The sequence below is a fragment of the Oncorhynchus masou genome, chromosome 11 (genome assembly GCF_036934945.1).
Source record: "Oncorhynchus masou masou isolate Uvic2021 chromosome 11, UVic_Omas_1.1, whole genome shotgun sequence".
In the NCBI taxonomy this organism is placed as follows: Eukaryota; Metazoa; Chordata; class Actinopteri; order Salmoniformes; family Salmonidae; genus Oncorhynchus; species Oncorhynchus masou.
The window spans coordinates 16,749,890-16,894,068 of NC_088222.1; the positions used below are offsets into that span (position 1 = coordinate 16,749,890).

At 42.2% G+C, this 144,179-nt stretch overlaps 4 protein-coding genes and 1 pseudogene across 6 annotated transcripts in view; 1 reads left to right on the top strand and 4 right to left on the bottom strand.

Annotated features, from left to right (window-relative positions):
- Window positions 1–6,256: 6,256 nt before the first annotated feature.
- Window positions 6,257–12,729, bottom strand: LOC135547806 (WD repeat-containing protein 36-like; annotated as a pseudogene).
- An 11,623-nt stretch (window positions 12,730–24,352) lies between these two features.
- On the bottom strand, window positions 24,353–35,296 carry LOC135548193 (mitochondrial outer membrane protein SLC25A46-like). The gene is made up of 8 exons (XM_064977536.1): window positions 34,810–35,296; window positions 31,737–31,779; window positions 29,672–29,729; window positions 29,103–29,180; window positions 28,850–28,950; window positions 28,222–28,278; window positions 27,915–27,972; window positions 24,353–27,525 (listed from the first exon to the last, which is right to left on the bottom strand). The coding sequence occupies exons 1-8, from the start codon at window positions 35,057–35,059 to the stop codon at window positions 26,950–26,952; spliced, it is 1,221 nt and encodes a 406-aa protein (XP_064833608.1). The 5' UTR covers window positions 35,060–35,296; the 3' UTR covers window positions 24,353–26,949.
- An 11,292-nt stretch (window positions 35,297–46,588) lies between these two features.
- LOC135548195 (alpha-mannosidase 2-like) lies at window positions 46,589–107,606 on the bottom strand. The gene is made up of 22 exons (XM_064977537.1): window positions 106,940–107,606; window positions 105,735–105,992; window positions 103,720–103,864; window positions 95,254–95,425; window positions 91,062–91,189; window positions 90,020–90,193; window positions 87,855–88,041; window positions 86,810–86,987; window positions 86,341–86,540; window positions 70,043–70,228; window positions 69,681–69,795; window positions 69,056–69,123; window positions 68,675–68,840; window positions 61,663–61,893; window positions 57,450–57,572; window positions 57,077–57,191; window positions 55,140–55,273; window positions 53,577–53,718; window positions 52,928–53,061; window positions 51,626–51,817; window positions 50,344–50,457; window positions 46,589–48,857 (listed from the first exon to the last, which is right to left on the bottom strand). The coding sequence occupies exons 1-22, from the start codon at window positions 107,081–107,083 to the stop codon at window positions 48,705–48,707; spliced, it is 3,459 nt and encodes a 1,152-aa protein (XP_064833609.1). The 5' UTR covers window positions 107,084–107,606; the 3' UTR covers window positions 46,589–48,704.
- A 6,944-nt stretch (window positions 107,607–114,550) lies between these two features.
- Window positions 114,551–127,475, top strand: LOC135548197 (E3 ubiquitin-protein ligase Praja-2-like). The gene is made up of 9 exons (XM_064977542.1): window positions 114,551–114,607; window positions 119,278–119,472; window positions 119,907–120,942; window positions 121,403–121,564; window positions 122,321–122,506; window positions 122,723–122,834; window positions 125,434–125,548; window positions 126,561–126,676; window positions 126,925–127,475. The coding sequence occupies exons 2-9, from the start codon at window positions 119,280–119,282 to the stop codon at window positions 127,048–127,050; spliced, it is 2,046 nt and encodes a 681-aa protein (XP_064833614.1). The 5' UTR covers window positions 114,551–114,607; window positions 119,278–119,279; the 3' UTR covers window positions 127,051–127,475.
- A 205-nt stretch (window positions 127,476–127,680) lies between these two features.
- LOC135548196 (tyrosine-protein kinase Fer-like) overlaps window positions 127,681–144,179 on the bottom strand; it is a 44,176-nt gene continuing 27,677 nt past the window's right edge. For all 3 annotated transcript variants that reach the window (XM_064977541.1, XM_064977538.1, XM_064977539.1), the window contains exons 12-19: window positions 143,580–143,702; window positions 142,047–142,103; window positions 141,785–141,900; window positions 140,985–141,079; window positions 140,747–140,870; window positions 133,356–133,510; window positions 132,999–133,121; window positions 127,681–132,170 (exon numbers count right to left, since the gene is read on the bottom strand). In XM_064977541.1, coding sequence (XP_064833613.1) covers window positions 132,034–132,170; window positions 132,999–133,121; window positions 133,356–133,510; window positions 140,747–140,870; window positions 140,985–141,079; window positions 141,785–141,900; window positions 142,047–142,103; window positions 143,580–143,702 — 930 coding nt within the window. In that variant the 3' untranslated portion in view covers window positions 127,681–132,033. The remainder of the gene's footprint in view (window positions 132,171–132,998; window positions 133,122–133,355; window positions 133,511–140,746; window positions 140,871–140,984; window positions 141,080–141,784; window positions 141,901–142,046; window positions 142,104–143,579; window positions 143,703–144,179) is intronic.

The following is a 144,179-nucleotide window of genomic DNA, read 5'->3' on the forward strand; positions in this document are numbered from 1 at the left end:
AATTGACCTGGCCCGGGTATCCTGGAAGGATATTGACCTCATCCCGTCAGCAGAGGATGCCTGGTTATTTTTTTAAATGCCTTCCTCACCTTCTTAAATAAGCATGCCCCATTCAAGAAATTTAGAACCAGGAACAGATATAGCCCTTGGTTTTCTCCAGACCTGACAGCCCTTAACCAACACAAAAACATCCAATGGCCTTCTGCATTAGCATCGAACAGCCCCCGTGATATGCAACTTTTCAGGGAAGCTAGAAACCAATATACACAGGCAGTTAGAAAAGCCACGGCTAGCCTTTTCAAGCAGAAATTTGCTTCCTGCTACACAAACTCAAAAAAGTTCTGGGACACTGTAAAGTCAATGGAGATTAAGAACACCTCCTACCAGCTGCTCACTGCACTGAGGATAGGAAAGACTGTCACCACCGATAAAACCACTATAATTGAGAATTTCAATAAGCATTTTTCTACGGCTGCCCATGCTTTCCACCTGGCTACCCCTACCCCGGTCAACAGCAATGCACCCCCCACAGCAACTCGCCCAAGCCTTCCCCATTTCTCCTTCTCCCAAATTCAGTCAGCTGATGTTCTGAAAGATCTGCAAAATCTGGACCCCGACAAATCAGCCGGGCTAGACAATCTGGACCGTTTCTTTCTAAAGTTATCTGCCGAAATTATTGCAACCCCTATTACTTGCCTGTTCAACCTCTCTTTCGTGTCGTCTGAGATTCCCAAAGATTGGAAAGCATCTGCGGTCTTCCCCCTATTCAAAGGACACTCTTGACCCAAACTGCTACAGACCTATGTCTATCCTACCCTGCCTTTCCAAGGTCTTCGAAAGCCAAGTTAACAAACATATTACCGACCATTTTGAATCCCACCATACCTTCTACGCTATGCAATCTGGTTTCAGAGCTGGTCATGGGTGCACCTCAGCCACGCTCAAGGTCCTAAACGATATCTTAACCGCCATCAATAAGAAACAATACGGTGCAGCCATATTCATTGACCTGGCCAAGGCTTTCGACTCTGTCAATCACCACATCCTCATCGGCAGAGTCGATAGCCTTGGTTTCTCAAATGATTGCCTCGCCTGGTTCACCAACTACTTCTCTGATAGAGTTCAGTGTGTCAAATCAGAGGGTCTGTTGTCCGGGCTTCTGGCAGTGTCTATGGGGGTGCCACAGGGTTCAATTCATGGACCTACCAGGTACCACTTCTCTGTATACATCAATGATGTTGCTCTTGCTGCTGGTGAGTCTCTGATCCACCTCTACGCAGACGACACCATTCTGTATACTTCTGGCCCTTCTTTGGACACTGTGTTAACAACCCTCCAGACGAGCTTCAATGCCATACAACTCTCCTTTTGTGGCCTCCAATTGCTCTTAAATACAAGTCAAACTAAATGTATGCTCTTCAACCGATCGCTGCCTGCACATGCCCGTCCGTCCACCATCACTACTCTGGACGGTTCTGACTTATGTGGACATGTGGACAACTACAAATACCTCTAGGTGTCTGGTTAGACTGTAAACTCTCCTTCCAGAGTCACATCAAACATCTCCAATCCAAAGTTAAATCTAGAATTGGCTTCCTATTTCGCAACAAAGCATCCTTCACTCATGCTGCCAAACATTCCCTCGTAAAACTGACCATCCTACCGATCCTCGACTTCGGCGATGTCATTTACAAAATAGCCTCCAATAGATTACTCAATAAATTGGATGCAGTCTATCACAGTGCCATCCGTTTTGTCACCAAAGCCCCATATACTACCCACCACTGCAACCTGTACGCTCTTGTTGGCTGGCCCTCGCTTCATACTCGTCGCCAAACCCACTGGCTCCAGGTAATCTACAAGTACAGGTCATCTACAAGTTCCCCCTTATCTCAGCTCGCTGGTCAACATAGCAGCACCCACCTGTAGCACGCAGGTATATCTCTCTGGTCACCCCCAAATTCTTCCTTTGGCCGCCTCTCCTTTCAGTTCTCTGCTGCCAATGACTGGAACGAACTACAAAAATCTCTGAAACTGGAAACACTTATCTCCCTCACTAGCTTTAAGCACTGAGTGTGGGTGGGTGTACGTGTGTATCCCACAACTGTTGCAAAGGAGTAAAAGATGTTAGGGACAATAGAGGATAATCCACAGCTATATATAATACAAATCGAGGTGAGGGCGATGGAAATGCATTTGGCAGTTAATCTACTTCAATTCGGTAAATGGCACTGTGTGCTCTTTTCAAAGGATGGATCCCAGTCGGTTACAGGTTATGGGATACAGGGGGTCGAGGGTGGTCTGCCGGGCATTGGGATGACAACCCAACTCGGGATGAGGAGGGCTTTTAGCGGGTGGAATAGTAGGGACCAATTAGAGGTTTACTTAGTAGAAATGCAAAGATCATGGTACAGCTATATAGACACTCAATCATCATGTTACTTTTTAATGGTACATTTAGAAACATATATTTTGATAAAAAATAATTGAAAGTTGTGTCTCATTATGATAGGTGGTGAAATAAGTATAGCCAGTTACAATTGTAATGGCCTAGCAGATAATAAGAAAAGACCATCAGTATTTACCTGGCTAAAAGAGAAGGAATATATTATCTATTGTTTACAGGAAACCCATTTAACAGTTTTAGATGAAGTTTTATGGAAAAAGAACTGGGGGGGGGGGAAATATACTTCTCCCATGGGGGCAAAGACATTCAAAAGGGGTGATGGTTTTAATTAACAATAATTTTGATCCAAATGTGCAAATTGTCCAAAACAGATCCTCAAGGTAAATGGATTCTTTTAAATATGTTATTAGACAATAAACATATATGGCTTATTAACCTATACGGTCCGAATAATGATGATCCAAGCTTCTTTAAAAATATATAAGAATCTATCAACTCAACAAGCAACACTAGACCCTATTTTTATGGTGGGAGATTATATTACTGTCTTAAATACCTCTATGGACCGGAAAGGAAATCACACTACAAACTCTCACCCTCAGGCACTTAAGGAAATCATGAATGTCATGGATATATTGGAATTAGTGGATATATGGAGGCTTAAATACCCTGGCCTAGTGAGAGATACATGGCGGAGGCTTAAGCAAGCTAGTCGCCTTGACTACTTTCTTATACCATTCTCTCTGGCACCAAAAGTTTAAAAAGTGTTGATAGGGGACAGAATGCGGTTGGATCATCACATATTTGGCATATATATTACTCTTACAGAATTTCCACGTGGGCGAGGATATTGGAAATTTAATCAAAGCCTACTAGATGATAAATTGTTTAGAACTAGGACAGAAGAATTTATAACTGACTTTTTCAGACATAACATACAGTGGGGCAAAAAAGTATTTAGTCAGCCACCAATTGTGCAAGTTCTCCCACTTAAAAAGATGAGAGAGGCCTGTAATTTTCATCTTAGGTACACTTCAACTATGACAGACAAAATGAGGAAAAAAATCCAGAAAATCACATTGTAGGATTTTTAATGAATTTATTTGCAAATTATGGTGCCATGAGAATAGGAAGGTTCAATTGTTTTGTGAAGCATCACAGCACAGTTGAAAAATATATGGCAAATAGAAATCTGAAATGGATGATGTTGAGAGACAGATGGGAGAGGTTGAATGGATCTGAAGGGTGGGACTAACAACAAAGATGAACAATGTAAAGCATACGGGATCTGTAAAATGTATATAGGTTCGGAACTTTTGTGAAATAGCATAGTTACAAACAGAAATCAAACTGGATGGACATCAGAAATAGAGGAAGGACTAAGAACAAACAAGAGAGAACTATTATAAAGTACACTGTGTTTGTAAAATGTGTATAAGATGTATAAATTGAAGGTAAAAGCAGAAGTGTTTATTAGTTTACTCCAGGGCAGGGTAGCCTAGTGGTTAGAGTGTTGGACTAATACCTGAAAGGTTGCAAGTTCAAATCCCCAAGCTGACAAGGTACAAATCTGTCGTTCTGCCCCTGAACAGGCAGTTAACCCACTGTTCCTAGGCCGTCATTGAAAATAAGAAATTGTTCTTAACTGACTTACCTAGTTAAATAAAGATAAAATAAAAATTGGCTGATCGGCGGTAGGGTTTGCCGGGAATAATAATACAGGTATATTCTTAAAAAAAAAATGCATGTCTATATAGGTATGTGTATATGTATGCATGCGTGTATGGATATATATATTTACCAAAAACATATGGGGGATTGGAAATGATGCAGACAATTACATTGGAAGCAACATTCTTTCCGGAATATTAAGCTGATCCACCCCTTAAAAAATAAACAGTACCCTAGAAATAGTACTGTTAGGAGATCTGGAGAGATTGGATCAGTCAATTACTAATTCTCTTAGTAAAAGTATATATCTTCAACTCGCAATCTGTGGATTCTATTCCATTAGATAGATTGAAATTGTACGTTAAACATCACAGCATAGTTGAAAGATATGTGTGGTGTAGAAACCCAGTGGGTGGCCAGCAGAGATAGATGGGATGGGCTGAGGGAAGCTGAGGGTTGTTATGTGGAATTAGAGACAAGTGGGTGTGGAGTTGCTGTGTGAGAGATAGAATGATGGTCAAAGATAAAAAATAACAATTTTTAAGTCAAAATAAAGCATAATAAAAAGTACATTTGAATGACACTTAAGTGGCAGTGTTTTTACAACTAATGCCGGTTTGCCAGAGGCTGATGCCGTGCAGGTGTTTGTGCACTCATAAACACACACTCTCATTCAAATAAACACATACAAGAACACACACATACATGTAATAGTGCCAGACATGGACACAGACATACACAGACATACAGTTGGCATTGCTCTTAGGATTTTAGTTGTCCTTGATGTCCTTTGTTATAAATGTATTATTACTTTTCAAAAAAAATAATTCTGTTTTCTTCTGTCTTTTCCTTTGATCTCTTTAGCTCATTATCTCGGGATTTGAACTTGCAACCTTCTTGTTCACGTTTTTTTGGCCTGGTGGTAGATCGGTCAACCTGCCCTTGAGCAGGGCATTGACCCTGGATGCTTCTGTGTGTCGCTCTGAATGGGAATCTGTTGGATGATTGGTATGATGTAGTTATTGAGCGGCTTCACCGCAAGTATATTGTATATTTTGAATATTCAATTTAAAAAAATTCAACATACAGTAATATGAAGAGCAAACAATCTTTATTAAATTATACAGTGTTATATTATTTTATTTCCATACACAGTATTGTGATTTTTAGGGTCTTCTCATATATTATGAAGAGATGACAACGGCATTACAGAACAATTGCTACACGTGTTCTCTGTCATTGTGCATGTGTAAGGAGACGATGCCTTGGATTTAGCTCAGAAAGCTAAGACAGCCGTGAGTCGCACAGACAAACAGGGCTTAATACCCTGTCGGTGACACGTTTTTCTCCACAGACAACCACCAGTGTCAGAGGAGCAAGACAGTTATATTTTGTGGACCACCAGGTTTTGAAACCCAGTCAGTCACATGTTTTTCTCCACAGACAACCACCGTTGATGATGTCGAGGTGGAGCAGGTTCTTCCAGCGAGAGTCGGGCACACTGATTATGGCACAGTATTGTTTCCTCCATACATTTTGTGGTGGAACATTCTATTCAAGTGAGAGAGACTTGGTCATTTCTTCAAACTTTATTCAATATCGATTCAACTGTCTTGACTGTTGGGCCGAGAGCCTATCCTTTTACAGACCATGCTGTTCCTTATATACCTGATACCAAGATTGCTCAGTCATATCTGGTTCAACCCCCGCCCCATATAGATTGGTGGCGCCATAAGCCACTTTAGGTTCATCCTCTGGTCATCTGCCTCTGCTGTTGTCTCCCACATGACAGGATAATTAGGAATACTGAGGCCTTTGTTCTGTTCCTCCATGCTATCTCTATCTCGGTGACACCCACCACATCTGATCTATGAATGCCAGCTGTAGGTTTTTTTTATCACCAAGCCATCGCTTAATCAGTTGCCAGCCCAAGCTCCATAAAGACCCCTCTCAGTTAACTCAGAAAGAAGAGAGAGAGTCCTAAGAACCTTACTCTATTAAATAAAACAACAATTTGGTGCATAAATATAACATCTTGCAATACTGCTACCACAATATCTAGTCAAAAGGACTGTTACAAGTACCTATAAAATCAAGGACACACTTCCTCCATATTGAATATCTTCCATTATCAATGCTTGAATAATTGGCTGATACCACTGTTACATGTGCCAGTCCAGATGGTGTGGGGGCTTTCTGGCCCCTGTGCTGGGTACAGAGTAAGTGCTGCATGGGCTCACAGTGGCTGTTCAGTAGCTACCTTGGTTGGGACAGGTTCCTGGCAGCATGATCACAGTGGGCTCGTAGTCTGAAGGCAGAGGGCACAGTGATACCATACTGCACAGCGTGTTGTTGGACCTGGAAACACACAACATGGAATAGTCACTCATCATGGAATAATCAAGAATACTAGTAAATATTACTAACCTACTTGATTTTAATAACACTGAATTGTACTACTGAATACTACCAATAACTTCTCATACTGCTACAGCATGTACTCCAACACATATCTTTTGAGATATCAAATTGACAATATTAACACTATTTTGAGTCACATTTGTTCAAAATACTTACCTAATCAAGATGTTTCCTTTATCAGCTAATTCTTGTTTGCAACTAAAATAAGTTTAGATCTGATTAGATGAGTGTCTATACGAGTGTGAACATTAAATCTGCCGGTTCCCTAATAATGACATAACCCGATAAAGATTTTGACTCCCACACCCCATCTTTCCTTGATGTGGTGGTGACTTACCATAAGTATATCCCCAAGCTGTCGACATGGGAGGAGGCCAGAAAGTCCCCAGTTGGTGACATGGTGAGACTGACTGCAGCAGAATCTACCAAGAAGCAGTCCACCAGGCTAAGAAAAAAAAGAAGGGAAATCAAGTCAATGACTGAAGGCTGAGAGGGAGTTTCCACTGGAAAACACTTGAAAGCGATTACATTAATTGATACACTCAATTTATGATAAAGTGAAACAAAGATGGCCTGAGAAATCTTTGGACAAAGGTCATCTCATCGATCTCAGTTTGTGGGGAGAGGAAATGAGAAGGCAGGGCTGGTGACATCACTTTACATCAGTAAAGTGTAAGGGCCCGGGCCAGAAACAAACCCTAACCCTCTACCCTCTACCCTCTACCCTCTATCTTCAACCATCTATCCTCTATCCTCAACCCTCTACTCTCTACCCTCTACCCTCTACTCTCTACCCTCTACCCTCTACCCTCTATCCTCAACCCTCTACCCTCTACCCTCTACCCTCAACTCTCTACCCTCTACCCTCTACTCTCTACCCTCTACCCTCAACTCTCTACCCTCTACCCTCTACTCTCTACCCTCTACTCTCTACCCTCTACCCTCTACCCTCTACCCTCTATCCTCTACCCTCTATCCTCTACCCTCTACCCTCTATCCTCAACCCTCTACCTTCTACCCTCTACCCTCTATCCTCTACCCTCTATCCTCTACCCTCTACCCTCTACCCTCTACCCTCAACCCTCTATCCTCTACCCTCTACCCTCTATCCTCAACCCTCTACCCTCTACCCTCTACCCTCTACCCTCTACCCTCTATCCTCAAACCTCTACCCTCTACCCTCAACCCTCTATCCTCAACCCTCTACCCTCTACCCTCTACCCTCAACCCTCTATCCTCTACCCTCTACCCTCAACTCTCTACCTTCAACCCTCTACCCTCTACCTTCAAACCTCAATCCTCTACCCTCTACCCTCTACCCTCAACCCTCTACCCTCTACCCTCTACCCTCAACCCTCTACCCTCTACCCTCTACCCTCTACCCTCTACCCTCTATCCTCAACCCTCTATCCTCAACCCTCTATCCTCAACCCTCTACCCTCTACCCTCTACCCTCAACTCTCTACCCTCTACCCTCTACTCTCTACCCTCTACCCTCAACTCTCTACCCTCTACCCTCTACTCTCTACCCTCTACTCTCTACCCTCTACCCTCTACCCTCTACCCTCTATCCTCAACCCTCTATCCTCAACCCTCTACCCTCTACCCTCAACCCTCTACCCTCTACCCTCTGCCCTCAACCCTCAACCCTCTATCCTCAACCCTCTATCCTCAACCCTCTATCCTCAACCCTCTATCCTCTACCCTCTACCCTCTACCCTCTATCCTCAACCCTCTACCCTCTACCCTCTACCCTCTACCCTCTACCCTCTACCCTCTACCCTCTACCCTCTATCCTCAAACCTCTACCCTCTACCCTCAACCCTCTATCCTCAACCCTCTACCCTCTACCCTCTACCCTCAACCCTCTATCCTCTACCCTCTACCCTCAACTCTCTACCTTCAACCCTCTACCCTCTACCTTCAAACCTCAATCCTCTACCCTCTACCCTCTACCCTCAACCCTCTACCCTCTACCCTCTACCCTCTACCCTCTACCCTCTACCCTCTACCCTCTATCCTCAACCCTCTATCCTCAACCCTCTATCCTCAACCCTCTACCCTCAACCCTCTATCCTCAACCCTCTATCCTCAACCCTCTACCCTCTACCCTCAACCCTCTACCCTCTACCCTCTGCCCTCAACCCTCAACCCTCTATCCTCAACCCTCTATCCTCAACCCTCTATCCTCAACCCTCTATCCTCAACTCTCTATCCTCAACCCTCTACCCTCAACCCTCTATCCTCAACCCTCTACCCTCTACCCTCAAACCTCAAACCTCAAACCTCTATCCTCAACCCTCTATCCTCAACCCTCTATCCTCAACCCTCTATCCTCAACCCTCTATCCTCAACCCCCTACCCCCAGTTAGGGACAGGCTAAACTACTTCAGAAGTGTCAGGAATGGTCTTACCAGCCGGAAGGGAGGTCCCATGTCCTGATGGTACAGTCCATGGCTGCCGCTATCAACCAGCGCCCATCTGGGCTGAAAGCCTGAGGAGTATCATCAGACAAGAAGAACAAATATTTGAGGGAAAGAGTGAGATCAAATTAAGAGAGATGTGCTAAACAGAGAAAGGGAGAGGGAAAGAGATCGAGATAAGGACTCACCATGTCATTGACCTGTCCTCGATGGCCAGGGAACTTGCGAACAAGCCTCTTGGTCTCCATGTCCAGAACAGTCAGCGTAAAGTCATCCAGAGCGATGACCTGCAAACCACTATACCAGAACAAGAAAAGACTGCAATCAGACACTAGTCTACTGCTTTGTAATTACCAAGTGAAACAAATCAGTGTATAAAGTTAAAGGAATAGTGCTGTCAATTAAGCCCTTTATCTCCTTCCCCAGCAACAGATGAATATCATTTTTCTGTCTCTGAGTCCATTATGAAGGAAGTTCGATGTAGTTTTGTGAGCCAAAGCTAACCAGAAGTCATTGCTCTAACACTAGTAAGGAAAGGCTTGCAAAACTACTGCTAACTTCCTTCATACTTGACACACAGACATAAGTCAAATAAAATGTTATTTGTCACATCTGACATGCCAAATCTTTTCAGTCTCTTGAGGGGGAAAAGGTTTTGGTCGTGCCCTCTTCACAACTGTTTTGGTATGTTTGGACCATGAGAGTTTGTTGGTGACGTGGACACCAAGGAACTTGAAATTCTCAACCAGCTCGACTACAGCCCCGTCTATGTTAATGCGGGCCTGTTCAGCCCACCTTTTCCTGTAGTCCACGATCAGCTCCTTAGTCTTGCTCACATTGAGGGAGAGGTTGTTGTTCTGGCACCACACTGACAGTTCTCTGATCTCCTTCCTGTAGGCCGACTCATCGTTGTCAGTGATCAGGCCTACCACTGTTGTGTTGTCAGCAAACTTAATGATTGTGTTGGAGTCGTGTTTGGCCACTCAGTCGTGGGTGAACAGGGAATACAGGAGGGGACTAAGTACACGCCCAAGGGGCCGAGTGTTAAGGATCAGCGTGGCAGACGTGTTGTTGCCTAACCTTACCACCTGGGGGCAGCCCATCAGAAGGTCCAGGATCCAGTTGCAGAGGGAGGTGTTTAGTCCCAGAGTCCTTAGCTTAGTGATGAGCTTCGTGGACACTATGGTGTTGAACGCTGAGCTGTATTCTCACAAAGGTGTTCCTTTTGTCCAGGTGAGAAAGGGCAGTGTGGAGTGCGATTGAGATGGCGTCATCTGTGGATCTGTTGGGGCGGTATGCGAATTGGAGTGGGTCTAAGGTTTCCGGGATGATGCTGTTGATGTGAGCCATGACCAGCCTTTCGAAGCACTTCATGGCTACCGACGTGAGTGCCACGGGGCGGTAATCATTTAGGTAGGTTACCAGGTTAAAGACGGTCTCCATGGGTTCATCTGACTCTGGGAAATTAGAAAATGGGCTTGACTGCCAAATCCTACACTTTTCTTTGAAGTTGGAAGCAGTGCAGTCATATAAGTGCTATTTTTCTCCTGTGGTGTTATCTGACCATTACCTGTTCCGGTGCATGTGTGTGGAGGCGGGTGAGGTGCCAAGGTCAATGGAGTGGACCAGCTTCCTAGATTTGAACTTCCAGATCTTGACCAGTTTGTCATCTCTGGCACTGATGATCAGCTGATTAAGTCCATCCACGGAAACGCCGCGCACCGGCCTCTTGTGAGCTACAGAGTCAGAGATAGGACAGATTAAGCTGAATCTATATCAGAAATCATGAGCTAAATATACACAAGCAATTGTCTTTACGGGGGAACTTACCCTTGTCCATATTGACCTCTATGCATGCCGGACTGCATGTTGTAAACGTCAATGTGTCCAGATTAGAGTCCTACCACTACAAAGTTACCACATGTGATACCTACTGCCTGAGGGGAGAAAACACAGATTTTAACAACATAACTAGCATGTATATTATGTTTGTTTCTGTGTAAGAAACTATTAAAAAGGTAGACGTCTTATTGATCGATCTTTATCAAATGATTTGGGTTCATTTTACACAAAAAAAACTGTACATGACCAGCAATGTACTTTGCTACCGTAGCGTGGATGTTGAGAGCACGGTTCTTATTGAAGCATTGGGGTTCCAGCCTGTGTGCGCCCATGCTGCCCTTCTGATAGTTCCAGGTGGTCATCATGAGGTACCCTCTGTGACATGCTACTATACTGTCCCAATCACTCTGACGGGCACTCTCTACATCACACATAGAATCAGAGAAAATGTCAACGTTTTCAAAGAATTAACCACATTCAATGATAAAAGGTTCCACATAAATACAGACCAGTTGAGTATTTTTATCTCATGAAGGTAATAGCAGTTTTGAAATATTCAAGTTGCTAAACTTTTTTGTTGTTGTTGCTAAACATACCTGAGGCGAAAATGGTGATGGCGGGAAGCTTCAGTTCGTCATACCTCAAGCTTTTCTTTTTGGATTTCTTCTTGTTGATGGAACCTAGTTACCAATTGGTTTATTTTCATGAAGAATACAGGAAACAAGGATTTATGCATGTATACAAACAGTATTGAAATTAACATCTCGTTGTCCATAACAGCCATTTTTCCGCGAAAGAGAAAACAAATCGTACCATGTCCTAAACTCCTGTTGAATCTCTCATGAACAGTGGAGAACGACTGCAGAGTACCATCTTGAACTTAGAGAAAGAAAGAGTACAGCGGATTAGGGAGAAATCTAATAATTTGACTAGAAACTCATAGATGCCTTATACAACTGCCTGATACATTTACATTTGAGTCATTTTGCAGATGCTCTTACCCAGAGCGACATACAGTAAGTAGTGAGTGCACACATTTAGCAGATGCTCTTACCTAGAGCGACTTACAGTAAGTAGTGAGTGCACACATTTAGCAGATGCTCTTATCCAGAGCGACATACAGTAAGTAGTGAGTGCACACATTTAGCAGATGCTCTTACCTAGAACGACATACAGTAAGTAGTGAGTGCACATATTTAGCAGATGCTCTTACCCAGAGCGACATACAGTAAGTAGTGAGTGCACACATTTAGCAGATGCTCTTACCTAGTGCGAATTCCAGTAAGTAGTGAGTGCACACATTTAGCAGATGCTCTTACCCAGAGCGACTTCCAGTAAGTAGTGAGTGCACACATTTAGCAGATGCTCTTACCTAGTGCGACCTCCATTAAGTAGTGAGTGCACACATTTAGCAGATGCTCTTACCCAGAGCGACTTCCAGTAAGTAGTGAGTGCACACATTTTGCAGATGCTCTTACCCAGAGCGACTTCCAGTAAGTAGTGAGTGCACACATTTAGCAGATGCTCTTACCTAGTGCGACTTCCAGTAAGTAGTGAGTGCACACATTTAGCAGATGCTCTTACCTAGTGCGACTTCCAGTAAGTAGTGAGTGCACACATTTAGCAGATGCTCTTACCCAGAGCGACTTCCAGTAAGTAGTGAGTGCACACATTTAGCAGATGCTCTTACCCAGAGCGACATACAGTAAGTAGTGAGTGCACACATTTAGCAGATGCTCTTACCTAGAGCGACTTCCAGTAAGTAGTGAGTGCTTTAAGCTCTGTAGGTAAAAACTGGGTATTGAGACATGACTGAAAAAAGGACAATTGTTTACAGCAATTTAACACTGGTGCCCTCTAAGTACCACTGACTCGAATGCCGTTATCAGCCCCATTGGTGATGAGGAAAGGCTCGCCATGGAGGAATGTTAGTCCAGCGATAGCTGTGTTGTGGACATCTCTCATCTGACACAAGCTTTTTCTCCTCTAGATCCCACAGTCCAATATGTCCGACAGGACTACCAGCCACCATTGCCGGATGGCCATCTAGAAAATAATCAGTGTGGCAAGGTAAGTAAACATTTTTTTAAAGCATATCAAGACCGATTTCTTAAAATAATTGACGCAAAGTAGTGACATCACTTACACAAAATAAGGCCACACAATCTAGTTATCACATCATTATAACCATAATAAATACACCACTACGTTCAACTGGTAATGTCACCTGTTCAGAATGACAAAGGTCTTGCTGGAACTTCATCAGTGACTCATCAAACTTGATGTTGTGGATGATGATCAGACCCGATGATAGGCCAACGCCCACAACGTCCACAGCTGGGGTCTGACGAGAAATTTTGAGGAAGAGTGGGTTTCCACTAGTTACCACAGCCACAAAGTAGAAATTGGCTAGATCATTAAAAAAACGCATTAAAAAACTACATTTGCTTTTTGGTCTTAATTTATGGTTATAGTTAGGCATAAGGTTAGCTGTGTGGTTAGGGTTAAAATCAGATTTTAAGAAGAGAATTGAGAAATATTCGGGGTATATGACTTGGTGTCTGTGGTAACTAGTTGCGACTGCTAAAGAGAGATGAGCTGGGCATTTCTGATTAAACAGAAATATTACAATGTGTACAAAACATTATGAACACCTTCCTAATATTGGAGTTGCAGGAATTGTCCATAGAGCTCGCAGACAAGATTGTGTTGAGGCACAGATCTGCTGAAGGGTACCAAAAACTTTCTGCAGCATTGAAGGTCCCCAAGAACACAGTGGCCTCAATCTTTCTTCAATAGAAGAAGTTTGGAACCACCAAGACTCCCTAGAGCTGAGCAATTGGACCTTGGTCAGGGAGGTGACCAAGAACCTGATGGTCATTGACTGAGATCCAGAGTTCCTCTGTGGAGATGGGCGAAGCCATCTCTGCAGCACCACCAATGAGGCCTTTATGGTAGAGTGGCCAGACGGAAGCCACTCCTCAGCAAAATGCCCATGACAGCCCGCTTGGTCCTTGTCAAAAGGCACCTAAAGGACTCAAAGACCATGAGAAACAAGATTCTCTGGAAGGATGAAAGAAAGATCAAACTCTTTGGCTTGAATGCAACAAGTCAGGTCTGGAAGAAACCAGGCACCGCTCATCACCTGGCCAATACCATCCCTACAGCGAAGCATGGTGGTGTCAGCATCATGCTGTGGGGATGTTTTTCAGCGGCAGGGACTGGGACACTCGCCAGGATCAAGGGAAAGATGAAGGGAGCAAAATACAGAGAGATCCTTGATGAAAACCTCAGGACCTCAGGCTGGAGCGAAGGTTCACCTTCCAACAGGACAACAACCCTAAGCACAAAGCCAAGACAATGCAGGAGTGGCTTCGAGACAAGTCTCTGAATGTCCTTGATTGGCCCAGCCAGAGCCCGGACTTGAACCTGATCAAACATTTCTCAAACGTCAAACACCCTACCCCTTTCGTAGGGTTCTTTGATCAGAACCCCCAGGGGTTCTTCTTCACTGAATCAAAACTGGTTCCATATAGGACCTCAAGGGTTGTCATATATGAAGCAACACAGTACCTTAACCATTCTATACAGTACGTGAAAGGAGTTGAACATATGTATGGCTGCTTGAGAATAAATATACTTCAACCAACCTGCTGAAGCACTGACTCCTACTGCCCATCCTGGGAAGGTGTAAAGGAGTTTGCTAAAATAAAAGGAATTAACTTAATGAGTAGAGTGTCAAGTTGTCCTAATTTTAAGACCAAACTTTGATAAAGCACTCTATAACAAAGTCAGGTACATTACAGATCTTTGGTTGTGCTGTCCTTCCATCAGTTTACGTATTTCATAACTAAATTATAATTCTACAAGAAAGTAGAAATATAAATAATGGGGTGCAAAGGAGCAAAATAAATAAATATTGTAGGGGAAGAGGTAGTTGTTTGGGCTAAATTATAGATGGGCTATGTACAGGTGCAGTAATCTGTGAGCTGCTCTGACAGCTGGTGCTTAAGCTAGTGAGGGAGATAAGTGTTTCCAGTTTCAGAGATTTTTGTAGTTCGTTCCAGTCATTGGCAGCAGAGAACTGGAAGGAGAGGCGGCCAAAGGGAGAATTGGTTTTGGGGGTGACCAGAGAGATATACCTGCTGGAGTGAGTGCTAATTTCTGCTTGAAAAAGCTAGCCTTGGCTTTTCGAACTGCCTGTGTATATTGGTTTCTAACTTCACTGAAAAGTTGCATATCACGGGGGCTGTTTGATGCTAATGCAGAATGCCATAGGATGTTTTTGTGTTGGTTAAGGGCAGTCAGGTCTGGAGAGAACCAAGGGCTATATCTTTCCTGGTTCTAATTTTCTTGAAAATAACCAGGCATCCTCTACTGACGGGATGAGGTCAATATCCTTCCAGGATACATGGACCAGGTTAATTTGAAAGGCCTGCTCACTGAAGTGTTTCAGGGAGTCTTTGACAGTGATGAGTGGAGGTTGTCTGACCGCTGACCCATAACGGATGCAGGCAATGAGGCAGTGATCGCTGAGATCTTGGTTGAAAACAGCAGAGGTGTATTTAGAGGGCAAGTTGGTTAGGATGATATATATGAGGGTGCCCGTGTTTACGGATTTGGGGTGGTACCTGGTAGATTCATTGATAATTTGCGTGAGATTGATTGGGGTGAGGATGGCTGGGGTGTGAGCATGTTCCAGTTTAGGTCGCCAAGCAGCACGAGCTCTGAAGATAGATGGGGGGCAATCAGTTCACATATGGTGTCCAGAGCACAGCTGGGGGCAGAGGGTGGTCTATAGCAGGCGGAAACGGTGAGAGACTTGTTTTTAGAGAGGTGGATTTTCAAATTGTTTGGGTACAGACCTGGATAGTAGGACAGAACTCTGCAGGCTATCTTTACAGTAGATTTCAACACCGCCTCCTTTGGCCGTTCTATCTTGTCTGAAAATGTTGTAGTTAGGGATGGAGATTCCAGAATCTTTGGTGGTCTTCCTAAGCCAGGATTCAGACACGGCTAGAACATCTGGGTTGGCAGAGTGTGCTAAAGCAGTGAATAAACATACTTAGGGAGGAGGCTTCTAATGTTAACATGCAAGAAACCAAGGCTATTACGGTTACAGAAGTCATCAAAAGAGAGCGCCTGGGGAATAGGAGTGGAGCTAGGCACTGCAGGGCCTGGATTCACCTCTACATCACCAGAGGAACAGAGGAGGAGTAGGATAAGGGCACGGCTAAAAGCTATGAGGATTGGTCGTCTAGAACGTCTGGAACAGAGAGTAAAATTAGGTTTCTGGGGGCGATAAAATAGCTTCAAGGTATAATGTACAGATTGGCAAATTCACCACTGGCGCCCACTGCCGCCCCAGATGAGATCCTCAGACCTCTTGTGAGACCATATGCTGGTGCGGTTGGCCCTGGGTTCCTCCTAATGCAAGACAATGCTAGACCTCATGTGGCTGGAGTGTCAGCAGTTCCTGCAAGAGGAAGGCATTGATGCTATGGACTGGCCCGCCCGTTCCCCAGACCTGAATCCAATTGAGCACATCTGGGACATCATGTCTCACTCCCTCCAACAACGTCACGTTGCACCACAGACTGTCCAGGAGTTGGCGGATGCTTTAGTCCAGGTCTGGGAGGAGTTCCCTCAGGAGACCATCCGCCACCTCATCAGGAGCATGCCCAGGCGTTGTAGGGAGGTCATACATGCACGTGGAGGGCACACACACTACTGAGCCTCATTTTGACTTATTTTAAGGACATTACATCAAAGTTGGATCAGCCTGTAGTGTGGTTTTCCACTTTAATTTTGAGTGTGACTCCAAATCCAGACCTCCATGGGTTGATACATTTGATTTCTATTGATAATTTTCATGTGATTTTGTTGTCAGCACATTCAAATATGTAAAAAAAAAGTTTTTAATAAGAATATTTCATTCATTCAGATCTAGGATGTGTTATTTTAGTGTTCCCTTTATTTTTTTGAGCAGTGTATATACAGTGGTGCAAAAAAATTATTTAGTCAGCCACCAATTGTGCAATTCTCCCACTTAAAAAGATCAGAGAGGCCTGTAATTTTCATCATAGGTACACATCAACTATGACAGACAAAATGAGAAAAAAAAATCCAGAAAATCACATTGTAGGATTTTTTATGAATTTATTTGCAAATTGTGGTGGACAATTGGTGGCTGACTAAATACTTTTTTGCCCCACTGTATATACACGGAACACGACAAGACGAGGACAAAGGACGTCTGACTGCTATGCCATCTCGGGGGCATGATAGAAAAGAAGCCTGGAATAGGAAGAGTGAAAGAGACTGGGGTGTGTGTCAGAAGTTAATGGTTCTCTGTGGGAAGACAGATATATTTGGAATGTGTTGGGTAGAAGGGAGTAGAGCAACGGTTGAGATAGGGGAGACAGATGGACATCTGTGGACTAGGGGAAGGAGGGGAAGGAGGGGTTGAGGTCAGGAGGTGAGGTCAGATCCCCTTAAGGGAGTAAACAGGGTTTAGTATCTGGTTACCTTATTTCTGTTGAACCATAAGATGTAAGGATCGGAGAGAGAAGGAGGAGTGTCCTAAAGTGGGATGTATATAACTGTGATGGTGAGAAATGTTTTGCTGTCTGAATACAGCTGTACAGAACCTTTGGGAATAATTAAACTTTGTTAAAGCTTCTCTAGTGTCCGTGAGTTATTTACTCTGAAAAATAAGAACCTAACAGTAGAATCAATGTAATTCACTATCATCAAGACCAGATCTAGGATAAAGCCAGTGTGTGAGCTCAGCAAGCACTATATCTACTATATTGATTTTATATACAGTACCAGTCAAAGGTATGGACGCACCTTCTCATACAAGGGTTTTTCTTTATTTTTTACTATGTTCTACAATGTAGAATAATAGTGAAGACATCAAAACTGTGAAATAACACATGGAATCATGTAGTAACCAAAAAAAGTGTTAAACAAATCAAAATATGTTATATTATAGATCCTTCAAAGTGGCCCCCCTTTGCCTTGATGACAGCTTTGCACACTTGGCATTCTCTCAACCAGCTTCACCTGGAATGCTTTTCCAACAGCCTTGGAGTTCCCACATATGCTGAGCACATGTCGGCTGCTTTTTCTTCACTCTGCGGTCCAATTCATCCCAAACCATCTCAATTGGGTTGAGGTCGGGTGATTGTGGAGGCCAGGTCATCTGATGCAGCACTCCATCATTCTCATTATTGGTCAAATAGCCTTTACACAGCCTGAAGGTGTGTTGCGTCATTATCCTGTTGAAAAACAATTGATAGTTCCACTAAGTGCAAACCAGATGGGATGAAATATCGCTGCAGAATGCTGTGGTAGCAATGCTGGTTAAGTGTGCCTTGAATTCTAATGAAATCACAGACAGTGTCACCAGCAAAGCACCCCCACACCATCACACTTCCTCCTTCATGCTTCACGGTGGGAACCAAGCATGCAGGGATCATCCGTTTACCTACTCTGCGTCTCACAAAGACATGGCGGTTGGAACCAAAAATCTCAAATTTGGACTCATCAGACCAAAGGACAGATTTCCACCGGTCTAATGTCCATTGCTCGTGTTCCTTGGCCCAAGCAAGTCTCTTCTTATTAGTGGGTGTCCTTTAGTAGTGGTTTCTTTGCAGCAATTCGACCATGAAGGCCTGGTTTACGCAGTCTCCTCTGAACAGTTGATGTTGATATGTGTCTGTTACTTGAACTCTGAAGCATTTATTTGGGCTGCAATTTCTGAGGCTGGTAACTTTAATGAACTTATCTTCTGCAGCAGAGGTAACTTCCTTTCCTGTGACGGTCCTCATGAGAGCCAGTTTCATCATAGCGCTTCATGGTTTTTGCGACTTACTACATGATTCCATGTGTTATTTCATGGTTTTGATGTGTTCACTATTATTCTACAATGTTGAAAATAGAAAAAAGAACGAAAAACCCTGGAATGAGTAGGTATGTGCAAACTTTTGACTGGTACTGTATATTTCAGACAGAGAAGGTCATGACAAGGATACAATTTTCAGTAAAATAAAGTATTCAATATAATACTCTATTTATACACACAAAGGTATGTGGACACCCCCTCAAATTAGAGGATTTGGCTATTTCAAATGTAGAACTAAGAACAGATATAGCCCTTGGTTCTCTCCAGACTTGACTGCCCTTGACCAGCGCAAAAACACCCTGTGGCATACTGCACTAGCATCGAATAGTCCCCACGATATGCAACTTTTCAGGGAAGTCAGGAACCAATACACACGGTCAGTTAGGAAAGCAAAGGCTAGCTTTTTCAAACAGAAATTTGCATCCTGCCGCACTAATTCCAAAATGGTTTGGGACACTTCAAAGGGGAAGTATGGTGGAAAATTGCAAGATTGTGTTATAATACCAGTATTGCATCAAATGGTTGTTTTATTCTACAGAATATAGTATTCTGTTAACTATTGTGTGGGTTTTCTACTGAGGATGGGCCTCTGGGAGATAACACTGACAGAAGATTTACGATGTCTTTTGGGTGATAAAACCTAAAGAGCATTCCAGAGCATGAGTTAATGTTTCTGTTCTATACGGGGACAGACACTGGTCTCTTCAAAATGGAAACGGTTGACACAGCAGATGCTGTGTGCTATGTACTATAGGTATCTTTCATACAAATCTTAACCTTGTGACCCATTCTATATATCTGTTGTTCATCATGTAGGTTGAAAGGGGTGTATATTGGCTATAAAAGACCTTTGTACTTTTGTCTCGGGGCTCTCAACGAATCATCTGAGCGTGAATCGTTGACCAGCCATCATTATCGTAGAGCACTCAATCGATGTGTGTGTTGTATTGATCTGCTCCCTTATTAATAAGTGATGAAAGATTTAGTTGAAGTATAACTTTGACTTCTGTGATAAATTTGTCTCTCCTCATTTGATAGTAAAGAAATTAACCACTACAGGAGACACTCTAGACTCAAGCTGTTACAGACCTATATCAATCCTGCCCTGCCCTTCTAAAGTCTTCGAAAGCCAAGAGAACAAACAGATCACCAAACATTTAGAATCCCACCGTTCTGAGCTGGTCACGGGTGCACCTCAGCCATGCTCAAGATCATAAACGATATCATAACTGCCATTGATAAAAGACAGTACTGTGCAGCTGTTTTCATCGACCTGGCCAAGGCTTTCGACTCTGTCAATCACCGTATTCTTATCGGCAGACTCAACTGCTTTGGTTTTTCTAATGCCTGCCTCGCCTGGTTCACTAACTACCTCTCAGATAGAGTTCAGTGTGTCAAATCGGAGGGCCTGATGTCCGGACCCCTGGAATTCTCTATGGGTGTGCCACAGGGTTCAATTCTTGGTCCAACTCTCTTCTCTGTATACATCAATGCTGTCGCTCTTGCTGCGGGTGATTCTTTGATCCACCTCTACGCATTCTGTTTACAACTGGCCTTTCTTTGGGCACTGTTAAAAAACCTCCAAATCGAGCTTCAACGCAACTCCTTCCGTGGCCTCCAACTGCTCTTAAACGCTAGTAAAACTAAATGCATGCTCTTCAACCGATTGCTGCCTGCACCCGCCCGCCCAACTAGCATCACTACTATGGACGGTTCTGACTTAGAATATGTGGACGACTATAAATACCTAGGTGTCTGGCTCGACTGTAAACTCTCCTTCCAGACTGAAATTAAGCATCTCCAATCCAAAATTAAATCTAGAATCGGCTTCCTATTTCGCAACAAAGCCTCCTTCACTCATGCTGCCAAACATACCCTTGTAAAACTGACTATCCTACCGATCCTTGACTTCGGTGATGTCATTTACCAAATAGCCTCCAACACTCTACTCAGAAAATTGGATGCAGTCTATCACAGTGCCATCCGTTTTGTCACCAAAGCCCCATATACTACCCACCACTGCGACCTGTATGCTCTCGTTGGCTGGTCCTCGCTACATATTCGTCGTCAAACCCACTGGCTCCAGGTCATCTTTAAGTCTTTGCTAACGAAAGCTCTGGCTTATCACAGCTCACTGGTCACCATAGCAACACCCACTCAAAGCACACGCTCCAGCAGGTATATTTCACTGGTCATTCCCTAAAGCCAAAACCCCCTTTGGCCACCTTTCATTCCAGTTCTCTGCTGCCAATGACTGGAACGAATTGCGAAAATCACTGAAGTAGGAGACTTATTGTCACATGGAATGACGCTGGAGAGACGAAGCAGGTACGGGAGTAAAACATTTTAATAAATGACGAACATGGAATGAGACAGGAACAGCGTCAGCAAACAGGTAACACAAACAAAAGGTAATCAATGCAGAAACAGGGAACAGAGCTGGGGAACTGACAAAAATAGGGGAGGTAATAACTGGTGATGAGTGAGTCCACTATCGCTGATGCGCGTGACGAGGGAAGGCAGGTGTGCGTAATGGATGATAGGAGTGCGTGATGCAGGGGGGGGGGGCAGACTTGACACTTATATCTCCCTCACTAACTTTAAGCGTCAGCTGTCAGAGAGGTGACAGAGCTCCAGAGTTCCTCCGTGGAGATGGGAAAACCTTCCAGAAGGACAACCATCCCTGCAGCACTCCACCAATCAGGCCATTATGGTAGAGGCCAGACAGAAGCCACTCCTCAGTAAAAGGCACATGACAGTCCACTTGGGAGTTTGCCAAAAGGCCCCTGAAGGACTCTCAGACCATGAGAAACAAGACTCTCTGGTCTAATGAAACGAAGACTAAACTCTTTGGCCTGAGTGCTAAGTGTCACGTCTGGAGGAAACCAGGCACTGCCCATCACCTGGCCAATACCATCCCTATGGCAAAGCATGGCAGCAACATGCTGTGGTGATGTTTTTCAGCGGCAGGGACTGGGAGACTATTCAGGATTGAGGGAAAGATGACCGGAGCAAAGTACAGAGAGATCCTCGATGAAAACCTGCTCCAGAGTGCTCAGGACCCCAGACTGGGGCAAAGGTTCACCTTCCAACTGGACAATGACCCTAAGCATACAGCCAAGACAACGCAGGAGTGGCTTCAGGACAAGTCTCTGAATGTCCTTGAGTGGCCCAATCAGAGCCCAGACTTGAACCCAATCGAACATCTCTGGAGAGACCTGAAAATAGCTATGAAGTGACGGTCCCCATCCAACCTGACAGAGATTGAGAGGATTTGCAGAGAAGAATGCATGAAACTCCCCAAATACAGGTGTGCCAAGCTTGTAGCGTCATACCCAAGAAAACTCGAGGCTGTAATCGCTGCCAAAGTACTGAGTACTTATATTTCAGATCATTATGTTTTATACATTTGCAAACATTTAAAAAAAATCTGTTTGTGTGTAGATTGATTTGTATTTATGTATTGTTAATTTAACATTTATTTAACTAGGCAAGTCAAAGAGAGATTGATGAGGGAAATAAACATTTTAATAAATTTTAGAATAAGGCTGTAACATAACAAAATGTGGAAAAAGTGAAGGGGTCTCAATACTTTCCGAATGCACTGTATGGCTCTGAGGTACAGTGCATTCAAAAATTATTCAAACCTTTTCTTTTTCCACATTTTGTTGTGTTCCAGCCTGAATTTAAAATGGATTAAATTGAGATGTCGTGTCACTACACAATACCCCATAATGTCAAAGTGGAATAATGTTTTTAGAAATGTTTACAAATGAATTAAAAATGAAAAGCTAAAATGTCTTGAGTCAATAAGTATTCAACCCCTTTGCTACGGCAAGCCTAAAGTTACAGAGTAAAAATGTGATTAGCAAGTCACATAATAAGTTGCATGGACAATAAGTGTTTAACATTATTTTTGAATGACTACCTCATGTCAGTACCATGCACATACAAATTATCAGTAAGGTTCCTCAGTCAAACAGTGAATTTCAAACACAGATTCAACCACAAAGACCAGGGAGGTTTTCCAATGCCTCACAAAGGGCACCTACTGGTAAATAAAATATTTTTTATAAAAAATCAGACATTGAATATCCCTTTGAGCATGGTGAAGTTATTAATTACACCTTGGATGGTGTATCAAAACACCCAGTCACTACAAAGATGCAGGCTTCTTTTACTAACTCAGTTGCCTGAGAGGAAGGAAACCGCTCAGGAATTTCACCATGAGGCCAATGTTGACTAAAACAGTAGAGTTTAATGGCTGTGATAGTAGAAAACTGAGGATGGATCAACAATGTTGTAGTTACTCAACAATACTAACCTAAATGACACACTGAAAAGAAGCAAGCCTGTACAGAACAAAAATATTCAAAAACATACATTCTGTTTGCAATAAGGCACTAAAGTAAAACTGCAAAAATGTGGCAAAGAAATTATCTTTTATGTCCTGAATACAAAAAGTTATGTTTGGGGAAATCCAACACAACACATTACTGAGTATCAATTGGTGGTGGTGGTTGCATCATGTTATTAGTAAGTTATTAGTAAGTGTACCACTCAATGAGTGAATGGGTGTGGAGTCAGGCGCAGTGAGCAAAGGATGCGGGAAAAAACACGCTTTAATGTCCCCAAAAAAATCACAGGAACAAAATGGTATACCCAACACAGGTGTAACTATAAAACAAAATAGTACTCTATTGTGAAATACTAGGACAGCGAGAAAACTCAACAAAACACTACCGACTCTCACAAATACAGATGAACAAGCCCGCACAAACAGAAGCGGGCTCAACGAACTTAAATAACCCAACCCTTACAACCAAACAAGGAACAGGTGAAACCAATTAGACAAGACCAAACGAACACAGAACAAAGGAGCGGTGGCAGCTAGTAGACCGGCAACGACGACCACCGAGCGCCACCCGAACAAGAACGGGAGCCACCTTCGGTAATATTCATGACAGTATGCTTGTCATCCGCAAAGACGATGGAGTTTTTTAGGCTAAAAATAAATGGAATAGAGCTAAGCACAGGCAAAATCCTAGAGGAAAACCTAGTTGTCTGCTTTCCAACAGACAAATTAATCTTTCAGCAGGTCAATAACCTAAAACACAAGGCCAAATATACCCAAGTGGCCTATATAGATTGGACTTAATTCGGCTTGAAAATCTATGGCAAAACTTGAAAATGGTTGTCTACAGTAGCAATGATCAACAACCAACTTGACAGAGCTTAAATCATTTTTCATATAATAATGTGCAAATATTGTGCAATCCAGGTGTGCAAAGCTCTTAGACTTACCCAGGAAGACTCACATCTGTAATCGCTGCCAAAAGGTGATTCTAACATGTATTGATTGACTCAGGTCTGTGAATACTTATGCAAATGAGATATTTCTGTATTTAATTTTCAATAAATGTGCAAACATTTCTAAAAACATGTTTTGTCATTATGGGGTATTGTGTGTGGATGGGTGAAAAAATATATATTGTGTAAATGTTGAATTCAGGCTGTAACACATAAAATGTGGAATACGTCAAGGGGTATGAATACTTTCTGAAGGCATCTGAATGCTGGTTGGTTTCCCACTGAATTTGAGGTTCAGTTGGAAACCAGCTACTTCTCGCTGCCGCCATCCTTTGCATTGGAGAACTCATTGTTCAAATACACAAAAGCAAAGAATATGTCCGACATTTATTTTCAGCAAGGTTCTCAAGCGATGAACAAATTATCTTATACATTTCCCTACTCTGAGCTCCGTAAGGTCCTAAAACATTTACAAAAGAGGCAGTTCAATCTTCTATAAATGCTAAACTCAATCACCCATTCTCATAAATCTGTTCATGTTCCTACTCTCACACTACATACTGTTCATTTGTAATGTAATGTACTCTGTGAATACCAAAATGTGAACAACTTGATACTACATACCTACCAGTGGCATGTATTCATGGATGCCATAGTAAGCCAGGCTTCCCCAAAAAACTGACCAAGAATGTTTTCTTTTTTTTCTTCTTTGGTCTCTTTTTTTCTTTGGTCTGTGTTTCATACTGCTCTTCATAATGCTCTTTTTAATTTGCAAGAGGCTGAATGTACACATGACCAAAAGTATGTTCACACCTGTTTGAACATCTCATTCCAAAATCATAGGCATTAATATCGAGTTGGTCTCCCCTTTGCTGCTATGACAGCCTCCACTTCTGGGAATGCTATACACATAGATGTTGGAACATTGCTGCGGGGACTTGCTTCCATTCAGCCACAAAACCATTAGTGAGGTCGGGCACTGATGTTGGGCGATTAGGCCTGGCTCACAGTCAGCGTTACAATTCATCCCAAAGGTGTTCGATGGGGCTGAGGTCAGGGCTCTGTGCAGGCCAGTCAAGTTCTTACACACCGATCTCGATCACACTTACACACCGATCTTGGGCATTGTCATGCTGAAACAGGAAAAGGCCTCCCACAAACTGTTGCCACAAAGTTGGAGGCACAGAATCATCTAGAATGTCAGTGTATCCTGTTGCATTAAGATTTCCATTCACTGGAACCAAGGGGCCTAGCCTGAACCATGAAAAACAGCCCCAGACCATTATTCCTCCTCCACCAAACTTTAGTTGGCAATATGCATTGGGGCAGGTAGTGTTCTGCTGGCATTTGCCAAACCCAGATTCGTCCGTCGGACTGCCAGATGGTGAAGCGTGATTATCACTCCAAAGAATGCATTTCCGCTGCTCAAGAGTCCAATGGCGGCGAGCTTTACACCACTCCAGCCGACGCTTGGTATTGCACATGGTTATCTTACACTTGTGTGCGGCTGCTCGGCCATGGAAACCCATTCCATGAAGCTCCTGACAAACAGTTATTGTGCTTCCAGAGGCCATTTTGAACTCGGTAGAGAGATGCAACCGAGGACAGACCCTTTTAACGTGCTATGTGCTTCAGCACTCGGCGGTCCCGTTCTGTGAGCTTGTGTGGGCTACCACTTCACTGCTGCTCTGTTGTTGCTCCTAGATGTTTCCACTTCACAATAACAGCACTTACAGTTGACCAGGGCAGCTCTAGAAGGGCAGAAATTTGACGAACTGACTTGTTGGAAAGGGGGCATCCTATGACGGTGTCACGTTGGAAGTCACTGAGCTCTTCAGTAAGGCCATTCTACTGCCAATGTTTGTCTATGGAGATTGCATGGCAGTATGCTCAATTTTATACACCTGTCAGTAATGAGTGTGGCTGAAATAGCCGAATCCACTCATTTGAAGGTGTGTCCACATCCACTATACAAAAGTATCTCAAAGCAAACCGAGCGAACGAAACAGCACCCCTCTGTCTCTGTATGTGTAGGCCATCTATCTGATGCTGTCTGGTCCAAAAGAGTATGACATTTTTGCCACCCTTAGCATTGAATGCAAGGGAAGCCAACAAGCATTTGGCCTCCCTTGACAAAAGAAAAGTATAAAATAATAGCCAATCAGCGTTGAGCTAAACTGAGCGAGCTCAACTGTGAATGGTGCTCTCCGGGTTGTGATGAAAATACGGTGTGGTTGAATTTATTCTGCCACTGTGTCTTCTTCTTGTCTCGGCCTTTAGGCCTATATATCACTATCACAAGGCATATGAACTAACAGCTTACATAGTAATACATTGTAATATGGATTTTTCTGGATTCTCTAGTGATTTTACTCATGCACCGCTACTGATACCTACAAACATACAATGTCACTCGTAAAGCAAATAATAATTGAAAGACTTTCTGTACATACATTTCTGGATAAATTGGCACAACCCATCCTCTGCTAGTGCTAACAAACACAAAAGCAACAAATTGTCACATTCATACAATGTAGAAATTAGATCCTTTCAGATGAGATACACCAGAAAAAACATGTGTTTTGCAGAGAAGACTACTGACTGATAATTCACATAAATGACGCCAGAGCGAGTTAGTTTAACAGATGCAAGTTAAGTGTATTTCCTTCTATGACCATTGGGGATATTTATTGATTCCATGTATCATAGTACATATTATTATTCAGTGCTTTGTGACACAGTGGAAGTGCTGACAATTAGGGACACCATTCTCGGCAAAACACTCGAAATGTGCTTCTGGACAGAAAAAATAATCAAGCCATCTTTAGGTATTTTAGTTTTTTTTGAAAATGACAACATTTTCCAGAATGAGCACAACAATGACTGGCAAGATAAAAAAACTGTGTTTCAAAGGGGGAACCACCCAAGTCAAACTAACATTTAGGAATATTTTGCATTGTTTTTCTTTAGGCGTTTTGCAGCCAGGTGGAATAGATCACCTTGGTGATCTGCAGCACGGCGGCGTGTAGCGAGTACTGTACCACGATGGAGCCGAAGCCTTTGTAGAATCCCAGGGCTCCCTCCTCTCGCCGGATCACATTTACACAGTCCCGGATGCCTTCATACTGCGTGTTGATGGGCAGGACCTCAAAGCCCAGGTCTGTGTTGTCGATGATGGTGCGCGTGCCCTGGATGTGGAGCCTGTGCATCACCATCTCCAGCGGATAGAGGAGGACATCGGCACATAGACTGGCCACAAAACTAGCCATGAGTTCTGGGAAGTAAGCATCCAGCATGGTCTGGACCGTCTCCGAGCCGTCCACGGGCTGCTTGGCCGGACTCTTCCGGCGCAGGAGGAAGAGAACCAGCCTCTGCACGGTGGAGCTCACCACATAGTGGAGGACCCCGTGGAGCACGGTGGGGAGCATGAGACCCCATAGGGGCAGCAGGCGCTTGCTGTGGGGGACGCCCATTCCCATGACCCGGCCCACACCCTCCTTCACACAGTCCAGGATGCCAGGGTTGTCCCGGATAATCTCACTCTGGGGACACACAAAAAGGGACACTATGGGTGTGGTGCATATTTCATGGTTAATACAGAATGATCTGAAATTATCTCTGCATGTGTGTTTGGATTGAAAAGACCAGCTCTGTGAAGGAATGGATACATTTACTGATTCTTTGATACTGTTAAAAGGTTGAGTTTCGCAAAAACATGAAGTCATATTTATCTTTATTAGACAATGGACGAACGATGATCTTCACACTCAAGATTATCTTTATGTTGTTGGGAAATTCACCCAAAGTCAGTTAGAAAGTGAAGGGGAGTTATAGAAGATACAGATGGACAAGATAAGGACAGCCAAAATACAACAGACCACAAAGGGATCATCATCCATATACAGTAAGTATGAAGTATGGACACACTCACCTGCACAGTTTCAATGAGGCTTGCTGAGTAAAATGGCATGGCAACCACACAGGTTAAACTGTAAAAAGGAGATACACAATGACTGGTCATAAGATCAAAGCATTCTACGGAAATAAAGATATCAGCACTATCTGATAACAGCATCTACTAAATGTAAAGTCCCTTCTCTATTACCCTGCACACTTCTTTATACATATGAATATGCACTCTATAGTTATGCAATTAAATTATCACTTACCATACTGTTACTTCTAAGTTACAGTATAAAAAACATTCATTATTTAGGAAAGAAAATAAATGTTATTACCCTTTCAGAACCAAATGCCCAATAACTTGCTTGGGGTTCCATTTGTGGGAGAGTTCTCTGAGAACAAACAAACAAGCATAGTCAGTCCTCTATCCAAGGTACCAGGTAAATAACAGTGTTCATTTATTTCAAACAAGGTGATTTAACATAATTCTGATTTTTAAGAATAAAAAAAGGTTGGTTTAAACTAGTTATTGTATTGTTTGAACACTTATTTTTGAAGTATACTCTATAGTTTGTTTCATGACTTTTTTCCCATTCATTTAAAGCTGTTAGTGGTCTTCGATTTTGGTACTGGAACTTTGTGATCATCTCACTGGAACCTTTGGGAGCTGATAGATATGGCCTCTCTTGAGTATAATCACCTACCTCCAGCATGTTCTGGTAGTGGCTAGAGGCCACATTGTGAGTGGAAGTTTGACACCTAACGCCATTTAAAAGGATGACTTGCTATTGATGTTGTGCTCAATTTTTATCAACAGAAATAAACATTTTATTTTTGTTTGTCGAAGTCTTGTCAAAGATATGGTGGGCGATCAGGCGAGGACTAAAGGCAATAACTAATATAAGCAATATTCCCATTGGCTAGTTTTCTTGTCTCAAATATCCTCCAACAGTAAACGCATACCGTGGTAGTGGAGTGCATTCACTTATGATGCCTTCTGTTCCCAATGTGACTCCCTGTACCACAAAGGTGCTGCCCATTCCTTTCCATAAGGCCTTAGGACCCTGCAAGCAGACAATTCACAAAAATATATCGGCATTAAAACATGTTAGCCCAAAATCCACATTTTCAACATCTTTTGAACATTTGTTGTGGTGATATTTGTTAGACCTATTTGTGAATGTTGGCTTTTGGGTTTGTGAAAAGCATTTACTACCTGACTCTTGGTGACATTATACATCACACTGATAGCAGTCAATGGGGACAGATGGTAGCACCTGGCGTGATAATTGACCTGGAAGCCAGAAAAACAGAATTAGGAATAATTTATTTATTATTACTACTTACTACTTACTTAGTTCATTAAATACTTACTTCAAGCTCACTGGAGGTGAAACCTTAAGTAGCATTATAATGGGCAACTGTGATACACCCATGAAGATTTATTTACTGTATTGTAGAAAGATGAGTCAACAGAGTACACCAAAGCCTAAGGATGGAACACATACAGACTCTGAACATGTGAATTTTTTTTAAATATTTTTTTTATTTTACCTTTATTTAACCAGGCAAGTCAGTTAAGAACAAATTCTTATTTTCAATGATGGCCTGGGAACAGTGGGTTAACTGCCTGTTCAGGGGCAGAACAACAGATTTGTACCTTGTCAGCTCGGGTTGTTTGAACTCGCAACCTTCCGGTTACTAGTCCAACGCTCTAACCACTAGGCTACCCTGCCGCCCCAGGGCATATTGTGGCATATACTGCATGGCTGACCGTAGGCTTACCTGGCACTGACGACGAAACACAATGCAAGGGTGAGCCAGGACATTTTCAGTAAAGAGACTGGAAGAAGAAGACATGGTGTGAACACAGTGCCTTCAGAAAGTATTCACACCCTTTGACTTTTTCCACATTTTGTTGTGTTATGACCTGATTTTAAAATGGATTAAATTGAGATTCAGCAGACATTGAATATCCCTTTGAACATGGTGAATTTATTAAATACACTTTGGATGGTGTATCAAAACACCCAGTCACTACAAAGATACAGGCATCCTTCCTAACTCAGTTGCCAGAGAGGAAGGAAACCGCTCAGGGATTTCACTATGAGGACCATGTTGACTGTCACAGCGTTTAATGGCTGTGATAGGAAAAAATTGAGGATAGATCAACAACATTGTAGTTACTCCACAATACTAACACATTTTCATAAGTATTCACACCTGACTCAATATTTTGTAGAAGCACAGCATGTTCTGCAGCTTTTATAGCTGTGAGTCTTTCTGGGTAAATCTCTAAGAGCTTTCCACACCTGGATTGTGAAACATTTTCCCAATATTCTTTTCAATAGTCTTCAAGCTCTGTTAAATTGGTTGTTGATCATTGCTAGACAAACATTTTCAGGTATTGCATAGATTTGCAAGTAGATTTAATTCAAAACTGTAACTCGGAATAGGAATATTCACTGTCTTCTTGGTAAGCAATTCCAGTGTAGATTTGGCCTTGTGTTTCAGGTTATTTCCTGCTGAAAGGTGAATTCATCTCCCAGTGTCTGGTGGAAAGCAGATTGAACTGGGTTTTCCTCTAAGATTTTGCCTGTGCTTAGCTCTAGTCTGATTATTTTTTTAAACTGAAAAACTCCCTAGTCCTTAACGATTACAAGCATACCCATAACATGATGCAGCCACCAGTATGCTTGAAAATATAGAGAATGGTACTCAGTATTGTGTTGTTTTGGATTTGCCTCAATCATAACACTTTGTTTTCAGCACAAAAAGTGAATTCATTTTTGTAGTATTACTGTAGTGCCTTGTGCAAACAAGATGCATGTTTTGAAATATTTTTGTTCTTTACAGGTTGTCTTCTTTTCACTCTGTAAACGTGATATTTCTGTATTTGATTTTCAATAAATTAGCAAACATTTCTAAAAACATGTTTTTAATTTGTGATTATGGCATACTGTGTGTAGATGGATAAAATCCGATTGTTTTCGCATCCATTTTGAATTCAGGCTGTAACAAAACAAATAGTGGAATAAGTTGAGGGTTATGAATACTTTCTGAAGGCACTGTACATTTGTATTTGTATTTATTATGGATCCCCATTAGCTGCTGCCAAAGCAGCATCTACTCTTCCTGGGGTCCAGCAAAATTAAGGCAGTTTATACAATTTAAAAAAAACATTACAATACATTCACAGATTTCACAACACACTGTGTGCCCTCAGGCCCCTACTCCACCACTACCACATATCTACAGTACTAAATTCATGTGTATGTATAGTGTGTAATTTATCGTGTGTGTGTGTGTGTGTGTGTGTGTGTGTGTGTGTGTGTGTGTGTGTGTGTGTGTGTGTGTGTGTGTGTGTGTGTGTGTGTGTGTGTGTGTGTGTGTGTGTGTGTGTGTGTCTATGCCAATGTTTGTGTTAATTCACTTTTCCATAAGGTGTTTGTTTTTTAATCTGTTTTTTAAAATGTAATTTTACTGCTTGCATCAGTTCCATGTTGTCATTGCTCTATGTTGTACAACGTGCCTCCCATAGTCTGTTCTGGACTTGGGGACTGTGAAGGGTCCTCTTGTAGCATGTCTTGTGGGGTATGAATGGGTGTCTGAGTAGTTGTGTGTGCCACTACTGTGTGCCAGTAGTTTAGACAGACAAGGGGTCTGAATACTTTCCGAATGCACTGTATTGGCTTACTGCTTTCCTTTTCCCAAACACTTTGACTGTATATATAATGTTTAATGATGGAAATGGTTTGTTTAAATGTTTACTTTCCTTTAGAAGTCAAGATGGATCATCATCATCTCTTTACTACCAAACTACCACTGAATTACTGAAACATCGAATTACCTTGCAAGCCCGATACCAAATCCAGCAAATCTGTTCAACTGCTCTGAAAGAGAAAGAACATATACATGTGAATGAATATCTAACAGCAACATTTAATGGAAAAGCTTATTTATTGTTATACATAAATAAGTCATAGTCATGCAAGTCACTCAATATTTTGAGCATCATAGGCTTAGTAGCTGAGAAATTAGACTCTTCGAATTGTGTTTATTGTCAACAAACAAGCAGAGCATCAAGTATACTGCAAGGGTCACAGCCTCACTGGGGGAAGCACACGTATTAGTCGGAGGTGTAAAGTCACCAAGACACGCAAACCCCCCTCAAATGTTATTAGTCGTGTACACAGATTTGCAGGTGGGGCTGAATAATTTTGCACGCCCAATTTTTCAGTTTTTGATTTGTTAAAAAAGTTTGAAATATCCAATAAATGTCGTTCCACTTCATGATTGTGTCCCACTTGTTGTTGATTCTTCACAAAAAAATACAGTTTTATATCTTTATGTTTGAAGCCTGAAATGTGGCAAAAGGTCGCAAAGTTCAAGGGGGCCGAATACTTTCGCAAGGCACTGTACATAGGCCCATTATCAGCAACCATCACTCCTGTGTTCCAATGGCACGTTGTGTTAGCTAATCCAAGTTTATCATTTTAAAAGGCTAACTGATTATTAGAAAACCCTTCTGCAATTATATTAGCACAGCTGAAAACTGTTGTTCTGATTAAAGAAGCAATAGAACTGGCCTTTAGACTAGTTGAGTATCTGGAGCATCAGCATTTATGGTTCGATTACAGGCTCAAAATGGCCAGAAACAAAGACCTTTCTTCTTTAACTCGTGAGGGTTCGATTACAGGCCCAACATGGCCAGAAACAAAGACCTTTCTTCTGAAACTCGTCAGTCTATTCTTCTTCTGAGAAATGAAGGCTATTCCATGCGAGAAATTGACAAGAAACTGAAGACTGGTACATCGCTGTGTACTACTCCCTTCACAGAACACAGCATATTGGCTCTAACCAGAATAGACAGAGGAGTGAGAGGCCCCGGCGCACAACTGAGCAAGAGGACAAGTACATAGAGTGTCTAGATGGAGAAACATACGCCTCACAAGTCCTCAACTGGCAGCTTCATCAAATAGTACCTGCAAAACAATAGTCTCAACGTCAACAGTGAAGAGGCGACTCCGGGATGCTAGCCTTCTAGGCAGAGGTGCAAAGAAAAAGCCATATCTCAGACTGGCCATTAAAAAGAAAAGATTAAGGACTCCTGAGTGGCGCAGTGGTCTAAGGCATTGCATCGCAGTGCTAGCTGTGCCACTAAAGATTCTGGGTTCGTACCCAGGCTCTGTCGCAACCGGGAGGACCATGGGGCGGCGCACAATTGGCCCAGAGTTGTCCGGGTTAGGGAGGGTTTGGGCGGCAGGGATATCCTTGTCTCATCGCGCACTAGCGATTCGTGGCGGGTCGGGCGCAGTGCACACTGACCAGGTTGCCAGGTATACGGTGTTTCCTCCGACACATTGGTGCAGCTGGCTTCTGGGTTGGATGGGCATTGTGTCAAGAAGCAGTGCGGCTTGGTTGGGTTGTGTTTCAGAGGACGCATGGCTCTCAATCTTCGCCTCTCCCGAGTCTGTGCGGGAGTTCAAGCAATGAGACAAGACTGTAATTACTACCAATTGGATACCATGAAAAAGGGATGATTTAAAAAAATAAAAAGAACACGGACACTGGAAAGAGGAACTATGCCTAGAAGGCCAGCATCCCGGAGTTGCCTCTTCACTGCTGACGTTGACCCAATCCACTGCAGACTTGTTGATGTGGATGGGGGAGTGCTCTCTCTGCTGTCTCCTGTGGTCCACAATCAGCTCTTGTTTTGTTTTGTTGAGGGACAGGTTATTTTCCTCCTCCCTTTAGGCTCATCGTTGTTGGTAATCCATCCATGTCTTCATCACTGGAAGAGCATCTTGTCTCAACCAATGGTGGGGACAACAGAAAAACCTCATGATGTGAAATAGGGTCTAAGCGAACATGAAAATGTTTTTAATTTACGCATTGTTAGATAATTGATGTTAATGGTTTAAGGTTTTTGACAAAACAGTTTGTAAGCTTTTAAATAACATCAAACTCAACCGTTTATATTTTCCATTGAAGAAGACATGGATGTCTCATGGTATGGTATGTAAAATGGGTCCATTTTGAGCATGTTTATCTCATATATCTCATATATTTATCTCATATGTGACCACTTCTTCCACGGGCAAACATCAATGGAAAGTTTTGAATCAAAAAAGGAATGCTGTCGAAAAGGGATTCAATTCAAGTGGATTTACCCTGTAGTGTGATTGACATCAATCAATGTTCACAAATGCACCGAAAAGCGCAAATAACCAGGAAAACTACTTTATAATATACAGTATGACTCATCCGCCTACTTGAGAAATGCTCCTACTGTAGGTCTACACTACACTCCCTCTCTATCTGTAGGGTATTGTCTGAACCCAAAAATGTTGGTAGGTCTGCTCAAATGCCAAGTTTCTGTTTCTGTTATTTCATCATTGATGCTTTGAAAGGCAGTCCTGTCAATATTTCGTTTTTTACTTCTTGTAGGTAATTCTGGACTTGTTTGGATATGAGTTGGTTGGATTCTATCAGCGCAATAGTACATGCAATCAGGAACAGTGCCTCATAAAACAGTTTAAAAACAGAGATCTAGGCTAGTTCTACAGTAGTTTGTGCTCTCTTCAGTGTTTTTGTACTTTAATGTCATTGAATCCCTATCCTGCACAGAAATCATTTATATGAATGGTAACTGATTGTAAACGTGGATTTCAGGGCGAAGTCAAAGAAAGTTAAACGTATTTTTGTGGTACCAAGACACGTAACGTTACGCTAAAGTTTAAGTATGTCGCATAAGTTACTGTCGGTAATGTAAAGTCCAAATTGTTGACACTGACTCTACTATTCTCAGGCCTAGCTAGTTGAAAGTTGAGTGATTTCACATTCAAACACAGTGACGATTTCGTGTCGTAGTCATTGTTGTGAATGAACATGGTCAGCGTTGCTGAAATGATGTCCCCTACCGGATGGAGGAGCTGTGGGCAGAGTATCTTCAGCACCAGGTGCTGCAGGGGGCGCCTCAAATTGGGGCGTGCGTTCACCAAAATGTAAATTTCGGCTACCTGGAATATCTGGCGGTGTTGTTACCCAATTCTGCAGGTCCACACTAGAAGAATTATTAAATGACCTTCCACTGTAGCCCCCACTGTAAGCAGGATCCTCAATACCTCTGTAACCTAAACCATCAAAATTGTCCGGTCGCCGAGAAGTCATCCTGCACGAGAGCTAAATAGGAGTGACAGCTCCTTTGATATCACGACTAACGTTAGTCAAATAAATACGTGTAACTATACCACTTTTTAAATCTACGAGAAACACATTGAAAATTAAAATGAACCACAGAATAACACCAATTTCGACCGCTAGCAAGCTAGCCACCCTAAATTACTTCGTTCGATACGCTAGATAGCGAGCACAATAACAACACGAATGAACTGTCAGCTGATCATATCAGCGGCTCGTCAGAAACACTAAAAAGGTACATCCTGGTCATGGAATTTTGAAGTTTGTCAAAATAAAAGTTCCCCATGTAATAATAGAACCGTGTCAATAACCTGTATTTATTCATAATATATGAAATATAATTAGCTAAACATTAACAATGAATCTTATCTATTCATATTTAAGTGACATTTGCATTAAATGTCGGTTTTAAAACATGTTCCAAGGTCAAATGAAAGGCCACAATGTGAATCACTGTATATGGAATACATATTGGCTTATACAGCTAAATCTATTCTGGGTGCCACAGTAAAGGTGTTGTAGGGGATACTCAATAGGGTCTGTAGAATGTATATATGGTGTCATTTCATGGGGCTCTCAATAATACAGAGTATTTCCTATACAGTGATTCATATTATGGCCAATGGAATGGATGGAGTAAAAGGACTGCAACGCTCTGCATTATTCAAAGCTCCATGAAATGACACCACATATAGATTCTACAAACCCTACTGAGTATTCCCAGCAACACTTTTACATTAACACATAGAAACATTTTTCTATATAAGACAATATGTAATTTATAGACCTACAGTGCATTATTTACATTTTATTTAACTAGGAAGTCAGTTAAGAACACATTTTTATTTACAATGATGGCCTACCCTGGACAATGCTAGGCCAGTTGTGTGGTTCCCTATGGGACTACCATTCACAGACAGATGTGATTCAGCCTGGAATTGAACCAGGGACTGTAGTGATGCCTCTTACACTGTGGTACTGTGCCTTAGAATGCTGTGCCACTTGGGAGCCCTGCATTTGGACCAATGGAATGGGTGGAGTAGAAATGGCTATTGGGTAGACCACAGTCATTCAAGAAATTACACCATGTATAGATTCCAGTGCAAGATCAGTAGGGTCTCTAGAATATTATTTTCTTTACATTCATTTACTTAAGCCCCAGCCATTTCTCAATGTGCTCCACCTTATAATATAATCTTATATAAAGTAGTAATTATCTTTAGTTTAGATATTTCCCCGATGTAGTTATAATTTTGTAACATTATTTTAGCATTATGCCCTATGGAAAGCTGCATTTTTATTTTATTTTGGATCATACGCATAGCGTTTTACTTTTATTTTGAAGGCAAAATCAGAAAACCGAACGTCTTAATGCTGCTCCCGGGACACTAACGCTGCATCCGTCACGCTAATGCCGATCAACTGGAAGTTGTTTCCTTCTCTTCCGCATCCAAACTGCATTGTGGGACATGTTGTTTCTTGGTGTACTTATTTGACCTAACCGCAGTGCGTCCATGGAAACAGCAAACAAACGAGACTGGTGTGCAAGAGATGAGGGTGAACAATCCATAGATGTTAAATGGAGGCGAGGGAAACAGGTGTCTATACAATTATGAAAGCTGCCAATGTGATAATTTTATATTTGTTGTGGAAATACAACACAGGGACACTCGAAGTCAATCTTAAATTAATAATTGTTTATTGTCAGCTTGCCAGAGAGGTTCCAACAAACTTGATGCACCATAGTGAACATATGTCAGGAGCTCTATCGGGGCAGTCCTGTTAGTTCCCTTATATACAGACAAGTTATACTTGCAGTTATATAGCTTATTCATTCATAATTAATTCATCATTAACGTTTGCTTCATTCATGTGACCGACCAATACTGGGTCATGCATGTGACAGATCAATACCTCACGAGGCTTCTTCTCTCTAAGCTGTGACCTTGAAACTGTGACATCCTTTCCGAATGCACTGTATATGTGTGTACGGTACCTGTTATATATTGGGGGCAAACTAGGATGTGCTTTTGTGTTATTGCGTTAAGAAGGAGTGAATTAGCTTGCATGCTCTAATTGTTACGGTCACAGTAATGCCCTGTTATTTCCATGATAACAGATGAATCAAGAATATACTGACATTAAAATGACCTAATGTGCTTTCTTGTGTCTATCATCAGGTACTTACATGAATTGTATGTTGTTCTATTTTTGTCATTGTTATGTTTGTTGGCCATCATTGTAAAACAATAATTTGTTCTTAACTGACTTGCCTCGTTAAATAAAAAAATGTTTATCAGCCTCAAAAAAGCTGATATTTCAAACACAAAAATATGCATCCAAGCCTAGCTGAAATATGATAAGGAACATGTTGGGTCATTTTCACAGCTCTCTTTCCTTACAATCGGTCAAACTGAAAAAAAATCTTTCCCCTGATTTTTCTTCTTTTTGTATTGTATTTTCTCACTGGTGCCTCCTGGTACTGCAAAAGAAGTAGAGATGCCAGATAAATCTTTACAATCTTTACAAAGTACACTACATGACCAAAAGTATGTGGACACCTGCTCATCGAACATCTCATTCCAAAATCATGGGCATTAATATGGAGTTGTTCACCCCTTTGCTGCTATAACAGCCTCCACTCTTCTGGGAAGGCTTTCCACTAGAAGCTGTAACATTGCTGCGGGGACTTGCTTCCATTCAGCCAAAAGAGCATTAGTGAGTTCGGGCACTGATGTTGGGCGATTAGGCCTGGCTCACAGTTGGCGTTCCAATTAATCCCAATGGGTGTTTGATGGGGTTGAGGTCAGGGTTCTGTGCAGGCCAGTAAAGTTCTTCCACACCGTTCTCGACAAACCATTTCTGTATGGACCTTGCTTTGTGCACGGGGCATTGTCATGATGAAACAGGAAAGGGCCTTCCCCAAACTTTTGCCAAAATGTTGGAACCACAGAAACGTCTAGAATGTGATTGTATGCTTGTAGTGTTAAGATTTTCCTTTACTGGAACAAAGGGGCCTAGCCTGAACCATGAAAAACAGCCCCAGCCCCTTATTCTTCCTCCACCAAACTTACAGTTGGCACTATGGTAGCGTTTTCCTGGCATCCGCCAAACCCAGATTTGTCCATCAGACTGCCAGATGGTGAAGCATAATTCATCACTCCACAGAACATGTTTCCACTGCTCCAGAGTCCAATGGTGGCGAGCTTTACACCACTTCAGCCGATGCTTGGTATTGCGCATGGTGAACTTAGGCTTGTGTGCTGCTGCTCGGCGATGGAAACCCATTTCATGAAGCACCTAATGAACAGTACTTGTGCTGAAGTTGCTTCCAGAGGCAGTTTGGAACTTGGTAGTGAGTGTTGCGACCGAGGACAGACGATTTTTACTTGCTGTGCGCTTCAGCACTTGACGGTCCCGTACTGTGAAGTCCCATTCTGTGAGCTTGTGTGACTTACCACTTCGCGGCTGAGCCTTTTTTGCTCCTAGATATTTCCACTTCACAATAACAGCACTTACAGTTGACCCGGGCAGCTCTAGCTTGTTAGAAAATTGACAAATTGACTTGGAAAAGGTGGCATCCTATGACGGTACCAGGTTGATAGTCACTGAGCTCTTCAGTTCTACTGCCAATGTTTGTCTATGGAGCTTGCATGGCTGTGTGCTCCATTTTGTCAGCAATGGGTGTGGCTGAAATTGCTCTATCCACTAATTTGAAGGAGTGTCCACATAGTTTTATATATATAGTGCATTAATTCTATTGATTTATGACATTCTGGTGAGCAAGGATTTATTTGGTATTCTAGAGCAACATATAATGACAGAAGAGAAGCTACATGTATTTAATTACACACAGTTGACTAACAAATGGAGAGCTTGGGGCTATAAGGTTCTCTGCAAAAATATGATTCTGAGATAATTGGGTTTGGTGTCAGCGATTTTTATAATGTATTCTTTTGAACTTATCAACATGGATTGGTTTATTTAGAGTACTATATTGGTAGAAACCATTGAACAGAACAAGGCTATGTCAATAACTCATTTTTGACAAAAATGCAGATAGAACCTTATAGTCCCAAACTCTCGAAATAACCTACCAAAATTGTAGAAATTATAAACAAAACATATTTAAATTAGGCAACCAAAAAAATACTGCATCTTCTACCAAAAACGAGTTATGCTGTCTCTTACTGTATGTAGCCTGAAGCTGGTTAGGGTTGGGTGCGGGCCTCAGATTTCACATTATCACATTGGCTATAGTCGGTGGTTGCGCATGGGTTGTTAGCAATTGCGGCGGTTGCGGGTGAACAAACAGCTGACCCGCGCACCACTCGCGCATATGTTAATTTCCCGTTGCAAAACATTTTAAAACGTGCCCATATTATCATAATTCTGCTGTCAATGTCCCGCTTTCCACCCCAACCGTTTTCTTCTACTGTTCACAGAATGCCCAGCAGATGGTGACAAAATCTAATATGTGTGGCTATTTCACTGGACGCCAGGTTGGGGGTCAATTTCATTTAAAGTACAGTCGATTCAGAAAGTATACACTGAAATTCCAATTCTCCAGTGCTTTTCAATTAGGAGCATTTGGAATGGGAATTTCTTTTGCTTTCTAAATGGACTGGAATTGAAACGGAATTGACCCCAACCCTGCTGTACACCTCAAATTAATCAGATGTTCCCTCAACAGCACAGAGCTGGACTGAAATGTATGGGAGAGGGAGACCACATTGAGCTTCCTCTGGCCTGTACAGAGCTGCTCTTGCTTGGTTTGTGCCGTAGAAAAATTCTAAATTGTGGGTTATCAATGAGGCCTTAATAGTGCCTATTATAAACCCTAATGGGCATAGCTGTTATTTTGGTCAGCTTGGAAAGAGAGTGCACTTTGTACTGTAATGATTGGGCCAAGCCCTGAGTTATTTACATGCTCAAGAAATATTTAGGGCCTTGGTAATTATAATGATTATGAATAATATGGTTATGTCTTAGCTATTAACACATATTGTTTTTGAGTAAATCAAGACAAACACTGTGTTTTCTCTTTAGATTCCCTGGATTCCCTTCTGATGTCATTGGACAATGCTTCGGTATATACAGAACAGATTCCTGCCCTCTTTTACCTGGGAGAGACAGTATTGTACTGGGTCTGTACTGATGTGTCTCCAAAGCCCAATTTGAAAATGCTCAAGGTAGACTGGGAAGAGGATACCTAGTCAGTTGCACAACAGAATGCATTCAACCAAAATGTGTCTTCCACATTTAACCCGACCCCTCTGAATCAGAGGGGGCAGATCTTGGTTCCTTTTTAGTACATATCAATGTGTGTGGAAAAATAACCTATGTACCAAGTTTACAGATTTGACCACTTGTAAAACGGCAAGAACTTGAATTGTATTATGTGTCGTTCACCTTTGCAACTTCATAGTGATCCTGTAAGGCTCAGTTGGTAGAGCATGGCCCTTACACCACCAGGGTTATGGGTTCAATTCTGGGGGCCGCCGATACACATGACTGTAGGTCATTTTGTATAAAAGCATCTTCTAAATAGTATTGGAATCTTTTGGCTGGGTTATTTCTTCTTCTTTCACATCTATGGAAACATGAGTGGATACCAAAGAAGCAAATTCTTCATGATTTTTTTTAAAGGTATTGTACTATATGTATAAAATAAACATAGTAATTTATTATGTTTTTAACATGACTAATTGTTTTTTCTACTCAAAGAAACTGACCTCAATTTCAAACCGCATTGAAGAAAAATACATGTGTTCTTGGGTGTGTGTGTGCACGTACGTGCAACTAATGGGTGTAAATTGTGTTGTTGTTGAAAAACATGAAAAGACGTCTGTAAACTTCTGTTTCTCTTTTAGCTTTGTCTCAGTGTGAGTCATGCTGACAACCATATCCTAACATACTGGTCTCAGTGCACTTCATGTTACATCCAGGGTAGATTATTTGTGGACTGGGACCTTTTCAAGATGATTCAGCACCAGTAAGAGTTCCATGACAATTCGAACAAACCTAAAATATTTACTTCGGTCATGTGTCGATCAGTTTGTACGAGTGCACCCAGGTCATGGATTCACATACATACGAAAAAGGTATACACTAACTGGACTGTCAGTTGCTTTGGATAGGTGTCTTCTAAGTGGAATAATATGAATTCTATCCCAAAAATGCATTTGGTTTATGATTAGTTTAACCTTAACATCAGCAAAGTGTATTCAAGTTCACTGAAGTTGACATCAGTAGCGTTGCACTATGCCATAATAACACATGACTTATCGAGGAGAATATTATAAGGGCATCATGCCATCTGTGCAGGTGTTGAATGTTTGAATATCCCGTAGCTACATCCTGATGCTTTCCCCATGTAATCTGTGTTGTGCTGTAGGCTCAGGCAGACTGTCAGGAGTATGACATGTACCAGGTGCCCTGGCATTGTCTTCCCAGTTGGTACTGCGTAGAAAACGATGTCAGCCAGCAGTCCCAGGTGTAACACCACCTCTTCCTGCTGAGAGATGAGCTGTAAAAAGACGACTGTTTGGTTTGAGCTGTCTATTGTAGTCTTGTTCCTCAATATTTAAACTTTTTATTAGTGCAACACCATGACAGTGTAGGCTATATATTTGTTTCCAGAATCTGCCATACTACAGACTGTGACAAGTTAGGACTTTCCCAATGACTTTATTCAGCTCTAATCTGGTAACCAGATCTGTTTGTGAATTAGCCAATGCTTTGTAAAGGGAAAGACAGTTGTTGTGACAACACAGCGGTTGGATATGAAAAGTCAGACATCTCTTTTATTTGAGAGTAAGTTGACATTTGAGATAAGGCCCAGAGTACTTCGTCACCATGTGACATGACCAGGAAAACCTTAGACAACACACACTCAGTATGTACAATTTAGTACCTCTAGAACCCTGGGGGCATCTCGGACTCTCTGGTCTGTTTCTTGGCTCAGGTGTTCCTGCAGAGCGATCCAGGCCACATTCCTTAGCCATTCCTGCAACACGGCTCCGCTGAGCCCTCAGCATACTTACACCAAAGCCTGAACAGCACTGTAGCGCAGCTGCCAGGCGTCGGTGCCAGCTAGCGAATGAACAGATGACACCAAACTCAGTGAAAACCCTGACAAACTGCAGACCAGGATAGGGAATTACTGCTTTAGATTAGACTTTTAGTGTAAATATAATGGCTAACCCAAGCTGTTGGAACATACTCTTACTTTAAACTGTAATATCTGCAATGTAGAGTCATACATGTATAGGCCTAATATCTAAAGATGTTGAAAAAGGAATTACCAAGACTAAAATAGATGTTGTTATATTTTTGCTCATTTCAATGTTTTCTTGGTTTCCCACTCCTTTTCTCCATGATTTACATGGATTGCCGTTTGCCATGGCCAACAACCCCTCGGATGCATCCCTTCCTGGAAAAGAGGATGACCTACAGTACTTTTAGTGATAATGAAAGAAATGAAAAGAGAGAGACAAGTTAATTTAGTGTGTAGATTATATATGGGCCAGTTTTTGAGACACCCAGATGAAGCCTAAACTACAAAAACATGCTCAATTTAGAATCTCCAGTGAAAGTGATTTTCAGTCGAGAACTTCGCTTAATCTTGGTATGGGTAACCAGCCCATAATATGTCTAGAAACCCATCCTGCTCTGTCTTTGGGTTGATGCAGAGACTCATAACCATCTGAAGGCACAGCAAGCAAGACTTTGCAGAACAAGAACCAGTAGTCCTACAGTACAGTCCACCCCAAATTTAAAATAGATGTTAAAAATTAAATACATTAATTTAAGAATTAATTGATTTTTTAAAAATCACGTTGATTTGGATGACTAAGCAAGTCTTTATAACTTGAAACTGGTATAAAATAAACATGAATACTTTTAGGAACAATCATGCATCCGGAGCGATGTGTTTACATACGTACAGTTGAAGTCGAATGTTTACATACACCGTAGCCAAATACATTTAAACTCCGTTTTTCACAATTCCTGACATTTAATCCTAGTAAAAATTCCCTGTCTTATATTAGTTAGGATCACCACTTTATTTGAAGGATGTGAAATGTCAGAATAATAGTAGAGAGAATGATTTATTTCAGCTATTGTTTCTTTCATCACATTCCCAGTGGGTCAGAAGTTACCATACACTCAATTATTATTTGGTAGCGTTGCCTTTAAATAGTTTAACTTGGTCAAATGTTTTGGGTAGCCTTCCACAAGCTTCCCACAATAAGTTGGGTGAATTTTGGCCCATTCCTCCTGACAGAGCTGGTGTAACTGAGTCAGGTTTGTAGGCCTCCTTGCTCGTACACACCTTTTCAGTTCTGCCCGCATATTTTCTATATGATTGAGGTCAAGGCTTTGTGATGGCCACTCCAATACCTTGACTTTGTTGTCCTTAAGCCATTTTGCCACAACTTTGGAAGTATGCTTGGGGTCATTGTCCATTTGGAAGACCCATTTGCGACCAAGCTTTAACTTCCTGACTGATGTCTTGAGCTGTTGCTTCAATATATCTACTTAATTTTCCTTCCCCATGATGCAATCTATTTTGTGAAGTGCACAGGCCCTCCTGCAGCAAAGCATCCCCACAACATGATGCTGCCACCCCCGTGCTTGACAGTTGGGATGGTGTACTTTGGCTTGCAAGCCTCCCCCTTTCTCCTCGAAACATGACGATGGTCATTACGGCCAAACAGTTCTATTTTTGTTTTATCAGACCAGAGGACTTTTATCCAAAAAGTGCGATCTTTGTCCCCATGTGCAGTTGCAAACTGTAGTCGGGATTTTTTTATGCCGGTTTTGGAGCAGTGGCTTCTTCCTTGCTGAGCGGCCTTCCAGGTTATGTCGATATAGGACTAGTTTTACTGTGGATATAGATACTTTTGTACCTGTTTCCTCCAGCATCTTCACAAGGTCATTTGTTGTTGTTCTGGGATTGTTCTAGGATTGTTCTGGGATTGATTTGGGATTGATTTGCACGTTTCCCACCAAAGTACATTCATCTCTAGGAGACAGAAAGCGTCTCCTTCCTGAGCGTTATGACGGCTGCGTGGTCCCATGGTGCTTATACTTGCGTACTATTGTTTGTACAGACGAACGTGGTACCTTCAGGCATTTGGAAATTGCTCCCAAGGATAAACCAGACTTGTGGAGGTCTACAATTTTCTTTCAGAGGTCTTGGCTGATTTCTTTTGATTTTCCCATGATGTCAAGCAGAGGCACTGAGTTTGAAGGTAGGCCTTGAAATACATCCAAATACACCTCCAATTGACTCAAATTATGTCAGTTAGCCTATCAGAAGCTTCTGAAGCATTGACATCATTTTCGGGAATTTTCCAAGCTGTTTAAAGGCACAGTAAACTTAGTGTATGTAAACTTCTGACCTACTGGAAATGTGATACAGTGAATTATAAGTTAAATAATCTGTCTGAAACAATTGTTGGAAAAATGACTTGTGTCATGCACAAAGTAGGTGTCGTAACCAACTTGCCAAAACTATAGTTTGTTAAAAAGACATTTGTGGAGTGATTGAAAAACAAGTTTTAATGACTCCAACCTAAATGTATGTAAACTTCCAATTTAAACTTTATGACTGTGCAATGACTGGCATGACAAGAGGAAAACTGATGATGCACTATCCAATTTTGAAATGGCACCTTGTGCAGCCTACTATTACAGCTGTTAAGATTACGCTGAAAGCCGGACTGAGTTCCTTTTTTGGGGAAAATATTGTCTTGCATACAACAAGTGCAAATGGTTTTATGCACTTTATTTAATCGACAAAACTAACTTGGATTTTATTATTTTTTATTCTCCCATTATATGACATTTGCAGAAAGATAAACAATGACAACATTTTACTCTCAACAAGCAACATTGGTAGAAAGAGATTTGTGCATAACACCATACCCTCATGCTGAGTTTCACAGACAGACAATAGAACAATTACAATTCTATACCAAGTAAAGTGTATTGTTTCTCAAATATGCTTTTCATTTCAAATCCTCCTAGACCATCTTCTGTCTTGAAATGGACTTTTGTCACTCATAAAGGAGATAATACATTTCCCCCCATAATTTAATCAGATGTGATAGAACTATTAAACTCGCTTTGACATTCCCATTCACATTCAAACATTACGGAACAACCATTTCCACATTCATTTACATTGACACAAATAGACATTTAAAACAAATTGCAACCAATGTCCCAAGAATTCTAATTCCTTACCATGACAGTAAAGGTGCAATTATTTGACCACCAGAATAGCTAGGCATTCTTCCGTATCACACATAAGATACACTCACCTAAAAACACCCCAGGAAATGTAAGGGAACATTTCCATCTCATTGGAACTTCACAAATGTCTTCAAAACATTAATAAAAAAAACCCATGGCAACATGTTGAAGTGGATTTGAAAATGGCTCAGTCAAGGTACCAGTTTAAGGCATTCCATCTGTTAGCCAAGATCACAGGCAAGAACGGAACAAAACAAAAATAGTTGAGCAAATATGACAGGATTTGTGACCTTTGGCATGTGTCATATGCTTAAGCAAGCAGTCGTACGCTTTTGGCCATAGTAACAAAATGTGTCTCAAGAATGTAATGACTAACTATTGTAGATTTAGAGGATTCAACTCATTCAGATGCATGAGGAGAAAAGAGGGGATTGCTGCATATACGGTATCAATGGTGAGTTGGATCAGTTGCATAGTTTGATATCTAGGCTGTAGGCCCCAATTCAATCAATTACAGATTATAATAAACCACGCTGAGTGGCGGGTTCCCGGACACAGATTAAGTCTAGTCCTGGACTAAAAAGCATGTTCGATGCCAAATTTCCATTGAAAGTGCTTTCTAATGCAGAACCTGGGTTTTTCCATATCTGGGTAACCGGCTTTGAAAGTTAACGCTACAGGTGTGTTTTTTCACCAACATCCAATTAGGACATTTTCCCAGAGAGGAACAGCTTGTGGGGTGTGTCTGTTTTCACAGTAACACCTCAACACAGTGTGGACATTCCAAGTCAACCCGTGGTGCCGTTTTCCTGCAACTGCAACTGATTAAAAGGCTTTATTATTGATACACCATTGAACATTTCTTGATCAAAACATCTGACTGACTGGTGCGCTGTACCAAGAGTGGCATAGCTGTGTAAAACAACAAAAACGGGATAATTCACAACAATAGGTATATGAAGGTCACAATAACAGACCTATATCAATGAATGTGATGTCACATGTCAATTATATAACAACTATTTGCTGCAATAATTTCGCATTGATAGTAAATTGTAACGCACATTTTTCTCCAAGGGGAACAACATACAGTGCCTTGCGAAAGTATTCGGCCCCCTTGAACTTTGCAACCTTTTGCCACATTTCAGGCTTCAAACATGAAGATATAAAACTGTATTTTTTTGTGAAGAATCAACAACAAGTGGGACACAATCATGAAATGGAACGACATTTATTGGATATTTCAAACTTTTTTAACAAATCAAAAACTGAAAAATTGGGTGTGCAAAATGATTCAGCCCCCTTAAGTTAATACTTTGTAGCGCCACCTTTTGCTGTGATTACAGCTGTAAGTCGCTTGGGGTATGTCTCTATCAGTTTTGCACATCGAGAGACTGAATTTTTTTCCCATTCCTCCTTGCAAAACAGCTCGAGCTCAGTGAGGTTGAATGGAGAGCATTTGTGAACAGCAGTTTTCAGTTCTTTCCACAGATTCTCGATTGGATTCAGGTGTGGACTTTGACTTGGCCATTCTAACACCTGGATATGTTTATTTTTGAACCATTCCATTGTAGATGTTGCTTTATGTTTTGGATCATTGTCTTGTTGGAAGACAAATCTCCATCCCAGTCTCAGGTCTTTTGCAGACTCCATCATTCTTCCAGAATGGTCCTGTATTTGGCTCCATCCATCTTCCCATCAATTTTAACCATCTTCCCTCTCCCTGCTGAAGAAAAGCAGGCCCAAACCATGATGCTGCCACCACCATGTTTGACAGTGGGGATGGTATGTTCAGGGTGATGAGCTGTGTTGCTTTTACGCCAAACATAACGTTTTGCATTGTTGCCAAAAAGTTCAATTTTGGTTTCATCTGACCAGAGCACCTTCTTCCACATGTTTGCTGTGTCTCCCAGGTGGCTTGTGGCAAACTTTAAATTACACTTTTCATGGATATCTTTAAGAAATGGCTTTCTTCTTGCCACTCTTCCATAAAGGCCAGATTTGTGCAATATACGACTGATTGTTGTCCTATGGACAGTGCCTCCCACCTCAGCTGTAGATCTCTGCAGTTCATCCAGAGTGATCATGGGCCTCTTGGCTGCATCTCTGATCAGTCTTCTCCTTGTATGAGCTGAAAGTTTCGAGGGACGGCCAGGTCTTGGTAGATTTGCAGTGGTCTAATACTCCTTCCATTTCAATATTATCGCTTGCACAGTGCTCCTTGGGGTGTTTAAAGCTTGGGAAATCTTTTTGTATCCAAATCCGGCTTTAAACTTCTTCACAACAGTATCTCGGACCTGCCTGGTGTGTTCCTTGTTCTTCATGATGCTCTCTGCGCTTTTAACGGACCTCTGAGACTATCACAGTGCAGGTGCATTTATACGGAGACTTGATTACACACAGGTGGATTGTATTTATCATCATTAGTCATTTAGGTCAACATTGGATCATTCAGAGATCCTCACTGAACTTCTGGAGAGAGTTTGCTGCACTGAAAGTAAAGGGGCTGAATAATTTTGCACGCCCAATTTTTCAGTTTTTGATTTTTTTTTAAAGTTTGATATATCCAATAAATGTCGTTCCACTTCATGATTGTGTCCCACTTGTTGTTGATTCTTCATAAAAAAATACAGTTTTATATCTTTATGTTTGAAGCCTGAAATGTGGCAAAAGGTCGCAAAGTTCAAGGGGGCCGAATACTTTCGCAAGGCACTGTATGTACATTGGGCTCATTATGAAATTGAGAAATAAGGCACATTTTTGCTCTTTGGAAAAATAAAAACTGCATCTCACTTGCAATGAAACATATAAAAAAATATATATTTAGAATCAGTTGTCATTCAAATCTTTTTTTCGGTATGCCAAGGACATTAAGCAATATTCACTATGATTGAAACCATACCTTGGTAAAACAAGACAAGGAATCACATTGTACAAAATCATATTAGTGGAAAAGGAAATGTGGACCTGTGGTCTTCTCAGTAGAGTGAGTTCAAGTGAAATTGCAACACAAACGTTCACAACACATACAGAACCTGAAACTGCAGGATAACTAGGGATACTGGATTCAAACAATATCATACTGCACTTTTAAAATGAAGCTTAATCAAGTTCCATTTCCTTCTCCTCCTGCCTCTCTCCTTTCTTCCCCTCCTCCCTCCTTCCTAATCCTCCTCCCTCTCTCCTTCTTTCTCTCTTCCTCTTTCCCTCCTTCCGTCTGTTCCAAGGATGTACTATGTCCCTAGGCTTCTTTCATAGCCTCGCTGACAATGTTTTTCGGCACAGGAACAGAGGCCAGATTTTGGGCATGTGCCGTGGCAGACTAGGCACTAGGCTCTCTGGCCAGCTGTCATGTCAGCTGCACGCGGTATGTGCTGATCTCCATTGGTTTCAGTCTGATTTCCTCTTTGCTCAACCCTCCCTCAGTCATATGCATCAGAGTCAGGGATACGGGGATGATGCTCTGGAATCTCAGTTCTGAAAACAGCTTCTCCGTGTGGATCTGTGAGAGAACCAAACCAAACATGAACAGTGACGTTATATTCGCATGTTGGAATAGAGAACCCATTATAAAAGGAGTTGATAGTTTAATGAAAGTATTTAACGCCGACTTTGATCATGATGAAATATCCTACTATTTTAGAAGATATTAATAGGCTTGAGTATACTGAGCAAAAATATAAACACAACATGCAAAAACATTTCTAAGGTTTCACTGTGTTACAGTTCATATTAGGAAATCAGTTAATTGACATGAATTACCTAGGCCCTAATCTATGGTTTTCACATGAATTGGCATAGGCCCACCCACTGGGGAGCCAGGCCCTACCAATCAGAATTAGTTTTTCAAAAACTATTATTATTACATTACTATTATTTATTACAGACAGAAATACTCCTCAGTTTCATCAGCTGTCTGAGTGGCTGGCCTCAGACGATCCTGCAGGTGAAGAAGCCGGATGTGGAGGTCCTGGGCTGGATTGGTTACATGTGATCTGCCTTTGTGAGGTTGATTGGACGTACTGACAAATTCTCTAAAACGACGTTAGAGGCGGCTTATTGTAGAGAAATGAACATTCAATTCTCTGGGAACAGTGGTGGACATTCCTGCAGTTAGCATGCCAATTGCACGCTCCCTCAAAACTTGAGACATTGTGGCATTGTGTTGTGTGAGAAAACTTCACATTTTAGAGTGGCCTTTTATTGTCCTCAGCACAAGGTGCACCTCTGTAATGATCATGCTGTTTAATCAGCTTCTTGAAATGCCACACCTGTCAGATGGACAGATTATCTTGACAAAGGAGAAATGCTGACTAACAGGGATGTAAACAGATTTGTGTACAGAACATTTGAGAGAAATTATTTTTTTGCATATGGAACATTTCTGGGATCTTTTATTTCAGCTCATGAAACACTTCAAATGTTGAGTTATTTTTTTTTCAGTATATCTCTTTTATTTTGGTGTGCATGCATGCACGGGTGTCTCTCTGTGCGTTTATGCCTGTGCCTGTGTGCTCCTGTAACGGCTTTCTTCATGTGAAAGAGAGTCGGACCAAAATGCGGCGTGGCTATTTAGATTCATGTTTAATAAAACAACTAAACACAAACACTACAAAACAAGAAACGTACCACAAAAAAAACCCAGCCTATACTGGTGCAAAGTAACACAGAGACAGGAACTAGGACAATCACCCACAACACCCTCAAAGAATATGGCTGCCTAAATATGGTTCCCAATCAGAAACAACGATAAACACCTGCCTCTGATTGAGAACCACTTCAGACAGCCATAGACTTTGCTAGCAAACCCCACTAAGCCACAATCCCAATACCTATGAAAAACCCCAAGACAAAACACACCACATACCAAAACCCATGTGACACCCTGGCCTGACCAAATAAATAAAGAAAACACAAAAATACTAAGACCAGGGCATGACAGCTCCTGTGTGTGTGTCGGCGTGTCGGCATGTGTGTGGCAGGTTTACCTTCCCCTGCGTGGTGGCACACAGTAGCCCTGTGTTCCTATTGGAGAAGGCGCAGTCAAAGCCTTTTCTGTGCAGAATCAAAGCCGCCTCGTCCGACGGACCACCCCCGTCCTCCTGTAGGACCAGTGACAAATTATTTAGTCCCCACAAAGACCCCAACTGTCGCCCCCCCTAGCCTCAACACTGGAGCAATTATAGAGACCATCCTTTCACAGGTCAGCTGCCTTTCCACAGCCATGTTCGAGGAGCTGATTCTGAAACAGACCTGGGTTCACATACTATTCAAAAATTGACTGGCTTAATGGACCAATAGAGTAGTTTCAACACTGCAAACACTCCTATCTGGAACTCCAGGAAGGCGAGAGCAAAGGCTTAAGGTATTTCAAAGATTTCAAATCGTATTTAAACCCAGATCTGACTCTAAAACAGGGTAACTACTGTAGTTTACTAGCTGACAGCACAAGTCCAAGTCAATTTCATCCTCCCTCCAGAAATGGTGTTTCTTTTCCATCCACAGTCCCTGGCTGAGTAAATGGAGAGATGCCACAGTGCATACTAAGTGGGCTGGTAGTAGCGGCAGTGGTGTCATCATGTGAGTATTCGTGTAAACCCATACAAAGCCCTCGTCTCTAACACATTTCACGCTACCGTCTCCTCTTTTGATTTGTTCTCAGAGTCAAATTGGATGTCAGAGCGTGTCTTTACAATCGATAGTTGAGCAAATTGGTCAGCAGATTCCCCTTCTCAGCGGAACAATTAGCTCGATCTTTGACATGAGAGACAGCTCTATCATCAGAGTTAACGGGCCATGCGACAACAAAGTAGGAGATTATAGAAGATGTACAACACAGAGATGTAGTGTATTTACAGAGATGATATAAGGACAATTAATGGAGGAGTGCTGAGTGTGTGTTTTGTTCTAACAAACAAGAGATGAAACCAGGTAGGTTTAAATCAATACAGCCAAGGCGGATCTTAATAAAAAAGCACTATGACTATGAGAACACAGCGGTAAAAGTCATCGCTTTCGAAAACTTGGTAACTCTTAGTCTTTCTATGAAGTTGCTCTGGTGTAGTAACCCTGTAACTACTCTAATAACAACGCTGTATTAAAATATTATTACATAGTTATTCAGGATTTACATACAGTAGCAAATGATCTGAGCGTTTCTTGTTACTAGCTACATAACTGGAACGGTTCATGTCTCAACTCCATGGATATTCAAGTACAAAGCAATGATTAAATCACTACAAAACAACATGTTAATGCAATGTAATTAACCTTGGCCTGTATGCTGCGTAGATTGACCAAGTGGATGTCACAGGGCAGCGATGAGGCCAGCGGGGTGAAGGCGGACAAGGACAGGGACTGTGCCTCCGTGCTGACAGCCATGGGGATCAGAGGGTGGTTCAGGTACAACGACGACACGTGACTCAGCAGAGACGGGTAGCTGAGGGGTGAGGGTTTCTCCCCCTAGAAATATCAAAGCAGAGCCAGGGACATTAGGACAATACTCTGGGGAAAAAGTTTTGTTTTAACCCTAATGTCTAAACACTACAAAAGATGAGAGCGTCATGTGAACGCAAAACAAATGTAATGTTTTTTTTTTTACTCTGCCATTTTTAAAGTCATGTCCCCCGTCCTTGGCTTTTCCTAAATAAGTCTATATAACACTCTGTCATTGTTAAAATCTTAATATCGCTAACAAAATGTCATGTCAACATGTCATTTTTCCCCACTGCCGTCATTCCCCGTTAGAAAGCCTGTGTAGCTGATGGCCCATCGAAACTACACCAAAACTATTTCTAAATTCATTTCACACATATAATAATAGAGTTAGCCTAAAGACAAGATTAAATTGACAAGAGTCTGATGGGTGACAATATTATCAATTGACAAATTGTAGATGGGCACAGCATGGAATTGACACAGAGGCAGGGAAACGGAGCGCCAAAAAGTCATCTTTTTCAAATCCTACAGTCACACGCAAGTAAGATGTTTTGATTTATATTTAGTATCAGAAAGAGTGGATTCTGAAGTTTCTAAAACACTTACCTTTGTCAAATAACTCTCGAAATTCAAGAGTTGAGCTCTATTTCAAAGTATCACTTTTTCCAAGAATAACCGCTATTCCATTTGTTTACCACATGAGCAGCATAGCTCAGCCTTCTAAGCAAAGACTAGTAACACAACTTCAAATATGTTATTCTGTTTTTTTGAAAAACATTTCCTTATTTATATAATGTTTCTTAAGACCTGCAAAAACAAAATTCTAATGGATTTCTTCGTGATGGATTTTTTCCATATAGCCGAAAGTAACATAACCTAATGAAAATGCCATTATGTTATTTTAAATAATTGTTATTTTGTATTATAATGTTACTTAAGACCTTAATAAACACAATCAAATGACACTTTTTCCAATAGCATATATTTATATACATATACTCCAAAAAAGCGAGCCAAGGCTTTTCTAGTGTTAATCAAGTCTCCATTATTGACCTTCAAAAGTCAGTGAACATCAGTAAACTACAGTAGAATTACAAACTACAGAGCTCAATCTCAAACTCCTGTTGAAAGTACCCCATCGGTCTTGGCCCTCTTCTCCAGGAGCAGGCGGAAAGTGCTGGGGGTAACTTTGTTGTCCAGGACACCCTGGCCCAGCCCGCGGTTATCATCCTGGTTCAGCCGACGATCCATAATCACCTCCAACTGGCCTGGAGGGGAAAAGAGAAAAAGTTATCTTCAGAAATATTTTCATATCACGTTGTCTTCTGGTCACATAGGAGAAATTCATCAAAGTACAGAACGTTATGTCTTTTAAAGCTTGGCCAGAAACAACATGATAGAAACTTTACTAATTTTAAATCGAGTCGTACTGTATCTCCCCCTCTTTTCACATCCTGGTGCCGAAATAGCTGATGGCATTATGTACTGTATACACCACAGGAGGTTGGTGGCGACTTAATTGGGGAGGACTGGCTCGTGTTAATGGCTGGAGTGGAATTAGTGGAATGGTATCAAATACATCAAACATGGATTCTATTTGTTTGATGCCGTTCCATTAGCTCCTTTCCAGCCATTATTATGAGCCGTCCTCCCCTCAGCAGCCTCCACTGGAATACAGATGGCAAGCTTAGAATCGAGCAGGGATGTCATCTTTCCCGGAGAATTGAAGTACTGATGCCCTTCCAATAGACAACAGAAAACAGATCCACCGGCTTGCACTCACCACTCACAAGGCTGGCGGAGCCCAGAGACTGTGCAGTGAGCAGGGTCAGTCTGGTACCGGGGTCCTGGATGTAGGCCATGCTGGTCATGGGATAGAAGTTGGCTTGAAGGGGAAGCTTGGCCATGGTTCTTCTGGGCTGTATCTGCAGACAACATACCTAGCATGGTTACACAATACCCACGCTTTATACAGTGACGCTATGGACTGAAGTGCAATGAGCCTCGACGCGCAATAAGGGTACTTGAGAAACAAGAGTGCTATGACATAGGATCAGGAGTACTTCCTGACCATGTGACCTGACCAGGAAAAACTCAGAGCCCTAGACTTTAACGAGGACCCAGAATTTTTCTTGTAGGGGAAAAACTCCTGGCCGCAAGCATACTGAATCACCAGAGAACAGGTGTGTTGAGTGGGATCTTTATCTTAATTAAGCCGACCAGGTTGTTTTGACTACAATGGCTGCGGGAAGCTGTTCAAGTATGTTGTTGTTTTTAATTTGCGTTAAGCATTGAGTTGCGTTTCATCTCTGATGGCAGTAAATCCCTCTTAATCCCTGAAATCAAGGTCAGACTGCCAAAAACATGCAAATAGAGATTGAGGGGGGAGGTGGGGGACTGCCTCTATGGCAGCGTATCTAATTGGCAAAGGCGCTCAAATACTGATCTGTCTGAAGATTCTCCCACGGACAAATTCAAATCGTTTCAGCTTTTGTTTTCAATTCAAAACTTTATGTCATGACACAAAATGGAAGACGTCAATGAAGTCCCTTCTGGGAACTTGGACAGCTAATATTTCCCCATTCAGCTAGTTCCAATGTCAAGCTAATGCTACAAAATAGCCATTTCTATCATAGTTAATTGCTAATCATGTCATAATTGACCAAGCACAAGCCAGTTCAGTAGCAAGAAACACAGTTTTTATTGGGTTGGAATGTGTGACAGTAGCTGGTATACTGCAGAGCTCTGGGCTATAGCTAGTATACTGTACATGGTTCTGTTTTCTATGTTTCTTTGTGTAGCCGATGTGAAATTGCTAGCTAGTTAGTGGTGGTGCGCGCTAGTGGCGTTTCAATCGGTGACGTCACTTGCTCTGAGACCTTGAAGTAGTGGTTCCCCTTGCTCTTCAAGGGCCGCAACTTTTGTGGAGCAATGGGTAACGATGCTTCGAGGGTGACTGTTGTCTGTGTGCAGAGCATCCCTGGTTCCCACCCAGGTCGGGGCTCTATACTGTTACATTTGTATGGCTTTGTACAGTATGTGTGCTCTTGGTCTGTGTATTCTTCACTCAATGATTTTGTCAGTTTTATCTCCTGCCCTCTTTCAGATAACTTAAAAACATACTAAAGCACTTGAGGAGCCATTTAACGTTAAAATGACACAATAATAAATTAATTGTACAGCTGTGAACGATTAACCTCTACACTTATCCTTCCGTGTGTACGAAACAAATGAACATTCTCACATTGAACGGCACTGCAGTGCCTGAACAGAGAGAGTGGTAGTGAGAAAGAGAGAGAGTGAAAGAGAGAGAGAAACAGAAATCTGTGTCATACAGTAACAGTACCTGGAATCCGTTGAGGTCTGTGAAGAATCGATCCTTGCTGTCCACATCTGATGCTAACCTCATTGCAATTTCATGGTTGAACTCCCTCCTTATATCTACCAAGTTACAGATCTCCACTGCCTGGCCCTCCACACCTAGAGAGATAGAGAGAGAGAGAGAGAGAGAGAGAGAGAGAGAGAGAGAGAGAGAGAGAGAGAGAGGGAGAGGGAGACCGACAACTCAATCATAGAGCCTACACTGAACGCCCGCTATGCTGTGGTGCTTACAGTATTACTCAGGCAGAGGTGCTGCTACACATTTCTCAGGGAGGAAACGTTATAGGAAAGGTCTGTGGTAAAACATAGTCGGATTTACGACCAAAATTATAGTGACAAAAAAATTTTAACATCTGGGTTCCTGTTCATGGCTATGGGACATATTCAAAAGCTTCCTTTTTCTTTGGCCTGGCTTGAGGTATTTTTTTTATTTTGTATTTATTTTTTAAACTTGATTTAACTAGGCAAGTCAGTTAGGAACAAATTCCTTTACAATGACGGTATTAATGATCTTATTACAGAAGGTCTCCTAGTACACAAAATAGTTTTTGGGGAATACATCTTACATTGTTTGATATCATTTTACATACCCAATTGAATTAATCCACCGGGCAGAAGAAAAAAAACTGTTGAACAAATTTGCTGCAGTTTTTCATACAATTATAATAAAAACAGTACATAGCCTTTGGGTAAATGCCAAAGTGGTAAAGGAAATTGAGTCTGAACATGGAGCCATCAAATACAGTAATATGAAACCAACATAATGGTGTAACTCTAGTAATAAGTCCCGCAATCTTATCTCCTAAAAGCTGTATACTGTAGCTGTACCTCAGGTCAAAATAGGCAATGAAACCATTCTCTCTATCTTAAGTCAAATCAGCATGGGTGGGTCCAATTAAGGACTGTTTTTCTGTGAGATGACATGTGGACCCTCAGGGTCTCTGTCTCCTGGGTAGCATGACAGCAGCTTCCTCTTTCTCACCAAGCACGCAACCCAACATCACTCATTTTCTCCATGAAAGCAATCGTTCAATGGTATCGCACTGACTAAACCCCTCTCTCTCTCTCTGAGTGAATCTTCATGTAGCTCATCTACAGACAGATGAAAAGATGAATAGGGTTTGGATCTTCTCCCACAGAGAAACATTTCAGGATCTTTTGCTATCTTAAGGTTCTGTTTTTCTATCTCTGATACATGTAGGCTACTCTCTACCTATCCAAGGTCCCATGCATGTATGTACTGCTTTTCAGTTGATTTTACAATCAGTGGTGTAAAGTACTTAATTAAGTAAAAATCATTTAAAGTACTACTTAAGTAGTTTTTGGGGGTATCTGTACTTTACTATTTATATATTTTTGAAAACTTTTACTTCACCACATTCAGAAAGAAAATAATGTACTTTTTACTCCATACATGTCCCCTGACACCCAAAAGTATTTGTTACATTTTGAATGAATGCTTAGCAGGACAGGAAAATGGTCCAATTCACACACACACTTATCAAGAGAACATCAGTGGTCATCCTAACTACATCCTAACTACCACTGATCTGGCAGACTCACGAAACACAAATGCTTAGTTTGTAAATTATGTCTGAGTGTTGGAATGTCCCCCTACTATCGATACATTTTAAAAACAAGAAAATAGTGTCGTCTGGATTGCTTAATATAAGTAATTTGAAATGATTTATACTTTTACCTACAATACTTAAGTATATTAAAAAAACAAATAATTTTAGACTTTTACTCAAGTAGTATTTTACTGGGTGACTTTCACTTTTACTTGAGTCATTTTCTATTAAGGTATCTTTACTTTTACTCAAGTATGAAAATTGGGCACTTTTCCCACCACTGTTTACAATTGTAGATGCATGCACGCACACACACAATTTCCATCCTTACCTTGAACGTTATACAGGCGTAGAGTGTGTGTCACGTGATCGAAGGTAGTGGTGATTTCAGAGAACACAGATCCTTTGGTTACCCGTATCACTGGAGACCGGGCGGGAGAGTACATCTGGAGGAGAACAGAAAATCAATGGGAATCAAATCACCCCTAACACCATGTCCCATCCATCCTCTGCCAATAATACCTCCTACAGAGAGCATTCTGGTAAGGGAGCACAAATAAGGGCGCGAAGAGAGAGCGGGAAACTGGGGGAGCAGAACAACTGTAAGAGCTGAAGCCTTTATTCTTCATAGGGTTTCAGTACAGCTACAATGATGCACGTGGACAAAGGAGCATCAATCACGTTTAATAAAGGTGTCAGATTACCTTGGCTTCCCCGTCGGGCAGGAACAAGTAGGCTCCGCTTTTATCTCGGTTGCTGGTTGTGCCGTACCACGCAAACTCCACCTTGATCTGGTGTTCTGAGCCGTTCTCTTTCAGCTTCAATCTCTGAGGGTGTCAGTCAGAAGACAGCGGGATTTAACACTTACAATGGGGCAAAAAAGTATTTAGTCAGCCACCAATTGTGCAAGTTCTCCCACTTGAAAAGATGAGAGAGGCCTGCAAATTTTCATCATCACACTTCAACTATGACAGAGAAAATTAGAAAAAAATCCAGAAAATCACATTGTAGGATTTTTTTATAAAGTTATTTGCAAATTATGGTGGAAAATAAGTATTTGGTCAATAACAAAAGTTTATCTCAATACTTTGTTATAAACCCTTTGTTGGCAATGACAGAGGTCAAATGTTTTCTGTAAGGCTTCACAAGGTTTTCACACACTGTTGCTGGTATTTTGTCCCATTCCTCCATGCAGATCTCCTCTAGAGCAGTGATGTTTTGGGGCTGTTGCTGGGCAACACAGACTTTCAATTCCCTCCAAAGATTTTCTATGGGGTTGAGATCTGGAGACTGGCTAGGCCACTCCAGGACCTTGAAATGCTTCTTACGAAGCCACTCCTTCGTTGGGATCATTGTCATGCTGAAAGACCCAGCCACGTTTCATCTTCAATGCCCTTGCTGATGGAAGGACGTTTTCACTCAAAATCTCACGATACATGGCCCCATTCATTCTTCCTTTACACGGATCAGTCGTCCTGGTCCCTTTGCAGAAAAACAGCCCCAAAGCATGATGTTTCCACCCCCATGCTTCACAGTAGGTATGGTGTTCTTTGGATGCAACAGAATTCTTTGTCCTCCAAACATGACGAGTTGAGTTTTTACCAAAAAGTTATATTTTGGTTTCATCTGACCATATGACATTCTCCCAATCTTCTTCTGGATCATCCAAATGCTCTCGAGCAAACTTCAGACGGGCCTGGACATGTACTGGCTTAAGCAGGGGGACACTTCTGGCACTGCAGGATTTGAGTCCGTGGCGGCGTAGTGTGTTACTGATGGTAGGCTTTGTTACCTTGGTCCCAGCTCTCTGCAGGTCATTCACTAGGTCCCCCCGTGTGGTTCTGGGATTTTTGCTCACCGTTCTTGTGATGAATTTTGACCCCCAAGGGGTGAGATCTTGCGTGGAGCCCCAGATCGAGGGAGATTTGTCAGTGGTCTTGTATGTCTTCCATTTCCTAATAATTGCTCCCACAGTTGATTTCTTCAAACCAAGCTGCTTACCTATTGCAGATTCAGTCTTCCTAGCCTGGTGCAGGTCTACAATTTTGTTTCTGGTGTCCTTTGACAGCTCTTTGGTCTTGGCCATAGTGGAGTTTGGAGTGTGACTGTTTGAGGTTGTGGACATGTGTCTTTTATACCAATAACAGGTGCCATTAATACATGTAACGAGTGGAGGACAGAGGAGCCTCTTAAAGAAGAAGTTACAGGTCTGTGAGAGCCAGAAATCTTGCTTGTTTATAGGTGACCAAATACTTATTTTCCACCATAATTTGCAAATAAATTCATAAAAAATCCTACAACGTGATTTTCTGGATTTTTTTCCACATTTTGTCTGTCATAGTTGAAGTGTACCTATGATGAAAATTACAGGCCTCTCTCATCTTTTTAAGTGGGAGAACATGCACAATTGGTGGCTGACTAAATACTTTTTTGCCCCACTATACCTCACCATTACACTGACAGTTTGGCATCAATGATGAGAGCGAACAGAACTACCGCTATAATAATAAGACACCTTCTGTATCGTGTGTTGTTGTAGCTGAGCTGATGAACAATGTGATGGGTACTCATGCCTGAGACCGGAAGGCTCGTATGACATCCCGCAACTAATGCCTAGGCTTTAGCTCAGAGGAATAATGTAGTCTTGTGTCACACAGACAACCCTGGTTTGATAACCCGGTCAGCCCCATTGACAGTCTAGAAGTGTGATATATTCCATGCGACCTTTCAGTGCAATGCCCTATGGGTCACAGTCACTATACGCTTTATGACTCTGGTTCAATGCCCTGCTGTGTGGTGCTATGCTTTACTATGTATGCTATGCTGTATTGTGTAGTGCTATGCTTTACTATGTATGCTATGCTGTGTTGTGTAGTGCTATGCTTTACTATGTATGCTATGCTGTATTGTGTAGTGCTATGCTTTACTATGTATGCTATGCTGTGTTGTGTAGTGCTATGCTTTACTATGTATGCTATGCTGTGTTGTGTAGTGCTATGCTTTACTATGTATGACATGCTGTGTTGTGCAGTGCTATGCTTTACCGTACTACTAATGCTGACCCTGTAAAACAGCACATTTCACTGCACCTATCTGGTGTATGTGACAATAAAACATCTGTGATCTGAACTATGCTGTGCTCTGCTCTGCTGTGCTGTGCTATGCTGTGCTAAGCTTTGCTATCAGGGCATAAAATTTATTTTTTGGTCCACCAACCACTGTGGTAGGTAGTTTTAAAAATCTACAAGCCACTCAGATTTTTTACCAACCAAAATATTTTTCCCCTGCTAAAATTACACCAACAAAACACACAAAAAATCATATGAGCATGCATTGTAATGTTTCTAAAACAAGAAATGTATTACTAGTAAGAAGTAATGTGGTATATTATTTCAGATTTTTTTTTGTGACCTGTGTTTTTTAACCAAAATATCACAGATGAGACAAAACGTTTCAAGGTTACCGCGGCAGCGTGTCTGCAGTCATGTTTGTCTCTGTGAGATTGAGTTTGACTAGTAGAAGCGTTGTCTTCTTTTATCTAACAGTTGAAACTCAAACATCGAAAAAACGACCTAGCTTGTGAACAAGACCATGTAAATAGCCAAGAAATACAAGGACAAAGTCTCACTTCAGTAAACTTTAGTTTCACGTAAATTAGACAGACTTGTATGCCTGTGTGCAGCGCTTCTAAAAATAAATCTTTTACTTAGCTCTTCACGTGTGCACAGCCCCCAGCCAGGCAGTGTTGCAGCACAAGATAAACTTTATCGGATTTGTAGTTCTTTGACCTTTTGCGATTAATTTAGCAGCTATAAAACAAAACTGCAGAAATACTTTGAAAACAGCAACTGCAGCATTTATTTTACTATAAATGTGATCATTATATTCACAAATGCAAGTGAAATGCTTGCACTGTGGAGCCCTGGCCACTCGCCAACATGGCTGGTGAAATGCTTGCACTGTGGAGCCCTGGCCACTCGCCAACATGGCTGGTGAAATGCTTGCTCTGTGGAGCCCTGGCCACTCGCCAACATGGCTGGTGAAATGCTTGCAATGTGGAGCCCTGGCCACTCGCCAACATGGCTGGTGAAATGCTTGCACTGTGGAGCCCTGGCCACTCGCCAACATGGCTGGTGAAATGCTTGCACTGTGGAGCCCTGGCCACTCGCCAACATGGCTGGTGAGCCCTGGCGCCCCCGCCAACATGGCTGGTGAAATGCTTGCACTGTGGAGCCCTGGCCACTCGCCAACATGGCTGGTGAAATGCTTGCACTGTGGAGCCCTGGCCACTCGCCAACATGGCTGGTGAAATGCTTGCACTGTGGAGCCCTGGCCACTCGCCAACATGGCTGGTGAAATGCTTGCACTGTGCAGCCCTGGCCACTCGCCAACATGGCTGGTGAAATGCTTGCACTGTGGAGCCCTGGCCACTCGCCAACATGGCTGGTGAAATGGACGTCTTACCCACCGATGCCAAAATCTAGCCGGATTTGGCAGGTGTTGGGTGTTCATTTTAGGCCCTGTTTGCTATGTTGTGCTGTGCTAAGCTGTGCTAAGCTTTGCTGTGCTGTGCTGTGCTGTGCTAAGCTGTGCTAAGCTTTGCTGTGCTGTGCTGTGCTGTGCTAAGCTGTGCTAAGCTTTGCTGTGCTATGCTGTGCTGTGCTAAGCTGTGCTAAGCTTTGCTATGCTGTGCTGTGCTGTGCTGTGTTAAGCTGTGCTGTGCTGTGCTGTGCTAAGCTGTGTTAAGCTTTGCTAAGCTGTGTTAAGCTGTGCTGTGCTGTGCTGTGCTGTGCTAAGCTTTGCTATGCTGTGCTGTGTTAAGCTGTGCTAAGCTTTGCTGTGCTATGCTGTGCTGTGCTGTGCTGTGTTAAGCTGTGCTAAGCTTTGCTATGCTGTGCTGTGCTGTGCACGGCTTACCTCCATCAGGCCGGTGGTGGGGGAGCTCCAGATCTGGATGTGGGGGTTGTGGATGCTGAGGGGGGTGGAGGCGTCCTGGGGGATGTTGACGGTGAAGTGCTTCATGTTGACGGATAGTTTGCCGCCTTGCCTAAGGAAAACATACTCTGCCGTCTCCGCCCCGCCGCTCACAGCCGTACTCAACTGGTACAGCCCAAGACCCAGCGCTGGTACCTGAGCTACGAAGGACAACTGCCCGGGGGAGAAAACACCAATACATGAGATAACGTGAAAAGAAAGCATAAACAGAAAACGTCTCTGTTTCACCACAAAATGGTAATACATTGGTGATCAATCTCTAGTCCAAACTAAAAAGACCACAGCTTTGGGTTTCTGCATCCATACACAGACTTGTCTGATACTGCCAGACACTACCTGCCTGATACTCCCTGACTCTACTTGATACTACCTGCCTGATACTCCCTGACACTACCTGCCTGATACTACCTGATACTAGCTGATACTACCTTCCTGATACTGCCTGACACTACCTGCCTGATACTCCCTGACACTACCTGCCTGATACTACCTGATACTGCCTGATACTACCTGATACTGCCTGATACTGACTGATACTGACTGATACTGCCTGACACTACCTGATACTACTTGATACTACCTGCCTGATACTCCCTGACACTACCTGATACTACCTTCCTGATACTGCCTGACACTACCTGCCTGATACTACCTGATACTGCCCGATACTGACTGATACTGACTGATACTGACTGATACTGCCTGATACTACCTGATACTGCCTGATACTGCCTGATACTACCTGACACTGCCTGACACTACCTGATACTGACTGATACTGCCTGATACTACCTGATACTGCCTGATACTGACTGATACTGCCTGATACTACCTGATACTACCTGATACTGCCTGATACTGACTGATACTACCTGATACTACCTGATACTGCCTGATACTGACTGATACTGACTGATACTACCTGATACTGACTGATACTACCTGATACTACCTGATACTGACTGATACTACCTGATACTACCTGATACTACCTGATACTGACTGATACTGACTGATACTGACCTGATACTGACTGATACTACCTGATACTGACTGATACTACCTGATACTGCCCTGATACTACCTGATACTACCTGATACTGACTGATACTGTCTGATACTACCTGATACTGACTGATACTACCTGATACGGACTGATACTACCTGATACTACCTGATACTGACTGATACTGTCTGATACTACCTGATACTACCTGATACTGACTGATACTGTCTGATACTACCTGATACTGCCTGATACTACCTGATACTGACTGATACTACCTGATACTACCTGATACTGACTGATACTACCTGATACTACCTGATACTGTCTGATACTGTCTGATACTACCTGATACTACCTGATACTACCTGATACTACCTGATACTACTTGATACTGTCTGATACTACCTGATACTGACTGATACTACCTGATACGGACTGATACTACCTGATACTACCTGATACTGTCTGATACTACCTGATACTACCTGATACTACCTGATACTGACTGATACTGTCTGATACTACCTGATACTACCTGATACTGACTGATACTACCTGATACTGACTGATACTACCTGATACTGACTGATACTACCTGATACTGCCTGACACTACCTGATACTGACTGATACTACCTGATACTGCCTGATACTACCTGATACTACCTGATACTGACTGATACTGTCTGATACTACCTGATACTACCTGATACTGACTGATACTGTCTGATACTACCTGATACTGCCTGATACTACCTGATACTACCTGATACTGACTGATACTGTCTGATACTACCTGATACTGCCTGATACTACCTGATACTACCCTGATACTGATACTGACTGATACTGACACTGTCTGATACTGCCTGATACTGTCTGATACTGCCTGATACTACCGGACACTGCCTGACACTACCTGATACTGACTGATACTGCCTGATACTACCTGATACTGACTGATACTGCCTGACACTGTCTGATACTGCCTGATACTGACTGATACTGCCTGACACTGACTGATACTGCCTGACACTGTCTGATACTGCCTGATACTGTCTGATACTACCTGATACTACCTGATACTACCTGATACTGCCCGATACTGACTGATACTACCTGATACTGACTGATACTACCTGATACTGACTGATACTACCTGATACTGACTGATACTACCTGATACGGACTGATACTACCTGATACTACCTGATACTACCTGATACTACCTGATACTACTTGATACTGTCTGATACTACCTGATACTGACTGATACTACCTGATACGGACTGATACTACCTGATACTACCTGATACTGACTGATACTGTCTGATACTACCTGATACTACCTGATACTGACTGATACTGTCTGATACTACCTGATACTACCTGATACTACCTGATACTACTTGATACTGTCTGATACTACCTGATACTACCTGATACTGTCTGATACTGTCTGATACTACCTGATACTACCTGATACTACCTGATACTACCTGATACTACTTGATACTGTCTGATACTACCTGATACTGACTGATACTACCTGATACGGACTGATACTACCTGATACTACCTGATACTGTCTGATACTACCTGATACTGCCTGACACTACCTGATACTGACTGATACTACCTGACACTGCCTGACACTACCTGATACTGACTGATACTGTCTGATACTACCTGATACTGCCTGATACTACCTGATACTACCTGATACTGACTGATACTGTCTGATACTACCTGATACTGCCTGATACTACCTGATACTACCCGATACTGCCTGATACTGACTGATACTGCCTGACACTGTCTGATACTGCCTGATACTGACTGATACTACCTGACACTGCCTGACACTACCTGATACTGACTGATACTGCCTGATACTACCTGATACTGCCTGATACTGCCTGATACTACCTGATACTGCCTGATACTACCTGATACTACCCGATACTGCCTGATACTGACTGATACTGCCTGACACTGTCTGATACTGCCTGATACTGACTGATACTACCTGACACTGCCTGACACTACCTGATACTGACTGATACTGCCTGATACTACCTGATATTGCCCGATACTGACTAATACTGTCTGATACTACCTGATACTACCTGATACTGCCCGATACTGACTGATACTACCTGATACTGACTGATACTACCTGATACGGACTGATACTACCTGATACTACCTGATACTACCTGATACTACTTGATACTGTCTGATACTACCTGATACTGACTGATACTACCTGATACGGACTGATACTACCTGATACTACCTGATACTACCTGATACTACCTGATACTACTTGATACTGTCTGATACTACCTGATACTGACTGATACTACCTGATACGGACTGATACTACCTGATACTACCTGATACTACCTGATACTGTCTGATACTGCCTGACACTACCTTCCTGATACTGTCTGATACTACCTGATTCTGTCTGCCCAATACTACCTGATACTAATGTTGAACAGTATACTGGTACCACATTAATATCACAGTGCCAAAACGTCATGATACTTATGATACCAACATTTTAGAATACCGTAGTACAGTTTCATATGATACTACCAACTTTTTCAGCCCTACCGATCTAAAGAACCTGCTGGCGCCTGTTATAAAATATTTATAAAAGTCGGTTTGGATTATAAATTCAGTTGAATTGAAGCATCAGCTACTAGTCTCTTGAATTCGCAGGTCCAATCATATCCACTTCACTTTCATGCGCATATCACGTGTGTCAGCTGTAATCATCCAGGCTCATCCCCTACCAGCCCTCACTCACCTGCTTCTCTCTGCGTCCCCTGCCAGGCCTCACTCACCTGCTTCTCTCTGCGTCCCCTGCCAGCACTCACTCACCTGCTTCTCTCGACGTCCCCTACCAGCCCTCACGCACCTGCTTCTCTCTGCGTCCCCTGCCAGCCCTCACTCACCTGCTTCTCTACGCGTCCCCTGCCAGTCCTCACTCACCTTCTTCTCTCTGCATCTCCTACCAGTCCTCACTCACCTGCTTCTCTCTGCATCTCCTACCAGTCCTCACTCACCTGCTTCTCTCTGCATCTCCTACCAGTCCTCACTCACCTGCTTCTCTCTGCATCTCCTACCAGTTCTCACTCACCTGCTTCTCTCCATCTGCTCTTCATGCGCGTCTATGCCTCCATCAGTTTAAAAAATATATAATTTAGCCATGATAGCGAGCATGGATGCAAACCCAGATCCTGATGAGTCTTTTTACATTTGTACACTTGTTAAATTGGAGCAGCGTGCAAAGTGAGCAATGTTACATTGTTACAACCAAGAGCACTGACTAGTCTGAGTAGACTTAGCAAGTTCACTGCCATGCAGCCTCTGAGTGTCAGGCATGCTTGCAGCTTTACAGCAAAGAAAACAGCTTGTCTCTAGCCTAAACAGTTAAAACAATATGACCATGTTTTTTATTTTATTTATTTTTTAACTAGGCAAGTCATTTAAGAACAAATTCTTATTTACAACGACGGCCAACCAAAAGGCATCTTGCTGTGACGGGGGCTGGGATTAAAAATATAAATGAAATAAAAATCGAGGACAAAACACACATCACGACAAGAGAGACAACACTACATAAAGAGAGACTTAAGACAACAACATAGCATGGCAGCAACACATGACAACACATCATGGCAGCAACACAACATGACAACAACATGGTAGCAACACATGGTAGCAGCACTAAACAGGGTACATACATTATTGGGCACAGACAACAGCACAAAGGGCATGAAGGTAGAGACAACAATACATCACACAAAGCACCATATTACCAGAGATGCCTTTTTTCTTTCTATTGGGATTCACGCGCATTTGATATAATTTCACAAACCATGTCGCAGTCTGTTTCAAACTAATCCCAGGTCGCTAATTATTGGTTTGATAACAAACAACGTTGTTCAGCTAACAATCTGGTAAATTGACAGTAGGTCTAGGCAAATTTCATAGGCACAGGAAGAAAGGAAAAGGGTCTGCTACTCATCTAATGTAAAACTAAACTACATCATCAATCTATTTATTTCTGGTGCTCCTTAAATACTGTTTGGTGCTTAACGTTTAAAAGTTGGGATCAGTGTGTGCATGTATATTTGTGGGAGAGAGAGAGAGAGTGGTGTGTGTATGTGTGTGTGTGTGTGTGTGTGTGTGTGTGTGTGTGTGTGTGTGTGTGTGTGTGTGTGTGTGTGTGTGTGTGTGTGTGTGTGTGTGTGTGTGTGTGTGTGTGTGTGTATGTGTGTGTGTGTGTCTGTTCACTTCCATTCCTGCACTCAAATCACAGGTAAGTTAAACTCAATGTGCTGTATTGAGTAGAAGTTGTGAATTTCCGTGACAGGCATCCAGGAAGGGGTGAACAGGATGCTAGGTCACAGATTTCTTTCCCACCGTGGTATCCCAATGATAGTCGGCATCGTGATACTTGGCCTGGTATCATGTTGTTTGTAAATGTTGGTATCGTGACAAGCCTACCTGATACGCGTGATAATACCTGATACTGCGTGATGATACCTGATACTGCGTGATAATACCTGATACCGCGTGATAATACCTGATACTACCTGCCTTACTACCTGATACTGCCTGAATACTGCGTGATAATACCTGATACTACCTGCCTGACATTACCTGATACTGCTTGACACTACCTAATACTACCTGATACTGCCTGATATTGACTGATACTACCTGATACTGCCTGATACTACCTTATAATGCCTGATACTACCTTATACTGCCTGACACTGCCTGATATGACCTGATACTGTGTGATAATACCTGATACAGCCTGCCTTACTACCTGATACTGCCAGATACTGCAAGATACTACCTGATTCTGCCTGATATTACCTGATACTGCTTGATACTACCTGATACTAGGTGATAATACCTGATACTGCCTGCCTGACATTACCTGATACTGTCAGATACTGCCTGATATTATCTGATACTGCTTTATACGGCTTGATACTACCTGAAACTGCATGATACTGCCTGATATAACCTGATACTGCCTGCCTTACTACCTGATACTGCCAGATACAGCCAGATAATACCTGATACTGCCTGATACTACCTGATACTGCGTGTTAATACTTGATACTGCCTGCCTGACATTCCCTGATACTGCCTGACATTCCCTGATACTGCCTGACATTACCTGATACTGCCTGACATTACCTGATACTGCCTGACATTACCTGATACTGCCTGATATTACCTGATACTGCCTGACATTACCTGATACTGCCTGACATTACCTGATACTGCCTGACATTACCTGATACTGCCTGACATTACCTGATACTGCCTGACATTACCTGATACTGCCTGCCTGACATTCCCTGATACTGCCTGATATTACCTGATACTGCCTGACATTACCTGATACTGCCTGACATTACCTGATACTGCCTGACATTACCTGATACTGCCTGCCTGACATTCCCTGATACTGCCTGACATTACCTGATACTGCCTGACATTACCTGATACTGCCTGACATTACCTGATACTGCCTGCCTGACATTCCCTGATACTGCCTGATATTACCTGATACTGCCTGACATTACCTGATACTGCCTGACATTACCTGATACTGCCTGACATTACCTGATACTGCCTGACATTACCTGATACTGCCTGATATTACCTGATACTGCCTGATATTACCTGATACTGCCTGCCTGACATTCCCTGATACTGCCTGACATTACCTGATACTGCCTGATACTACCTGATACCCGTATTATCATTCATGAATGTATCTGAATTTGAAGCTTAATAAAAAACAATTGATGCAGGGAATTAACCTGGATAAATAAAGGATATACAAAAATAATTGATAACAAAACAATGTAACAGACACTCATACCTGGAAGGCCTCTGTGGAAGCTGTGGTGGAGTCGTCCCAGACCGCGCTAACCTGAGCGGGGACGGGCTGACCGTGGTCTGTGATCACACACACGTGGGGCGTGTTCACGTACACGGTCACCACTGACGTGCGGTCCTGCTCCGTGGGGTTGTAGACGACCACAGACCTGAGGGGAAACGATCTGTTGGTACAAGCTGCTAATGTTTTGATCTGATAAGTCTGAAAGTACAGACACATATCCAGACAAAACTGTTCAACCTGACCAGACTATAACTTCCTATACTTTTCTAAGACATATTTGGAATGTGGGGTCATAAGGGGTCATAATATCAGCCAGAATGTTGTGAGGGAAAAGGGAGTAATATTTTTACAGCGACATACCTAGGCTGTGAGCTGATTTTCAGAAGGGTTTTTTGAGGCAGGGCATCTTGAGAAGGCTGGATGTCATCCTGAGAGAAATTTGCATGAGATTGAGTTGATTTGCAAAATAACACATCTGGTGTAGCTACACCAACACACATTACACACACTATTTTCAATTCTTTGAGACACATTTGAAAAATGTATTTAATTTTGTTTTTGTGGTATTGGCTGCCGCTTTTGGGAATTGAGAAGCTATTTAAGCGTCTAAGGCTCATTCACTTCCCAATAGAAATTTCATTAGGTTGGGGTGAGTGAGATTCATATCAAGCATATTTTCAGCTGCTGTAGCAAAACAACGAAGTGGAAGAGGTTACATTTCTCTGAAAATTGATGTTGACTTCCTGCCGGGGCAATTTGCATATTAAAATCCTGATGTTGTGCCTGCTTGAGGGTTTTTGTCGAAGGTAGAGTATGGTAAATAAACACTTCAAAAGGTAGCTACTACATGCACTTCACTCCCTGTACCACCAGCATCAACCGTCACCCTTTGAAAATCACTCTACTATTCTGAAAATGTTGCTATGCACAACCAACACCCTTGTTTCAACACCGAAATTAAAACACCAATGCTATTTTTACTCACCATTTGAAGAAAGGCTTTTGACGGATTGTGACTGTATGCACTTTTGTCCTTTAACAGCAGCCAGTGTGCGGAGTTGACAATCACTTGGTTCAAATTCAAAATGGAATGAAACAACCTGAGAAGAGAGAATTGTTTTTAGTAAATGCCCAGAGGAAAGCAGTCAAAGCTCCGAGTCAAATAGTGTTTCACTTTCATTCAACCAATGTCTACGTCCCAACGCTGAATACAGTATAATCACTAAACCATGTCAGTGCAATCCCTTTAACTCATGATTAATCAGTGTGTCCATGTCGACACTGCATCTCTCCCAATCAAATAAGACGATGAAAACAAATAAAACAAGTCATAAACCAGAGTGACACCTGGTACCGTAGTCGATCACTACCATGTCCTTGCCGGTGCCTGTGATGGCGTCATGATGCTGGAACAGGCCCAGGTTCCTCCTAGCTTCAGTGAGCAGTCTGTTGTTTTCCACAGCTGGGAAATCATTCAGCTTCCCAAACCTCTGAATATTAGCCAGGGTCAGGGAGTAAAGGATCTCAGCTGCCCTGAAGGACAGACAAAGGGAATAGTTTTTTTCTTCACATGAGTTTTCCTTTCCATGACACCAAGACAAAGACAGACATGGGTTGTGTCTGAAATGTTTTAAACGGTGAGATACCATGTCATTTGAATCTGAATTTGACCAATAATAAAAAATTAAAAATACTGTTGCAAAACATTGTGCAGTCCTGAACACGACCCATGTTCACTAATTGACAAATAGTTGTTGATATAGGGGTTCATCACGGACCAAGAGATAAGTAAAGTACTCCAAATTGACTACAGTTGGAAATCTCCAGCATTTGTTTGCAATCAGAGTCTCAGCTTGTCTTATTGAACCCATTTAACCCCCGAGCAACAGCAATGAAAAATGAGCTGCTCGGCTCACAAAATAGAGATTTTCTCATTATCCCTAAAGTATCAAGGAAAACAGCTGGCAGATGAGGCTTTTCTTAAACTGCTCCAGCCTTGTGACACTAACTGTTAGTTGCTATCAGGGAATCAGAGACATCCAGTGTTACCATTTCTAATTCTGAGATTGTTTCAGTCCAGTGGAAGCCCTACCACTTGTTTATAGAGCTGAGGGATGGAACTGAGAGAATCAATGTAAGCACTCTTAAAGTCATAGGCCAGGTTTTTACTGCTGTGTAACTTGTTTACTGCTTTTTCTCTCGATATTTGATTGTGCATCTTGATCACCGTACAATGTCCTATGTGTCTAACTGTGTCCATCTAGATTGTTCTATATTGACAATGGCAGAGCAACACCTCTTGTTTGTGGTAGATCTCTAAGAAAATCACGTTTTAATACGAAAACCAAAATATTTGATCAATCTAAGGACAATCATGTACCTATCTCTAAGTCTTTGAACAAGAACAGGACTGGGGAGCCCTAGGATTTCAATGCACTGACTGCATCTTGAGAGCTTGTCACATAAAACAATAGACTGAGGCAACTGACCCAAACATACCATGTAAAAAGCCAATAGCGCTGCCTCCTTTCACAGAGAAAGACATATTTACAGAACAAGACAATGACTTTGAAGGGAACAACTCTTTAAGAGAATTGAGGAAGAGAGCAGGCAGACCTACATCTATACACATACTGTGCACAGTCTTGTTTGCAGCTTGAAAGCAGTCACCGGTTGAGTACTAAGACTAATTTAACGACTTTGTTGTGATTACCCATTTCCCTTCCTATATTTAGACACCCTCAAATGCAAATACAGTCATGTGTTTGAAGACAATGCACAAATCCATCCATACAGTATCTGTCGGTATACTGAATCTAACATAAACTAATTTCTGTTATGAAGTTCAAGCATAACAATAGACGCTTAGACAATCTTGAGACCTCAGCAGGACAGAACAGATTCAAAGTTCAAATGGACTTAAACTCTTTCTCTGCTGAAACGTTTCTCACGTGGTTTTTTCCCTGCTGGAACTTTTCTCACTTGGTATTTCTCTGCTCTGGGCAATGGTGTGTGAGATGCTATGTGTATGTGGGGGCTCTGGAGGTTGGTCTGTAATGAGGGCTTTGTCTGTGAGGGCTCACAGGGAGATAGACAGTCTGTGGTGGAGAGGGAGAGACCCCAGTGTTGAGGCCCCAGAACCCTGCCTGTGCTACTGGTTAAAGGCTTTGTAGACAGTGGGACCTGGGGCAGGAGAGGAAACACTCATTACTGCTCTACTACTGAGTCTGATCAAACACAATGGTGCACACACACGCAGACAGACAGACAGACAGACAGACAGACAGACAGACAGACAGACAGACAGACAGACAGACAGACAGACAGACCTCTTATCCACAGTCATCTCTGTGTGCTTAGTTCCTGCACTGACCACCTTGACTGTCTCACACCAGAGATCCAGTAAGATTATGCCTTTATCTGAACAGTCAAAACAAAGGAAATCAATACCTGCTGAGAATACAGGTGTAAACACCGTGACTGAGGGTCTTTACCCCGTATCAGTAGAGAGTAGCAAAACTTTTGGCCAGAAGTTTGGGTACCTGGTACTTTTAGTTGTAGAAGAAACACTTGACTAGAAGATACCAGGAAGACTAACGGTTGCCAAGGTGTCAGTTCACGGGAATCCAAATGAAGAATACTGTAACCCAATCAAAGACATGATGAAACTAATCCACTGTGCATTAAACAGATAATTGTTATTTTTACATTTGAAGCAACTGAGATAGACCATAAATTAACCTTGAATAATAACTACATCTCCAACTAGGCCTGATTTAGAAAGGCTTGATTAAAATAATATGATTGTTAAAAACTTTCATTTACATTTTTTTGAAACGTTTCTCATCAACTACTCTTGCGTATTGATGAATGTTGAAGTATCGATCCAATAAAACATTCAAGTTTGGTCTTCTCACTCCAAAGTGTTTTAGACAGTTGATGAAGAAAGAAATTAAAGCCAATCTAATGGTCCACCATCTAATAACCTCAAACACTGACCAGACAGACTTGACTTTAATGCCTTTTAAGTTAGCACTAGCCTTTATCCTTCAGTCACGGGAGAGAGAAGATCTCCCCTGGGTCATTGCCTTTGATCCAGTCTGTTTCTTTCTTTAGTAAAGGTTTCTGTAGCAAGTTATTGTTTATGTGGTGGGGGAGTTAGCCCCATGCACAACCCCCAACCTGCAGGGCCAGAGACTGCTTGGTCTGCCTCCTACCCTTCAACCTTTCTGGCTTGGTTGCACCTGCTGGGGGTTTAACCCCCTCTGGCAAGGTGACAGTAGTATTGGGGGGAAAAATGTTAGTTACATATCGCAACATTATTTTGGACTATATTTTATCGATACTTTGACTCCAAGTATCGATTTGTAAGATAGTGTTAGCTAGGTAGCGTTAGCTAGGGCTATTCGGCTGTATCCGTGCCAAAACGCAGCTGTTTTTCATTCTACAGCTTGTTCTTCTACACACAAAAAATTAAGCAATTAAAGCAATTGTTAATTTACATTTGCATTTGTTTCATTCACTCATTAGCATATACAGTGCTTTCAGAAAATAATCACAACCCATTACTTTTCCCACATTTTGTTGTTACAAAGTGGGATTATAATGGATTTAATTATTTATTTATTTTTTAAATACAACAATCTATACAATCCTGTGTAATGTCATATTGGAAAAAAAATGTCACCTTTTTTAATTAAAGGAAAATAAAACACTAATATATTTTTATTAGATAAGTATTCATCCCCCTGAGTCAATACATGTTAGAATCACCTTTATCGGCAATTACAGCTGTGAGTCTTTCTGGGTAAGTCTCTAAGAGTTTTGCAAACCTATATTGTACAATATTTGCACATTATTATCAAAAAAATATTCAACCTCAGTCAAGTTGGTTGTTGGTCATTGCTAGACAGCCATTTTCAAGTCTTGCTATAGATTTTCAAGCCGATTTGAAGTCAAAACTGTAACTAGGCTACTCAAGAACAATCAATGTGTTCTTGGTAAGTAACTCAAGTGTATATTTGGCCTTGTGTTTTAGGTTATTGTCCTACTTAAAGGTGAATTTGTCTCCCAGTGCCTGTGCTTAGCTCTATTCCTTTTTCTTTTCATCCTAAAAAACTCCATAGTCCTTGCTGATGACAAGCATACTCATAACATGATGCAGCCACCAACATGCTTGATAATATGAAGAGTGGTACTCAGTGATGTGTTGTGTTGGAATTGCCAAAAAAAAGGGATTGAATACTTATTGACTCGAGACATTTCAGCTTTTCATGTTTTATTAATTACAAAAAAACACAAAAAAACATAATTCCACTTTGACATCATGGGGTATGTCGAGATCAGTGACACAGCATCAAAATGTAATCAATTTTAAATTCAGGCTGTAACACAACAAAATGTGGAAAGCGTTCCACATGGATGCTGGCCCATGTTCCATGTTAGCTCCATTGCTTCACATAGTTGTGTCAAGTTGGCTGGATTTCCTTTGGGTGGTGGATCACTGTTGATAGACACAGGAAACTGTGAAAAACCCAGCAGCGTTGCAGTTCTTGACGCACACAAACCGGTGTGCCTGGCACCTACTACCATACCCCATTCAAAGGCACTTAAATATTTTGTCTTGCTCATTCACCCTCTGAATGGCACACATACACAATCCATGTCTAAATTGTCTCAAGGCTTAAACATCCTTCTTTAACCTGTCTCCTCTCCTTCATCTACACTGATTTATGACATTTACATAAGTATTCAGACCCTTTACTCTGTACTTGGTTGAAGCACCTTTGGCAGTGATTACAGCCTCAAGTCTTCTTGGGTATGACGCCACAAGCTTGGCACATCTGTATTTGGGGAGTTTCTCCCATTCTTCTCTACAGACTCTCTCAAGCTCTGTCAGGTAGGATGGGGAGCATCGCTGCAGAGTTGCAAAGAAAAAGCCATATCTCAGATTGGCCAATAAAAAGAAAAGATGAAGATGGGCTAGAAGGCCAGCATCCTGGAGTCACCTCTTCACTGTTGACGTTGAGTATTTTGCGGGTACTATTTAATGAAGCTGCCTGTTGAGGACTTGTGAGGTGTCTGTTTCTCAAACTCAACACTCTAATGTACTTGTCCTCTTGCTCAGTTGTGCACCGGAGCCTCCCACTTTCTATTCTGGTTAGAGCCAGTTTGCGCTGTTCTGTGAAGGGAGTAGTACACAGCGTTATACGAGATCTTCAGTTTCCTGGCAATTTGTCGCATGGAATAGCCTTAATTTCTCAGAACAAGAATAGACTGACGAGTTTCAGAAGAAAGTTCTTTGTTTCTGGACATTTTGAGCCTGTAATTGAACCCACAAATGCTGACGCTCCAGATACTCAACTTGTCAAAAGAAGGCCAGTTTTATTGATTCTTTAATCAGAACAGTTTTCAGCTGTGCTAACATAATTGCAAAAGGGTTTTCTAAAGATCAATTAGCATTTTAAATTTATAAACCTGGATTAGCTAACACAAAGTGCAATTGGAACACAGGATTGATGGTTGCTGATAATGGGCAACATTAACAATTTCTACACTGTATATCTGATATATTTTATTTTATGACTTCAATATAAAACCTTGGAGGCTCGTGGATCTCACTCCCTTCCATAGACTTAAACAGTAATTATGACAACTTCTGGAGGACGTTCTCCAGGCCTATCAGAGCTCTTGCAGAATGAACTGACATGTTGTCCACCCAATCAAAGGATCAGAGAATGAATCTAGTACTGAAAGCATAAGCTACAGCTAGCTATCACTGCAGTGCATAAAATGGGGTGAGTAGTTGACTCAAAGAGAGAGAAAGACAATAGCCGAACAGTTTTGAACAAATTATTTTATTCAAAAATGAAGGAGAAGCACACGCGAGAGAGAGCTAGCTATATTTCGTATTTTTTTCACTTTCACTTATTTACCTAGCAAATGCAGCTATGGAGTTTAGCCTACTCCAACAGAGAGAGATTTAATGTTACCTAGCTGGCTATGGCTATCCAACACTGGAACTATTCCAAGTCAAGGTAAGCTCTTGGTGTGATGAATTTATTGCCACCGGGGCCCGCCTGTGAAACTGCTAAACTGCTTGCTAACAGTACACTGTACTGCATGATTGTAGCGGGTTTACGAACACTTTAGTTCGGGTAGCTATGTTGACTTGACGTTAACTAATATGGTTACCACGATTGTAGGCTGTGTGTAGCGGTTAGTGTTTATGATATGAAGATTTGGCTTGGAAAGGTTTTTTCGCCTGGTTACAGACAACTGATGTGTTGTGCACTGAAGTCCACAAGCGAAAGGAAAAGGTGAGAGGAGGAGAACGCGTAGATGCGAGAAGGAATTATCCAACGATCGAAAGGATCATGCTGTTTAAATGTGGCTGCTATGAACTGTCTTTGCGTATGATCAGGGGTGTATTCATTCCGTTGATTCTGTTGTTTAAAAAAAATCTTAAATGGAAGCAAATGGAACAAAACGGGGATAAACATACCTGAATTTGTCCAAAAGAAACTCTCGTTTGCAACTGTTAGACTAATGATTACACCCTAGATCAGCTAGATGCAGGTAAGATTGTGCAAGGCAGTATTGATTGTGTCAATGTCTTGTCACATTTCTCTCGACCTGTGCACCTACACTACATGGCCAAAAGTATGTAGGACCCCCATTCAAATTAGTGAATTTGGCTATTTCAGTCACATCCATTGCTGACAGGTGTATAAAATCAAGCACACAGCTATGTAATCTTCATTGACAAACATTGGCAGTAGAATGGCCCGTACTGAAGAGCTCAGTGACTTTGAACGTGGTACCATCATAGGATGTTATTGTGTTGTTGCTGTTATTGTGAAGTGAAAATGTCTAGGAGCAACAACGGCTCAGCCGTGAAGTAGTAGGCCACACAAGCTCACAGAATGGGACTGACAAGTGCTGAAGCTACCTGCCCAAATGCATTGTGCCAACTGTAAAGTTTGGTGGAGAACGAAAAATGGTCTGGGGCTGTTTTTCATGGTTCCAGCTAGACGCTACAGCATACAATGATATTCTAGACAATTCTGTGCTTTTAACTTTGTGGCAACATTTTGGGGAAGGCTGTCCTGTTTCAGCATGGCAATGCCCCCTGCACAAATTGAGGTCAATACAGAAAATGTTTGTCAAGATCGGGTATGGAAGAACTTGACTGGCCTGCACAGAGCCCTGACCTCAACCCCATCGAGCACCATTCGAATGAGTTTGAACGCCAACTGCGAGCCAGGCCTAATCAGCTAACATCAGTGCCCAATCTCACTAATGCTCTAGCGCAGTGGTTCCCAAACGTGTTATAGTCCCGTAACCTTTCAAACATTCAACGTCCAGCTGCATACCCCTCTAGTACCAGGGTCAGCGCACTGTCAAATGTTGTTTTTTGCCATCAATGTAAGCCTGCCACACACACACTATACAATACATTTATTAAACATTAGAATGAGTGTGAGTTTTTGTCAGAACCCAGCTCGTGGGAAGTGACAAAGAGCTCTTATAGGACAGGGCACAAATAATAATATAATAATTATCAATAATTTTGCTCTTTATTCAGCCATCTTACAAATCTAACTTTAAAAATGGTGAATTAATGAGAAGGATGTGCTTGACAGGATTCACATAACTCTACAATGTTGGGTTGTATTGGTGAGAGTCTCAGTCTTAAATCATTTTCCACACACAGTCTGTATTTAGTTTTCATGCTAGTGAGGGCCGAGAAGCCACTCTCACATAGGTACGTGGTTGCAAAGGGCATCAGTGTCTTAACAGCGTGATTTGCCAAGGCCAGAAACTCTGAGCGCAGCCCAATCCAGAAATCTGGCAGTGGCTTCTGATTAAATTCCATTTTCACAGAACCGTTTGTTGCAATTTAGATGAGGCTCTCTTGTTAAATGGACTGGAGGCAGGGCATGAAAGGGATAACAAATCCAGTTGTTTGTGTCATCCGTTTTGGGAAAGTACCTGCGTAATTGTGCACCCAACACACTCAAGTGCTTCGCTATATCACATTTGACATTGTTCGTAAACTTGAGTTCATTTGCACACAAGAAATCATACAATGATGGAAAGACCTGTCGTCATCATGCAAACGGTCAGACAAGTGAAAATTATGGTCAGTAAAGAAAACTTTAAAAAAGTTTTTTTTCTCTCAAAAAAAGGGGCAATACTTTGCCCCTTGATAACCAGCGCACTTCTGTATGTAGTAAAAGCGTTACATGGTCGCTGCCCATATCATTGCATAGTGCATAAAATACATGAGAGTTCAGGGGCCTTGCTTAACAAAGTTAACCATTTTCACGGTAGTGTCCAACACGTTTTTCAGGCATTCTCTTGGCTTCTAGGTTATACTACTGCAATGCTCTACTTTCCGGCTACCCAGATAAAGCACTAAATAAACTTCAGTTAGTGCTAAATACGGCAGCTAGAATCCTGATTAGAACCACCAAAATGTGATCATATTACTCCAGTGCTAGCCTCCCTACACTGGCTTCCTGTCAAGGAAAGGGCTGATTTCAAGGTTTTACTGCTAACCTACAAAGCATTACATGGGCTTGCTCCTATCTATCTCTCTGATTTGGTTCTGCCGTACATACCGGTCACACAGGCCTCCTAATTATGTCATGTCTTGTTATGTCTGGTCACTTTTTAAGTCTCTCATTCTTCAGCTGTTCTACATCTCCCCCTAATTGTCCCCCTGATTAGAATTTCTGATTCTTGTTTGTGTTTTTGATGCAAACAGCTGGAGGCAGGTGGCATTATACTTTCTTTTTGTTCCCTATAGAGCATTCCTGTTTTTCATTAAAGAACTCTGTTTTTTATGAAATGGTCTGCCTACCTTTTCATGTCAAGAAGGGAGACTAGGCAAACGAGGAGGAATTGTCGGTCTCAGACCTTTCCAAGTCTCTTTACTGAAGACTCATCTCTTCAAGTGGGGGTCATATGATTGAGTGTGATGTGGTGTTCTCTCTCCAGTCCCAGGAGGGGAAGGTGAGTGGGGCACGGCAAAGGCGAGGGCTGGAGCACATATGTCAGAGTCAAGGCCTATGTCAGGGGCGGCCACATCCGGCCCTAGTGACTGGAAGAAGGTTTTTTACGGCCCCTGGGATGATCTTGATTTATTATTAGAACCGGCCCGCAGACGTGGAAAGGAGCTCCAAGCCGGCAGCCCGCAGATCTTTTACACATCAGCTCGCGTTCTCCGTTGCTCCCCTCTCCACATCACTGCCACCTGCCGCATCATTTCCTCGGATGCAATGCAATCCGGTCGGCCAAGGAGAAGGACGGAGAATCACCAATCGCAGTAGGCTGCTGGTCATTTTGTCAATCATGTTAGCCAGAGCTCATCAGTAAGAGCAGCTACTGGTCAGCATCACAGCCTCTCCTTCTGGAAAATCCGGTCCATCTCCGCTGGCCCGGTTCACTTTCAGATACTCCCATCAAAAATGGCAGTTAAGCCCACGGCCTTGGAGATGGTAGTTCTCTCCCCAAGACAGCGTGAGAGAACTGTCTCTGGGGGAAACCATTTCTTTTTTAAACTTTTACACCTGTTGTTTTGGGTCATCCCTGGAGTGCGCCATAACCCTTCTATTAATTGGTCTAGTTCCTATCCTGGAAGTTTCTTGTCATGTGACCTGTTTAAATCCCTCCTGTTTCCTCTGTGTCTTCACAGGAGGAGCCTGTGACAGGGGTGGAGTATCAAACGGTGTTCAGTCGCAAGGCCACTTCTCTCCCTCCACACCGGTCGTATGAAGTATTGATCTCCTTCCGGGAATAATCTGAGACGATTACATTAGCGGGGTTTTTTTTGAGAAGAAACATGCGTGGATTATCGAGGACAAAAACAAGAATATGGACATGGAACAAAGGCTACAAAAGCGCAGAGGAATTAAAACGTTAGGCACTTTGAATATCTCGACAGGCTCCAGCTGTCTTTCAGGCAAAAAGCCAAATCACAAGGCCCGTCTCTCTCGATTCATGTCAAGGCCAGTTTTGGAGAATTTTGGCAGAAGCATTTTTCATGCCGCCTCTGTCCCTTTTCTCGGTTCCGTTATTTCCGCTGAGGGCATTAAGATGGATCCCGCTAAGGTCCAGGCTGTCATTGATTGGCCCGTTCCTAAGTCACACGTCGAGCTGCAGCGCTTTCTGGGCTTCGATCTGAGGTGGCTAAATCAGCCCGGCCATTTACATGATTAAAGTTTGTGACGTGCTTTAAGTTTGCCCAGAGCTTTTGAAAAAGGCAACTCTTGTTACACCTTTTAAATGTGAGTCTGGGAGCAGAAACAGGTCCATTGCCGAGAGAGTAGACCAGTTGTCCATCAATCGAAAAGAGCAGTCGTTTGGACTGAAAAAGGGAAAAGATTTCATTGGGCTCATATTCCGTTTGAGCTGTGGATCCGGGAGAGCAGCCTGATGCTTTATTTCTTCAGACATTGCCCAGTTGTCACGGGCGTGTTGTCGGGTTGACTGTCATTGAGAGGAGGTGGACTCCAGCCTAGCTTGCGTGACAGAGGAGTTTTTGGCCGTTTTCAGTGGGCCCACTCTGCCAAGTTGCATGGCACAGCGTTTCTGGGGCATGATTTGTATGAAGAGGTGTCAAGATCGACCGTGGTCTAAATGAGATGGACTGCCTTCATGGGAAAAACTTACGGTTGTCGGTTTGACTAACTAAGGAGACGGCTCAGATCACCTCCGAATTCATGGCCTTCCGTGTGGACACAGGAGCGGGAGACTGGTGGCGCTTTCAAGATACGGGAAAGAGATGCGTAAGTCTTGGTCAGAAACAACTCGCTTCCCTCGTCTGCTACCGGTCTATCTCCTTTTCGACAGGTGAGCTGACAGCTTATCATTGTATCATACACCAGGAAGCGTTGTGCGGTAAAGCCTTGATGGTGCCTTGAATACCGGTTTCTTTCATTTAATGTTCATGTTATGGGGATTTTTATATAAAGGAAATTTGTCTTTTGTGTCTGTTCGAGGGCGCACCCAAATTAAAGATTACTGACAGAGCCATGGAAGAAAATATTGCTTTATTTATCTGATCATATTGGAATATATTTGTTATGTCTGTTCCTGGTTTTCAGTAGGTTCATTCTTAGGTTCACTAGACTCCCACCTGTTCTCTCTTTTGAAAACTTTCAGTGTCTGATTCAATGAACATTCGTTTGCTTCCAACTGTCGGAGTCTCCGTGCATCCTGCATTATACTAACGTTCTTTTTGTTCCATTGCTTGATTTATGCCATTCCTGTTTTTCATTAAAGAACTCTGTTTTTTTATTTGGCAAGTACATAACAAATTGTCCCATTTGCAAACAGCTTTGACAGGGCTTTCTCCTAGAGCTCAATTTTTATGAAATGGTCTGCCTACCCATGTAAGAACGCAAACCGGTCTCAACCTTTAACTCTTTACTGAAGACTCATCTCTTCAGTGGGTCATATGATTGAGTGTAGTCTGCCAGGAGGGGGAAGGTGAACGGAAAGGCTCTGGAGCAACGGTTCCCCTGGCCGGTTTTCCACTGGGATTCTCTACCTCTAACCCTATCACAGGGGCTGAGTCACTGGCTTACTGGGGCTCTTTCATACCATCCCTAGGAGGGGTGCGTCACTTGAGTGGGTTGAGTCACTGTTGTGATCTTCCTGTCTGGGTTGGCGCCCCCCCTTGGGTTGTGCCGTGGCGGAGATCTTTGTGGGCTATACTCGGCCTTGTCTCAGGATGGTAAGTTGGTGGTTGAAGATATCCCTCTAGTGGTGTGGGGGCTGTGCTTTGGCAAAGTGGGTGGGGTTATATCCTTCCTGTTTGGCCCTGTCCGGGGGTGTCCTCGGATGGGGCCACAGTGTCTCCTGACCCCTCCTGTCTCAGCCTCCAGTATTTATGCTGCAGTAGTTTATGTGTCAGGGGGCTAGAGTCAGTTTGTTATATCTGGAGTACTTCTCCTGTCCTATTCGGTGTCCTGTGTGAATTTAAGTGTGCTCTCTCTAATTCTCTCTTTCTCTCTTTCTTTCTCTCTCTCGGAGGACCTGAGCCCTAGGACCATGCCTCAGGACTACCTGCCATGATGACTCCTTACTGTCCCCAGTCCACCTGGCCGTGCTGCAGCTCCAGTTTCAACTGGTCTGCCTTATTATTATTGGACCATGCTGGTCATTTATGAACATTTGAACATCTTGGCCATGTTCTGTTATAATTTCCACCTGGCACAGCCAGAAGAGGACTGGCCACCCCACATAGCCTGGCTCCTCTCTAGGTTTCTTCCTAGGTTTTGGCCTTTCTAGGGAGCTTTTTCCTAGCCTCCGTGCTTCTACACCTGCATTGCTTGCTGTTTGGGGTTTTAGGCTGGGTGTCTGTACAGCACTATGAAATATCAGCTGATGTACGAAGGGCTATATAAATCAATTTGATTTGATTTGACTTGGCAGCAAGAGCCTCTCGGTGGATGCTGCAGTGTACTCAAGTGGCGTCAGGAGCAATTGCTTGCATGCGCGTTACCACTCCACTATGTCTCGCTGTCATGGCTTTTTCGCCATCAGTACAGATACCAACACATCTTGACCACCAAAGTCCATTTGATGTCGCAAAGCTGTCCAGTACTTTAAAAATATAATCTCCTGTTGTCCTGGTTTCCAGTGGTTTGCAGAAGAGGAGGTCTTCCTTAATTAACCCATAAATGTAACAGGCATATTGTCACACCCTGACCATAGTTTGCTTTGTATGTTTCTATGTTTTGTTTGGTCAGGGTGTGATATGAGTGGGCATTCTATGTTGGATGTCTTGTTTGTCTATGTCTGGCCTGATATGGTTCTTAATCAGAGGCAGGTGTTAGTCATTGTCTCTGATTGGGAACCATATTTAGGTAGCCTTTTTGGTGTTGGGTTTTGTGGGTGATTGTTCCTGTCTCTGTTTTCACCAGATAGGCTGTTTAGGTTTTCTCACGTTTATTGTTTTTGTTAGTTTATTCATGTGTAGAGTCTTTATAAATTAAACATGAATAGAAACCACACTGCATTTTGGTCCGACTCTCCAGTGCCAGGCCCGCCACATCTGTTGACTCATCCAGCTGTAACGCATAGAATTCACTGGCTTGTATACGAAACAATACTTGTTTCAAATCATCTCTTGGCACTGACATGACGGGAAACAGTGATTAAAAAAACAAAAACATTTTTGCCCCATTTTCATGGTATCCAATTGATAGTTACAGTCGTGTCTCATCACTGCAACTCCCGTACAGACTCAGGAGAGGCGAAGGTCGAGAGCCGTGTGTCCTCTGAAACACAACCTAACCAAGCCACACAATGCCCAATTAACCCACCAATGTGTCAGAGGAAACACTGTACACCTGGTGACCATGTCAGCGTGCCCCCGGCCCGCCACAGAAGTTGCTAGTGTGCGATGGGACAAGGACATCCCTGTCGGCCAAACCCTCCCCTAACCTGGACGACGCTGGGTAAATTGCGCGACGCCCCATGGGTCTCCCGGTCGCAGTCGGCTGCGACAGAGCCTGGACATGAACTCAGAATCTCTAGTGGCACAGCTAGCACTGCGATGCAGTGGCTTAGACAACATGGTCACTCGGGAGGCTGTAACAGTGTTGTTTGATGAAGGCATTGTCTGTATTGTTTTTTGGGCCTTTCCTCGCAGCATTGTCCCAGCCATATCCGCGGCAGCAGGACAATATAAGTCCTCCACAATAGTATGGGGCTTGCCTGTCCTAGCCACTCGGTAGCTCATCATGTAAGACGCTTCTAGCCCCTTCTTATTAATGGTATCTGTTGCTTTTATACATGTCTTACTACTCGAAAGTTGTCTTAATTCTCGCTCAAAAAACTCCTGTGGCTTATTTTTCAAATTGCCATGTTTAGTTTCTAAATGTCTACGCAAAAGTGAAGGTTTCATTGAGTTGTGCTTTTGCACATATAACACTGTGGCTGAGGAAAGGCACTATTACCTATATAAGTGAATGACAAATCAATGTAGTTCTCATCTTATTTGCGTCTCTTCGATGGTCCAACATCCCTGTCTGTTGTTCAGTGCATTCCCAGGTAAGGGGGCAGTAGCTCTTCGGCTGCATCAGATTCACAACTGTCACTGTCTATGCTAGCTGGGTTAAAGACAAATGTAGAATTACTGATGCTAGCATGGGATGTGCTCGTGGAAGCAGAACAACTTGTATTGTCGACAGGTGCAGGTGTCATACTGCTGGTAGTAGCAGTACTACTGACGCAGTTTGGACACGGGTCTTACTTTTTTTAACCATTGATAAATTTTAGAGCAAGCGGAATGCACAGCAGCTACGTTTGGCTACATACGGACCGTTAGTGGAATTCCCGTGAGCGAGTAACAGTTCATGTGATTGGATATTAATTATTTGACTAGGCTACCTGTATTTGACATAGTGTTGTTATTTCGTTGAACACTAGATGGTTCAATTTTATTTTTGCCAGTGAAACGATGCTACTCAGGCGAAAAAAAAAACCTCACCCAAATGTATAACCGCGTTGGAAAATATCAATGGACTGTTTGAAAATGTGAAGATTACAAATAAAAAAAAAAAAAAATGTGAATCACATTTTTATTTGGCGTACCCCCGACGGCATTGTGCGTACCCCCAGTTTGGGAATACCTGCTCTAGTGGAAAGCCTTCCCAGAAGAACGGAGGTTGTTATAGCACTAAAGGAGGGACCAACTCCATATTAATTCCCATGACTTTGTAATGAGATGTTTGGCAAGCAAGTGTCCACATACTTTTGGCCATGTAGTGTATGTACTGTCATTCGTAAGCTAGGTTGGAGCAACCTCATGAGTATCATGAGGTACCCTAAACATATCAACGTTACATTGAGCTTGGTGAATGGAATATGAATGACAGTCATTATCATTTTTTCAAATGTTTTTTTTTTTTTAATTTAACCTTTGTTTAACTAGGCAAGTCATTTAAGAACAAATTCTTATTTACAATGACGTCCTACCCCGGCTGCCCTATGGGACTCCCAATCATGGCCGGATGTGATACAGCCTGGACCATCCAATATGCGGTAACAGAAATAAGGCCATGCTCATAAAAAAAGTGTCCTCCCTTATCTTAAACAACATACACTACCGGTCAAAAGTTTTAGAACACCTACTCGTTCAAAAGTTTCTTTATTTTTACTATTTTCTACATTGTAGAATAATAGTGAAGGCATCACAACAATTAAATAATACATATGGAATCATGTAGTAACCAAAAAAAGTGTAATATTAATCTCTGTTGCTTGGCCTATTGTTTGGCCAATTGACAGCTAAATTGGAATTCCCTCGTAGGTAAAGGTGTCCCTCTGCTGACCACCGGTAAAGAGGCACTAGCGTGACCCGGGTCTATGGCCAATTTACGAAGAGCATTGAAGTAACCCGTGATGGTGCCGAACTGAGCCTAGAACAGAATAGGTCAGTTGGAATATAAAGCAGGTTTATGATAGAGTACCTGAGAGACAAACTGAAAATAGATCGATCAATGCTGCAGGGTAGTTTACTTTTCAGGTGCACTTCACAAAATAGATAGCATCATGAAGATTGAAAATTATGTGGATATATTGAAGCAACATCTCTAGACATCAGTCTGGAAGTTAAAGCTTGGTAGTAAATGGGTCTTCCAAATGGACAATGACCACAAGCATACTTCAAAGTTGCGGCAAAATGGCTTAAGGACCACAAAGTCAACATATTGGAGTGGCCATCACAAAGCCCTGAACTCAATCCTATAGAAAATGTGTGGGCAGAACTGAAAAAGCGTGTGCGAGCAAGGAGGCCATCACGGATTACTTCAATGCTCTTCGTAAATTGGCCATAGACCCGGGTCACGCTAGTGCCTCTTTACCGGTGGTCAGCGGAGGGACACCTTTACCTACGAGGGAATTCCAATTTAGCTGTCAATTGGCCAAACAATAGAACAAGCAACATAGATGATTTATTTATCTAGACTAGAGTTGTTGCTGGGAAACAGCCAAACCACAAGGCTCGGTCTATCTAGAACTAAAGTACGCTAATATATATGTTTATATGCCATATATACAGTTGAAGTCGGAAGTTTACATACACCTTAGCCAAAGACAGTAAAAAGTCCCTGTCTTAGGTCAGTTAGGATCACCACTTTATTACTAGAATGTGAAATATCAGAATAATAGTAGAGAGTGACTTATTTCAGCTTTTATTTCTTTCAGCTCATGGGTCTTTGGCTAAGGTGTATGTAAACTTCCGACTTCAACTGTATATATGGCATATAAACATATATATTAGCATACTTTAGTTCTAGATAGACCGAGCCTTGTGGTTTGGCTGTTTCCCAGCAAAAACTCTAGTCTAGATAAATAAATCATCTATGATGCCTGGTCTATTGTTTGGCCAATTGACAGCTAAATAGGAATTCCCTCGTGTACCCTGCAACCTTAACCAGACATGCAATCCAGTGCTTAAGGTGATTCACTTTTCTATGTTGAAACTGTACTCATTGTAACAAAAGAAATGTCATCTGTGTTGGATGATTACTGAAAGGTAAAAATAAGTTGCAAATAGGAAAATGAGAAATAAGAAATAAAAAAGGACAAATAAGTTGCAGAAAAGGAACTGCATGTGCTTCTACCTGAGGTGTGACTCCAGCACGCGGTCTAGGCGTTTGTAGAAGGGTCGGGAGGTGAAGTAGCCGCTCCAGTAATGGTCATCTCGGTCTGCGTAGGTAAAGAAGTCTCCGCTGACCACCGGTAAAGAGGCACTAACGTGACCCGGGTCTATGGCCGATTTACGAAGAGCGTTGAAGTAATCCGTGATGGTGCCGAACTGAGCCTAGAACAGAATAGGTCAGTTGGAATATAAAGCAGGTTTATGATAGAGTACCTGAGAGACAAACTGAAAATAGATTGATCAATGCTGCAGGGTAGTTTACTTTTCTGCTTTATTGAGAGCAGTGTTCCATTGCAATAGCTGGACACACACACAAAAATCAAGAAGGGCAGGAATTATGGAGCCAACGAAACACACCATTACACTATCGGGCATCAGTCATTCCAATTATGCGCTGCATCAAAACCTTACACCCAAGTTACAAGTCAGACCTTGACGTGTAGTTCTGGATGAGAGTTCATGTAGTCAAAGAGCTTCTGGTAGTTCTGGAATTGCTGGTCCCACTCCAAGGCCTCTGCATAGCGGAAGTCGTCCCCTAAGGGGACCATCACCACCTTGGTTCGGAACAGCTTGGACTTCTTCCTGTACTGGTCCAGCAGCATCTGTACCCTTGGGATTTTGGGAAAAAGAGTTGACTACTACAACGGAGTCACAATTTTTCATGACATATTAAGCTGTAATTGTCAACAAAAATGCATATGTGTGTGTGTGTGTGTGTGTGTGTGTGTGTGTGTGTGTGTGTGTGTGTGTGTGTGTGTATGGAGAGGAGTTGCTTGTGTATTTCCATATATTACTTTTTAGACTTTCAATGCCTCCCAATTCTCTAGTCCAACCCTTGTCCATCTGCCGCTATCTGTTAGGGCCATATTGTGCAATCAGACACCAAGGGAACACTGGGTGCAAACAAGTTCCTCTTGGATTTGCTACTGAATCAGAAAGTCCACTTATCATCAGAGCCTTCTGTTAGAAAAACAGACGCCATCTGAAATTCCTATTACCACAACAGATTATCCTACAGTGGCGTCAATGTCTTATCTTGTTCACACAACGTGTTTGATCCTTGTCTATAACACCATCACACTGAGGACACCATAACACCATCAACATGGAGACACCATAACACCATCAACAAGGAGACACCATAACACCATCACACTGAGGACACCATAACACCATCAACATGGAGACACCATAACACCATCAATATGGAGAGAATGTGGACTGTCTGTCTACCACATAAACCAATGTTTGTAAAAAATATTCTGTACCAGGGAGAGGAAAGACTTTTTTTTTTTTTTTACTGTGAGCCTCAAGCCAAAGACATTTTCCTGCCTCAAGTAAATCCAATGGGACAATAAAGATTTTGTAATTTGAATTTTGTATTTCACAGCCAAGTCCAGTGGTTATAGATTATTATTATTATTACAATAACAATACAGTATATCATTCTCAATCCATTTCTATGTAATTGGTCACCTCTGTTGTACGTTTCCATCCGTGATTGGCTGAGGGGGGACCCTCCAGGGACAGCTGACCCGCCCACCAGGAAGTCTTTTGAAGTCAAACTGGCAGCAGATCTTGGGGTCGGGGCCACACGTGTGGGGAACATCATAACTGTAGAAGGGCATCATGTGGCATAGAATGTCCGTGCTGGAGGCTGGGTCTGTACACAGATAGAACATGAAATACAACATTCTGATATTTATTAATTTCTTTCCTTTTCTTTTTTGGATGTGTGTATTGTTTTGTATTGTTCGGTATTACTGCACTGTTGGAGCTAGAAACGTAAGCATTTTTCTGCACCTGCGTTAACAATATGTGTATTCGACAAATGCAATTTGATTTGATTTGAAATAGAATAAAATAGAATATTAAATAGAACATAAAATATATGTATTTTTTCTTACAGGTACTTCATGTGTGGTACTTGCATTTGACAGTGCAAAGACAACATTTCAGAACATGGACTGTAAACATATAGCTAGCATGTAATTACATTTCTATCTCAAAGAGACTGGCCATGTCATGCATGCGCTATTCAAAAGTACTAACATTTATACCTTGTTAGAATTAAAACTCATGCCTAGTCGATGACAATGATATTAAATAACTTTGGTGGATATAATCTGATCTGGCATTGAACTGATGACTATTTGGCGAGAGAGATTAAATCCTACTTGTCCAGCAGTGGAAGGGGCCCACTTCCTGTCATCTCCCACATGGCACATTTCTAGCCATGCTCTCTATTATTCCACAGGATGTCTGTCTCTCAAAACAAAAGCACAGAGAGGCGTTTCCAACCACTACAGCAATGTCAGTTTTCCATGACATGTATTGGACCCCTGCATATTATATTGAATAGAGGGAATCAGGGTTGGGGTCAATTCCATTTAAATTCTAGTCAATTCAGAAAGTAAATCACATTCCAATTCCAATTGTTCCTCATTGAAAAATATTGGAAGAGAATTAGAATTGGAATCGTTGTACTTCCTGAATTGACTGGAAATGAAATGGAATTGATCCTACCCTGAAAGGAATATAGATGGTGACGAGCATACTGACGACAGAGTCCAGAACGCTTCTATAATATACCATATTTTAGTGCTATTTGACCAGTATAGTGAGTATGCTAGGTAAAACAACATTCTCAGACTGTTATTCAACTATTCATTCAACTTTAATTTCATTCAAGTCTTTCAACTTAAAACCCACAAGACTTTTACTCATGTAGATAATATATTTCAAAACATTGTCCAGAGTCTAAGTTATATAATTAGAGTGTGTATCCCCTTTGGCCATACTGGGAGAACTGCATCACATTGCCAAACAAACAGTACTAATTTTTCATCAAGAAGTACTCAACTCAACTCTATAATACTGAGGATAACATGAAACCATATGAACAGAACATAACCTGATCTGATCTTTCATCATTGTCTGCTATTAAATAATCATAACAGTATTTGATCATTTTCATGACGTAAATAACAACTTGTACAGACAGACGCTCTCTTTGGCATTGCAGACTATTTAGGCGTCTGTCTACCTAGTGAAAAGCATGAATGAATAAAAACATCTAATACACACTAGTACATATGTTAAATTGGACTAATAAAAGCACCCACATAATTATTTATGGACATGAGAAATCCCCCTGCTGATGGTCTGAGCTGCTCAATGCTGTAGGCAGCAGATGCTGCTGTCGCTTATCCGAGTGCTGTTATTTACACAAGCTGACTGCCCAGAGTTCAACACACGGCATCACACCATCCATAGCATCTGTCACACCAAATATGTACAGGAATTGGAAGGATTTGTTTTCTACTGACTACATGAGTATGTACTAGTCACTCTGAGGTCATGTTATTTTGTTTCTGTCCATAGACTTGCAGTAGAACTAGGACTTTGTATATGCTAAATGCTTAATTTAATGGCTAAGATAGTACCTGAACCACTGAGAACAGAGGCGTGAGCACTGGATCTCCGGCATGTTGAATGCTACAGTAGTGTAAACACTGAGCAGTGTTTCCCCTACAATTGTATAAGTGGGGCAGGACCCCTTACCTTCTAGCTAGGGGAAACACAGACTCTGGAAGAGCACCCTGGGAGAGCCACAGGGCTACATTAGTCTGGTTACTTGCCCCAGTTCTGTCTCCAGAAGAACTCCAGGGTCTTCTGACTGGCAAAGTGTTTCTTGACGGAGTAGTGCACCCTCTGGATGAGCATGTTGGCCAGGCCAGCCTGTTTCAACAGGTACGCCTGGGTAGGGGAGTGGCCAAACGGATCCACAGCCCAGCCCGTCTGGGGTTTCACTCCTAACAGGGGAGAATAGAGGGAGAATTCAGGTTCATGCAGAGGAGGTTGGCAACAGTCCTCCTTTTTTGAGGAAAAATTATTATAATAATAAAAAACTATGAAACATTACATTAAAATCCTTGAAATAAACATCTGTTACACAGGTCAACCATTAGCATAATTAAAAGGTTGTCTGAACTCTGAATCAACACATTTGCATGTCATCCTCCATAACTTTTTAAGTCACCAGCTGCCACTGGGTTCATCTGTTCATACCTTGTCATGCTACCCTGTCGTGCTGCTGCTCCAGTTTCAACTGTTTTGCCTGCGGCTATGGAACCCTGACCTGTTCACTGGACGTGCTACCCTGTCCCGGACCTGCTGTTCACGACACTCTCTCTCTATCGCATCTGCTGTCTCAACCTCTGAATGCTCGGCTATGAAAAGCCAACTGTCATTTACTCCTGAGGTGCTAACCTGTTGCACAATCTACAACTACTGCGATTATTATTTGACCCTGCTGGTCATCTGTGAACGTTTGAACATCTTGAAGACAGCCAGAAAGAGGTCTGGCCACCCTTCAGAGCCTGGTTCCTTTCTAGGTTTCTTCCTAGGTCCCTGGCTTTCTAAGGAGTTTTTCTGCATTGCTTGCTGTTTGGGGTTTTAGGCTGTTCTGTATAAGCACTTGGTGACATTGGCTGATGTAAAAAGGGCATTATAAATAAAAAAAATGGATACATAAATCAAAAGATAAAATCTCTGATGTTTAAAGTGTGCTAATCATTTTGTTTGAATCATGCAAAATAACCAATATGTTGTGCTTGCCAACAAATGTCCTTTGTATGATCTCTTTCCAGATAACTAACTCCTGATATTTTATGCACTCACCCACATTTCTCTCCAACCATTGGTGTCCCTCCAATAGCTGGTCAATTAATGCAAAGTAATGCGAGTTGGCTTCATCAGGCATCACCCAGCCTCCCGTTGTGATCTCCAACTGGCCTTGCTCAAACAGACTAAACAACATAGAGGAAAATTATCATTCAGGCTCTAAGACAATCAGCTCAGTCAATTACCATTTCATAGCTCAAAGCCAAAAGAAAAGAAAAAATGTCTATACAAAAACCATGCAGCTTTAGCAATTTATGAGCTTCTTTTCCATTCAAAATTGTAGGTTGAATGCATATTAATTGTAAAAATATATATATATTAATTGTAAAATACCAGATTACAAAATGGATGTTATATGGTCAAGAACCTGCAAAATTCCAGTAACTTGTCCAAATTCCTCAGTTTTCCAGAAATCCTGGTTGGAAGATTCCTGGAATTCCAAGGGAATCAGCAGGAATACTAGGAAACCTCAAACCAAGATTTCTGGAAAACCAGGGAATTTTGGGAGAGTTACTGGAATTTTGCCACCCTAAAAATAAGACTTTCTAAAGGTGTAATAGATCTTAGGGTGTGTTTGTAAATTCACCAGAGTGCGTTCTGGGGGTTCATAAATTCAGAGCGTTGTCACTATAGCATAGAGGCCTGATTGGTGGAGTGCTACAGAGACAGTTGTCCTTCTGGAAGGTTCTCTAATCTCCACAGAGGAACTGTCCGTTTGTGAAACTCAGAGCGTTCATAGCACACACTGGACACTCTGGCCGAGGAGTAGGGTTGATTCGAGTGTTGTAACCTCAACAACGTGAGTCAGGCACCCAAGCTAACTGACTAAAGTTGGCTAGCTTGCTAGCTACTTCCAAACACAAATGAGAGAACAACAATTTAATTGTGTTTTTTTTGCACATGTTTACTGACACCGGTCATATTCAGAAGAGGGTTGCGCGTTTGTAAATTGATCAGTTATTCTGTGCTCTGGCTCACTCAGACGAGAGTGCTCTGAAATCGGTGTAGATAGCCAGAGTGAATTTACGAACGCACCCTTAGTTGCAAGAGACATCACCTCATGTGTGGCTAAGAAAAAAATCTGGGCCCTACTTATTGCAACAACAAGAACCATCTTCTCCTCTGTAGCTGTTGAATTGTCTTACTCCTAAGTCCAAAAAGTAAAATCAACAACCTCAGGAGTTACTCCCATCTCTCTTTAGGACAGGAAACCTTGCTATGATTGCGATTCAGCATCTTTTCTCTGTTCGCCGAACATATTTCAATTGCAGACTTCCCTAACGTGTCCCTGGCGAGCCCCTTAAATAAGAGCATGGATAAGCAAAACAATGGACAACGACTCGTAATTTTCGTAATAACAAGTTGAAATTGCTCTTTATTTTCTCTCCACGGAAATGTGATATTTCTCTGGCATCATTCAGTCACCAAAAGGTTTCCTTCATTGTTCTACGATTGGACAGGTAGAAGTGGTGTGTCGTGTAGGTCTGTCCTGGTGTTGAAGAGTGAAAGCAGGTGCCATCTTCACTGAGCAGATAGCAACACCGCATCCTAACAAGGACGGATGGACAAGTCCCTTTAACAAACCGAAACACGGCGCTCAAAAACATGTTCCTTTCCAATTCTAAAAGTTCTAAAGAATTAATGAGGTCGTTTGTTCGAATTTCTCGAGCGATGCTTCTCCGTGTACTGTAACAGGGAACATTTTATCATTAAGCACCAGACCTTCAATTTGCTGACATAAAATAAAACATGCAAGAAAATAAGTTATTATATAAAGCAATAACACTCAACAAAAAAATGGATCTGGTTTTGCTTAGAACTCCCTGCGCATCAAATCAATAGTGAATAAATATTTGTGTTAGATCTCCCTCCATTCTTCACCTTAAGGCTGTTTGCTTGTGCTCCTAATTGGAATTCTAACCTGCAGCTGAAATGTTTATTGCATTTCATACACAGTTTGTGTATCCCCCAAGGCTAGCTGCTGAACCCTACCTGTCAGTAGCTCGTTGTGAGCATGGCCAATGCACACAGCATTTACACACAACATTTGTGACACCCTGCTTCTTGCTTTTAGGGCTGTTTTCTGAAGTAGAGAACCCTCTGAATCCCCCTCCATGTCACCTCCAGAGAAACCCCTGACTGGCAAGCATTACATTCCCAAGGGGACAAATCAAATCAAATTTTATTGGTCACATACACATGGTTAGCAGATGTTAATGCGAGTGTAGCGAAATGCTTGTGCTTCTAGTTCCAACCATGCAGTAATATCTAACAAGTAATCTAACACTTTCACAACAACTACCTTATACACACAAAAATAAAGGAATGAATAAGAATATGTACATATAAATATATGGATGAGCGATGGCCGAACGGCATAGACAAGATGCAGTAGATGGTATAGTGTACAGTATATACATATGAGATGAGTAATGTAGGGTATGTAAACATTATAAAAAGTGGCACTGTTTAAAGTGACTAGTGATACATTTATTACATCCTATTTTTTATTATTAAAGTGGCTAAAGAGCCTGAGGCAGAGTGAGCGAGAACATGTGTTTACCTATGTGCCCGTGTTAACCTATATGCCTCTCACAAACAAAATGGATTTGATGACCTCAAGACCACAGTCAGTTTGGCTGGTTAAGGCTGGTTTGGCTGGTTAATTCAAACCAATTTACCCCTGTTACCAGGCAGAGGAATATATTTTTTGCTGTAAACTAGGATTTATTTTAAAAGTTAGGCTTGGGCAATATACCGTTTATACCGTATACCGGGGTAGTTCCCCTTGCCGCAGCTGCAGGAGTGCATGCTATGCCACTGATTATAACTATACACTGAGTGTACAAAACATTAGGGACACCTGCTCTTTCCATGACATAGACATGACACAGACTGACCAGGTGAATCCAGGTGAAAGCTATGATCCCTTATTGATGTCACCTGTTAAATCCACTTCAATCAGTGTAGATGAAGGGGAGGAGACAGGTTAAAGAAGGATTTTTAAGCTTCGAGACAATTGAGATGTGGATTGTGTATGTGTGCCATCCAGAGGGTGAATGGGCAAGACCACAGATTGAAGTGCCTTTGAATGGGATATTCTAGTAGGTGCGAGGCTCTGATTTGAGTGTGTCAAGAACTGCAACGCTGATTGGTTTTTCACGCTCAAGTTTCCCGTGTATCAATAATGGTCCACCACCCAAATGACAACCATCTAACGTGACACAACTGTGGGAAGCACTGGGGTCAACATGAGCCAGCATCCCTGTTGAAAGCTTTCCACATCTTGTAGTCCATGCCCTGATGAATTGAGGCTGTTCTGAGGGGAAAAGGGCTGCAAAGCAATATTAGGACGGTGTTCCTAAAATTTTGTACACTCAGTGTAAGTTAATTTTAACTGTAAGAAATCTAAATCTAAGTGTCAAATAAATCATACCCGGCTCAGGGCTCCAGCTATGCATTTGGTTTGCTAACTTGCTAGCTAAGTGTCTAGATGTCAAGATCAAGCTTCTTGGTTACAGCAGAGACATTCAATCTCTTCCTGGATCAAGATCCCTGTTGCCTAATTTGTTTTGTGCGTCAAAAAAATAGTGCTTCTTGTGTGCACTTCCGGAAATAGCGTATACCCCGGTATGGTACAGAAATGGTATGACGGTATAAACATCTGAATACTACCCAACCCTAGTTATCACATAATGTTAAAGTGTGTTAAAGTGACGTTGATTTGACCAGTTTTGGTCCAGTGGGTCACTTCTAATTTAATGTAATTTTTTAGAAACCCTATAAAACCGCTGGCCCTAAGCAAGGCATAACCTTGCTTTAATTAAAATGGGAATACCAGAGGAGCATCGGAATCTTATTGTAAATCCACTGAGGAATTAGATTCCACGTTTACAGAGCCAAGCTATATCAACAACACAATAACATAAACCAGAAGTGATTTGCTGCTCATATTGATTTCAGTATCACCTTGAATCTAGAATGACAGACAGACAGACAGACAGACAGACAGACAGACAGACAGACAGACAGACAGACAGAGAGACAGACAGACAGACAGACAGACAGACAGACAGACAGACAGACAGACAGACAGACAGACAGACAGACAGACAGACAGACAGACAGACAGACAGACAGACAGACAGACAGACAGACAGACAGACAGACAGACAGACAGACAGACTACCTCTTGACAGCGTCTCTCTTCTGGTTGTCGATGTTGTCCCACCACTTGGAGAAGTATGAGATCTCGGACCAGATCATTTTCCTGCGGCTGTCCTCATGGAGTTTCACCACTATGTTGTTCAGGATGTGCTGGGTCTGGTCCCGGTAGTAGTCGTCAAACGTCTTCAGCCATCCTGAGAACGTACAAATGGACAAATATGACAAAGTGGAAGAGCATACATTACAACTGTAGACTATCTGTCTGTTTGTGTGTGTGTCTGCCATAGAGTCAATAAACTGAGTCAATAAAGCCATCAAAATCAGGTGAATGAGCAGAACATGTGGTTCAATCAATTTGCCATATCCATTGATTTAACAACATAATGTCATCATATTTCCAATGAAAATCAATGCATTCAAAAAAGTATTTCCACTGCAAGATGAAATAGGATAAATAATTCAGTAGAAGGCACACAGGCATGAGTGCTTTTAAACTGTGCAAGGGCGTGAGTATTGTCTTTAGCTACTGTATACAACTCTAAGGGAGAACCAGCCCAGTTAAACCAGAAAGCCAGCTTGGTTTACTGAAGAATTACCCAATCTCAGGCACAAAGAATAGGCTGGCCTAGGCTGTAACTGGACTGCAGATGCTGCTTCTGTGCTTACACGTGATGTGACAAACGCCCAGCACTGACTGCTCTTAGTGCCTACACCAACGCCTAAGTCTCTGGAATGTCTAGTGAGGGAATACGCCTTTAAGTCACACTGCAACACAGCATTAAAAGGCTGCGTTTCTGTGCAAAATGTACTTTTGAGGAAATCTTTAAAAACAGGCTTCTGATGCGTCTGATCAATTGTGTTCTTTTTCTGATATATAAACACAGTAGCAGTACGTTTTTACAAATGTTACTATTTTCTACATTGTAGAATAATAGCGAAGACATCAAAACTATAAAATAACACATGGAAACATGCAGTAGCCAAAAAGGGGTTAAACAAATCAAAAAGTAAGATTATTCAAAGTAGCCACACTTTGCCTTATTGACAGCTTCAAATCAAATCAAATCAAATTGTATTTGTCACATGCGCCGAATACAACAGGTGTAGACCTTACAGTGAATTGTTTACCTACAAGCTCTTAAACCAACAATGTGGTTTTAAGAAAATACGTGTTAAGTAAAAAAGAAATACGTTTAAAAAAAGATAAATAAAAGAGCAGCAGTAATAGTTAAAGAGCAGCAGTAACGAGGCTATATACAGGGGGAACCAGTACAGAGTCAATGTGGAAGCTATATACAGGGGAACCAGTACAGAGTCAATGTGGAGGCTATATACAGGGGAACCAGTACAGAGTCAATGTGGAGGCTATATACAGGGGGTTCTGGTACAGAGTCAATGTGGAGGCTATATACAGGGGGAACCAGTACAGAGTCAATGTGGAGGCTATATACAGGGGAACCAGTACAGAGTCAATGTGGAGGCTATATACAGGGGGTTCTGGTACAGAGTCAATGTGGAGGCTATATACAGGGGGAACCAGTACAGAGTCAATGTGGAGGCTATATACAGGGCGTTCTGGTACAGAGTCAATGTGGAGGCTATATACAGGGGGAACCAGTACAGAGTCAATGTGGAGGCTATATACAGGGGGAACCAGTACAGAGTCAATGTGGAGGCTATATACAGGGGGAACCAGTACAGAGTCAATGTGGAGGCTATATACAGGGGAATCAGTACAGAGTCAATGTGGAGGCTATATACAGGGGGGGGTTCTGGTACAGAGTCAATGTGGAGGCTATATACAGGGGGAACCAGTACAGAGTCAATGTGGAGGCTATATACAGGGGAACCAGTACAGAGTCAATGTGGAGGCTATATACAGGGGGTTCTGGTACAGAGTCAATGTGGAGGCTATATACAGGGGGAACCAGTACAGAGTCAATGTGGAGGCTATATACAGGGGAATCAGTACAGAGTCAATGTGGAGGCTATATACAGGGGGTTCTGGTACAGAGTCAATGTGGAGGCTATATACAGGGGGAACCAGTACAGAGTCAATGTGGAGGCTATATACAGGGGAACCAGTACAGAGTCAATGTGGAGGCTATATACAGGGGGTTCTGGTACAGAGTCAATGTGGAGGCTATATACAGGGGGAACCAGTACAGAGTCAATGTGGAGGCTATATACAGGGGGTTCTGGTACAGAGTCAATGTGGAGGCTATATACAGGGGAATCAGTACAGAGTCAATGTGGAGGCTATATACAGGGGGTTCTGGTACAGAGTCAATGTGGAGGCTATATACAGGGGGAACCAGTACAGAGTCAATGTGGAGGCTATATACAGGGGGAACCAGTACAGAGTCAATGTGGAGGCTATATACAGGGGGTTCTGGTACAGAGTCAATGTGGAGGCTATATACAGGGGGAACCAGTACAGAGTCAATGTGGAGGCTATATACAGGGGAACCAGTACAGAGTCAATGTGGAGGCTATATACAGGGGAACCAGTACATATGTGGAGGCTATATACAGGGGGAACTGGTACAGAGTCAATGTGGAGGCTATATACAGGGGGAACCAGTACAGAGTCAATGTGGAGGCTATATACAGGCTATATACAGGGGTTCTGGTACAGAGTCAATGTGGAGGCAACATACAGGGGGAACCAGTACAGAGTCAATGTGGAGGCTATATACAGGGGAATCAGTACAGAGTCAATGTGGAGGCTATATACAGGGGGTTCTGGTACAGAGTCAATGTGGAGGCTATATACAGGGGGAACCAGTACAGAGTCAATGTGGAGGCTATATACAGGGGAACCAGTACAGAGTCAATGTGGAGGCTATATACAGGGGGTTCTGGTACAGAGTCAATGTGGAGGCTATATACAGGGGGAACCAGTACAGAGTCAATGTGGAGGCTATATACAGGGGTTCTGGTACAGAGTCAATGTGGAGGCTATATACAGGGGGAACCAGTACAGAGTCAATGTGGAGGCTATATACAGGGGGAACCAGTACAGAGTCAATGTGGAGGCTATATACAGGGGGAACCAGTACAGAGTCAATGTGGAGGCTATATACAGGGGGAACCAGTACAGAGTCAATGTGGAGGCTATATACAGGGGTTCTGGTACAGAGTCAATGTGGAGGCTATATACAGGGGGAACCAGTACAGAGTCAATGTGGAGGCTATATACAGGGGGAACCAGTACAGAGTCAATGTGGAGGCTATATACAGGGGGAACCAGTACAGAGTCAATGTGGAGGCTATATACAGGGGGTTCTGGTACAGAGTCAATGTGGAGGCTATATACAGGGGGAACCAGTACAGAGTCAATGTGGAGGCTATATACAGGGGGAACCAGTACAGAGTCAATGTGGAGGCTATATACAGGGGGAACCAGTACAGAGTCAATGTAGAGGATATACAGGGGCAGTACAGAGTCAATGGACAGGGGGAACCAGTACAGAGTCAATGTGGAGGCTATATACAGGGGGAACCAGTACAGAGTCAAGTCAATGTGCAAGGCTATATACAGGGGGAACCAGTACAGTCAAGTTAATGCAGAGAGTCTATATACAGGGGGAACCAGTACAGAGTCAATGTGGAGGCTATATACAGGGGGAACCAGTAGTCAAGAGTCAGGGGGAAATGTGGAGGCTATATACAGGGGGGTACAGAGTCAATGTGGAGGCTATATACAGGGGGAACCAGTACAGAATGTGGAGGCTATATACAGGGGGAACCAGTACAGAGTCAATGTGGAGGCTATATACAGGGGGAACCAGTACAGAGTCAATGTGGAGGCTATATACAGGGGGAACCAGTACAGAGTCAATGTGGAGGCTATATACAGGGGGGACCAGTACAGAGTCAATGTGGAGGCTATATACAGGGGGAACCAGTACAGAGTCAATGTGCAAGCTATATACAGGGGGAACCAGTACATAGTTAATGCAGAGGCTATATACAGGGGGAACCAGTACATAGTCAATGTGGAGGCTATATACAGGGGGAACCAGTACAGAGTCAATGTGGAGGCTATATACAGGGGGAACCAGTAATTTTTTTTATTTTACCTTTATTTTACTAGGCAAGTCAGTTAAGAACAAATTCTTATTTACAATGACAGCCTTGGAACAACTGGGGGTTAACTGCCTGTTTAGGGGCAGAACGACAGATTTGTACCTTGTCAGCTCGGGGGTTTGAACTTGCAACCTTCCGGTTACTCGTCCAACAGTCTAACCACTAGGCTACCCTGCCGCCCGTACATGTAGGTAGAGTTGAAGTGACTATTCATAGGTAATAACCAGAGAGTAGCAGCAGCGTAAAAGAGGGTGTGGTGGGAGGAGAGAGGACATTGCAAATAGTCGGGGTAGCCATTTGATTAGCTGTTCAGGAGTCTTGTGGTTGGGGGTAGAAGCTGTTAAGAAGCCTTTTGGACATAGAGACTTGGCGCTCCGGTACCGCTTGCCGTGCAGTCGCAGAGAGAACAGTCCATGACTAGGGTGGCTGGTGTTTTTTAGGGCTTTCCTCTGACACCGCCTGGTATAAAGTTCCTGGATGGCAGGAAGCTTGTCCCCAGTGATGTACTGGGCCGTATACACTACCCTCTGTAGTGCCTCGGTCGGAGGCCGAGCAGTTGCCATACCAGGCAGTGATGCAACCAGTCAGGATGCTCTCGATGGTGCAGCTGTAGAACCTTTTGAGGATTTGAGGACCCATGCCAATTCTTTTCAGTCTCCTGAGGGGGAATAGGCTTTGTCGTGCCCTATTCACGACTGTCTTGGTGTGTTTGTACCATGATAGTTTGTTGGTGATGTTGACACCAAGAGACTTAAAGCTCTCAACCTGCTCCACTACAGCCCTGTTGATGTGAATGGGGGCATGCTTGATCCTCCTTTTCCTTCAGTCCACAATCATCTCCTTTGTCTTGATCACATTAAGGGAGAAGTTGTTATCCTGGCACAACACTGCTTGGTCTCTGACCTCCTCCCAATAGGCTATCTCATCGTTGTCGGTAATCAAGCCGACCACTGTTGTGTCATCGGGCAAACGTAATGATGGTGTTTGAGTCGTGCCTGGCATGTAGTCATGGGTGAACAGGGAGCACACTCTTGGCATTCTCTCAACCAGCTTCATGAGGTAGTCACCTGGAATGCATTTCAATTAACAGGTGTGCCATTGTTAAAAGTTAATTAGTGGAATTTCTTTCCTTCTTAATGCATTTGACCAGGTAGGAGTGGTATACAGAAGATAGCCCTATTTGGTAAAACACCAAGTCCATATTATGGCAAGAACAACTCAAATAAGCAAAGAAAAGCGACAGTCCATCATTACTTTAAGACATGAAGGTCAGTCACTACGGAACATTTCAAGAACTTTGAACGTTTCTTCAAGTGCAGTCACAAAAACCATCAAGCGCTATGATGAAACTGGCTCTCATGACGACCGTCACACGAAAGGAAAATCCAGTTACCTCTGCTGCAGAGGATAAAGTCATTAGAGTTAACTGCACCTCAGAATGCAGCCCAAATAAATGCTTCACAGAGTTAAAGTAACAGACACATCAACTGTTCAGAGGACGCTGCGTGAATTAGGCCTTCATGGTTGAATTGATGCAAAGAAACCACTACTTAAGGACACCAATAAGAAGAGACTTGCTTGGGCTAAGAAACACGAGCAATGGACATTAGACCGGTGGAAATCTGTCCTTTGGTCTGATGGGTCCAAATGTAAGATTTTTGGTTCCAATCACTGTGTCTTTGTGAGACGCATAGTAGGTAAACGGATGATCTCTGCATGTGTGGTTCCCACCGTGAAGCATGGAGGAGGAGGTGTGATGGTGTGTGGGTGCTTTGCTGGTGACAATGTCAGTGATTTATTTAGAATTCAAGGCACACTTAACCAGCATGGCTACCACAGCATTCCGCAGCAATACACAATCCCATCTGGTTTGCGCTTAGTGGGACTATCATTTGTTTTCCAACAGGACAAAGACCGAAAACACACCTCCAGGCTATGTAAGGGCTATGAGAGTGATAGTGCTGCATCAGATGACCTGGCCTCCACAATCACCCGACCTCATTCCAATTGAGATGGTTTGGGATGAGTTGGACTGCAGAGTGGATGAAAAGCATACAACAAGTGCTTATCATAGGTGGGAACTCCTTCAAGGCTGTTGGAAAAGCACTCCTCATGAAGCTGGTTGAGAGAATGCCAAGAGTGTGCAAAGCTGTCATCAAGGCAAAGAGTGGCTTCTTTGACTTGCTTTGATGTCTCCACTATTATTCTACAATGTAGTAAGTAGTAAAAATAAAGAAAAACCCTTGAATGAGTTGGTGTGTCTAAACCTTTGACTGGTACTGTAATTATTTTTTCGAAAGGTAACAGGACAAGACTTTCATCAATTGCTCTATGTCATCTTGTCAATAAATATCAGGCCATTTGAAAGATAGAAAGCAGAAATGTTATGTACTTGAAAGCAGAAAGCCCTTTTTATAATGAAAAGGTCAAAACAGATGAAAGGAAAATCAGAGGGGGAGAGAACAGGTGGGAAAGAGTGAATGAGCTAGTTAGGGGAGATGTAGAACAGGACAGAGAAGGTAACCTAAAAAGACCAGCAGAGAGAGACAGAGGAAGAGAAAGGACAAACAGACATAACAAGACTCGAGGAGGAAACCTTCATCGATCAGCGAACGGTCCTCAGGAGTACCCCTCCCATCATGAGGGCGCATGTCCAAAATCTTACGAAGAGATGGGTGCGCCCGACAAGGATGGGGGGAGGGACGAAAGACGGAGTATGTAGAACAGCTGGTGAGAGACAGACTCTTGGTCCTAAGGCCACCCCAGAGGCTACTCTGAAAAGAAGAGAAAGGACAGGAAAACAGACATCATTATTCTGATAATGATCTGACCAGAAGGGAGATCTCTGAATAACTGTCTTCCCACTGTGAACAGTCCTGAGTCGAGAGGAATGGGCCCTGGAGGAGAGCTTTAGCTGCGGACACTCGACGGACGTTCCCGATGTATAATTTAAACCTCTTGCATGTCTCCATTGTTACTTTTTGGTAACTGAAGCTGATAACCGGGAGACACACACATCTTCATTGTTGTCATCTTGTCAAAACTGTTAGGAGACTGCAGTTGCGATTACCAACATCATAGTTACATTCTGACGGCGATAAGCGATCAAGGATGGACCTTGCCTCAGGAGAGCGCCAGAAAGAATGGCCCCACGCCCACCTTCCTCATTACTAGAAGAGTGCTCCTGAGCCAAACAATGGACGTAGAAATTAGCGAAGCCCTATGGTTTGAGCCCTGAAGCCCTTTTTTATAATGAAAGGTCAAACACACTGATGGTCAAAACAGATAGGATAGGTCTCTTTCTCCATTGTTACAGTAGTGGTGCCACCCCACACACATCTTCATGTTGTATAATTTAAGCAACCCGTCTATGCCACATTATAAACTGGGTGGTTTGAGCCCTGAATGCTGATTGGCTGACAGCCATGGTATGTCAGACCGTATACCATGGGTATGACAAAACTGTCATTTTTACTGCTCTAATGACATCGGTAACCAGGTTATAATGACAATAAGGAACCTGGTGCCATATTGTGGTATATAGTCTGATATACCACAGCTGTCAGCCAATCAGCATTCAGGGTTCTAACCACCCAGTTTATATTGTGGTATAGACGGGTTGGTTGTTTAGCAACAAAACAGACATGTGCGCAACTATGGTGCAAAACAGACTGGGTTGGCTAAGATTGTTGACAACATGTAAACTATATTTAGTCTCCAATACTTATTGAAAACATAAATACATTTGCACAATGAGCACCTGTCGTCTATCAAATACATTGTTACAGTTGTTGGTTAGCTCGGTAGCGAATTGTAGCCATATTAGCATAGACGTGATATCAATCAAACCTCCTCAAAAGAAGAAATGAGTCACCTACGATTCCCCACATGGCAGCTTCTTGTCATTGTTGGTAGCTATCTGGCCATCCAGAATCACAACACACAGCCTTTTGCCCCATTGAAGCGCATGCATCGTTTTCGTGACGTTGTCAGTTGACCCGTCTATAATGCTTGTTATGCTTTATGTTATGTGCTGTGGTATAATGCTTGTTCCCTTCACAAACCAGGAAACACAATTAACCCAGGAAGGAGCGAAATATGAATCCTGACACTGCTGTGGAGCGGCCCACGCCTTGCTTCCTGTCTGCACAAGGTGTGACTGCATTAAGTAGAGAAAACAAAGCATTAAAGAAGTCACAGAACAATGTCCAGTGTTTCCAGGTTAGCTTTAAAGGGACAATATACTCCAAAATAAACATTTTGCAACTGTTTTCAAACTTCTAAAGTAGTCTTGTGTCAAGATAGATACATGTCCCACGCCATCGATTGTGAAGAACTACAATCTGATTTTGGAGTGTAATGTCCGTTTAATGCTCAGAAGTAGTGCACTGCTTACCAGGATCATTGTGTGAGTGGGGCACAACAAAGACTTGCAGTGGCTCGCTGTCCCATTCATTCTCCTGGTAGGTGATATCAAAGCCTTGTTTCCACACTCCCCCATCATGGTTGTCAAAGGTCAGGAGGTCATACACATCTAGCAACTGAAAAATAAACAACAAAAAACAAATAGTGGGATATTCTTGAGGTAAACAGGGCCACGCCTGGCTCAGTTGGTAGAGCATGGCACTTGCAACGCCAGGGTTGTGGATTCGATGATCACTTTGGATAAGAGCATTTTCTAAATAAATGACTGAAATGTCTGGTTTGCAGCAAAGCCTCACTTTATTAGGCTATGTACTCTTGAATTTGTTCAAGGAAGTTTCATGTATTTGATTCAGTTTTGTGTTTAATTTAAGTCACCGTGGCAGTTAAGTGCCTAATCCACCACAGAGAAAAGAAAGAAAGCAGGGAATCTGTTCCTGAAAATACGTGACATCAGCAGGTCAGAAGAATGCAAGTGAGAGATAGAAATTCTTCTGCAAACTGAGACCGCTTGGTGTTTCTTTGGGACTCACACTAACTTAAATGTCTCTTTGACTTTTGCCCAAATAAAATGATGGAATGAATGGAATGTGATTCGGAGAGGACAAGATTAAATAATGTCTGTCTACTCTATGGTACGAGAGCCACTAACTAAAGCCATGACTTTAATAACAGGAATACAAATCATAGAAATTAGCTTGTTATCATGATTGATGTCAAGAACAAATATGATAAGATATATTGTATATCAGGGTTCCCCAACTGGCGGCCCGCTGGCCAAATGTGATTTTATTTATTTGTCTTTTGAGCAAAAAATAATCATAAACAAATGTATTATTTTTTTTTTAATTATATATATATATATTTATTATTTTGTATTATTATTTTGGGGAATTTTCATTGTTAGACATAAAAGACTGTAAAAACACCAGGAAATCAGCTCCAAGCGATTTTAATTTAAGAAATCTGTTCCCAAGTATTCCCACCCATAACAGAGAGACACGTGATCGTATATAAATTTAAGCAAAGTTTGAAATGATTATGTTTAAGTCAAACATTATATCTGTTTGGGCTTCTTGCAGTCAATTTGCAGTCTACAAATGATTTGTAACTATATTCCAGCCCCCCGACCATCCTCTCATGAAACAATCAGCCCGCGGCTGGATCTAGTTGATGAGCCCTGATGTATATACACACATATGGTGTCTCATTTTGTCTATTTAAGCACAGGAGTGAAAGGTTTCTTTTCGATCTGGGACATTCTTGTGTATAGAGTGACTTAACTGTAACTAAAGGTATTAACTCTTCCTAAAGAAACCTGTCTTTCAAGTCAAACTGCAGTCCCCTCTTACGTTTCCCACATACACAACCAGAAACATTTCCGATGAGCTGGCATTCAATACCTCACCTGACTTGATGGACAACCTGGAAAGGAAAAGAATAGTCCAACCAGACCAGATAATATAACCAAACCTTTTCAAATGACACCTGTTTGAATTCATTTGAGCTGTATACTAATGCATTACGCGTTCTGTGTGCTCATAATATTAATTGGAAAAATATTCAATAACATATTCTTGGCACATAGTGTAATGGTAGTGTAATAGTAGTGTAATGGTTTTAACATTTGTCCTTCATTTCAACACCATAACCACGACACATTGCAATAAGTATCGTCCCCATGGCTATTACAAGGCTTCATATTTCACACTGATGGTGGGAGCAATTCAGCATGGAAGGTTGGCATCATGGTAATGACATCATTATGGTGTCTCTTTATATAATGATGTATCTTATTAAAGAGGTGAAATTCAGAGTTCAATAAAAATAAACACTGGCAGTTAACTGTGTGCATGGAGGTTTGTTTACTTCAAACTTTCCCTAGAGTATGTTGAACAGATACGATCGCAGTTCAACCCTGCAACAATGTTGCTACACGAATACCTGAACTGTTTGTTTCTCATTGTATCCACCTTATAAAACTCTTACCTGCACCCCATCTGCTGGCTTGGAGAACTCCCTTGTCGCAAACTGACAGTCTTGTGAGTCAATAGGGAGGACCAGTGGAGGCGATGCCAGCAGATCTAGGTAGGGCCCTTGGCTCATGTTCCCTCCACCAGGAACCCCATCCTTGACCGACTCCTTCAGATTGATCACAGAGTCCCTGATGTTGGCTATGATCTCATTGTTCTCTGACAGTAGTCTCTCCAAGCGGTCAATCTTATCCTGCAGGATGGACAACTGGCCCTGATGAACGAGAAGGAGGGACAGGGGAGAACAAGTTTACTGGCTTTATACAATACAGTATGCATATAATTATGCAATGAATGCTTATAAATGAGCTATAATGAGCCTATTAATATTTTAATTGACTGCCAATAAACTAATTGTGAACCTTTATAAATGTAACATTATTGTAGGATTACCAAAATGAGGACCTATGTCATCCACGGTGACAAATACAAAGTGTATATAGGGTTATTTTTTAAGACTTAAATGACAGGAAGTGGAAATGACTACTATATAGAAAACAAGTGGACAGTCACCTTCTTGTTACACAAACATGACCACTTTTACCAGTTTTCACTTAGTCTCAGAAATCTCAGACCTAGGGCAACAGCACTGGGTGTATAACAGGTGTATAATAATATAGGTGTATACTGGAACATTGTTAATATTGTGGGAGGCAACCCGTATGCTTAGGAAGACTAGTTTTCAATCATTCAGGAATGGAATTATGCAACACACAACCCAGCCCACGATAAGATCTCAATATGCATTTTTTGTGTGTGTGTGTTCAATGGAACCATATCTGTTGCAAGACAATAACTCTATCATGTAACACAACGATAGTATGTAGCCTACTGTACAGGCTACAGTTGAACATGTGTTTACATTGTCTTGAACATTGGATAGGCCTACAATGTAACGTTATAACATTGTAGGCTAATTAGTACGCCTACAGCAGCCAATCAACGCCAGTTCTCTATGTGATTGCCTACACAACATAGGTAGGATATTTAGGAAATGGGCTACTTTACAAAGTCATTGATATTTGTGCAACCATGTAAAAACAACGTTGCACTCAAGTTATACGCTACGATTGTATACATGCATGTCTGATCTAGATTGCAAATCGTGAGAAAATACGTAGTTTATCTGAATCAAACAGCCAACGAAATGGAAAAACTTACATTTGGCAATTTATCCCCACCGCTGTTTGGACTTTTTGTATGGTCTAATTGCAGGTGATCCAGCATCAGGTACAATGAGAAGATAACAACACAGAATATGGCACTTCCAAAAACAGTGAATTGCCGACTGAGCTTCATCATCATTTACAATCGAAACTGCCAGGTGAATCGAAGCTGATCACATTGACTGACCGCAATGTAACCTATAGTTATGTAGATCACCCTCAGGGAATGATCGATGTCTTGACTCTGCGGTGAGGATCAGAAAAATCTCATGCTATTCCCCCCCAAAATAGTTATTCATTCTTCTTTAGTGTGTTAGGACGGAACTAACATAATTGTCCACATTCACTCCTTCTATGAACAACAAGCTTTAAAAAGCTGGGTATGTCACCCAAAGGTAGCCTGAATCATGGCTGGAACAAGATACTGCGTCCCCAGTTGCGAAATTTCAGTACGAAATAGTTGTGATTCAGTAGATCGTGTTGGCCAGTGCCGACAACCCCGTCTCATTCCTGCATTTGTTTTCTGCTCAAATGAAGTAAGGAAGTGAAAAACATAGGTGTGAACGTGCGCCGCCTACCGACTCACAACTTTTTCATTTGGGACGCACAGGTAAAGTGGGGGATGAGTTTTTAGACCAGAGCATACGCGTATGGAACGTTTCCAAATCCATAGGTTTGCATTCATTGCCCTTCCAAGTTCCTATCATATTCAGCTATTGCATCTTCCAGAAATTCGTCTCCACTCCAATCATTCATTGGTGTAGAGAAAAGTTGGCCATTAACTCCAGAAAGCACTCATTTAGATACCTTGTGAAAACAGCTGCATGGGCATGTTCAGCAACCGCTCCTGATGTTTAACGGCTCTCTAAATGCCAGCTTCACTACTACATGATCTTGTTCATATTTTCAACATTTGGAATTCAAAAAGAGAGAAAGTGTTCCAGATGTGACACCATATCATTGGAAAAATCAGGAGCGTTTGTGGAAATGAACAAGCTCCATGCACCGACAAATATTAATCCCTTACTCCCTCATGATTGTAATATTAGAGGCAAACAAGTTGAAAACGCCACAAATTTAAATCAGCAATTATGGATTGAGAAACGCGAAGGCGCAATTAATATTTTCTTAGCATTACCAGTTTCCTTTGTGAACGTAATCTTACAACTGAGAAGCGTCTCCCTTCATTCTCCAGGCCACAGTCAGTAGCAGTGGGGTAGAGGAGAACAGAAACTTGTATACGCCTACTCTGACATCATTTTGTAACGAAAAATATGGCATAATTTGTATAAAATCTAACAGGTAAAAAATGTATATGAATGGGTTAATTTGGAGAGTGAATTATTATCTGTTCATCTCTATTAGGCTTAATAAAGTAATAATAATAGTTATAATAATAATAACACGAAATACTTGTTTTTTGATCAACTTTTGTAATTGTATCATCAAGGTCAAATCATCTACATTTGGCAGAATTAATTTACGGTTTAAAGATTTGCTTCATTAATCATTATCTTGCTGCAGGGTAAATGTTCTTAAATATAAATGTTTCTTCTAATATTTTCTCTGGTGGAGAAAGCTTCAAAGATCCCCATCCCTTGCTTGGAACTCAATCTGATTTAGGAACCAATTTCTACGAAGCCTCTTTAGCCTGGTGTGCAGGGCCAGTTCTAGACATAAGTGACATAATCGTCCGATTAGGGGCCCCGGCCGATATGCAGCGACAGATCCCCCAAATCTTTTTTTTTAATTATAATTACTTTTTTAAAATGTAGGACCTTAGTCGGGGTCTCAACTTTAATATTAACAGTAAGAATAGCAGAATACACCTGGTGCAATTACAAAATTTGGTTGTGCGTCAGCACTTTTTCTCTTGTTATTTCAGTCACTGACAGTCACTCAGTTAGCCATGTCAGTTAACAATTTATAGATTGGTAGTTAGTCTAGCCAGCTATCTAAGCTTGTAGTAATCATGGCCGAATACCGATTGGGCATGCATGACAGGTGCCCAGGGGCCATGAACTTTAGGGGGCCCACAATGATTTTGTTAGTCATTCTCACTCAGATATCATATGGCATAAGTCATTACAAAATGCGTAGCATTGCACGAGATTAGCTATAAAACTGCAGAAATTATCTCCACCCCATGGAAAAAATAAATCTGCAGAATTGCAGGAAATTTGCTGTAAAACTAAAAAAAAAATGTATCTCTAATGAAGTCATGAAGTATTGTGAACTAAAGAGGGACACCAGACTCACCAAGCAGCAGGCTGTTCCTGAGGAGGAGTAGCAGCCAGCATGGAGGCTGTCAAAGAGTTCTGGCCTTGGAGCCTGCCTGGTAGGGGTTGAAAGGTAAACCCAGCCACCAGCTGCCCAGTGATGCGAGCCTACCAGAAGAGCTAGATTCCTTCTATGCTCACTTCCAGGCAAGCAACACTGAACCATGTATGAGAGCACCAGCTGTTCCGGACGACTGTGAGTTTACACGCTCCGTAGCTGATGTGAGTAAGACCTTCAAACAGGTTAACATTCACTCGGCCTCAGGGCCAGACGGATTACCAGGAAGTGTACTCCGAGCTTGCGCAGACCAGCTGGAAAGTGTCCTCACAGACATTTTCAAACTCTCCCTGACCAAGTCTGTAATACCTACATGTTTCAAGCAGACCACCATAATCCCTGTGCCCAAGATAACCTGCCTAAATGACTATCACCCTGTAGCACTCACATCTGTAGCCATGAAATGGTTTGAAAGGCTGGTAATGGCTCACATCAACACCATCATCCCAGACACTCCAGATCCACTCCAATTCATACCGGCCCAACAGATCCACAGTTGATGCTATCTTTATTGCACTCCACACTGCCCTTTCCCACCTGGAAAGGATTCCCTTTGGCAGGGTTTCCCGTTGTGATCCGTGACAGTTTACATCCGACGAGCGTCAGGGCCATTATGGTAGGATTTGATCTTTGCCCTGTATTGATGTTTTGCCTGTTTGCTGGTTCATTATTTCTTATGTCTCCGGATTAGTATTCCGCTCCTGGAAAGCGACAGCTCTAGCCTTTAACTCAGTGCAGATGTTGCCTGTAATCCATGGCTTCTGGTTGGGATATGTAATTATGGTCACTGCAGGGACAATGTCGTCGATGCAGTTATTAATGAACCCGTGTGTCACGTTCTGACCTTTATTTCCTTTGTTTTGTCATTATTTAGTATGGTCAGGGCGTGAGTTGGGGTGGGCAGTCTATGTTTGTTTTTCTATGATTTTGGGGATTTCTATGTTTCGGCTTAGTATGGTTCTCAATCAGAGGCAGGTGTCATTAGTTGTCTCTGATTGAGAATCATACTTAGGTAGCCTAGGTTTCACTGTTTGTTTGTGGGTGATTGTCTATATTAGTTGCTTGTGTCAGCACAGTTCTTAGGATAGCTTCACGGTCGTTATTTGTTTATTTGGTTTTGTACAGTTTACTTCGTGTTTTTTTTGTCGTCATCTATTAAATGATGCATTCACAGCACACTGCGGTTTGGTCCTCTCCTTCCCAGGAAGAAAGCCGTGACACCGTGACTAATGTGGTAAACTCCTCAATGGTATCGGATGAATCTCCGAACATTTTCCAGTTTGTGCTAACAAAACTAGCTTAGCATTTGCTTCATCTGACCAAATTCGTATTGTTACTTCCTTTTTGAGTGTTTGCTTGTAACAATGAATCAGGATGATATAATTCTGATTAGATTTGCCAAATGGAGGGTGTGTTAGCGCTTTGCATGTGTGAGGAGTAAAGATGGTAGGAACACCTAGGTGGGGATGCTGTTCATTGACTACAGCTCATCGTTCAAGACCATAGTGCCCCCAAGAGCATCACTATGCTAAGAACCCTGGGACTAAACACCTCCCTCTGCTACTGGATCTTGAACTTCCAGGTGGTAAGGGTGGGCAACACCTACCCCTTAAGGGTGTGTGCTTAGTCTCCTCCTGTACTCCCTGTTCACCCACGTCTACCCGGATAAAGCACTAAATAAACTTCAGTTACTGCTAAATACGGCTGCTAGAATCCTGACTAGAACCCCAAAAATTTGATCATATTACTCCAGTGCTAGCCTCCCTACACTGGCTTCCTTTTGAGGAAAGGGATGATTTCAAGGTTTTACTGCTAACCTACAAAGCATTACATGGGCTTGCTCCTACCTATTTTACATTTACATTTAAGTCATTTAGCAGACGCTCTTACCTATCTTTCCGATTTGGTCCTGCCATACATACTGTACCTACACGTACGCTATGGTCACAAGATGCAGGCCTCCTAATTGTCCCTAGAATTTCTAAGCAAACAGCTGGAGGCAGGGATTTTGCAGGCCTCCTAATTGTCCCTAGAATTTCTAAGCAAACAGCTGGAGGCAGGGATTTCTCCTATAGAGCTCCATTTTTATGGAATGGTCTGCCTACCCATGTGAGAGACGCAGACTCGCAGACAAGGGGCTGAGTCACTGGCTTACTGGTGCTCTTCCATGCCGTCTCTAGGAGGGGTGCGTCACTTGAGTGTGTTGAGTCACTGACGTGATCTTCCTGTCTGGGTTGGCACCCCCCTTTGGGTTGTGCCGTGGTGGAGATCTTTGTGGGCTATACTCGAACTTGTCTCAGGATGGTAAGTTGGTGGTTGAAGATATCCCTCTAGTGGTGTGGGCGCTGTGCTTTGGCAAAGTGGGTGGGGTTAAATCCTGCCTGTTTGGCCCTGTCTGGGGTTATCATCGGATGGGGCCACAGTGTCTCCTGGCCCCTCCTGTCTCAGCCTCCAGTAGGTTATGTGTCGGGGGGCTAGGGTCAGTCTATTATATCTGGAGTACTTCTCCTGTCTTATCCGGTGTCCTGTGTGCTCTCTCTAATTCTCTCTTTCTTTCTCTCTCTCGGAGGACCTGAGCCCTTGGACCATGCCTCAAGACTACCTGGAATGATGACTCCTTGCTGTCCCCAGTCCACCTGGCCGTGCTGCTGCTCCAGTTTCAACTGTTCTGCCTGCGGCTATGGAACCCTGACCTGTTCACCGGACGTGCTACCTGTCCCAGACCTGCTGTTTTATCTAGAGACAGCAGGAGCGGTAGAGATACTCTTAATGACAGGCTATGAAAAGCCAACTGACATTTACCCCTAAGGTGCTGACTTGTTGCACCCTCAACAACTACTATTATTATTATTTGACCATGCTGGTCATTTATGAACATTTGAACATCTTGGCCATGTTCTGTTATAATCTCCACCTGGCACAGCCAGAAGAGGACTGGCCACCCCTCATAGCCTGGTTCCTCTCTAGGTTTCTTCCTAGGTTTTGGCCTTTCTAGGGAGTTTTTCTTAGCCACCGTGCTTCTACACCTGCATTGCTTCCTAGCCACCGTGCTTCTAATGTGACTATCCCCGATGCTTCTCCCTATTTGTCCCCTGCCCCGCTACAAAGTTTCTCTCTACAGGCAGTCTCTGAGTCCGAGGTGCTAAAGGAGCTGCTGAAACTTGACCCCCAAAAAAACATCTGGGTCAGATGGTTTAGACCCTTTCTTGTTTAAGGTTGCTGCCCCTTTCATCCTCAAGCCTAACTCCGACCCTTTTGAGGCAGCTACGGTTCGTCCTTTATTTAACGGGGGAGATCAAGCTGATCCTAACTGTTATAGGCCCTGTTTATCAAAAGTGTTGGAAAAATTAGGCAGTAATCAACTGACTGGCTTTCTTGATGTCTATAGTATTCTCTTTGTTATTCAATCTGGATTCCGCTCAGGCTATGGATATGTCACTTCAACCTTAAAGTTCCTCAATGATGTCACCATTACCCTTGATTCTAAGCAATGTTGTTCTCCTCTTTTTATTGACTTGGTCAAAGCTTTTCATATGGTAGGCCATTCCATTCTTGTGGGCTGGCTAAGGAGTATTGGTGTCTCTGAGGGGTCTTGGTCCTGGTTTGCTAATTACCTTTCTCAAAGAGTGCAGTGTATAAAGTCAGAAAATCTGCTGTCTCAGCCACTGCCTGTCACCAAGGGATTACCCCAAGGCTCAATCCTAGGCCCCACGCTCTTCTCAATTTACACCAACAACATAGCTCAGGCAGTAGGATTCTCTCTCATCCATTTAAATGCAGATGATACAGTCTTATACTCAGCTGGCCCCTCCACAGATTTTGTGTTAAACACTCTACAACAAAGCTTTCTTAGTGTCCAACAAGCTTTCTCTACCCTTAACCTTGTTCTGAACACCTCCAAAACAAAGGTCACTTGGTTTGGTAAGAAGAATGCCCCTCTCCCCACAGGTGTGATTACTGCCTCTGAGGGTTTAGAGCTTGATGTAGTCACCTCATACAAGTACTTGCGAGTATGGCTAGATGGTACACTGCCCTTCTCTCAGGTTTGCTCTATCTTATTCTCTCCTCTTTCACTCCAGCTGCCAAACTAACCCTGATTCAGATGACCATCCTACCCATGCTAGATTATGGAGACGTAATTTATATATCAGCAGGTAAGGGTGCTCTCGAGGTGTCCTGCTCTTCTCTCTTATTATAGTAGACGCACGGTTTAAATCCCCTCTACAGGATCGGTGGGTCCCCCGTGGGACAGTTGAGATAATGTAATGTGATTAGCATGAGGGTGTAAGTAACAAGAACATTTCCCAGGACATAGACATATCTGATGTTGGCAGAAAGCTTAAATTCTTGTTAATCTAACTGTACTGTCCAATTTGCAGTAGCTATTACAGTGAAATAATACCATGCTATTTTTTGAGGAGAGTGCACAGTTATGAACTTTAACATGTATTAATAAACCAATTAGGCATATTTGGGCAGTCTTGACACAAAATGTTAAACAGAAATACAATTGTTCATTGGATCAGTCTAAAACTTTGCACGTACACTGGTTACATCTAGTGGCCAAAATCTAAATTGCGCCTGGGCTAGAATAATATTTGTTTTTGTTTTTATGCTCTTTTGCACACCAGTATTTCTACTTGCACATCCTCATCTGCACATGTTTCACTCCAGTGTAAATTGCTCAATTGTAATTACTTCACCACTACTGGCCTATTTATTGCCTTAACTCCTTACTTCATTTGCACACACTGCATACAGATTTTTCTATTGTGTTATTGACTGTATGTTTGTTTATCCCATGTGTAACTCTGTGTTGTTGTTTTTGTTGCACTGCTTTGCTTTATCTTGGCCAGGTTGCAGTTGTAAATGAGAACTTGTTCTCAACTGGCCTACCTGGTTAAATAAAGGTAAATAAATCAAATAAATACATTATGGCCTTTTTCTTGCATTTCAAAGATGATGGTACAATTTTTTTTTTTAAAGCACATGTTTTTTCTTTGTATTATATTTTACAAGATCTAATGAGTTATATTACCCTACACTCATTTCACATTTCCACAAACGTCAAAGTGTTCCCTTTCAAATGGTATCAAGAATATGCATATCCCTGATTCAGGTCCTGAGCTACAGGATGTTAGGTTTGGGTATGTCATTTTAGGCGAAAATTGAAAAAAGGGGGCGGATCCCTAAGAGGCTGCCGATTGCCAGTGCTGTTTTGGCAACTGATTGGACAAATCCTATCATATGACACTAAGTTTGCCGATGACGTTGGCTTACTGTTTTTTTTTCGCAGTTTCGGACGGAGAGAAAGCCTGGGGGACAGGTAATACAGAGATCACTTTGAATAATGGATGTCGCTATAGGTTAAAAGAAACAAGCAATATTGGGACCGGTAATGTTTGATTAATAACAAGTGGACCGTTTTGTCCCTTGGCGTTTGGAAATTGCTAGCTAACTGGACGAGGAAGAAGCTCTTTTGACAAGCTAGCCAGCATAACACGATACCGTTAGCTTGCTAACGTTAGGCCAAGGCCATGGGTTTTTTCGTGTACTAAACACGAATCTTATTTTCTGAAAATACACCCTAATAATCTGTCAACTAGCAGCCACATAACCAGCTGACTAGATTGACTTCTGTTATCGTAAACTATAGCTATTTGTCTTGGGTGCTGTGCAATTTATCTAGCTAGCGAATGACGTCAGTAAAACAACTTTGCAACCAAGCTGGCTAGACAACAATGGCAAGCCGGTTTCAATAATTATGTAGTTAGCTACGCTATTGCTTATTCCGTTTCATTGCTGTCGAGTTTGCTTAAATGTAACAAAGTGTTTGTTTGCTATTCGCTTGCTATCAAGCTAGCTTGTAAAATAATTGTATCAACTAAATTGGTGTCCTTTACAGTCTTGTGACATGCAGGAGACCAGGTTCGAACTAAGTCAGTCACCAAGAGGTCATGGCTAGAAGGGATCTAGTTCTTGTCAGATTTGACTTTTTGTATCAGGTTAGGCTAATTAACGCAGCAGTTGAGGATAATTCATGTAGCAGGTTGGGATAAATAAACCGTCACAAGAGCAAGATTAAATAGGGAGTGGAAAGGCTATCAGAAGGGTTATGCCAGGGCATTTCAACTATATTCTTATGGGGGCCTTCTAACTCAGCCTGTGATCATCATAGAGGGGAACATAAGGCACGCCAATGCGCCATAGAGTCTGAGCATTCAAGAATGGTGTCATAATTTAAACATGCCACATTGGCTTCAAAAACGGCCAGAAGTTTGTTTACCACAGTGAGTGTTTGATTCTCTGTTCTCCAGGATGTTGTCTCTGGTTTTGAATCTAAATTTTATTAGCTCCATTTTAAAACTGAATATGAATTCATCTGAGATGTTTATATATGAAAATTTGATAATTTCAAGTTTATCAGTTGTAAACTTGATACAGACGATGAATGCAACATCTACCATATTGAAATCAAATATATCAATATTGAACGGATTGAATTTTAAAATTAAATGCAATATTTATTCAATTCAGTTTCAAATCATGGAATGAAAGTTACATTTCTGAATTCCATGATTCAATTTGTGCATTACAAATTCAAAAATATTCAATTCAATATCCTAATACAAATAAAGAAATATGGAATTCAAATGCAATTTTTGTTGGCACTGAAATCACTTCATATAGGCCTATCATTTGTTGGGATAATTTAACTGTTCGTACTGAATTTGGTAGTATAAAACTTCTCCCCTTTCATGTCAATTTTGGTCACATCTGTAGCTAGTTGAACAATTGTTTTAGCAAGTCCATGAATGTCCATGAATGTTTACTTTGCTTTCATGTCATGTTAATCCTATTTGTTGTTTTGCTTGTATTTGCTAACTTTTCCAGACTGTTTTTAAGTGTAAAGAAGGCCTCCACTAATGTTATGGTTTGCAGCAGTGTTTCTTGTATCTGGATCAAAGCTATAACAAAAAAAATGCAGTTATTCTCACACTAACTCTTTTTAGACAAATAGGTCTATTCTGAATGTTTCTTACATATTTACTTATGTTGAATAAATATCTCAAAAGTACCTCATTTGATTTAGCTTATTTGTTAGACATATTTGTGACAATATACACTTCAAACTAGTCAAATTTCCAGAGTGAGCTCTCTGGCACTTTTAATGATATGACCCATTTTATACATAGAAATTAGGTCATTAACCAATCACATCCCTCCTTTAGGATTAAACATTCAACAAATTACCAGCAGAGGGAGTCCCCTTTGAATCCATTTTCCAATTCACTGTGTTGGTGGTGCTTACAAAATGTCATCAAATCTTCAGAATTAGTAGTGAGCCCACTGGAAATCTGATGTACTTGTAGAGTATATTGTTCTGAACAATGTCTTCAAATGAACAAAATCAAAAAGGATACTTTTGAGATGTTTTATTTAACTAGGCAAGTCCGTTAGGAACAAATTCTTATTTACAATGACTGACTACACCGGCCAAACTCTGATGCTGGGCCAATTGTGCACCGCCCCAAGGGACTCCCAATTACTGCCGGTTGTGATACAACCTGGATATTAACATTCATATTTTTTATGTTGAATGAATACATTTCATGTGAAATTCTATTTCAGAATTTAGACATACTCCATATGTTAGAGCACACTATAAATATTATGAACCAAGATGTATGCATCATGTACAGTTCACAGATCATAGGGTCTTACAGGAGGCATGTAAACATTGCATTCGGAAAGTATCTAGGCCTCTTGACTTTTTCCATGTTTTGTAATGTTACAGCATTGCTCTAAAATTGATTGTTGTTTTTCCTCCTCATCAATGTACCAACACTACCCTATAATTACAAAGCAAAAACAGGTTTTTAGACATTTTTGCAAATGTGTACTTTTTTTTTTTACTGAGATCACATTTACACAAGTATTCAGACCCTTTACTCAGTAATTTGTTGAAGCACCTTTGGCAGCGATGACAGCCTTGAGTCTTCTTGGGTATGATGCTATCAGCTTGGCACACCTGTATTTGAGGAGTTTCTCCCATTCTTCTCTGCAGATCCTCTCAAGCTCTGTCAGGTTGGATGGGGAGTGTCGCTGCACAGCTATTTTCAGGTCTCTCCAGAGATGTTCCATCAAATTCAAGTCCAGGCTCTGGCTGGGCCACTCAAGGACATTCAGAGACTTGTCCCGAAGCCACTCCTGCGTTGTCTTGGCTGTGTGCCTAGTGTCGTCCTGTTGGAAGGGGAACCTTCGCCTCAGTCTGAGGTCCTGATCTCTCTGGATGAGGTTTTCATCAAGGATGTATCTGTACATGTATGAAACATGAACACACTAGCTAGCTCCATTTGAACAACTGACTCGAGAAATAAGCCTGCAGCAGACGTGATACCCTCTGTCATTGAAACGCCTTCTCAACAAACTGCCGACACAGGCTGTGAACAAGCGGTTTGGTGGCATTCTCTCTTTACTCTGTCGCCACCATGCTCAACTCTATGTACAATAACCACTACTTCGATGCAGATAAGAAACTGGGTTTACGTGAAATGTTACATACACCGCTGGACAAGATGGAAACTGCCACATTGACAGTGCACACTGAGGAAGAGAAGCCACGGACAGACAGCTGGAACGTCACTGCTTGACATGTATGATGAAATCCTGGTTGAGAATGAAACAAATGAACAATGAAACAGCACAGCAAGTAAGTGAAAGAAATAGGTTTTGATTGTTTTACTGGTAATGGGGACATATGTGAATGCCAACAACTTTTTGATCTCTCTCTCTCCGTATGTGTGTAACCGTTTATTTAACTAGGGAAGTCCGTTAACAATTTTATTTACAATGACTGCCTACCCTGGCCAAACCCAGACAACACTGGGCCAATTGTGCGCCGCCGCCCTATGAAGACTCCCAATCACGGCCGGATGTGATACAGACTGGATTCGAACCAGGGACTGTAGTGAAGCCTCTTGCACTGAGATGCAGTGCCTTAGACCTCTGTGTCCGTGTGTGTCTTAACTATTTAACTACTAGAGTGCTTAAAAGGACGCAAAAAAATTTAATATCGGTATCAGTTTTTTTGGCAAGGAAAATATCGGTATCGGCCAAAAATGTTATCGGTGCATCACTACTGTCAGAGTGACCATTGGGCACCTGGTCACTTCCTTGACCAAGGCCCTTCTCCCCCGGTTACTTAGTTTGGCCAGGTGGCTAGCTCTAGGAAGAGTGTTGGTGGTTCCAAACTTCTTCCATTTAAGACTGATGGAGGCCACTGTGTTCTTGGGAACCTTCAATGCTGCAGAAATGTTTTTGTACCCTTCCCCAAATCTGTGCCTCCTGTCTTGGAGCTCTACGGACAATTCCTTTGACCTCATGGCTTGGTTTTTGCTCTGACATGCACTGTCAACTGTGGGATGTTTTATATAGACAGGTGTGTGCCTTTCTAAATCATGTCCAATCAATTAAATTTACCACAGGTGGACTCCAATCAGTTGTAGAAACATCTCAGGGATGATCAATGGAAACAGGATGCACCTGAGCTCAATTTCGATTCTCATAGCAAAGGGTCTGAATACTTATGTAAATAAGGTATTTCTGTTTATTTTCACTTTGTCATTATGGGGTATTGTGTGAAGATTGAAGGGGGATCCTTTTTTTGAATAAGGCTGTAACATAACAATGTGATAAAAGGGAAGGGCTGTTAATACTTAGTGACTGTACTCTAGGGCTGAAGTCACTTTCATCAGGATCTAAAAAAAAATGTTTGCAATGCAAATGTAGAAAGCATGTTAAACATTCTTCCTTTCAATTAAGTTTCTATGTGAGAATTGCCAGAATAATCTGAGGTACCAAAAATATTTTTGGCTTTGCTGGCATCGAATTACCCAGTTGGTTTAATCGAACCTGAAAGTAGACCATCAGTCACTCTTAGAAAAACAAGGTTGCCAAATTAAAAGTTGCAATGTTGTTATTTTCTCTCTGTAGTGATGGGTCAGGAAGCTGGCAAGCCAGCCTGGCCCAAACCACCTGCTGGACATCAGACAATCACAGGAAGGCGATACGGCAGGAGGCATGCATACGTTAGCTTCCGTCCAACCTCTGCCAAGCACAGGAACCCAGCCAGCGTGGAGGATTGGCCCGATATGGAAATGGACGGTGTCCGTAGAGCGCATTCCATATGTACGTTCACGGTGCAATAGATAAATACGACTAAGTCCCATTTGCAGTGTATTGAATAGCTGAGGGACAAGCTTGTAGGCTATTTGAGTCAGGCCTATATTTCTACATGATATCAAGGTCAACAAATCAATTGAAGATATGTTTATTATTTCTTTGACATCATGGCAGACCACTAAGCAACTCCTGTAGTGAGCAGCAGCATGTGAGTAAGTGCTGCACCCACTGCATCGGGGCAGGTTTGGATCCATTTATCCTGTGACATGGAATTCAGTGTGAGCAGCTAAGCCTATAAACCCCAATCTGCTCCATAAATGGTGGCTGGCTGGAGCTGCTGCATGCTATGTCAGTATTTAGCAAGTATAATAGTTGTGTATTGGCAAGTCATGGTAATAGTAGATGTTTTAGCTGTAACTAAATGCCTTTCTTCTTTCTAGCTTCAAAAGGAAACATCTCCTCGATGCTTCACGCCATCTTTCCTGTCTCATCGAATTCGGTTCACCCAGAGGTGAACATCAAATCTGGCAAAGATCCTCCCCACAAGAAACAGTCAACTTCTAGGCAGTCATCGGAAGCCCACTCCATCCACTACAAAAAGAGTGACCAACCTGTAGCCTCAGACCAGGACCAAAATGGTGGCTCGAAGAAAAGTGCAGAAGCTAGTGCATGGCCTATCCCCGAGGACGAGGACAGCAACCCTTCTAATTCCAGCATATTGAGCATTGTAAATATTGATGCTTACGAGCCGGACAGTAGTGGCGGCGAGGAGGAGGGGGGACAGGGTTCCGACGCATCTCACGGTCTCCAGAAAAGACTGGATGACATGATCTTCGAGCTGGGTAAAGAGTTTGACTATCTCAGCGGTTTGCACTCGTATTTGTACACACAATCTAGTGAAGGGACGACAGACTGTTCCCTCAGAGACACTGAGTCAGTGAAAGATTCTAGAACAGATCCTAGATCAGATTCTAACACAGAAGAAATCCCTCCTGAGTGGAATATATCAGAACACAACAGGACAGATCACCTGGAAATCAGCACTGAGTTCCGAACACCAGAGGACCTAGCAACTGTTGGCCCCAAAAATCCTGCTGAGTTGGGGAACGACGACCAGAGTGGGACCCAGTCAGAGATGGTGGTTAGGCCCAAAATTCGCAAGCAGACTAGTGAAACACACCTGGAGAAGTGGAAGAGTTCTCATGGCGAGGAGGCACACTGTGGCTCAGCCAAACAGGTCAGCAAGATCAAGTGTGTGTCCGCACCACCATTCTTCCTGACACAAACGGAGAGGCCAAACCAGGAGTTTCTCTTTGATTACCCTCCGACTGATTCATATGGGCTTAGCCCTATAGAGAGGAGGGGTGAATATGGAGAAGCTTGTAGCAAATGTATTTCTGATGATGAAAAGGACATCTGGGAAGAGCTGGAGGACTTCAATGAGACCGGTGTTCCTTTCATGAAGGCTGAGGAAAGGTTTAATATACCTTTATATTGTCATTTTTACATATCACCCTTTTATTGCTTTTAGATTGTAGTAAAATAGTACAAGACCGTGTGTATGTGTGTATATATATTTTATATATAATGGTCAGTGGGATCTAATCATAAGTGTTGGATTTCTGTGATAGGAAAATATCAGTTTAACATTCCACCATAGTTTATCTGCATTTGGAATTATACATAAATGTTAGACAAGGCATTTTCTAGGTCTCTGATGATCATTGACTTTGCAAATCACAATCCTATTGTTGCCTTTCTGTGAAAGTGTGAACACGAAGCTGTCTGTTGTCCTGATAGTGTCAACTGAGGGTTGAGGAAGCGGAGGTTGCTAGCGAAGCGCTTGTGTTTTTACTGCTGAGACCTCTCTGCTAAGCAGATTAGGTGGGGGTGCTTACTAGGTGGACTGACGCATGTGTGTGTTGTGTGTCTGTAGCTCGGAGTGCAGCGAGGGGGAGTGGTCAGCCTTGTGGACCTCGGACTCTGGCCTGGAGAAGGAGCGTGGCTCCAGTCAGGAGAGCTGGGTGACGCTGCCCGGCCTGGATGAACTGCACAGCAGCAGTCTTGAGGACGTCCCCGAGCTCAGCCTGCCCCCTGAGTAAGCAGCAATATACGGGTCACTCCTGATAACTGCAACATAATACAGCGTTATACGGTCACTTATGATAAATGCTATCAATGGCTTGGGAGTGGCCTAAATGCATGTACTAATCTAGAGTAATGCAGATATGAGTAGTTAAATGGGGAAGTATTGAAATTGGGACTGGGGGACCAGTGCATTTAACTATGTATATCTAATGTATACTATATATTCTATAGTGTATAATGTCATTGGTAAGCACAGCCAACCCTCAGACACTTCCATGTGTTAATGCTGTGATGTGGAACCAAGGTGTGGGCTGGAATAACGATTAAGTGGCACAGCAGCACAGTCTCCAAGCAAGGTCTTACATTAATAAATTAAATCAGTTGAGGTAGGCTGAATCATTTCCATGGATAATGATTTGATGATTAACTAGCTAAGATATGCCAACTACTGTACATTTATATCATTTGATCAAATCAAATGTTATTGGTCGCATACATATTTAGGAGATGTTATTGCAGGTGTAGCGAAATCCTTGCTCTTAACTCCAGGAGTGCAGTAATATCTAACAATACACAGAAATAAATACCTGTCTGCATAGCCTACATTTCCAGTTCATACTATTTTTGATTCTCATTTGCAAGAGGAAAAGTTGGTCATGTCCATTTAGGGCACAAAATGGAAATTATTGTTTCTTATTGGACCTGTTTGTCAGTTTTCTTCAGTCTGGTGCCCAATGAAATCAACGTGTGTGTGTGCGCTGTGCAGGGAGCCGACCCCTCTGGAGGAGGGAGAGATACCGTGGTTGATGTACAATGAGGAGACGGGCAGCAGTAGTGACGAAGACCCAGATGGCATGAGTCACTTTGTCCACCCGGGCCTCTTCATCCTGGATGGGAACAACAACCTGGAGGATGACTCCAGCTTGAGTGAGGACCTAGACGCTGAGTGGAGGTGGGGAACAATTTGGAGTTTTAACTCCAAATTGTGAGAGAGAGATTTCTATCGTGATTTTGTGATCATTTTCTGGAGGTGTGTAGAATTTGATGTTTTACTCCTGTAATGTACTTTGATGAGTTGACATTTGCAACATGGTAGATGTATGCAGGGAGGTTTCCTGACCAGGAATAACGTTATCTGTTAAAAAATATATTTTTTGCTTCATCTTAGGTTGCTAGATGACTTTGGAGAGGGCTTTGGGATGGCCCAGGCTATCTCCTATGTGGATCCTCAGCTCCTCACATACATGGCTCTTGAAGAGCGTCTGGCCCAAGCTATGGAGGTAAGGCTAAAACCCTAGACTCTTACTATGACACGAGTCACTCTTATCAAGTCCACATGACACATAAGTGCAGACAGAAAGGTCTTAGGATCATATTTGTTCACCATTCCATCGCTAAATGTTTTTGCTTCAAGTGTGCTTTTCAAGATTGTGCCATCCTATGTTGACACATTGAGCTCCTGCTCATCTGACCTGGAGTTTATGATGCTAAACTACCGCCCCCTCCCACTATATGCAGAGGGAATTCACGTGTGGTATCACAGCTGTGTACATATCGCCACAAGCAAACACCAAGGTGGCACTCAGCGAACTGTACAAGATCATTAACCAGCAAGACTTGGGTGACTTGAACCTAGCCCGCCTAAAGCAAATTTTCCCAAAATATTACCAACCTGTATCCTTCCCCACAAGAGGATCCGCTGTGCTTGACCATGTATACACAAACATCCGCGATGCGTACAAAGCCTTCCACCGCCCCACTTCGGCCAATCAGATCACGTCTCTCGGTTCCTACTCCACGCCTACAAGCAGCAACTTGAGGGAGCCACCAACACAGATAATAGTGAGGTGCTGGACAGAGAAGGCAGACTCAATGCTGCAGGATTGTTTAGAGAATACTGAATGGAATATGTTCAAAGATTCGTCAACCCAGGACTCATCCATCAACATTGAGGAATACACATTGTCAGTCATAGGCTTTATTAGGAAGTGTGTTGATGTACCCACACTAACAATCCGTACATACTCAAACCGTACATACTCAAATTATTATTATTATATTATTATATTCAAACCAAAAACCCTGGATGAACGGAGATATCCGGACAATGCTGAGAGCCTGTACTGCAGCATTCAATGTCAGCAGAACGAACTCCAACTTAGGATGGCAAAAAGACAGACTCAATCTTGAATTGATTTACGTCCAATCACTCACATCGCATGTGGCAAGGACTACAGACTATCAAAGACTACAAAGGTAAATCCAGCTGTGCGGTACCCACTGACACCTCCCTCCCCGATGCACTTAACACATTCTATATGCTTGCTTCGAGGCAGACGATACAGAGCCATCCAGGAAGATTCTGGGTGACCAGGTGCTTCTACTCTCCGAGGCTGACGTGAGAAACTCAAGTGTGAAGAATCACAGCCGCTGGCTCAGGCATCTTTGGCTGCATCTTCTGAGTGTGTGCTGACCAGCTGGCGGGCGTCTTTTCGGACATCTTCAACCTGTCCCTGGCCTAAGCTGTAGTGTCCACCTGCTTTAAGGAGACCATCATCCCAGTGCCAAAGAAAAACACTCCGTCACGCTAACCTCTGTCATCATGAAGTGCTTCAAGAGGCTGGTCATGGCCCACATCAAGGCCAGCATGCCAGGCACACTGGACCCACTCCAATTTTCCTACTGCTCCCACAGATCCACGAAAGATGGCAGTAACACATTCTGGAGGAAAGGAACAACTACATGAGTGCTGTTTTATTGACAACAGTTCAGCATTCAACACTATTGTTCCATCCAAGCTCGACACCAAACTCAGAGCCCTGGGTCTCGACACTACCCTTTGCAACTGGATCCTGGACTTCCTTATGGACAGACCACAGGCTGTGAGAATTGGCAACAACTCTTCCTCAGCCCTCTGCTGCACTCCGTTTACCTACGACTGCATGAACTTTGCCCCTCACCAACTCGATCACGTTTGCTGACGACACCACGGTTGTAGGCCCGATAACCAACAACGATGAGTCAGCCTATAGGGAGGTGGTAAGTGAACTGGCATTGTGGAGTCATGAGAACAACCTCTCCCTCAACGTCAGCAAAACAAAATAATTTATTGTTGACTTAAGGGAACATTGCCCAATCCACATCAATGGGACTGTAGTAGAGAGATACAAGTTTTAAATTCCTCGGCGTCCACATCACAAGGACTTGTCATGGACCAACAGCAGTGTCTCCACTTCCTAAGGCGGTCCTTTCCAAATACTACCGCTGCACCATCGAGGGCATCCTGACCGGTCGCATCATTGCTTGGTACAGGAATTGCTCCATCCACGACTGCAAGGCCCCACCCATCCAGGACATCTACTCCAAACGGTGGCTGAGGAAAGCACACAGATTCAAGGAACTCGCACACCCCAGCCATGAGCTTGTTCACTCCTTTACCGTCGGGCAGACGCTATCGGAGCATGAGGCCTGACACCAATGGGCTCAAACTGTTTCTATCTATAAGCCATGTGACTGCTGAACACATGAACTGGACTGACCACCTGCTCTGATTTTCCCCACCTTAGCACACAACTGCTGCTACCAGACTTATTATATTGCTCGTGTAAATATTGTACTATAAATTGTGCCTTCCTGTATAATACTTATCCTATAATATCTTTTATTTTGCTTATTGTTGTTGCATTGTCCAGAAGGAACCTGCAAGTGAGCATTTCGTTGGACGACGTATACCATGCATATCCCGTACATACTACTAATAACTTGTTGCTGTCTTGTACCCATTCTTAACAATGTTTACCTACCTACACTTTAATTACATTGTACGCATCCATGTAAATACATAGGGACGTTGGCACCTGATGTTGTTGTGGTTCACAGGCAGCTCTAGCCCACCTGGAGTCCCTGGCCATTGATGTGGAGCAGGCCCACCCTCCGGCTACAGAACAGATTATAGAGTGTCTGCCTCAGATCACCATATTGGAGGACCCCACTGGTAAGTTCACATTGCTAGAAGACCACAGTGGTAGGCCCAAACAGACTAGCCCTTCCCTCTGCTTCCTTTGAATTGGCTGTGTGCAATTTCCCATTTTAGCATTGGCAACAAGAGACTCATCATTCTGGGTGTAAGAGGTGAAATACTGCTAAATGTGCAATACCTTCAAGGATTCTATCAATGTCATAATTCACAATGCTCTTTGAAAAATATCAAGCAAACCCATATTTCCAGTGGTGGAAGGAGTAAGATTAGTTATTTTAATGTTGACATGTGCTAGCTAGTGTAAATGGTCTAGCTAAAGCAGTGGTTAATACCAACATGGAGTGCCTTTTGTATCAGGATCAAAAGGCATATAATTAGTGGGACTGCCACTCTGTAAATCCCCACCCTCAGTCTTGCACTAATTTTTACTATTAGCCGGCTGGACCGGCAATCCATTCCAGACTGACACTGAAGGAAACCAGCTGCTAATATATAGACTCAGAGCACTGTGCTCATTAGTCTGCATGAAATGGATCATAAAGACATCTGCAGGCTGTTTGTCTCAACACATCCATGCATTCCATATGGAAATATTCTGCTGTTACTGATCCAATGTTGATTAAGAAAGGCGATGTGGTGTCACGATAAGAAATAACTCGCCGTGCGTAAAGCAATGAATGAATGATGGGCACATAATGTAAATGTGTCCAGTGTCTCGTCAAGTTTGACACGCCGTGTGTCCCCGGGAATAAATTGCGGTAAGCAGGTGTCGAGATGGCCGCCATTTGTCATGCCGTGTCGGAGCAAGCGGTTCCATCTGTGTGCTTGTGGATCGAGTGAATGGAGCATGATGGAATGTAAACGTGTGGGGCTGTGAATACAGAACAGAGTGGATGAGGCCGGGGCTGCAGAACATGTAGTGACAAATGGCCCAACGCCACTCTCGGACACTTATGATTAGTTCTTCTTGTGTGCCTCTCTTTATCCTTGTCTTTCTCTCTCTCGCCTTTTTCCTTTCTCTCTCTAGGTCAGGAACATTGCTGTGCCATCTGCTGTGGTGAGTACGTCAAAGACGAGATTGCAACCCAGCTGCCGTGCCACCACATGTTCCACAAGATCTGCGTGACTCTCTGGCTCCAAAAGGTATGTGTGACTGACTGAGGGCCTCTGTGTGTGGAGAATAACTGATTGTGAAGCCCATTCAGACTCTCCTTCCTAAAGCCTTTATGTACATGGCCTGTACTGCACATAATCATGTAATTTAAATGTGCTTTAAGTGATGAGGATGGTGGCATCAGCCTATATTCAGTCTAGCTCCTGGTCTGTGTCAATGTATTTCGAGTGATGATATGGAAATGTTTATACTGACTTATGGTATCTTTTCTCTCTAGTCTGGGACTTGCCCTGTCTGTCGTCACATACTGTCGCCTGTTGTCATGGATACCACTGCTAACACCTCGTTTGTGTCGGATCAGGACATCCCACCGTCCAATCACAGCGCAGCCGGAATGCGGTGAATCCACTGGATACCAATCAACAGCCAGAAAAGAGGCCTGTAACGCTTCAATGAAAAATAATTATTATTACTTTTTCTTTCATTGTCGCTCTCTGCAATGTAACTCTATGAATTAGTTCTGCACATGTAAACAAGTTCAAGATCTATGTCTGAGAGACAGTTCAGGCTTATTTTCTGAGAAAATATTATCTGTATAATGTCAAGTCTTTGTTACGAATGTATGTTTTAATGAAGGATATGAAATTAGGAAATTGCAATTTTTGTTTATCCTAGATTTTCGTTAAAGCATTTAAGATTTTACTTGCACATTTTTTTAATACAGATGAAAGCATTGCTTATGTCCCTCACATTGTACTAACTTCAAAATAATTTTGGTTCCCATGTTCAATAAAGTCTGTAGTGTGGGTAAGTCTTGAACTATCAAAACCAATAACTTCCTTACGAAGAGTTTGTATACATCCACTGTAGAAGCCATTCAGATAGTTGTTTCCACAAGAGATTTAGCACACCACCTTTATTTCTCACAATGTAAGTGGATCATCAAATATTTATTCTGAATAAGGATTTCAAAGATAATGGTGTATATTAATTTCTCTACCTTCCTAAATCAGAAATTACGTGATCTGTTGAATTCAAAGAGCCAAGAATGTTTTTTATTGCAAGTACACAGTATAAAACAATGACAGGACATGATTGTGAAAGCTAAATCTAACAAGGGACATGATTGTGAAAGCTAAATCTAACAAGGGGCATACAGGTGTGTAATAGCAAGCACATTCAAGTACATTTTTCAATTACAACCACACTAGCTACAGTAATTCTTATTACATAATATTGGCTAACTATAACAATGTGATACTCATTCAAATCCAGTGCATTGTTCACTTGTTACTTTAGATATGGTCTTTATTCATAGGGAAGCATGTTGGGCTAAACACAACAGTACTATTGTGTCTGTGTCTTTTTAACATGGCCAAAAGTGCAATCAAAATAAGGTCTGTTGTGGCAATAAATATCCCAGCTCTTTAAGTTAGCTTGACACACATCTATTAACAATATGCTCTAGGAAAAGAGCTCAGTAATGCACATATAGTGCATTTGGAAAGTATTCAGACCCCTTGACTTTTCCCACGTTTGTTACGTTACAGCTTTTTAAATCCTCCATCTACACACAATACCCCATAATGACAAGGCAAAAACAGGTTTTTAGAAATATTTGCTAATTTATAAACTTTACATAAGTACTTTGTTGAAGCACCTTTAGGAGCGACTACAGCCTTGAGTGTTGCGACAAGCAAGGCTCACCTGTATTTGGGGAGTATCTCCCATTTTTCTCAAGCTCTGTCAGGTTGGATGGGGAGCATTACTGCACAGCTATTTTCAGGAGAGATGTTTGATCAGGTTCAAGTCTGGGCTGGGCCACTCAAGGACATTCAGAGACTTGTTCGGAAGCCACTCCTGCGTTGTCTTGGCTGTGTGCTTAGGGTCGTTGTTCTGTTGGAAGGTGAACCTTCGGCCCAGTCTGAGTTACTGAGCACTCTGGAACAGGTTTTCATCAAGGATCGCTCTGTTCACCTTTCCCTCGATCCTGACTAGTCTCCCAGTCCCTGCCGGCTGAAAAACATCCCCACAGCATGATACTGCCACCACTATGCTTCACCATAGGGATCGTGCCAGGTTTCCTCCAGACGTGACATTTGTCATTCAGAACAAAAGGTTCAATCTTGGTTTCATCAGACCAGAGACTCATGTTTCTCATGGTCTAAGAATATTTTAGGTGCCTTTTGGCAAACTCCAAGCGGGCTGTCATGTGCTTTTTACTGAGGAGTGGCGTCCATCTGGCCACTACCATGAAGCCTTGACTTGTGGAGTGCTACAGAGATGGTTGTACTTCTGGAAGGTTCTCCCATCTCCACAGAGGGACTCTGGAGCTCTGTCAGAGTGACCATTGGGTTCTTTATCACCTCCCTGACCAAGGCTCTGATTGCTCAGTTTGACCAGTAGGCCAGCTCTAGGAAGTGGTGGTGGTTCTAAACTTCTCCCATTTAAGAATGAAGGAGGCCACTGTGTTCTTGGGAACCTTTAATGTTGCAGATATGTTTTGGTACTCTTCCCCAGATCTGTGCCTCAACACAATCCTGTCTCTGAGCTCTACGGACAGCTCCTTCGACTTCATGGCTTGGTTTTTGCTCTGTCAACTGTGGGACCTTATATACACGGTTCTGTGCCTTTCCAAGTCATGTCCAATCAATTGAATTGACCACAGGTGGACTCCAAGTTGTAGAGTAATCAAGGATCATCAATGGAAACAGGATGCACCTGAGCTCAATTTCAAGTCTCATAACAAAGGATCTGAATACTTATGTAATAATGTTTATAATTGGCCAAAAAATGTAAACCTGTTTTTGCTTTGTTAATATGGGTTGTGTAGATTGCTGACATTTATTTAACCCATTATAAGGCTGTAATGTAACAACGTCAAAAGTCAAGGGGTCTGAATACTTTTCGAAGCGACTGCACCTTAACGCTGTGAAGCTGGCCTTGGAGTACATACCAGAATGCTAATGTTAATGCAGCACAATACTTTCACATTGAATTGTGAAGCTTAAATACACTTTCACTCAAAAACAAATGAGTGACAAACTGAAAGACAATTCCATTCGACACAAATGTAATAATGGTCTGTATCATATATTGGCTAGTAATGTAGAGCAGATTTTTCAACTACTCATGGGGAAATCTAGACTTGGTCACTTTGCATGAGAAGAAGACAAATATATTTTTTTAAACCATAGAACAAATTCTATAAAAAGAATACTGGCAAATATTTTAATACACTAACAGGAGACAAATTAATATAAAATACTCATGATAATAAATAAGAGTTACTGAAAAAAGTGTATGCCTTTCAAACGTGTTAAACAGAAATATCTTGTGCTCATCAACCAGTAGTTAAGATGTAAGCTCCCTTCGCCTATTCATTCTACACCTTTCTCTTGCTAGGTTGTCTGGAATGCAAAACATTTTAAATATCAGGAGGTCATTTGACTGGAGAAATTAAGAAAAAAAACTGTTCCTCCTGTCAACGAACCAGTCTGTCTCAAATGACGCCATATTAGTGCACTACCTTTGGCATATTAGTGCACTATATAGGGTGTAATTTGTGACACAGAAAGATGAGGATATAGGATAGATGAGCAGGAGACATTGTATAATAGATAGGAAAGAGGATTTTTCCAAAAATCTTTTATACATATACTAAAAATGTACAAACAATCCATGCAGATTCAGAAGCAAAACAGACAATGTTTTCTTTATCGAATAAATCATTGGAAGAAACACTTCCAATAGAGATACACACAAAACATGACCTACATTTGCATAAAATAAAAGTTATAGCATCTACAAGTATTTACAAAATACAGGAGGAATGTTTTTTGCAAGACAAGAGTTCCATCATTCTAATAGGAGTGAAACTGATGGATGGATGGATGTGACGTGTTACTTCACAGAAGATGCTTTTGAAGACACGCTTGGGCTGTCAGCACAAATGGCAAGGAGCTTGGTTGACATAGAAACAACATGGCACCCTCAGAGAAATTACATCATACAGCAGTGGCTGGAATAGCGAATATACTATATTAGGGAACGGAGAATTACCTTGCCAGGAAAACTGTAGACCATAGGTATAGACTAGGCCCCAGAGTTCTCTCTTGGTCATGTCGCATGGTCAGATACAACTCCTGGCCCTAAGTATACTTAATGAAAACAAGTTCACTGTTCATTGCTATCACTGTTCAATTGTCTATCAACAATTTAGAACAGTAGTTTTATTTAAAAAAATTTGAAGTAAAAAAATGCCACAAAAATGAATGCATGAAAAATGGAGCTCCTTAAAACTCGCGTAGCTATGTAAAAGCTGACTGTTTTTGACAGAAAATGCTAAATTCACATTTCAAGTCAGATAGTACAGTTATGGTACATTCTAATTGTCAAATTATGAGTATTGAGCTTGTAACAGACTAAAATGTAGAAAATAATCAGCATTCTGGAGGGTCTTGAAACATTTAAGAATTATAAGTAAAATTATATTAATTCTAAATAAATGGCCTTACTGCAATATTTATACATCACAAAGCCCAAACAATTATAGGAAAAAGGGTGTCACAAATTGCACTTATCCTTGTATGTTAAACTCAAAGGTTTTCTACATTAAATAGTGGGCATGAAGAGAATACTTTAGGAAATCTTTGGACAGAAATGATTCACATCAAATCAAACTGTCACATCACAATAAGACTTTAGAGGAAGAAGAAAATTGTTCTTGCTGAATGTGAAAAAGTCAAGCTCGGGACAAAAACAGGACACTGTTTATACCCTTAGGTATAAACTGTTACGTCCTTGGGTAGGAACTGGTTCTCAAACCCCATCTGTCTCTACGGAGTGCATCTAGACAGTCTCTTTTAGATGTTGCACAGCTACACGGAGCACCAGACTCCTTGGCATTTTCAACTCATATTACTCATCTAACCTTAACAGGACCAAACTCAGGGACCTAAAAAAAACTAGAAATTGTGACATTTCTCATTATCGTGGCTATGCCCGAGTGATGACCAATAGCAAAACAACAGAAGTCATATGTGCAATGGAGCATGATGAATTGTACACATGTTTGTGTGGTTATGTCTCAAAACACCTTTAGTTGCAGAGGTTCAGTAAGAAAAAGGAACAGAAATAAAGGAACACCAGGTTTAAAAAAAATAATAATACTGTCATATTTTGACAATGATCCAAGCTAAGCAGAGATCTCTCTCCTTGATAATGGCTCAAAACAGTTGCCTAGGCAAATAACACAGTGATTTTGTGACATAGTATACACCGTGAGTACAATCACGACAAGTAGCATCAAGGCTGTAACGTTCTGTGGTGTTTCTCTCAGGTTGTAAGGGGGTCATGACCTGGTCCACCTTCCCCTACCAGGTTGCTATTTCTTCTTGATCGAGGCCAGTTCTTTCTGTAGGTCGGCAAACTTTGGCCGATTTTCAGGTTTGTACTCCCAGCACTTCTGCATGACTTTGTAAATCTCCTCAGGGCACTTTGTTGGACAGGACATTCTGTAATCTAAGATGGGGGGGAAAGACAGACACAGGGAAAATGACATTTAATTTCCTAGGATGGATTGAGGCAGTATAATCAGGGGTATAAGTTTAGAGAAAAAAATGACCATCCAACGCAGTTCTCTTCATGACTTCTTGTAGTTCAAGTAATTGTCTCTATAGGGCCAACTCCAATGCAAAAGAACAGACAGACAACTCCCTTAAAGTAATCCTTTGAGTTCTCTCATCCAGACGAACAGTTCTTGTGCTGACGTTACTTCCACAGGCAGTTTGGAACTCGGTAGTGAGTGTTGCAACCGAGGACAGACAATTTTTACGCGCTAGGTGATCCCACTCTGTTTCCACTTTGCAATGACAGCACTTACAGTTGACCAGGGCAGCTCTAGCAGGGCAGAAATTTGACAAACTGACTTGTTGTAAAGGTGAGCTCCTCAGTAAGGCCATTCTACTGTCAATGTTTGTCTATGGAGATTGCATGGCTGTGTGCTCAATTTGATACACCTGTCAGCAACGGGTGTGGCTGAAATAGCATAATCCACACATTTTGGCTGTGTAGCGTTGTGCCGTCTTATATCATTAGCAAGACCTTCACAACAGGAAAAATCGTAAGGTACAATCTGTTGATGACTGAGGGAGGGTTCACTTATGAATTATCTTGTCAAGAGGTTAAAAAAAATACTGGAGAACAGACACCTCTGTCTACTGGCCTGACAATAAGCAACAGAGGAGTTGGCTAAAGCACAAACAGATCCGGCTACCAGGCTAATAGAGATATTCTGGCAAATTAGGGAGATCAACACAACACTGAATCTTTGGAGGGATGTCTTCTTACCTTTCTCCACTTGCTCTCTGGCCTGCTGGTTGGTCATCCCTGGGTAAGGACACACTCCTAGACTAAACGTTTCCCATAGGAGGATGCCAAAACTCCACACATCACTCTCCGAGCTGTATCTCCCTGGAACAACGACCAAACACAACCCCACTGTCTCAGCCATCAAGTATTGAAGAAGAAATGCTGTGTCATCAAGAAGAATTTATCAAACTATGCTACCTCCTGCAGAGCTACAAATCATATACTCCCAAAAGAACATAGTTATTGAGTTATTTCTACAATAGGTACCCTTTGAGGGCTGTTAACCTATACATCTATTGAAAGAAATGGGTGAAAAAGCAAGGCCCTCCAGTTTACCATAATTCAAAGCCTCTGGAGCCGTCCACTTGATGGGGATCTGTTTGAGGCCAGACGACGAGTAGATCCCATCGTCCTCTTGTCTTGACATCCCAAAGTCGCTGATCTTCAGCAGGTTGCTCTCTCCCACCAGACAATTCCTAGCTGCCAGATCCCTAAAGGGAGAGGGATTTATTTAACTAGGCAAGTCAGTTAAGAACTAATTCTTATTATCAATGACGGCCTAGGAACAGTGGGTTAAACTGCCTATTCAGGGGCAGAACGACAGATTTGTACCTTGTCAGCTCGGGGTTTGAACTTGCAACCTTCCGGTTACTAGTCCAACACTCTAACCACTAGGCTACCCCAATAATAATATAATTTCACTTCCACTCTCCCTCCATCCTCCTCCAACAAATGTTTACTTGTGAATGTGCCAAATACAAATGTGTAGACCTCACAGTGGAATGCTTACTTACATGCCTTTAACCAACAACGCAGTTTTAAGAAAAATAAGTGTTAAGTAAAAAATACAAGTTACAAATAATTCAAGAGCAGCAGTAAAATAACAATAGCGAGGCTATATACAGGGGGTACCGGTAGGGAGTCAATGTGCGGGGGCACCGGTTAGTCAAGGTAATTGAGGTAATATGTAGATGTAGTTAAATTTAGTGGAAGAGAGAGATGCTAGCCATATTGGCCGACAGGAATATTCATCATGGACATTAAAATTTTCATATTAACAATATGCCATGAAATAAATTACTGAAATAGTAGGCAGATGGGGAGCTCCACTACCACTGTCCATGTTAAGGTCACCATACTGTCTGTAATCTGATCATGTGAACATTTCTACTTTGCAGAGAGAAAAGTCAACCACCAGATTTGGTTGGCACTGCTGCAGGTGGCTGGGATGACCCGGTACACAATGTGTGTGTGTGTACACTACAGGGTTGTGTGTAAGTATGTGAAAATGTGTATGCCCCGTATATACGTGGGTGTGACGTCCATGTGTACACACTCGCAGGACAGATTGCGCCCTGCATCCCTCCCATTTCAATTTCATAGCCCTCATCTGCAGCCCCTCTGTGAGAAGAGGCCTACAGCTACGCCTGTATTTTTTAAAGCGCTTCTCCTGTCATTTCTGCTGACTGCCGGCACCGAGCCACAGAGTTGGGCTAAATTAGGCTGTCACTCAGGGAGACTGGCCCCGGTGAGATAAGTAAGAGCAATGCACCGGAGATGATTTCATAGCCCCGCTGTGCTGAGATAAATGTAAGACTGATTGCAGCAGCAGCTGCAGCACCTCTCTCTCTCTATTCTTGCAACTGTCTGGATTACTGGAGAAACTAGTTTTGACCTGAAAACACAATCTCAAATTGGCCAGGATAGAGCGATATGGCTCAGGGCTTGGTGTGTTACCATCAAAGGTGACAGTGTTGTAAACTGCATTAAGCAGAGAGAGATACATGTTGTTCTCTCACATATCTTACTTTAGGGGGCCTCCTGGCATTACAGAGGGGAAGACATTTCATGGGGTTTAAATTCAGTTAGATTTGTAAATCAAATCTAATTTTATTTGTCACATGCACCGGATACAACAGGTGTAGACCTTACAGGGAAATGCTTATTACAAGTCCCTAACCAACAATGCACGTAAGAAAAAATAAAACTTAATGATTTACTAAAATAAACTGAATAATAAATAAATAAAATAATATATATAAATAAAAGAGCAACAAAAAAATAACAGTAGCGAGGCTATATACAGGGGGTACCGGTACAGAGTCAATGTGCGGGGGCAGTCAAGGGAATTGAGGTAATATGTACATGTAGGTAGAGGTAAAGTGACAAAATGCATAGATAATAAACAGAGTAGCAGCAGCATAAAATGGGGTTGGGGGACAATGCAAATTGTCCGGGTAGCCATTAGATTATATGTTTAAGAGTCTTATGGCTTGGTGGTAGAAGCTGTTAAGAAGCCTTTTGGACCTAGACACTTGGCGCTCCGGTACCGCATGCCGTGCGGCAGCAGAGAGAACAGTCTGACTAGGGTGGCTGGAGTTTTTGACAATTTTTAGGGCCTTCCTCTGACACCGCCTGGTATAAAGGTCCTGGATGGCAGGAAGCTTGGCCCCAGTGATGTACTGGGCCAAAGTCACTACCCTCTGTAGTGCCTTGCGGTCGGAGGCCGAGCAGTTGCCATACCAGGCAGTGATGCAACCATGCTCTCGATGGTGCAGCTGTAGAAACCTCTTGTGGATCTGAGGACCCATGCCAAATCTTTTCAGTCTCCTGAGGGGGAATAGGAGTTGTGCCCTCTTCACAACTGTCTTGGTGTGTTCGGACCATTCTAGTTTGTTGGTGATGTGGACACCAAGGAACTTGAAGCTCTCAACCTGCTCCACTACAGCCCTGTTGATGAGAATGGGGGCGTGCTCGGTCCTCCTTTTCCTGTAGTTCACAATCATCTCCTTTGTCTTGATCACGTTGAGGGAGCGGTTGTTATCCTGGCACCAGACTGCCAGGTCTCTGACCTCCTCCCTTCAGGCCGTCTCATCTTTGTCGGTGATCAGGCCTACTGTTGTGTCATCGGTAAACTTAAATGATGGTGTTGGAGTCGTGCTTGGCCATGCAGTCATGGGTAAACAGGAGAGGACTGAGCACGCACCCCTAAGGGGCCCCCGTGTTGAGGATCAGCGTGGCAGATGTGTTGTTACCTATCCTTACCACCTGGGGGCGGCCCGTCAGGAAGTCCAGGATCCAGTTGCAGAGGGAGGTATTTAGTCCCAGGGTCCTTAGCTTAGTGATGAGCTTTAAGGGCACTATGGTGTTGAAAGCTGAGCTGTATTTAATGAATAGCATTCTCACGTAGGTGTTCCTTTTGTCCAGGTGGGAAAGGGCAGTGGGTAGTGCAATAGAGATTGCATCATCTGTGGATCTGTTGGGGCGGTATGCAAATTGGAGTGGGTCTAGGGATTCTGGGATAATGGTGTTGACGTGAGCCATGGGGGGACACTCTTGACCCAAACTGCTACAGACCTATATCTATCCTACCCTGCCTTTCTAAGGTCTTCGAAAGCCAAGTCAACAAACAGATTACAGACCATTTCGAATCTCACCATAACCTCTCTGCTATGCAATCTGGTTTCAGAGATGGTCATGGGTGCACCTCAGCCACGCTCAAGGTCCTAAACAATATCTTAACCGCCATTGATAAGAAACATTACTGTGCAGCCGTATTCATTGATCTGGCCAAGGCTTTCGACTCTGCCAATCACCACATCCTCATCGGCAGACTCGACAGCCTTGACAGCCTTGACAGACTCGACAGACTCGACAGCCTTGTTTCTCAAATGATTGCCTCGCCTAGTTCACCAACTACTTCTCTGGTAGAGTTCAGTGTGTCAAATCGGAGGGTCTGTTGTCCAGACCTCTGGCAGTCTCTATGGGGGTGCCACAGGGTTAAATTCTTGGACCGACTCTCTTCTCTGTATACATAAATGATGTCGCTCTTGCTGCTGGTGAGTCTCTGATCCACCTCTACGCAGACGACACCATTCTGTATACTTCTGGCCCTTCTTTGGACACTGTGTTAACAACCTTCCAGGCAAGCTTCAATGCCATACAACTCTCCTTCCATGGCCTCCAATTGCTCTTAAATACAAGTAAAACTAAATGCATGCTCTTCAACCGATGGCTGCCTGCACCTGCCCTCCTGTCCAACATCACTACTCTGGACGGTTCTGACTTAGAATACGTGGACAACTACAAATACCTAGGTGTCTGGTTAGACTGTAAACTCTCCTTCCAGACCCACATCAAACATCTCCAATCCAAAGTTAAATCTAGAATTGGCTTCCTATTTCACAACAAAGCATCCTTCACTCATGCTGCCAAACATACCCTTGTAAAACTGACCATCCTACCAATCCTCAAATTTGTTGATGTCATTTACAAAATAGCCTCCAATACCCTACTCAACAAATTAGATGCAGTCTATCACAGTGCCATCAGTTTTGTCACCAAAGCTCCATATACTATCCACCATTGCGACCTGTATGCTCTCGTTGGTTGGCCCTCGCTTCATACTCGTCACCAAACCCACTGGCTCCAGGTCATCTACAAGACCCTGCTAGGTAAAGTCCCCCCTTATCTCAGCTCGCTGGTCACCATAGCATCACCCACCTGTAGCACACGCAGGTATATCTCTCTGGTCACCCCCAAAACCAATTCTTTCTTTGGCCACCTCTCCTTCCAGTTCTCTGCTGCCAATGACTGGAACGAACTACAAAAATCTCTGAAACTGGAAACACTTATCTCCCTCACTAGCTTTAAGCACCAGCTGTCAGAGCCGCTCACAGATTACTGCACCATTACATAGCCCATCTATAATTTAGCCCTAACAACTACCTCTTTCCCTATTTTATTTATTTTGCTCCTTTGCACCCCATTATTTTTATTTCTACTTTGCACATTTCTTCCACTGCAAATCTACCATTCCAGTGTTTTACTTGCTACATTGTATTTACTTTGCCACAATGGCCTTTGTTTTTGCCTTTACCTCCCTTTTCTCACCTCATTTGCTCACATCGTATATATATACACTTGTTTCTACTGTATTATTGACTGTATGTTTGTTTACTCCATGTGTAACTCTGTGTCGTTGTATGTGTCGAACTGCTTTGCTTTATCTTGGCCAGGACGCAATTGTAAATGAGAAATTGTTCTCAACTTGCCTACCTGGTTAAATAAAGGTGAAAATAAAATAAAAATGACCAGCCTAGTAGGCTTCATGCTAGGTTAAGAACAGTTTCATGTATGAAGTTGTGTATCATATATAGAAGTAAAAATAAGAACTTAACTGAAATTCTATTCAAAGCATGAGCAATCTCTTGAACAATAGACAGCTATTTGTTGGAATTAGGGCTGTATATCGTATTTTACTACATAACAGTCTTAATGCATGGACTGGTTTGGGCTTTTACTTTACCATCTAAGGGTATTTCAGTGTTTCATTTGTTAAATGTGATATGCAACTCTGCCATGTGTAATGTCCGTTTAATATTTTACTCCGTTTGCTACTTGAGTCTTATTTTCAACCCGTCCTCCTGCTTCCCACACCAAGCCCTGCCCCGTCACTCCGGGAGAGCATGTGGTTGCTCAACCACGGAGTCACGAGCACTTTCTTACCATTCACTCTGCAGTCTGCATGTTCAGATAGATGCAACAAGATGACAACAGTGCTGATTTCCACAAGCTTTCTAGAGTTACATTATTCGTTTGTGTACCTTACTGTCTGCAAACTACCGTCTGCTAGTTTGTCTTTTCTTAGCAAGTTGTGCCTTGTGGATAAAATCAATTGTGTTAGCCACTAATGCTAATTGTTCATTAGCTGGCTTGCTAGCCAGCTTGCTAAATGTACTTCAGCAAACGTAGCTAGCTAATATAGCATGGTAGACAGATATTTCACCGGATGTGTATGTATCCGCTTAGCGTTTCCACGAAGCCAAGTGTCAGGCAGTGGGAGAAGCTGGAACAAGATGGATTTTGATTAAACATTTGATCTCAACACAGTTCTGTTCCCAAAACTAGAATCTGTTACGAACAGAGTGGACTAAGTTGTCAAATTTACCCTTTGCTAAAGTTTAGAAGGAGTGCATAGCTAATTGAGTTGCACACGCGTTCTACAGAGTAGGCGTTCCCTAAAAGAAATATGCAAATGTCTGCTACGCTGAGCCAATCGGATCTTGCAAGTTCGTGCTTGGTTCTGCCCAGCTCCTTGCCTGTTCTGCCCACTATGACTCATGTGTTCCCATTTGAAACAATGGGCTGTGGTCTATCTTGGTTTAGTTATCAAACTTTGGTACCAGTGCTGGTGTAGGTCTAGACAAGCATGTTGTTTGTGCAACGGCATCATCTAAATCAGAGAGGAATAGAGTTCGCCAGCTTTTAGTCCAAAAACCCGGAAATAAGTTCCCTCTGGTTCATTCAGCCATCCCTATGGGCAAAGAATTGGGTTTTTGGATAAACCCCCAAAATAAGGTCTGAGGTTAACATGACATTTATGAATTATGAAGCGTTGGTGTGCTTTTTTGAGAACATAAATGCTTCAAAATTCACATAAATTGACATTAGCTGATGAAGATGAACTCATAGAACAAAATGTATATCTCATAAGCCTGTGTTTACCACTAGAGGTGTGACAAAGGAACAATTTTGCTTAATAATGTTTAAATTGCAATTTCTAACATCGGGTTTTCCTTTAACACGATAACAAAAATTCAGCTGACTCTTCGGAAAATTCCACATCAATTTACAATGCAGAATAACGGTTCTATTAAATATGTATGACCGCTAGACTGAACATACACTTGCAGCCTTAGCGAAGAGGCAGAGCAGGCAAGCCAGAGTAAAGGAGAGAGGCAGAAGAAGGCAGAAGCGTACTCATATGTTTTGGTAATCTGCATCTCGCAACGTCTTGTTTTACTACATGCCCTGCAAATACACCCAAGTAGTCTCTTCCTCTCTGGTTGAATTGGAATTACACAACTTCCCCAGGCCTTTATAGCCTATTGGCTATAACAAGAAAATAATGTTTTGTGATAACTGAACTGTGATTTTAATTAAGTGAAGAAAAAACAACATTGTTTTCAGTTTGGGATTTTTCTTAACACTAAGGATTCCAACTTTTTTAAACGTTTTAGCGTTCACCCCCCTATTTATTCAAAAACCTTCCAAAAACTCCATTAATTTCCCCATAGGCTTTGACCAACGAGCCATGGTTGAGTTAGGGCCTACAAAAAGATGCCATTACTATTTCTCTCTATAAGCGAAGCATGAATATGTTAGCTAGCCACATGAGGACAGAAAACATGTAATGTAACATCGAATTAGAGTCCCCTGGAAACACTTTGGTTCCTTCCCTCTCAATAATTCATCCCTGGTTTATTAATTTGTTCTCATGTCAAACAACAACGTATTCAAGGTGCTGCCCACTATATTCCAACTATAATACTAACTAGGCCTAGATGTTTGCCCATTTCATGCAGACCTGCGTGGCAATGTGTGGAAATTATAACAAAAGTGCAGGAAATGCAGAAATTGATGAAAACACTGAAAATTATTTTTGTTTAAAGTTGGATTGAACTGTATATGGAGAATGAAGAAAGCCCCATTGAAATAACTTACAATTGCTGTGTTGCCACCCTAGGGTTATAAACTACTCCAAGTATATTTAGAACTTTTAATATTCAAAAATATAAAATACCATCACAAATTTGAACAAATGTTGTGATATGATATTTTGGCAATGTCGCCTATCCCTAGTTGGAATACTCTATGGAGAATAATAAACATACAATATTCCAGATTGATGTTGACAACGCTAAAACAGGCGAAGATCTCCATACCTGTGGATACAGTTTTTGAGCTCGAGGTAAGCCATTCCGGCAGCAGCATCTAAAGAAAACTTCACCAGCTGTTTGGTCTTCAGGTCTTCCTTCTTCTTCCGTAGAAACGACAAGAAGTCCCCTCCTTCAAATAGGATATAAAATGTATATTCACATTTGTAACAGTGTTGTAAACACAATTTACTTTGGAAATTGCACACTAATATCGAGTCCTAAAAAGTTATGCTACAGGACTTACCTGACACTAGCTCCATCACAATGTAAATAGGCTGTCGTTGTGTGCAAACGCCTATCAGCTTCACAATGTTTGCGTGGTCATATTGCTTGAGGATCCTGAAGAAACAAGAAAGTACCAGTATGAGATAATTACATAACGGTCAAATCTCTAAACACCAGATTAAAAGCGTGTGAAGTGAAATAAAGTTTGATTTTATTTTTATTTATTCGTTATTTTACCAGGTAAATTGACTGAGAACACGTTCTCATTCACAGCAACAACCTGGGGAATAGTTGCAGGGGAGAGGAGGGGGCTGAATGAGCCAATTGTAAACTGGGGATGATTAGGTGACCGTGATGGTTTGAGGGCCAGATTGAGAATTTAGCCAGGACACCGGGGTGAACACCCCTACTCTTACGATAAGTGCCACGGGATCTTTAATGACCTCAGAGAGTCAGGACACCCGTTTAACGTCCCATCCGAAAGACGGCACCCTACACAGGGTAGTGTCCCCAAGCATTGGGATATTTTTTTTAGACCAGAGGACACCACTTCCAGCAGCATCTGGTCTCCCATCTAGGGACTGACCAGGACCAACCCTGCTTAGCATCAGAAGCAAGCCAGCAGTGGTATGCAGGCTGGGGTTCTGTTGAGATGAGTGAACAGACGTTTCAAGGTACTCGATGGGACCTGCAATTGATTGACAGCAGACATTTTCATCTTCTGATAGGAACTGGGACATGTGATCCTCTCACCTGGCTTGATATGAACTAGGACATTCGGCACATGTGACAAATAAAAATGTGATTTTGTCGTCTAACCTGGCTTCTGATAGGAACTTAATCTTCAGCTCCTGTGGAAGATCCTCTTTACATGTTTTGACTGCCACAGGAGTCTTGTCCCGCAATGTTCCTTTGAATACCTCACCAAAGTTACCCTAAGAACAAAGAAAAACAGAGATACAGTAACAGAAGTTGGTTTAATCAAACATATATTGACATCAATGATGATGAATGTCAAAACTAAGATAATATCTGTCCTACAGATGTGGTGAAAATGAAAAGGATATCTAAAATCACTCACTTTGCCAAGAAGCTCTCCAAGAGTAACATCCTCATGGTTGAGTATCCATTTTTTATCCTACAAAAGATAGAACAAAACATAGGCAATTGTAAACACAAGACACAGAACATCCGCAAACAGTACAATAAAAACCATACAAAAGCTACTGTGTAACATTGGAGCACTATAATCCGCGGCACAATAAAAAAAATAAACCACAAAAAACCTGGATGCCTCAAAAACATCAGAGAAGTCTTTCCATCTTTGGCCCAGCTCAACATAACATTCCAATGTCTCATCCAATAACACAACGATCAAATCCAAGTCGCATTCTTCCAAGAGTGAGGTGGTGCCTAATGGTCAAATTTCACCGCTTTGCCATGAAGTGCTTGGAGAAAGACCATTTAAAAACACTTATTATTCCCAGGCTTCAGCAGATCCATTACAGTAGTAATGACAACAACCATTAGCCCCGTGTTGGTGATGGCTGAGGCAATTAAAACACCATTATGTTCATCACCAGCGGGCTAGCTGAGGAGGACTCGAGGTCTTCTCTATGATTAAACCTGACTATTGACAGTGTTGGCATATTTTTGCAACACAGAGTGGATATCAAAAAGACATTTGCACTATTATACATGAGAAATGTGTCCTGAAAAACACCACACAGGTCTGGAAACCAGGAGTTAATACTGTCAATTAGGCCAGGGACCTCACGATACGATATTATCAAGATACTTCGGTGCCGATACGATATGTATTGCGATTCTCACGATTCTATATGTATTGCGATACAATACTGTGATTTTATTGCGATTCGACGTACCAATCACATCACTCACCATATGTCTGCTGCTGAGGGATGAGAGCCATGAGAAAACAAGTTTTGATCAGTAATGGGAAATAAAGTGTTGAAATTAAATTGGATCCTTATTTAAAAAGAATACGGAGAACATACTGGAGTTCTGGTGCAGGTACAGCCAACTAGCGCAAAAATTATATTGCGTTATTGTCAAAACGATACAGGTTGTCAAAAATAATAACCTGATATTTTACTGTACATATTTTTCCCCCTTCACTACCATCGTCAATGGGTAAAATAGCAAGGTGTCTTCTGGAGCACAGTATGATCACTGTCATTCCAAAGAGAACAACCTGGTATTGTAACTGTCTGAGAAGCTCTATTCTAATACATTTGAGATTTTTTTAAATGTTTGATTTAAAAAAAGAAAAAAAAGAAAGAAGAGTGTAGTTAGAACTTCCAACAAAAAGTTGTTCAACTGTGATCACAGCACTTTACTGATTCAAACTAAAATATTTAGTTGATGTCAAAAGGGCTTATTCCTGACCATCTATTAGCCTCCTGCCACAAACACCACACGATAATGTACAACCTAAGCATATTGATGAGTTTCACAGTGTGATTAAAGGCCTCCATGACAGCTTGATGGCTTTAGCAATAATTACATTCCCATCCCTGTTGTGAGACCACTCATTGACTTTAGATCTGAATCACAGGGTGTATGAACAAAGATAGGGGAGGAAATATTTTACCTTGATGACTGGGTTTAAAAGCACCACCCCAGACTTCTTGGTAATAACTTGCTTTGAAGTGTAATGGTGTTCAATTAACTGAGGAATGGTCGGGAAGCCAGTGCCTTCAAAACGATACTGGTTCTGTGGACAAAGAGGAGGCAGAGAGCATGGGATTGATTCATTACAAAGTTGAGTTGGAAGCTTTTCGAATCATCATCTTTTGTGTTACGGAAACAACTTTACAAGCAATTACTATTAGCCGTCATCTGAACAAATTTAATTAAAAACGCATCAACCATAGAATTTCTGAATTTTGTCTTGCTGCTTTTTGTTCTATGTTGCTCTGTCTGTATGCTACGACTTGCTTGTCCTAAGTTGCTCTGTCTGTATGCTACGTCTTGCTTTCCCTATGTTGCTATTATCTATATTGTAATTGTTTTTAATAACCTGCCCAGGGACTGTGGTTGAAAATTAGCCGGCTGGCTAAAACCGGCACTTTTACTGAAACGTTGATTAATGTGCACTGTCCCTATAAAAATAAAATAAACTCAACTCAACCTCAATTCATTGCCAATTAATTTCTGTTTCCACCAAGGTGCCTGTGATCTCTTGTCTGTG

Coding starts and splice junctions, on each gene's coding strand:
- LOC135548193 (XM_064977536.1), bottom strand. CDS start 35,059: ATGACTTCTCGGCGACCGGACAATTTTGATGGTTTAGGTTACAGAGGT. Junction 29,730..31,736: donor TTTGGTATCGGGCTTGCAAG/GTAATTCGATGT, acceptor TTCTTCTTCCAG/TCTCTTTACTGAAAATGTCC. Junction 28,279..28,849: donor GAATGCACTCCACTACCACG/GTATGCGTTTAC, acceptor GTTTGTTCTCAG/AGAACTCTCCCACAAATGGA.
- LOC135548195 (XM_064977537.1), bottom strand. CDS start 107,083: ATGATGATGAAGCTCAGTCGGCAATTCACTGTTTTTGGAAGTGCCATA. Junction 86,541..86,809: donor ATCCAGAACTACACGTCAAG/GTCTGACTTGTA, acceptor ATTCTGTTCTAG/GCTCAGTTCGGCACCATCAC. Junction 53,719..55,139: donor CAGACCTCAACGGATTCCAG/GTACTGTTACTG, acceptor TGTTGTCTGCAG/ATACAGCCCAGAAGAACCAT.
- LOC135548197 (XM_064977542.1), top strand. CDS start 119,280: ATGGGTCAGGAAGCTGGCAAGCCAGCCTGGCCCAAACCACCTGCTGGA. Junction 122,507..122,722: donor GACCTAGACGCTGAGTGGAG/GTGGGGAACAAT, acceptor GCTTCATCTTAG/GTTGCTAGATGACTTTGGAG. Junction 122,835..125,433: donor GTCTGGCCCAAGCTATGGAG/GTAAGGCTAAAA, acceptor TGTGGTTCACAG/GCAGCTCTAGCCCACCTGGA.